Here is a 130,996-nt window from a genome sequence, read left to right as displayed (position 1 = left end):
CAGTGGAGGAGTACGCCACCCGCACAAAGTGGCCGAAACGCAGAAGCCCGGGGTCCCCTGGCTGGCTACCACAGTGCTCCCCCCCCCCGCCCGGGCCATGCAAGCTGAGTGGCCACCCCAGACCCCGGGAGGGGGAGGGGGAGGGCCCACCCAATGGCAAGTTGCGCGAGCACCCCAACTCAGGGCGGCATGCCAGGCAGGGCAGGTGCGTCAGGGCGATATGGAAGACATGCCAGAGCGGCCCCTGGCCAGTCCTTGTGCATCCTTCTCTTTCCCCCCCTCCCTTTTGGAAGGAATGCGCTGTCAGCGCGGGCCTGGTCATGGGCCCCTGGCTTCCTGTCCTTCCAAATGGGCTCTGCCCAGCCCTGCCTCCCCATGGTCCCTTGACACCCACCCTCTCCTACACGCCTCCCCTTCCTCACGTCTGCTGGGGGAGGTGGGATGGTATAATAATAAAGGCTGATTTCTGTGCAACGGGTGTCTGTGGTCTTTGGCTTGGGACGGGGATGGGGTGGGCCCGCTGTTTCTGCCTCTTGGTGGCGGCCTCAGGCCCACCCTCCCCTTGGGCATGACTTGGTGGCTGTTCCCTACTGCCGGGACTGGCTGCTGCCCTGGATTCCTCATGGCAGGGCACCTGCCAGTCCCATGCCAACCTCTCTGGACACGGCCGCCACGGACTTGGAGCTGCGTTGGGCAAACGGTGGAAAGGCTCCTCGGACCACGCCCACCCCTCTCCTTCCCGACTGCGAGCCCCGCCCAACGCACGAGCCGGGGTGGTCTGCCGGCATGGGCGCGATTTGCCTGCTACTCTGGGGCCTGGCCGGGATCACGTGCTGCCTATTGGCTGCGCCTATCCTGGCCCCTCCCCCTGCTGTTTGTGGGGAACAGCGCCCTTTGGCTGCGCCCGGCGGTGGCCGCGCATCAAGCCCGCCCACAACGCTTTCTGGTTCTCCCAATTTGCATCTCTGCGCTGCTGCCGGGGCTGGCGCCGCTGCACTTCGCTGGCACAGGATACGGCCTGGCGGCGCCACTGCTCCGTCTGTGCAGGCACGCCGGCGTTGGGGCCGGCCATAGGATTGCGCTGTTAGTTTAAACAGTTGCTTCAAATCTGTAGAGATATTAATGCCCAAATATTTTATGTATTTAGAAACCCGTACGCCCGTACGGGGTTAACAATTAACCAAATGAAATCTCCCCTTCGGCGCCACTTGGGGGCTGTCCCCTGCTGCCAGAGACTGGCTGCTGCCCTGGATTCCTCATGGCAGGGCGCCTGCCAGTCCCATGCCAACCTCTCTGGACGTGGCCGCCACGGACTTGGTGCTACATTGGGCAAACGGGGGAAAGGCTTCTCAGACTACGCCCACCCCTCTCCTTCCCGACTGCGAGCCCCGCCCGACACACGAGCCGAGGCAGTCTGCCAGCATGGGCGCGGTTTGCCTGCTGCTCTGGGGCCTGGCCGGGATCGCGTGCTGCCCATAGGCTGCGCCTTTCCTGGCCCCTCCCCCTGACGCTTGTCAGGAACAGCGCCCTTTGGCTGCGCCTGGCGGCGGCCGTGGATCAGACCCGCCCACAACACTTTCTGGTTCTCCAAAATTGCATCTCTGCGCCGCTGCGGGCGCCGCTGCGGCCACACTTTGCTGGCACAGGATCCGGCCCGGCGGCGCCGCCACACCACCAGTGCAGCCGCGTCGGCGTTGGGGCCGGCCATAGGATTGCGCTGTTAGATACCTTCTGTTTGGGTCTAGATCTATCTAGTTTATAATTTATTATATAATTTAAATCTCCCCCTAAAATCTGAATGCCTTCACTAAATTGCGTAAATTTGTCTAAAGAATTGTTTATAAATGTTAGTTGGTCCTGGTTAGGTGCATATATAGAACCAAAGGTGTATAGCTTGTTTTCAATTGTACCCTTAATGAATAGAAACCTGCCCTTAGAGTCTCTAATTAAGTCATTAAGTTGAAATGGTAAAGGTTTTGAAATAAGGATGGACACCCCTCTTGCTTTGGAAGTCCTAACTGCATGGTATTGTAAATGATAACGATTAGACTTCAAGTTTTTTGTATGTTTAGAATCAAAATGAGTTTCTTGTAGTAAAATAATGTCTGAACCTATGTATTGTCGAAGGCTTTCACGGCCGGAGAACGATGGTTGTTGTGGGTTTTCCGGACTGTATTGCTGTGGTCTTGGCATTGTACTTCCTGACGTTTTGCCAGCAGCTGTGGCTGGCATCTTCAGAGGTGTAGCACGAAAAGACAGAGATCTCTCAGTGTCACAGTGTCACTGAGAGATCTCTGTCTTTTGGTGCTACACCTCTGAAGATGCCAGCCACAGCTGCTGGCGAAACGTCAGGAACTACAATGCCAAGACCACGGCAATACAGCCCGGAAAACCCACAACAACCAATGTCTGAACCTGTTTTAGATAATTCAGAAATAATTCGTTTTCTCTTAATCGGATTTCCAAGGCCACGTACATTAAAGGAAATAACTTTGAGATGGTCTGCCATATCTATTTTTGTTTGTTATAAGACAACATAGTTCTCAAATAACTTATCAGATACTTATTAACGACTAAAAATTAAACACTTCTTTAACTTAGAAATAGCTAATCTCTTTTTTCCTCCTCTTTTCTTCCCCCTCTTTTTTGTTTCTTTGCCAAAATTAAAATTAAAGCAGTACTAAAAATACTAAGCTAGTAAGCTTAGATACAAAGATTGCAGTAAGCAATATTTTAATTTGTGACAGTAGAATTAAGTATTTTTGCTCTAATACATTTTATCTCAAAAAACAAACAAACAACTAAGCTCTATCAAGCGTTGTAGAAAGGAATCTATAAAAACACTATTTAAACTAATTAACTTTTATAAAAAACAAAAATCACTTTTATATAATCCGTTAATACTATTTCCCTTTTCCCTCCCCCAGTTCTTATTAGTAACAGAGCATCAAAAAATACAAAAATATGAAGCTATAATAACTTTAGTAAGAAAAAATAAAAAGACAATTATAAATCACGTTGACTAGTGTGTTACTTCACGCACTAGCTATTTAAGAGAGAGAAAAAAACCCAACCCTTAAAAACTAACTCAACAGAAGCCAAAGAACACTAAGCTAGCAGCTTAGATATACAATAAGCAATATTTTAATTTGCAGCTATAAAATAAAATATTTTTACACTGGTGCACTTTAGAGGCTGAATTCTAGCAAATGTAAAAAAAAAATTAAAAATCACTACTTAAACTAATTAACTTTTATAGTAACAAGACCCTCCACAATACAATTCCCCTTAACCCTATAACACTATACCCCTCTTCCCTCCCCCAAATCTTATTAGTAACAGCTCAAAGCTATAAAACTGTAGAAATTTTTATAAGGAAAAACAAACAGTTAAAAGTTCACTTGGACTAGTGTGTTACTGCACACACTAGCTATTTGGTAAAAAACCAACCCTTTGCAACTATCAACCCAACAGGAGCCACACTGAAGAAGCCACCCTAGGCTCCCCCCACCTGGAAAAATAAGATGAACATTAACGTGCAGAGAATTTCCACCTCAACTGTTGACTAAACTCAAAAACACATTCCCACATTAAGCTTAATTCTTTTTTTGTTGTTCTTAATTAGTTGTCCAGAATAGGGATTTTACTCCCTTTTTGAGGAGAAGGTGTTGGAAATTTTCTTTTTTTACTATACTTGCTGACATCCATCGGAGTCTCCACATGCAAGTTCTGCAGCAATTGTTCAGCCTCATCTAAATTTGAAGCAATCAGTTGTTTTCCATTATGCATGACAGAGAGTTTAATAAAGTTGCTCCATCTGTAACTAATGTTAGCTCTTTGCAAGGCTAAAGTGACTGATTTTAAGTCCTTCCTTTTGGACAACACTTCACCAGGTAAATCAGGAAAGATGTAAGCTAGCTTTTCATTGAAAAGAAGTGGGCTTTTGACTCTGGTCACATCCATTAGTTGCTTGCGTATTTTGTGGTCTGCAATTTCCACAATGATATCTCTTGGAAGATTTCTCTTTTTGCCAGCCTGTTCAGATCCCAATCGAAAAGCCTTAGTGATGGTTAGCTCTGCATCGTTAGGTAAATTGAGCAGTTTGGAGAACCATTTAGTTAGCATTGTGATTAAGTTATCATTAATAGATTGCAACTCTTCTACGCCTCTTATCTTCAAATTGTTTCTTCGTGCAGCCACTTCAAGGTTAATTAGCCTCATTTGATGAGAGTCAGAGGTGTCTTGGAGCTCACGAATATCCCTCTGTGACATAAGTGCCAAATCCAGGGCATTTTCAACCTTTGCATTTGTTTTAGTGAGCTCTAGCTTAATGTCTGCCAACTGCATTGAAAAGGGCTGTATTAAAGCCGACATTTGTTTTAAGAGTGACTGTTCAAGCTGTGCTATTTGTTTAGGTAAGAGCAAAAGCTGTTTATTTACCTCTGCACTAGCTTGTTTGTTTTGCTTTCCAGGCCTTGGCTTTCTGCACTTCAAAGTCAGCTCCTTCAAAGAGGTTTTGCAAGCACTTAACTGCTTTTGTTGGCGATTTTTTCTTCATCAGCCCCTGCTTTTTCATAGCCTCCTCAAACTTTAAGCTTTAAAAAGCTTTATTTACATGTTTCCAGGCGGGGGAGAGCTGGAGCTCCTTCAATATGCATCCATCTTGCACAGATGCAACGCCCCCCTCCGCCTTTTTCCTTCACGTGTACTTTTGTACCCATTGTATTTGTTTGCAACAGTGAAGGGGCCTTTCATGTTATAGAAAAGGTTATGTGGCACCACAAATGAGGTACATATTTACAAAGTGCTTGTTGTGAAGTTAGAAAGAGAGGGCCAGAAGCAGAATGGAGCAACTTCAAGTCCCAGAGATCCTGCCTCTCTCTCATAATGCTGTAGACAACTGGAGATGATTTCAACAGCAGTTCATGGAAGCCAGCAGAGCTATGGAGGAGCCAGAGAAGAGGAAGGGGACCCAAATTTGGAACTTCGGAATGCCCTATCCCACCGATTTATCTCATGTCTTCCCACTAACTGTGCAGGAGGAGAACGCTAAAAATGATCAGTTGGAAGAGCTTCATAGGCCAATTCAAAAGGAGATTTCAGAAGATATCTTTAGGTAAAGAATTGAAGACTATGTTGATAGTGTGCCTTCAGTTGAGAAAGTGTTATCATTCATGGATCTGTGTTTCTATATTCTGCCTGGGTTTTTATGCTAGACTGTTAATACTTTATATTTTCATTTCAATGTGCTTTTTAGACCACCTCAGTCAAGTTTTCTGGAGGGGCAGCATAAAAATTGTCGAAAGAAACAAGTATCTTTGTCACACAGAAAAGCAAAGCCAGGCAGAGATGTTTATGAGTCCTGTGTGACCGTGACGTCACAGGTCTTGCTGACACATTCGGAAGGGATCAGATTTCCCCCAAATGTCCACGAATTAAGAGGAGGGGTGGATTTTTAGAATCACAAGGTCTTACATTAGCAGAAACAACTGAAGTGCACCAAGAGGCCGAAGCAGACTGAAGGTCTGATGAAAGGAAAAGGTATGCTGAGTCTGTGTTCAGAATTATACCTTCAGAAAGCCATAGCAGAGGGAAGAAGGGAACCCTCCAAAAATCCAAGTCTGAACTACAGCAATGCCTTGCTTATGAAAAGAATTATGGGACTGCTTCTTTCCCTGTGTTCCACCATGGCATCTTTGCTCTTCTGAACAGGGCTTTCTGTTGTGCCCAATGGCCAAAATCAACAGCTGCCCATACACGTGAATTCTCTGGGGTGTTCTCCACCTTATGGAATGGCCAGCCTGAGGAGGTAAGGAAAGCCCCCAGTCTCCGGGCTTCCCTCAAACGATGCAAAACTGAACTGCTTTCTCCTCAGGCAATTAGCCACAGTTGTAAGAAATGGCTCAGAGAGATGCTCTGAAAGAGAGATTTGGACTGTAGACTATTCTACTGGGTTCTGTCTATTTGTGTGGATGTGCAACTTCCGTGTCGATGAACATCTTTATGTTCAAGTACTGAGGTTTTGTTTCTGCAGTATTTGATCTTTATTTTGGATTTATGCTTTCTCTCAAAAGTCTGCAATCCATACCCTCCTATTTTATTGTTTAGGGAACGTCTCAGCCATTGATCATATTGGCTCACACTGTATAATCCACATGAGTATCTTAGTGAGAAAGGGGGATTATAAACAACATAAATAAAATAAAAATGAAAGAAACAGATGCCATTTTGCTAAAGGGGGCAGACAGCAAGAGAAGGCAGAGAAAATAGTCGAAGGTGCATGCCTTCTTCCAGATAGAATTCAGCTCCACCTCCAGTGAAGAGGAGCTTCCAGAAAGCTAGCAAAAAAGCCCTTTGGATAAAAGAAGCCCTCTGGTTAATAATCCCCAAAGCAGGGAAGTGTTTTGCAAAAGAAATATTATTGTATTACTTACCTAGTTTGCAAAAAGTGCTCAGCTGCTGCCTTCCCCTTCACCCAATAACACCAGCTACAGAACACACATGGATCACTGGAGCAGGAAGTGACTGCCAGGTCAGGTGGTCTCCCCTCTTCTGGCCTCTCTAGGAATGGAGGCTCCTTCCCTTTAACCCTTCGGTGGACTCTCCAGATAGCAAAAGGGAACCTCTTCTGGCTTCGCCCTGCCAGAGCGTGCATTGGTACATTGAATTAAAATAAAAACCAGCATCACATTGCAGATCATTGCTTAGAATATAGGCAGCACCATATCAAGGAATCACACACCCTCCGCTTCATGGTGCCAGCATGGCGCAACAACGTGAGTCAAAGCAGGGATCCTCACTGATCCTCAGGATTTTTACAAGGGGTAACCCAAAATCAGGTGGTCATGGACACAGTTGAGGGTTCTGATGATGAGTTTGGGGGAGGGTACCTTGAACATTATCTTGAACTGTCTCTGGAAGCCTTCCCTATTCTTTTCCCTGCCCAAAATCTGGCCCTGATGCCTGGCTGCCTTTAGGGTTGCCAGCCTCCAGGTAGTGGCTGCAGATCTCCTTGAATTACAACTGGTCTCCAGATCACAGAGATAAGTTCACCTGGAGAAAATGGCTACTTTGAGGCGTGGACTGTATGGAATTATGTCATACCAAAGTCCTTTCCCTCTCCAAACCACACTTTCTCCAGGTTTCTCCAAGTTTCACCACCCAAATCTCCAAGAATTTCCCAACTTGGAGCTGGCAACCCTAGCTGCCTTCCAGACGGGACTGCTGAGCGGATCCCTTCCCCAACCTTTCCCCCCCACCCCCCGGAGGAAGGCTTCCCAGCTCTAAGCAGACCCCCCCCTCCCCCGCCCGTGGCTCCATGTTGTCCTGGCCGATGTTCCCCTTGCAATTCAAGCATAAGGACTCCAGGCTGCAGCCAACAACTCCCTCCAACCCCAGAATGGGATAGGATGCGGCCTTCAGGGGCAGCGAGCTGTTGGTTAAACTGCGCCCGGCAGTAGATTGGTCCCAGACGGGCCACATTGGGCACTTTGGGCCTGGGAAACCGGAGAACCGCTCACGGTGCCATGAGCCTCATTTGAGCCAGTCACCTTCTCTGCCTAACCTACCCTGCAGGGTTGGTGTGGGGATAAAGCAGGGCGAGAGGGGGATGCATTGTGAAACCTGCCAGAGCTCCTTGTAGGGAGGGATGGGGCAAAAGTCCCAACGGAGAGGCTGCCAGACCTTGGCCAAGGATTCAGCTGCAAAAGCCCTCCAAAGCATCCCTCAACATGCCCAGTTCTTTAACAATGAAGCAGCCCTTTATTGAGAGAGGCCCTTTATTTTACACCTGCTTCAGTCCCACCCACTCTGCCACCCAATTCTGCACCTGGATAGAAATCCAGGAATTCTTGGGGGGAGGGAGAATTCCACTCCCCCCCCCAGAAGAGGCAAAGTCATCAGCTATTAGCTGTGGGATAGGTGAGCACTGTTGAGGGGTGTCTGTCCTTATCATTCTCTCTCTTGGTCCCTGTGTTTCTTCCTCCTTCGATGGGCATCTTCAAAGAATGGAATGGAAGCATGAACTTTTGGCGAAGAAAACGAACTTCCACATGTGGGACCTGGAGACCCTGGGACTGCTGAGACTCTCAGTCATAACATGAGCCTTTGTGGCAGCCCGGGCGTTGGAGGATGGAGGAGAGACCCTTTCGTTCCCTTCACAGGAAGGGAAGTGGTGGAATAGCCCTCTATTTTCTGTTTTCTGCAAGCAAAAGAGAGACCAGGCAGGTCGTCCAATCTTCCTTTCCAACTAAAACTGTTAACTCTGAGTTGAAGGGCACAGAAGGCAACAAACAGTTGCTACCAAGCCACTAAGGAAGGAAACCAACCAGTAAAGGTTTGGATGTGTGCAGGTGTGCACCTCACTGCTATTCTGGGATTTAACCCAGGGTTGACAGTTTTAATTAGAAAAGCCCCATAGGAACAAGTCATTCAGTGCAGAATAGTTTTACCTGCTGTTCTGTGACTCCCTACCTTCAGAGGAGTTTTTTAGTCACAGTGGTGACATGTGAAAGCAGCGATGAAAGGCCACTGAATGGGCAACCTGGTCTACACATACCTGAGGCATCCTAGGAGCTGCTCTCTTCTTTAATAATGGTTTATTCTTTGTAATTCTCATCCTAGTCTGCTTAACATGAGCCTTTGTGGCAGCCCCGGACTCAGAGGATGGAGCAGAGACCCTCCCTCCTCAAACGCGCATGTGCACGCCTGCATGGACGTTGCATGTTGCTTCTTGGCCTTTCCTTGGACTTGGTGTTAAAGGACCAAGAAAGGGATTGGTGAGGAGATAATAGTGAGGCGACGTTGATGGTGGTGTGCTGTCTGCCGCTCTCATCCTCAGTACAAAGCAAGCCTTTTGAGAATTGATCCTACCCTCCTACAAGGACAAGCCAGGCACTCACTCAGTGCCATTGCCTGGGAGGCACCGAAGACAAAGTGCAGTTGCTTGAGTGTAACATGCACATTCCGCTTCCCACCACTGAAGACACCTGTCAGGGTCTTGGCATCCCCTGTCATGCTTTGGACTGGCCTACCCTGCTGGAAGCCTGTGTGAAGGGCTTGAACTCTAATAGACCTTTGTGTGCCACTCTTTGAACCCTGATGTTCAATGCAAAAAGAGAGGCTCCTCCCAATTTGAAAATAACTGGGGGGAAAGGGGGCGGAATATCGCAATTGGAAGCTAAGTTAATATCAAGGCAATGTAAAACTGTATAATCCAAAAATAAAGTGCAATGTGTTCTGTGTGGAGTATACAATTATAAACCAAATAGATAAACACACACAATACAGATTGCCAATAATTGTTAGGAGAAATATAGAATACTAGAAACAGAGCCTGTTGTGCAAATAAATACAACGGGCTCTAGAAAGCTGGGGCTGGGGAAGGCTGGTGGGGGGCAAGATTGGATCTGAGGAGGAATGGCAGGTAGGGAGGCAATGGGGGTTTGGGGAGGGTGGAGAGGGAGGAGGGTCTGGGGAGGAATGGCAGGAAGGGAAGCAATGGAGGTTTGGGGAGGGTGTAGAGGCAGGAGGGGTCTGGGAAGGGATGGCAGATTCGGTATGGAGCCAGGGAGGGAGGGCAGAGTGGGTTCGCTCTTCCCGCTGCATGCCCAGCTCATGCCCCATAGTCCTGCCCCTGCCGAGAGTGCCACAGTGCGGCTCGGCAGGGCTCCAAAGGGAAGGGTACTTCGCCTCCCCCCAGTCCCCGCCAAGTGGGACGCGGCACAGCACGGCACAGCGGGGCTCTGAGGGCAAGGGTGCCCCGCCTCCACCAGGTCCCAGCTGAGAGCGACATGGTGTGGCGCAGTGCAGCGCAGTGCGGCGGGGCTCCAAGGTCGAGGGTGCCTCAAATCCATCTGGTCCCCTCCGAGAGCGGCGCGGCACGGCTTGGCTCCAAGGACCAGGGTGCCTCACCTTCCCCCAGACCCCGCAGAGAGTGGTGCGGCGTGGTGGGGCTCCGAGGATGACGGGCGCTTCACCTCCGCCCCGTTGCCTGGGCTCGACAGGGGCTTGAGCGCATCGCTCTTCCTGCGCCGCCCTCTTCCTCCAGCTTGGCTACTTAGCCCTGGGCCAGCGGCACCCTCCATTGGAAGCTTTCTACAGCGCCCTTTTATCCTGGTGCGCCTGCTCTTCTAAGTGGCCCAGCTTTCATGACCTGTGTGTGCCACTGTTTGAACTCTGACGTTAGCAACTGTGGCTGCCTGCTCCTCTCCCTGTCCTGGGAAAGCTTATCGGTCTGTCAGCCAGAGAAGAACCGTTGTCATGGATACTTAACTTTGAAGCTCCTGAACTTTCTCAAATGTCTTTATTCCTGGTTGCTTTACACATAGGGGATGGGAAGTGGGAACTCAGAACGCTGGCAGTTGAGGGGGTGCGGACTGGGCTGTAGTCTAGGGCTTGGGGCTTGGTGTAGGTTTCCACTCCTAGCAATGAAGCTGTACTGGATAGCCGAATCCGTAAATTATCAATAAAACTTTAACTCATGCAGTTCTGGACTCATGCAGTGCAGTCATTGAGATTTACCTAGCAGAACCTGACAACACCATGCCACACTACACCAGGGCTCAGTCACTCCCCTGACTGGTTGCATGCAGGCAGTTGGCTATTAAGGAAAATAAGATGTTGTCTATGAGCTTGCACTGCCTGGCTGGACAGCCTCATGCACTGCTGCTGTGTTGTTAAGAACCAAAACAAAACACAAGAACTTTTAGGCGGGTGGGTGGGGACTCATTACTGTCTTGTTTCCCGATTTTGTTCTGCCGTTCCAGAAACCCCTTTAACTGACAAACCAGCGATTTCTGTGTGTTTTTTCAGCTCATTTGTTCTGTTATGCACTTGCTAAGAGCCGCTTTGTTGCTTCATTGCATATTTGTAACATTTGGCTTGATGGGTCACATCCAGTGCAATTTGAAGAGTAGTTAACCCAGTCCAAGCCCACTGACCTCAATGGGTTTAGATTGGAATAACTTTTCTTGCAATTGCAGTTTTAAAGAGAAACTGGATCACAGTGATATTTGCATCTCAGAGAACCAGGTTCAAATCCCATATGTAGCTATTTGGGTAACAAGGTTGCTGGCTGCCTTTGGGCCCATTTATGTGATTTATAGTCCGCCTTTCTCACTGAGACTCAAGGCAGATTACATAGTGTGAGACTAGTACAATCAGTATCAAGGACATATCTATACAGTATCAAGGAAATTTCCATATACTGCCAAGAACATTTCCATAAACAATGACATAGGGTAAATAATTAGAAAGAAAAAAACATTAGCAAGGATCCAATACAGAGCTGAAGAAAGGCTGAAACAAAACCTAATCAGTTCTAGGACTGACATTAGACCCCATGAAGCACAGGTAGTGCATGGAGTACATATTTAAGCAACAAATAATATGTAAGGCACAATAGTGGTGAATTCTAAGGTCCCTTACTCATTAGCAAAGCATTTGAGGCTCCCTTTCTACAATACAGCCTTCCTATCTGAGTAGAAACCCTTTTTGAATCATTCAGTTTTACATCGTTTGCAGAAAGCCAGGAGTGTAGGGGTTCTCTTGACCTCCTCGGCAGGCAGTTCCACAGGGTAGGGAGCATCACAGAGAATGCCCATGTATGGGCTGCTGTTGATTTCACCCATGTGCAGGGTGGCACCTGCAGATGACCCTGTTCAGATAAGTGAAGCTGCCATGGAGGAGCATAGGGAGGGAGGTGGTCCCGTAGGTAAGACAGACCAAGGGTGTGAAGAGATCTGTATGTCATAACCAATACTTGGAACTGAGCATGGTAACTGATAGGCAGTCAATGGAGTGATTGTAGAATGAGAATGATGTTCATGCGACTGTTCATTCCTGATAACAGTCAAGCTGCAGCATTTTGGACCAATTGGTGCCTCTTAGTTAACTTAGATGGGAGACCAATTTATAGTGCATTACAGTAGTCAAGTTTTGATGTTACCATGGCATGGGTCCAGTTGGCCAGGTCGGCCTTCTCGAGGTAAAAAGCCATCTTCCGGGCTAGAGTGAAGTTGGAAAAAGCATTTTTTTGCAGCTGCCTTAACTTGTTTTTCTAGTAGTAGCGCTGTATTGAAGTCGACATATTCAAATGGTTTCTCTCCTGAATGTATACGTTGATGGGCTGTAAGCTGTGTCCTCTGAGCAAAGCCCTCTCCACAATCCTCACATTTATATGGTTTTCCCCCTGTATGGATACGTTGATGGGCTCTAAGCTGTGTCCTCTGAGCAAAGCCCTTTCCACAATCCACACATTCATATGGTTTTTCCCCCGTATGGATACGTTGATGGACAGTCAGATGCATACGCTGAGCAAAAGTCTTTCCACAGTCCACACATTTAAAAGGCTTCTCCGCTGAATGGATATGTCGATGGACAGTAAGATTTGTTCTCCGAGCATAACATTTTCCACAGTCCACACATTTAAAAGGTTTCTCCCCTGTATGGATATGTTGATGGGCAGTAAGCTGCATACGCTGAGCAAAAGTCTTTCCACAGACCAGACATTTAAAAGGCTTCTCCCCCGAATGGATACGTCGATGAACCGTAAGATTTGTACTCCGAGCAAAGCTCTTTCCACATTCCACACATTTAAACGGTTTCTCCCCTGAATGGATACGTCGATGGACAATAAGGTTTGAACAACGAGCAAAGCTCTTTCCACAGTCCTCACACTTATATGGTTTCTCCCCGGTATGGATACGTCGATGCTCAGTAAGCTGTGCACTCCGAGCAAAGGTTTTTCCACAGTCTATACAATTAAAAGGTTTCTCCCCTGAATGGAAACGTTGATGAATAGTAAGATGCATACTCTCAGCAAAGCTCTTTCCACAGTCCACACACTTATATGGTTTAGCTCCTGTGTGGATACGTTGATGGACAGTAAGATTCGTACTCCAAGCAAAGCTTTTTCCGCAGTCCACACATTTAAAAGGTTTCTCCCCTGAATGGATACGTCGATGGACAGTAAGCTGCATATGCTGAGCAAAAGTCTTTTCACAGACCACACATTTTAAAGATTTCTCTGCTGAATGGATACGTCGATGGACAGTAAGATTCGTACTCCGAGCAAAGCTCTTTCCACAGTCCACACATTTAAAAGGTTTCTCTCCTGAATGAATACGTCGATGGACAATAAGGTTTGAACAACGGGCAAAGCTCTTTCCACAGTCCTCACACTTATATGGTTTCTCCCCGGTATGGATACGTCGATGCTCAGTAACCTGGAAACTCCGAGCAAAGGTCTTTCCACAGTCCACGCATTTAAAAGGTTTCTCTCCTGAATGGATACGTCGATGCTTAGTAAGATTCGTCCTCTGAGCAAAGCTCTTTCCACAGTCCATACAATTAAAAGGTTTCTCCCCTGTGTGCATACGTTGATGGACAGTAAGCTGCGTACTCTGAGTAAAGGTCTTTCCACAGTCTACACATTTAAATGGTTTCTCACCTGTATGGCTATGTCGATGGACAGTAAGCTCTGTACTGTAAACAAAGCTCTTTCCACAGTCCACACATTGATGTGGTTTATCTCCTGTGTGTTTTCTCCAATGTATATCAAACACTGATTGGCAAAGGAATCCTTTTCTACATATGGGGCAAGTGATTCTTCCATGGAATGGCAGGATGTCCTGGGATTCAGCACCCTGAGAAGCAGATGATTCATTCCTCCTCTTCCATCGTCTTTGCTGTTCCCTTTTCAATGGGAGCTGATGAGGTTCTTTCTTAGGCTTTTTATGGGGACCAACAGCCTCTGGGGAAAGAGAAAAGATGGGTGAAAAAGCAGAATCAAGGGAAAAGTCGTTGTATAACAACAGAACAGAAATCACTTAAAGGAGGAACAAATCCTTCTATGTATTTACCAGTATTTAAGTCCTATGTATTTACCAGTATTTAAGTTACAGTAAGCATGAAAACGTAAAGCCGAAATGAGTCCCTACAATCATCTAGCCCAAGCCTCAAACACAAGGCTAGAAATCACGTCTACCCTCCCCCAGTGAACTCTGAGCAATGCCTAAAGAAAGGCCCCTCTCCTCCTGTTCACCCAACAAGCAACCAACAAAGATAAATGTGCTTGTTTCACAGATGTTATCTTCCTCAAGGGCCACCTTGTGTCCACCCGTACAATAAATTTAAGTTGTCTACAAGTAAAAATATATACATGAGTGGTATTATTTCTCCTTCCCTCGGGTCCCACTTTGTCTGTACTCCTCCACCTAAAAGCTATAGAAATCAACAGAAATCACACCATTATGGGATTCAACCATGTTTCACACCTGTGACATTCCATCAGAGACTTGAGCGGGGTCTCCCATTAATTGTTTACTTCATTGGATCTTCACCTACACGTACCACAGTGTTTTGTCTATATGAGCAGACTTTTCAGGACTGAAATTAAATAAGACTTTATATACACTGTTGGATACTTGTAGAGTTCATACGGTCTATGTATTGCACTTATAAGAATCTGCATACCCGTACTGATGGTTTGGCTTTTGTATTGAGTCACTATTGGCTTTGTATTTCAAATTTATGACTCATTTACTTGTTCATTGAGTGATACTACATCATAGGAATTTGTATGAATTGTTATTTAGTATTTATGAGTGTGCACTGTATTTCCCATTGATTGTTTCGGAAACCCTTGTGAGGACTGAAAAGCCAACAAGCAGGCCCCAGTGACATCCCTTCCATGAGGTGTTCCTTTTAGATTACAAATCAACATTTTAATTTACAAATGAAGAGTAGGTGAGTCCTCTAGATATGCAGAAGCACAACCTCTGCCTGCACATGGAGCTGCCCAACTTGTCTACTGCCTATCTATTTGAAGAGCCCTATGGTTGTCCTTGCTAGGAGCCCTTTCTGCCTTCGGACTCTGAGAATTAAGGGAAACGGCAGCCTTACCAAGAGAGGCCACAGCTTGATAATTGTCCCCCATGACTTCTTTGTGAAGACTTCTTTGCCCTGGATCCAGCAAAGCCCACTCCTCCTCAGTGAAATGCACAGATACCTCCTCAAAGGTCACCAGAGACTGACAAGAGAAAAAAATAGAAAATTTTTAAAATAGATAAAGTTAGGGTTAGGGCTGGATAACTGTGCCCAAAGAGGAGCTGTCAAGGGCATGGTGCCTGATTGGAGGGAGGGGTCCAGTGGAGTGCCACAGGGCTCGGTTTTGGGCCCAGAGCTTGGCAATATTTTTATGAATGATCTGGATGAGGGTGTGAAGGGATTCCTCAATAAATTTGCAGATGACACCAAACAGGGAAGAGTTCAATACAAAGGTAAGATACCAAGAGTGGGATAACACAAACAATTAACAGATACTAAAGTGAAAGCAAAATATATTCACCATACAAATTAAAATTAATCATCCAAATAAGTAATTAAGTCAAATTAATACAGTCAACGTGGTGTTCTATAAAGTTTTTCAAACAGAGAAAGTATTGGAAGAGGAAGACGACCAACTGGTAAGTATACTGTAGAGCTGGTTACAATGAAGTTCCAGTACAGGAAAACATCCAACAGGTATGTCTCCGTAATGTCATGTAAACATGTAAGAACTGTATAAATTCAATTCTAATGATTCTATTTCCTTTGTTGTAGGTGGAGATGAAATTAGCAGGAAGAAGCCAGGACTCCCGCAGCGCCCAACATGCAGCGCCAGGTTGAAATCCAATGTTTCATATAGCAACGTCTTAAGGAGCGTCACCTAATTCCACCAGTCTACAAAACTGTTTCAACAGTTTTTAGAATATAACTACTTTAAAACTGCAAAATACTTTACAGTTCAAACAGTAAAAATAAAATAATCTTATCAGTTAATAACAATTAATGAGTCATAGCATCTACAATTCAAACAGTCAACAGCAACTTCCGCACGCAAAGACGGTGTGTAACAGACAGAAATTTAAAGTCCATTAAACATGAAATTTTAAAGGTAACTCACATTCAAATGTTAAAAATCTCAAATGTAAAAACCGAATAAAGTGTCATGGGCATTTCATAAAAAACAAGACAGATATGTTTATTCAGACCATTGGGTTTCAGATAATTAAGTTTACGTATTCAATGTGTCTCTTTCTTAAGAAACAGCTTGTGCAAAACATGAGGACAATTCTGACCAGAAAACAAAACTATATTTGAATTCATCCTCCCGAAGCTTGTATAGATGGAAATGTTCAACTAAAGGTGCTTCAGTAATACTAGACAGAATACGAAACATATGTTCTTGTAAACAGATCTTAAGCTGCCTCGTGGTGCTACCCACATATAATTTATTACATTTACACACAATGAGGTAAATTACACCCACAGACTGACAAGTGGTAAAGTGGGTCAAATGAATAGTCAAGTTAATTGATGGAATGTTGTTCTGGTCCCCACTGAGTGCTAAGGGACATAGATGGCAGCACCCATATCCATGATGCCCCGTTGGGAGTGACCGATCTAACTCTGTGGAGTGAAAATGAGAACAAACTCGAAACCGTAAGTCCTTAAGGATTCAAGTTTGTCTGAAGCCTATAGCTGGAGGTTGCTCACACCCCTTTATGTCATGTGACAAGGACCAATATTTATGAACCAATCTCCAAATTTGGTCAGTTTTTGGTGTAAATTCAATGGCCCATCTAATCTGGTTAGAAATTTTTTTTGTTTGGGTCACAAGAAGATCCTTTCTCAAGGGTATATTGGCACGTTCATGAGCTCTAACTAGTACCTCACTGGCATACCCATGATTATTACTAGCTGAAAGGTCAAGTTCCAGGGGGTATATCACCATAAAAACTAACCAAGGCCCCCTGTGCACAAATTCAATCAATGAACCAATTATTTCAATGCCACAATAAATTCATACAAATACATATAATCAACAATCTCTTTACAAACAATTATAATTCTTTGCAGATTCAGTGGGTTTACAATTTCGTATCAGGTTCACAATTTCATTTATACATCAGTTGTTTTTGTACTCCAACTGGCTGATGGTAAACATACGTCTGGTAAAGTGCAAGAAGTGTTGTGCAAGGTCTGCTAATAGCAAAAAGGGGGGGAAGCCTCCTGCTTCCTCCAGAACAAGATTGCTCAATCGCCTGCATTTTGGTTTGAAAGAAATTTTGGCTTGAAAGAAATTTTGAAAGACACTTGGAAATGATTTGAAAGGATTGAACATCAAATTGAATGTTTTGCTCCTGAAGAAGCACAGTGTGACTGCATCACATGTGAAACTGAGACGGCCGTGAGGTCCATAGAGCTATTGAGACTGGCAAGGATAAAAGGAGTTCCTGGACTGCTATATTTGCATAGCACTACCTGCACTTTCTCACAGGTGGGCAATTGAGCAATCTTGTTCAAGCAATCTTGTGAACAGCACAGACAGGAGAGAAGGACGGAAAGAGGTTCAGGGAGGCACCCAGGGTCATGCTTTCCAGTTCCACACTTACCCCATCTGACTGTAGAGGAGCTGCTTTCTCTCTGCCGCAAAGAGATGGGAAAGGATACTTCATTGGTTTCAAGGAATCACCTGGAGGGATCAAAGCGAATTAGAAATTCTGAGCTTTCCAAGTACTGAGCATCTCAGTTTCTTGCACGAGGGAAGAAGATTCTCCCTCTCTTTGATCATGGTCAGAACTAAACTTGAATCCTTATTTAGGAAAAAATTTTGATCCCATTCATGTGAAAAACCTACTTTTGCTACGGTAAAATAGAAAAATGTTTCTCCAGAGGTACAGAATTCACAGTCTTAAGAAGGAAGACCTCTGATATTCAAGGAACAGGCAGTCCTAAAACCACCAACAGAATTGCAGCTGCCATACTCCAGATTCTCTGGCCATGTGGCAAGATCGGAACAAATGGAAAAAGGCAGGCCCGCTATAGGTGAAGTACCCTTGCCCACTTGACACAGAGGCATTCCCTCTAGCCATCTCCCAGTGGTCCTCCACCAGGGCGACTAAGGCTGTTTCACTCCCATAAGCAAATCTAAAAGAAGACTGGAAAGGATCTAAACATTTATCTGGTCCCAGAAAGCCTGAAGCTGGAAGAGCGAGATCTCCTGGGTCCAAACTTTTAACAACCCTGTCCTCATCCCTGTTCAATGATTAAAATGAGAAGAATGACAAACAATCAAACAAGTTGGCAACCTGCCACCATCTGACCTTGTCACTGCTAATCGAGAGTTCAAAACTGGAAACTGGAACAAGTATCCTTTCCCCACTGGACTGGATGTGTGTGTGTAAAAGGAGCCCTCATACACTCAAGGAAGACATGCAAAGGGTACAATAGCCCTTTTGATCTTACCCAAAAAAGCTCCTCTGTGGTAATGCTCTTGCACAATGTTTTTCTGCACCTGAAACAGAAGTGGGGATTCCAGAAAGGGGAGAGGGGTGAGAAAAGGAACAAGGAAAGGGAGATCCTTAAAAAGGAGCTAATCCATATGGATTTTGAGGGTATCACTGATTGTGTCTTGTGCCCCAGATACTACCCAGATCAGTCCCTCTCACCTGCTGCTCCTGAATCTTGGCATCTGCCTGGCTCAGGAGGAAGCCTTCTGCCAGGGCCACTGCCTGGGAACTGGTCTTCGGCCTGCATTCCCTGACCCAGATCTCCATCGCCGGGGGCAGGATGGCCAGGAATTGCTCCAAGACCACCAGGTCCAGGATCTCCTTCTTGCTGTGCCTTTCTGGCTTCAGCCACTGCTGGCAAAGATGGTGCAGTCGGCTGCAAGCCTCTCGGGGTCCTTCCACTTCCGGGTAGTGGAAGTGCCTGAATTGCTGGCACTGCACATCTGAAGGGGGAAAATCCTCTCCCAGCAGGCTCTTCTGCATGGTTCCTTCCACCATGTCCCTTCCGCTCCCAGCCTCGGTGGCATCAGGGCCTTCTCTTGCTTCTCGGCCAACGGATTCTGGCTCTCCCTTCATCCTTCCTTCCTCTCCAAACAGCCTCTATCTGGACCAATGGATCACCTTCCTCCTGTGCCAGATTCTCCTGTAAAGACAAGTGCCAGATCTATGAGTGCCAGCAAAGAGCGGCAGGACCTATATAACCGGACACCTACAACTAAAGAGGTGACACATGAGTTACAAAACTGATGGCACATCCCAGAATCAAGGGTTTTCATAAAGAAGTCTGATGGAGCAAGTGAAGAAGAGCTTCTACACAGCAAGCAGAAAAGTTCTGCTCTGCTTAATAAAAACATTGCCTGACTATAGGCTAAGGATTCCTGCAGCGTTCAGAAGCCAGAGAAGATTATGTGGCACCAGAAATGAGGTACATATTTACAAAGTGGTTGTTGTGAAGTTAGAAAGAGTGGGCCAGATGCAGAATGGAGCAACTTCAAGTCCCAGAGATCCTGCCTCTCTCTCATAATGCTGTAGACAACTGGAGATGATTTCAACAGCAGTTCATGGAAGCCAGCAGAGCTATGGAGGAGCCAGAGAAGAGGAAGGGGACCCGAATTTGGAACTTCAGAAGGCCCCACCCCACCGATTTATCTCATGTCTTTCCACTAACTGTGCAGGAGGAGAAAGCTAAATATGATCAGTTGGAAGAGCTTATTATGCCAATTCAAAAGGACATTTCAGAAGGTATCTTTAGGTAAAGAATTGAAGACTATGTTGAGAGAGCGCCTTTAGTTGAGAAAGTGTTATCATTCATGGATCTGTTTCTATATTCTGCCTGGGTTTTTATGCTAAAGTGTTAATATTTTATTTTTTAATTTTAATGTGGTTTTTAGGCCACTTAAGTCAGGTTTTCTGGAGGGCAGCATAAACATTGTCTAAAGAAACAAATATCTTTGTCACACAGAAAAGCAAAGCCAGGCAGAGATATTTATGAGTCCTGTGTGACCGTGACTTCACAGGCCTCGCTGACTCATTCTGAAGGGGCCAGGCTTCCCCCAAATGTCCACGAATTCAAGAGGAGGGGTGGATTTTTAGAATCACAAGATCTTACATTAGCAGAAACAACTGAAGTGCACCAAGAGGCCGAAGTAGACTGAAGGTCTGATGAAAGGAAGAGGTATGCTGAGTCTGTGTTCAGAATTGTACCTTCAGAAAGCCATAGCAGAGGGAAGAAGGGAACCCTCCAAAAATCCAAGTCTGAACTACAGCAATGCCTCGCTTATGAAAAGAATTACGGGACTGCTTCTTTGCCTATGTTCCACCATGGCATCTTTGCTCGTCTGAACAGGGCTTTCTGTCGTGCCCAATGGGCAAAATCAACAGCTGCCCATACACGTGAATTCTCTGGGGTGTTCTCCACCTTCTGGAATGGCCAGCCTGAGGAGGTAAGGAATGCCCCCAGTCTCCGGGCTTCCCTCAAACGATGCAAAACTGAACTGCTTTCTCCTCAGGCAATTAGCCACTGTTGTAAGAAATGGCTCAGAGAGATGCTCTGAAAGAGAGATTTGGACTGTAGCCTTTTCTACTGGGTTCTGTCTATTTGTGTGGATGTGCAACTTCCGTGTGGATGAACATCTTTACGTTCAAGTACTGAGGTTTTGTTTCAGTTGTATTTGATCTTTATTTTGGATTTATGCTTTCTCTTAAAAGTCTGCAATCCACACCCTCCTATTTTATTGTTTAGGGAACGTTTCAGCCATTGATCATATTGGCTCACACTGTATAATCCACATGAGTATCTCAGTGAGAAAGGGGGATTATAAACAACATAAATAAAATAAAAATGAAAGAAACAGATGCCATTTTGCTAAAGGGGGCAGACAGCAAGAGAAGGCAGAGAAAATACAGTCGAAGGTGCCTGCCGTATTCCAGGAAGAATTCAACTCCACCTCCAGTGAAGAGGAGCTTCCAGAAAGCTAGCAGAAAAGCCCTCTGGATAAAAGAAGCCCCCTGGTTAATCATCCCAAAAGCAGGGAGGTGTTTTGCAAAAGAAATATTATTGCATTACCTACCTAGTTTGCAAAAAATCCTCACACGCTGCCTTCCACTTCGCCCAATAACACCAGTTACAGACAGGAAGTTACTCTTCCAGGTCAGGTGGCCTCCCCCTTTCTGGCTTCTCTAGGAATGCAGGTTCCTTCCCTTTAACCCTTCGGTGGACTCTCCAGAAAGCAAAAAGGAACCTCTTCCGGCTTCGCCCTGCCAGAGCGTGCATTGGTACATTGAATTAAAATAAAAACCAACATCACATTGCAGATCATTGCTTAGAATATAGGCAGCACCATATCAAGGAATCACACACCCTCCGCTTCATGGTGCCAGCATGGCACAACAACGTGAGTCAAAGCAGGGATCCTCACTGATCCTCAGGATTTTTACAAGGGGTAACCTCAAATCAGGTAGTCATGGACACATTGAGGGATTTGATGATGAGTTTGGGGCGTACCTTGAACATGACCTTGAACCACCTCTGCAAGCCTTCTCAATTCTTTCCCCTGCCCAAAATCTGGCCCTGATGCCCGTCACAAGCTGCCTTCCAGATGGGACTGCTGAACTGCCCCTTCCCCAGCCCTCCCCCCACCCTGAGGAAGGCTTCCCAGCTCTAAGCAGACCCCCCCACCCCCCCACCCCCGTGGCTCCATGTTGTCCTGGCTGATGTTCCCCTTGCAATTCAAGCATTAGGACTCCAGGCTGCAGCCAACAACGCCCCCCAACTCCGGAATAGGGCAGAATGCGGGCCTTTTGGGATAGCTAGCTGTTTGTTAAACTGCACCCAGCAGTAGATTGGTCCCAAACGGGCCACATTGGGCACTTTGGGCCTGGGAATCCTGAGAACCCCTCACGGTGCCGTGAGCCTCATTTGAGCCAGTCACCTTCTCTGCCTAACCTACCCTGCAGGGTTGGTGTGGGGATAAAGCAGAGCGAGAGGGGGATGCATTGTGAAACCTTCCAGAGCTCCTTGTAGGGAGGGATGGGGCAAAAGTCCCAACGGAGAGGCTGCCAGACCTTGGCCAAGGATTCAGCTGCAAAAGCCCTCCAAAGCATCCCTCAACATGCCCAGTTCTTTAACAATGAAGCAGCCCTTTATTGGGAGAGGCCCTTTATTTTAAACCTGCTTCAGTCCCACCCACTCTGCCACCCAATTCTGCACCTGGATAGAAATCCAGGAATTCTTGGGGGGAGAATTCCACTCCCCCCCCCAGTAGAGGCAAAGTCATCAGCTATTACTCATGGGACACGTGAGCACTGCTGAGGGGTGTCTGTCCTTATCATTCTCTCTCTTGGTCCCTGCGTTTTTTCCTCCTTCGATGGGCATCTTCAAAGAATGGAATGGAAGCATGAACTTCTGGCGAAGAAAACGAACTTCCACATGTGGGACCTGGAGACCCTGGGACTGCTGAGACTCTCAGGCATAACATGAGCCTTTGTGGCAGCCCGGGCGTTGGAGGATGGAGGAGAGACCCTTTTGTTTCCCTCACAGGAAGGGAAGTGGTGGAATAGCCCTCTCTTTTCTCTGTTTTCTGCAGGCAAAAGAGAGACCAGGCAAGTCGTCCAATCTCCCTTTCCAACTAAAACTGTTAACTCCGAGTTGAAGGGCACAGAAGGCAACAAACAGTTGCTACCAAGCCACTAAGGAAGGAAACCAACCAGTAAAGGTTTGCATGTGTGCAGGTGTGCACCTCACTGCTATTCTGGGATTTAACCCAGGGTTGACAGTTTTAATTAGAAAAGCCCCATAGGAACAAGTCATTCAGTGCAGAATAGTTTTACCTGCTGTTCTGTGACTCGCTACCTTCAGAGGAGTTTTTTAGTCACAGTGGTGACATGTGAAAGACAGCAGCGATGAAAGGCCACTGAATGGGCAACCTGGCCCACACATACCTGAGGCATCCTAGGAGCTGCTCTCTTCTTTAATAATAGTCTATTCTTTGCCATTTTAATCCTAATCTGTTTAACATGAGCCTATGTGGCAGCCCCGGACTCAGAGGATGGAGCAGAGACCCTCCCTCCTCAAACGCGCATGTGCACGCCTGCATGGACGTTGCATGTTGCTTCTTGGCCTTTCCTTGGACTCAGTGTTAAAGGACCGAGAAAGGGATTGGTGAGGAGATAATAGTGAGGCGACGTTGATGGTGATGTGCCGTCTGCCGCTCTCATCCTCAGTACAAAGCAAGCCTTTTGAGAATTGATCCCACCCTCCTACAAGGGCAAGCCAGGCACTCACTCAGTGCCATTGCCCGGGAGGCACTGAAGACAAAGTGCACTTGCTTGAGTGTAACACGCACATTCCGCTTCCAACCAATGAAGACACCTGTCAGGGTCTTGGCATCCCCTGTTAGGCTTTGGACTGGCCTACCATGCTGGAAGCCTGTGTGAAGGGCTTGAACTCTAAGAGATCTTTGTGTGCCACTGTTCCAACTCTGATGTTCAATGCAAAAAGAGAGGCTCCTCCCAATTGTAAATAACTGGGAAGAAAGGGGCGGAATATCGCAAATGGAAGGCAAAGTTAATATCAAGGCAATGTAAAACTGTCTAATCCAAAAATAAAGTGCAATGTGTCCTGTGTGGATTATACAATGATAAACCAAATAGCTAAACACACACAATACAGGCTGCCAATAATTGTTAGGAGAAATACAGAATATTTAGCAGGTGCAATCAATGAAGCAACAGAGGATCCAGCCACAAATCTCCAGTGGAACAATAAATGTCAGTCCATTCAACAGGTATCTCAAGGATCCAAAAGTAAGTCTCAATCAGATAAACGAATAAAGTCCAATTTCCTAGAGTAACTCAGTTTATAATTATGGTTTGCTTTCTTCACAGATGGTGTCAGGCGGACGAGCAGTGTCTTCTGAGCGGCCCAACTTTCATGGCCTGTGTGTGCCACTGTTTGAACACTGACGTTAGCAACTGTGGCTGCCTGCTCCTCTCCCTGTCCTGGGAAAGCTTATCGGTCTGTCTGCCGGAGAAGAACCGTTGTCATGGATACTTAACTTCGGAGCTCCTGAACTTTCTCAAATGTCTTCAACCCCAGTTGCTTTGCTTGTTGCTTTATACCTGGGGGATGGGAAGTGGGAACTCAGAACGGTGGCAGTTGAGGAGGTGCGGACTGCTACAAGTGACATCTTACACACAAATGGTACTTGATCATTTTCACAAGTCTTTCTTCGATCTGAAGTTGCTCTCCCCCACCCCTTTCCCTTCTGTTCCTTCCCCTCTCTGTTAGAATGGCTGCCTGAAGAGACGGAGAAAGCCTACGACAGCAGCTTTTGCAAATCGTCTTGCTGGGGAGTGGGGGATGCTCTGGAGAAAACAAGCAAGATGATTTGCAAAAGTTGTTGCCACAGGCTTTCTCCGTCTCTTCAGGCAGCCATTCTAACAGAGAGGGGAAGGAACAGAAGGGAAAGGGGTGGGGGAGAGGAACTTCAGATCCCAGAAAGACTTGCGAAAATGATCAAGTGCCGTTCACGAGTAAGATATCACTTGTAGCTTGCTGTTAAGGAAAATAAGATGCTGTATCTGAACTTGCACTGCCTGGCTGGCCAGCCTCATGCACTGCTGCTGTGTTGTTAAGAACCAAAACAGAACACAAGAATTTTTAGGTGGGTGGGTAGGGACTCATTACTGTCTAGTTTCCTGATTTTGTTCTGCTGTTCCAGAAGCCCCTTTAACAGACAACGCAGAGATTTCTGTGTGTTTTTTCAGCTCACTTGTTCTGTTATGCACTTGCTAAGAGCTGCTTTGTTGCTTCATTGCATATTTGTAACTTTTGGCTTGATGGGTCACTTCCAGTGCAATCCGAAGAGGAGTTAACCCAGTCCAAGTCCACTGACTTCAATGGTTTAGATTGGAATAACGTTTCTTACAATTGCAGTTTTAAAGAGAAACTGAATCACAGTGATATTTGGATCTGAGAGAACCAGGTTCAAATCCACATATGTCGCCATTTAGGCTGGTTGACTTAGGGACCAACTCATGCTTTCACCAGAACCATTTATTTATTTACTAGAAACAGAGCCTGTTGTGAAAATAAATACAACGGGCCCTAGAAAGCTGGGGAGGGCTGGGGGGGAGGTGATTAGGAAGGGCTGGCAGGAGGGGTCTGAGGAGTGATGGCAGGTAGGCAATGGGGTTTGGGGAGGGTGGAGAAGCAGAAGAGGTCTGAGGAGGAATGGCAAGTAGGGAGGCAATGGTGGGTGGGGAGGACTGAGAGGCAGGAGGGTTGTGGGGAGGAATGGCAGGTAGGGAGGGAATGGGGATCTTGGGAGGGTGGAGAAGCAGGAGGAGGTGGGAAGGATTGGCAGATAGAGGGGCAAGGAAGGGGTCTTGGGCGGGTGAAGGAGCAGGAGGGGGGTGCAAGGATTGTCAGGTAGAGGAGGAAGGTGGGGGTCTTGGGTGGGTGAAGGAGCAGGAGGGGTTCGGGGAGGAATGGCAGGGAGGGAGGAAATGGCAGGGTGGGGAGGGTGGCAGGCGGGATGTGGAGCCGGGAAGGGCAGGCAGGCGGAGGGCGAAGCGCCGCAGCTTGTGCGGGCGTCCTCGGGCAGCGGCTCTTTGCGCTCGCTTCGCCGCCGGGGTCCGAAGCCAGGACCCGCCGCGGCTCGTACGGGCTTCGTAGGGCGGCGGCGCTTTGCTGGCCCCGGTCCAAGGGAAGCGGAGCACTGTGGCCCCCTCGCCCCGGGTCCGCGGAGGGCGGCGCGCCCGGCTCCGACAGGGCTGAGGCGGCAGCGAGCGCTTCGCCCGCGCCCTATCCCTGCCGCAAGCGGCTCCGCTCGGCTCCCGCGGACCTCGGCCGGCAGAGGCGCTTTGCTCGCGCCTCGTCGCCCCGGGTCCGTGGAGAGCGGCGCGCCCGGGCCCGGCGGGGCTGACTTGGCAGCGAGCGCTTCGCCCTCGCCCCGCCGCCAGCGGCTCCGCTCGGCTCCGGGGGGGGGGGGGGGACCGAGGCCGGCGGGCTGCGGGCACTTCTGCCCCGCCACGGCTCCCCCAAGGCTTGCCGGCCCGCCGCCCATTGGACTCGGCAACCGGCGGCAGCAGGCCAGACTTTCCCACCGAGCCCTCGAAAGCGGCCTTCCACGGCGCCTTTTTATGCTGGTGTGCCCGGGCATGCGCACCGCCATCCATGTGAGTCGTCGGGTAAGACGTTAAGAGAATTATATAGTAGGTTGGGATTTATAGTCCACCTTTCTCACGAAGATTCAAGGCAAATTACATAGTGTGAGACTAGTACAGTCTCATGGAAATTTCCATATAGTGCCAAGGACATTTCCATAAACAATGACATAGGGTAAATAAATACAAGTTTACAAAGAGAAAGCATTAGCAAGGATCCAATACAGAGTTGAAGAAATGCTGAACCAAACATAATCAATTCTAGGACTGACATTAGACCCCATGAAGTACAGATACTACATGGAGTACATATTTAAGCAACAGATAGTATGAAAGGCAACGCAGTGGTGAAGTCTAAGGTCCCTAACTCATTAGCAAAGCATCAGAGACTCCCTCCCCACAATACAGCCTTCCTATCTGAGTAAAAAACCTTTTTGAATCATTTAGTTCTGCATCGTTTGTGGAAAGCCAGGAGAGTGGGGTTTCTCCTGACCTCCCCAGGCAAGCAGTTCCACAGGGTAGGGATCACCACAGAGAAAGCCCGTGGACTGGCAGCTGTTGATTTTGCCCATGTGTTCAGATAAGTGAAGCTGCCATGGAGGATCACAGGGAGGAAAGTGGTCTCCTACGTAGGCTGTGAAGAGCTTTGTATGTCATAACCAATACTTGAACTGAGCACGGTAACTGATTGGTAGCCAACGGAGTGACTGTAGAATGAGAGTGATGTTTATGCTGCTGCTCGTTCCTGGTAACAGTTGAGCCACAGCATTTTGTACTAATTGGAGCCTCTTAGTTAACTTAGATGGCAGACTAATGTATAGTGCATTACAATAGTCAAGTTTTAATGTTACCATTGCATGTGTCCAGTTGGCCAGGACAGCCTTATCAAGGTAAGAAGTCATCTTCCAGGCTAGAGTAAGGTTGTAAAAAGCATTTTTTGCGGCTGCTTTAACTTGTTTTTCTAATAGTAGTGCAGCACCCAAGTCTCCAAGGGTCAGACAAACTCCCATCAAAAGTGGGGAGTATGTTGAGAAGAAAGAGAGATTACACGGTGTCAGTCGCTACAGTCAATTTCAAAGACATTTCAATAAACAATGTTATACGGGTATACATACAAATTTGAAAAGATTTTAAACAGCAGGAATACAATACAGAGTTGAAGAAATGCTGAAACAGACCATATGCAATTCTAAGAAAGACATATTAAAGAACACGGGAACAACCTGGAAGGATCATACTTACACCAACAGTAGTAAAAACTATAGTCACCCTCCATACCTTTACAGACGCATCTCTTCGACAATGCTTCCTTATATGACAGCCTTTATATTTGAGTTATAATAACAACAACAACAACAACAACATTCGATTTATATACCGCCCTTCAGGATAACTTAATGCCCACTCAGAGTGGTTTACAAAGTATTATTATTACTCCACAACAATCACCCTGTGAGGTGGGTGGGGCTGAGAGAGCTCCAGATAATTGTGACTCGCCCAAGGTCACCCAGCTGGCTTCAAGAGGAGGAGTGGGGAATCAAACCCAGCTCTCCAGATTAGAGTCCCGTGCTCTTAACCACTACACCAAACTGGGTAAAAAGCCCTCTTGAAAAAGCCCTCTTGAATAATTCAGCTTTGGATTGTTTGTGAAAAGCCAGGAGAGTGGGGGCTTTCCTGACCTCTTCAGGAAGGTCGTTCCATAAAGTGGAGGTCATGACAGAGAATGCACGTGTATTGGCAACTGTTGATTTTTCCGATGGGTAGGGGCACTTGCAGAAGGCCCTGTTTAGATGGGCAAAGATGCCATGGTGGAACACGGGGAAAGAAGTGATCCCATAGAAATGATGGACCAAGTTCAAGAAGGGCTTTGTACGTGATAGTCAAAACCTTTGTGACTGCACAATGAGAGAAATATGCATGCTCTTGCTCGTCTTGCACCAACTGGAGTCTCCAAGTTAACTTAGAAGGGAGATCTACGTACAGTAGTCAAATCTCAAGGTTACCATGAAACGGTAACACTAGACACTAACATTTATACAGTTTGCCTTTCTTCTGACACCTCTGATAGGATGCAAGCTGGCTTCCCTGCATGGACTTCAGGACACCTGGTAATAGAGGGGCTGTGGCTGAAGCTGTTCCCACAGTGGAAGCATTTATTTATTATTTAATTATTTATTAAAGCACTTATAACCCACCTTTTCCACATAGATCAACATGGTTTAAAAATGATTTTAAAAATTTCCATCATAAAAGAAATATAACATGTGTCCCTCGCGCACACACACCCAACTTAAAAGAAGGTTGCACTGCACACAACTTGAAAAGATTGTTTTCTCTCTTATGTGAATATTTTTATACGAAACAGCATAACTCTTTAGATATCAGTTTCTTCCACAGTCTTGATATTTATATGGATTTTCTCCAGTGTGGGTTCATCGATGGACAATAAGACCCAAAGTCTGAGCAAAGCTGTTTGTACACTCTGCACAGTAGTATCGTTTCTCCCCTTTATGGATTTGCTGATGGGCAGTAAGCTGCATACTCTGAGCAAATATTTCCACAACCCTCACACTTATATGGTATCTCCCCTATATGGATACACTGATGGACAGCAAGGTATGCACTCTGAACAAGCTTTTTCCACAGTCCACAGATTTATATGGTTCCTGCTCTGAATGGATATGTTGATGGACGTTAAAATCTGTACTCTGAACAAAGCGCTTTCCACAGTCCTCACAATTATATGGCTTTTTCCCTGAATGGATATATTGATGGATGTAAAATGCTGTACTCTAAGCAAAGCTCTTTCCACAGCCCTCACACTTACATAGTTTCTAACCTGTATGGATATGTCGATGGACAGTAAGCTGTGCATGCCAAGTAAAGCACTTTCCACAGTCCACACATTTAAATGGTTTCTCCCCTGAATGGATACGTCGATGGACAGTAAGACGCGTATTCCAAGCAAAGCTCTTTCCACAGTCCACACATTTAAAAGGTTTCTCCCCCGAATGGATACGTCGATGGACAGTAAGATGCTTATTCCGAGCAAAGTTCTTTCCACAGTCCACACATTTAAAAGGTCTCTCTTCTGAATGGATACGTCGATGGGCAGTAAGTGCTGTACTCTGAACAAAGCTCTTTCCACAGTCCTCACACTTATATGGTTTATCCCCTGTATGGATACGTCGATGGACAGTAAGGCTTGAATTCCAAGCATAACTCTTCCCACAATCCATACATTTAAAAGGTTTCTCCCCAGAATGCGTACGTCGATGGACAGTAAGCTTCGTACTCTGAGCAAAGGTCTTTCCACAGTCCACACATTTAAAAGGTTTCTCCCCTGAATGGATACGTCGATGGACAGTAAGTGCTGTACTCTGAACAAAGCTCTTTCCACAGTCCTCACACTTATATGGTTTATCCCCTGTATGGATACGTTGATGGACAGTAAGGCTTGAATTCCAAGCATAACTCTTTCCACAATCCATACATTTAAAAGGTTTCTCCCCAGAATGGATACGTCGATGGACCATAAGCTGCGTACTCTGAGCAAAGCTCTTTCCACAGTCCACACATTTAAAAGGTTTCTCCCCTGAATGGATACGTCGATGGACAGTAAGTGCTGTACTCTGAACAAAGCTCTTTCCACAGTCCTCACACTTATATGGTTTCTCCCCTGTATGGATACGTCGATGGACAGTAAGCTGCGTACTCCAAGTATAGCTCTTTCCACAGTCCACACATATAAAAGGTTTCTCCCCTCTGTGGATACGTCGATGGACGGTAAGCTGCGTACTCCGCGTATAGCTCTTTCCACAATCCATACATTTAAAAGGTTTCTCCCCTGTATGAATACGTCGATGAGCAGTAAGCTGCATATGCTGAGCAAAAGTATTTCCACAGACCACACATTTAAAAGGTTTCTCCCCTGTATGGATACGTCGATGGACAGCAAGATTCGTACTCTGAGCAAATCTCTTTCCACAGTCCACCCATTTAAAAAGTTTTTCCCTTGAACGTATACATCGATGGACAATAAGTTTTGAACAACGAGCAAAGCTCTTTCCGCAGTCCTCACACTTATATGGTTTCTCCCTGGTATGGATACGTCGATGCTCAGTAAGCTGCGAACTCTGAGCAAAGGTCTTTCCATAGTCCACACATTGATGTGGTTTATCCCCTGTGTGTTTTCTCCAATGTATATCAAACAGTGATTGGTAAAGGAATTCTTTTCTACACATGGGGCAAGTGATTCTTCCATGGTATGGCAGGATGTCCTGGGATTCAGCACCCTGAGAAGCAGATGATTCGTTCCTTCTCTGCCATCTTGTTCTACTCCTTCTTCTTTGCTGTTCCCTTTTCAATGGGAGCTGATGAGGTTCTTTCTTAGGCTTTTTATGGGGACCAACAGCCTCTGTGGAAAGAGAAAAGATTGGTGAAAAAGCAGAATCAAGGGAAAAGTCGTTGGATAACGATGGAACAGAAAACACTTTAAGGGGGAACAAATCCTATGTTTTCACCGATTGCTGAGTATTCAGTTATACTAAGCATGAAAACATAAAGGTGAAATGCATCCCAACAATCATCTAGTCCTAGCCTGAAACACAGGGCAGGAAAATTACACCTTCCCCTCCCCCCATGACCCCTGCTCCATGCTCAAAGAAAGGCAAAAAATCTACAAGATCACTGGCCAATCTGGCCTGGAGGAAATTCCGTCCTCACCCCAAGTGATGATTGGAATTACCCTGAATAGGATACGGAACTGAGTTCCAGCTCACACATCCCTGCCCTTCCTCCCACTATCTGCCCACATACATACTGAGTCATAGAATCATCATTGAGGACAGCTGGCCATCTGGCCTCTGCTTAAAAACCTATGTGGGCTCCTCTTTCACCAGCGCATCCACACAGCCACATGCCATCCTGCCAGTTTCCAGGGAAGGGGATTGCACCACCTTGTTTGTTTTTAAAATTTTTTTTATTGATAATACTTATTCTCCATATTATCAAAGTTTCTTTCAGAAAGTAAAAACAGTTTTACCTAGTAAAGAATTAACTAATGAATCTACAAATAATTAATTAACGCAGAGATAACGAAAGAAGAAATTATTAGAGCCATTGAAACAACAAAGCCAGGGAAAGCACCAAGTCCAGATGGGATAACGGCCAAGTTTTATAAAGTGCTTAAGTTTGACCTAGTGAAGACTTTACAAAAATTGATGAATGGAATATTAAAGGGAGAAGAAATGCCGGACACGTGGAGAGAAGCCTGTATTTCATTGATACCTAAAAAACATCAAGATTTGACGGATGTAAAAAGTTACAGACCAATCTCTCTTTTGAACAACGACTACAAGATTTTTGCTAAGATTTTGGCAGAGAGACTTAAAATATGGTTGATGGAATTTATAGATGAGGAACAAGCAGGCTTTTTACCAGAGAGACAAATTAAAGACAATTTAAAAGTAGTTTTGAACGCAATAGAATATTATGACAAACATCCAGAAAAGGAAGTGGCCTTCTTTGCGGACGCGGAGAATGCCTTTGACAACTTGAATTGGCAATTTATGCTTGCGGTGATGGAGAAAATGGACATGGGACAAGATATTATACAAGCTGTAGAGGCAATATATAAAGACCAAAGTGCAATAATATGTATCAATGATGGAACAACGGAAAGATTTAAAATAAGGAAAGGCACAAGACAAGGATGTCCACTTTCACCATTATTGTTTGTCATGGTCCTGGAAGTGTTATTAAGGCAAGTAAGGCATGATCAGTATTCTGGAAGCAGCTGGGAAAGATGCTGGCTTCCAGATAGCTCTAACGCGCTGCCTTCCTCAACCCAGATCATAAAGGAATCCTTACTTACAGTTGGAGCCAGTGAACTACACATGGTTCATTGAGAAGCAAGATACATCTTTATTGGTCCAGATTTGTTGTAGACAAGCGGTAAATTCGTTATAACTGTTGCATCCTTGCTTGAGGAGAGGCGTCCCAACAAAGGGAGGAAGAGGACCATCAAGTTTTAACACCTTCACAGGAAGCCTACAATAAACTTCTATATTGGAGGGGGGACTACAATTCCCATGAGTACCAATTGTTAAAGGGGCAGCACATAGTTCTGACTACACAGATACTGAGGCTTTCTAAGCTGTGGTTACAGTACAATCAGGATATCAGAGGACTAAAAGTGAAAGGATTTTCATATAAATTAAGAGCATTTGCGGATGACGTGATGTTTATAGCAGAAGACCCGGTCCAAATAATGCCAAAGTTATTGTATAAAATTAAACAATTTGGAGACTTAGCAGGTTTTTATCTAAACAAAAAGAAATCTAAATTAATATGTAAAAATATGATAAAGAAGAAACAACAGCAGTTATCTGAAATAATAGAATGTGAAGTAGTTCGAAAAACGAGGTATTTAGGAATAGAAATAACAGCAAAGAACGTTGATTTGTTTAAGAATAACTATGAACAACTGTGGGTAGAAATAGAGAAAGACATGATAAAATGGAATAAGCTGAATTTGTCATGGCTAGGGAGGATTGCAGTAATTAAAATGAACGTGTTGGCAAGAATGATATTTTTACTACAAACAATCCCAATAGATTGATATCAGAGTTTGTATGGGCAGGCAAGAAGCCCAGGGTCAAGATGAAAGTGCTGTTTGATGCGAAAGAAAGAGGGGGCATGCAGTTGCCAAATCTACAATTATATCATGATGCAGTGTGCTTTACGTGGCTAAGGGATTGGATGATACTGAAAAACCATACATTGTTAATATTAGAGGGAAATAATAATTTGTTTGGATGGCATGCCTATCTATGGTATGACAAAGTTAAAGCTGATGCAATGTTTCAACATCATTTTGTGAGACAAAGCCTCTTTAAGACATAGACAAAGTATAAGAAATATTTGAGTAAAGAAACACCATTGTGGATTATACCAGCAGAAGTTGTAAATCCAGAGCTGGTATATAAAGGTAAGGAGTGGGTTGCCTACAAAGACATTTTAAAAACAAACCAGGCTGGAAGACATTGGATCAAATTGAACGAAGAATTGCCCTTTCGATATGGTTGGTTTCAATATATTCAAATTAAAGGTTTATATGAGATGGACCGTAGAAAGACAGGCTTTAGAAACAAGAACTCTGAAATTGAAGAAATATTGTTAGAAGGAGGGAAGAAAATGATTGCAAGAATTTATAAACTCTTCTTAAAATGGTTTACGGAAGAGGAAACAGTGAAGGTTCAGATGGTCAAGTGGGCAATAAACTGTAACCGAGATATTGGGATTGAGACATGGGAGTATCTGTGGAAACATACTATGAAAATATCAACTTGTATTACAATAAGAGAAAATGTGTTCAAAATGATGTATAGGTGATATTTAACTCCCAAGAAATTAGCGATTAACAATAGTCGAATGTCAGACAAATGTTGGAAATGTAAGCTGCATGAAGGTTCCTTTTACCATATGTGGACATGTGACAAAGCTAAGGCTTTTTGGTCAAAAATAGTAGAGTTAATGTCAGAAATTTTACAGAAGAATATTAACTTAAATCCAGAGGTGTTATTATTATGTTTGAATTTAGAAAAATATGACTGTAATGATAGGGTGTTGATTTTTTATATGACGACAGCAGCAAGAATATTATATGCGCAGTATTGGAAAAAGGAAGAAATACCAGAAGTAGAAGAGTGGATTCAGAAGATTATGAATGTGGCAGAAATGGACAAAATGACACGCAGATTGAAAGAAGACCTTGAAGAATTCGTGAAGACTTGGGGGAAAGTTAAAAACTACTTAGAGAAAAAATGGGACCTAAGGGGAAAGCTATGGTCGTTGGAGAATTATTAAAATGGGAAGCTAAAAGTATCTTTAAGGGGTGGATAAAGGGGACTAAAAAGATAAAAGTGGTAGGGGATATAAGTAAACAAAGAGTAGCTGGGGGGGATACAAAGCTGTTGGAAGTCAATTATGGAAAGGGAGATTAGGGGTGGGTGGGTATAGGAAATAGACAGAACTGGGGATAATGAGTAAATAAGTATGTATTGGACAATTAATGATATTGTAAAATAATGTGAAACTGTATAAGATGTGATACCCACCAATAAAATTTTATTAAAAAAAAAAGAATTAACTAATGAATCTATAAATAATTAATATTGCACTTGTGATAATCGTTCAAGTTTAATTGTGTTTTCCTCTGGGAATATAAAAAAAATACAAAAAAAGAAAAGAAAAAAGAGAAAGGGTAAGAGAGAAAAAACAAATCTTTAATTGTTAGACTAGAAACAAAGCCCGTTGTAGCAAAAAATACAACGGGCTCTAGAAAGGGCAGGGGGGCCTGGCTGGCTATTGTCCCCTCCCCAGCACTCGGATCTGGGGCAGGGGAAGGAGGGCAGGGTGGCATGCCCACCTTCGGGTCCCTTGCCCTTGCCCCCATTGTAGCTTGGGGGGAAGTGAGCGAGGTACGCCCACTGCCATGCCCCCCTTTGCCCCTGCGTGGCCCCCTCATCTCCCCATTGGGACTTGTAGGATTGCCAGCTCCAGACTGGGACATTCCTGGAGATGGGAGGGGAAGTGGACCCTAGAGAGGGTGGGCTTTGAGAGGGGAGGGACCTCAGGGGGAAATAACGCCCGTTGAACCTTACCTTCCAAGGCAGCCATTTTCCCCAGGGGAACTGAGCTCTGTCACCTACACATGAGTTGTAATCCTGAGAGATCTCCACCCACCACCTGGAGACTGGCAATTCTAGGCATTGGGGTGGGGACAAGGCGGGCAAGCCTCCCCCCCCAAACCCAGCCTCTCCAGAATCTCCCCCCCATCACAGCTTTGGGGAGGGAGCAGGTAAGCCAGGCTTGTCCACCTCTGTGCCCCTCCCCCCCAGAATCATGGCTTGGGGAGGGAGAGGAAGCCGGGGATTGGGGCACTGTTGGCAGGGAGCATGAGGGGGGCTCCAGCCTCATCCGCCCAGCAGCCACCCTGATCAGGGCACTGCGGGCGGGAGGTGCATGGGGGCTGGCGGCTCCAGGCTCCTCCGTGCCCGGCAGCTATCTTGATCAGAGCGCTGCAGGCGGGAGGCGCACAGGGGCTGGTGGCTCCAGCCTCCTCCGCACCCGGCAACCACCCCGATCGAGGCATTGCAGGTGAGAGGTGCATGGGGGCTGGCGGCTCCAGCATCCTCCCTACCCCAATCGAGGCATTGCGGGTGAGAGGCGCATGGGGACTGGTGGCTCCAGCCTCCTCCTCCCAGCAGTCACGGTGCTGCAAGCGGGAGGCGGAGGGGGGCTGGCGGCTCTAGGCTCCTCCGTGCCCAGCAGCTGCCTTGATCAGAGCGCTGCGGGCGGGAGGCATACGGGGGCTGGCGGCTCCAGCATCCTCCGCCCAGCAGCTACCTCGATCAGAGCGCTGCAGGTGGGAGGCGCAAGGGGGCTGGCGGCTCCAGTATCCTCCACCCAGCAGCTACCTCGATCAGAGCGCTGCGGGCGGGAGGCGCAAGGGGGCTGGCGGCTCCAGGCTCCTCCATGCCCGGCAGCTACCTCGATCGAAGCGCTGCGGGCGGGATGCACAGGGGGGCCGGCTCCAGGCTCCTCTGCCAGCAGCCACCCCAATTGGGGCGCAACAGGGCAGAGCTCCAGGCTCCTCCGCCTGGCAGCCACCCCGATCGGGCTAGTGCGGCACAGAGCGACTTCCCTCCCTATCCCCACTGGGGGGCGCACTTCCGCGCCTGCTCAGTGGAATCAATGTGAGTCATCAGAAACCCGCTAACACAATTATGTTATAGGATACTGCATTTGATTGTTCATTCAAGTAAAATTTAGTTGGTGGTATCGCTTTGAACTAATAATCCAAATTAAACTTTAATTATACTTGTATAAGGTTGCACGGCCAATTAAATATATTTGTGACACTCTTAAGTTATTTTAATACGAATTAAAAAATAAAACATAAAAAAAATAAAAAAGAAAGGCAACTAGTTACTATACACATAGAAGGAAGAAGAACCAATGTAATCAAAATTTTACTAGACTTAAAATTTAAAGTTCTTGTTCATTTCATATAGAGCTAAAATCTATTGAGTTCATTGATCATTAGTGATCAGTTCTTTCTTATTTGTTTTTAGGACAGGACAATAAGGTACTATATTTAATTCAGCTATGAACTCGAATATTAAAATCACCTCATACAACATAAGGGGACTAGGAAACCCAATCAAACGCAAATGTGTATTATCTTATTTAGCTAAAACCAAATCTCATATCATCTTGTTGCAAGAAACTCATTTTCGCCCAAACCACGATAATGATCTAAAAGCTAATTGGATACAAACCCAGTTTCATGCCACAGGTACTTCTAAGTCAAGAGGGGTTTCAATTTTAATCTCCAGAAATCTTTCCTTCCAAACTATAAAGGTAATTAAAGATCCTAAAGGCAGGTATATCTTTCTTACAGGTGTGATAGAAGGCCGCAGTTATACAATTGCCTCACTTTATAAACCACCTTGTTCCTTCTCCTCCCCAGGAAGTGACAGCACACCCCGCTGCATCTCCCTGGACTCCCTCCTTCCAGGAACGTGCTTTTAAAAGATTTCTCATTTCCCATCTCCCTCGGTTCCTCCCAATCCTTAGCCAGCATCCCTTTGTGGCCCTTCTCCCACCATATCCAGCGGAAGAGCTCTTACATCTCCTGTGTCTTCCCAGTTTGCATCTATCCAGGGTGGGACCTTTGCTCTGCCCTCTGCTCACTCCTGCTGCTGCTGAAACTCGTCCAGAGGCTCTTTTACCCCGTGCAGGCTGTCAACAGCCTCCTGTGGCCCTATACTTCTGTTGATAAACCCTAAAATCACATTTTCCTTTTTAGCTACAGCGTTACACTGCATCTGATGAAGAGGGCTGTGGCTCTCAAAAGCTTATGCTACAAAAAAGTTGGTTAGTCTTACTGGTGCTATTGGACTCTTTAATATTTTGCTACTACAGACCAACATGGCAAACTCCTCTGGATCTATGAGCATTACACTGCTGATCTAATAAGACCCCTAGATCCTTTTCACATGTATTACCATCAGGGCAAGTCTCACAAAAAAGCTGCTTCCCCCAATCTACCCTGGGCTCATCACACCCCAGGTCTAACCGCCTCCCTCTGAAGCAACCATGCCAATCAGAAGAAACATTTCTTGTCTAGGTGGGCTCTGCCTCCTGTCATGTTGCGCCCCCCATTAAGGTTTCTCTCCAAAGCCCTGCTCTCTGTGCCCCTCTGTAAAGAGGTCAGTGGTCACCAGAGATGTGGCCTTTTCAGTTGCAGCCTCTCCCTCCTAGAAGCTTGCCTGGCGCCTACCTTGCTATCTTTTCAGTTCCACACCAAATAACATTTATTTTCCACCAACCAGGCTTTTAATGAAAGGGTTTCACTTTTTCAGGTGTTCTGTGGTATGGTTCTCTCCTGTTCTCTGGATTGTCATGGGGCTCAATGATGGTGAGGACTCCTCGGGAGGAGAGGAGCCTCGTGTAGCCAGCCTAGCCAGCCCTGAATCAGCTGAAGCGGGTAATCAGGAGGAACAGCTGCTGGTTAATCTGAGCCAACAACTGAGCCAAAGGCACCAACACCCTCGAGTTCCAACACCACTGGTGAAGCTCAGCCAAGGACGTCCAAACCTCTAGCTTCACCCAGAGAGCACAGCAGACAAAGGCAACATGTGGAGCTGCAGGAGAGGAGGCAAAGGGCACACCTTCTGGCCAGATGCCGGCTGCTGGCTGAGAACGATGAGGAATGACCACAGGATAGTTCCCAAGCTGCTGGCTGCAATCCCAGCCTGTCTATAAAACCAAGCCACAGAAGACCAGGAGGCAACATGTGAGAACCTTGCTCTGACTGTGACTGCTTTGCTGAATCTTGCCTTGCTCTTGACTTCCTGTGTGCCCCCTGAACTGTGCCTTGACCTTGTTTCTGGATAGTCTTTGCTCTGACTGGTAACTGACTTACGGGCCTCCTGACTTAGCTTGTGGATTCTGGATGTCGGACTTTGTACTCACTCCTGGCTTTGGACTAGTGCTCTGACCTCCGACCGGACTTGGACTACTCTGCTTGGGCTGGCCCAGCCCCTGACATGGATATTTCTAAGGCTACTCAGTGGCTGTTTTATGCTGTTCTTATGCTTGTTTTCCTTTTAATATTGATCATTCATGTTGTGATATCTGGAGAGGAATCTCAATAAATAAATATATGCTGGATATATCTGAGCAGTGAATATAAATATAATGAATATAAATTTCCTCCATGATTAGGCACCAAGAGAAGATTGGGGAAAGGTTCGTACCAGCTGATCTTTCTCTTTCTTCTGAGTCCTGCAAAACCAGGCTTCTTTTTCCTTGCAGCATGGAAAGACAGTCAGGTCTGGCAACCAGAAGTCCTCCTTTGGGGGAAAGAAACAGGACAGCTACTGCATGGGAGTGGAGGGGGCTAGAGCTTGGATCTAGAAGAACCTGTCTGCTGATCCTGGTGGTGGCCCAGAGTAGCAGAGGGAGCAAGGGACTTCAGCACAGGGAAGGGAAGTCCCAGCCCAGACACAGATGCCAGGATACACTATTTCGGTCCCCTCCGAAGGCAAGAAGGCTCCAACATCCCAATCAGACACGCTCGACTGTGATCCAGACAAAGGGCCACTAACACTGACAAAGGGCCTCTACATTTTATGAGACTGCAGGGAGATGATGTTTGTGCTCCTTTGATTTCAAGAGGAGGCAAGCACACAAGATTTCAGCAGGCCAGATTCTCAGTGCTAGAGACGAAACCTGCTAAACCGGCATAAATCTAGTTTTTCATAGTTTGTTCTTCAAGGCTCTACCATACCCTGTTCCTGTGGAGGCTGACCATGCCTAAGCATACACTGGTGCAAGTTGAACAAACACAGTGCAATGACCCCAATCCACACTTTTGTCCCCTCCGCCCATTGGTATCCTTTTCATGCCCAACAGGAGACGGTATGGTCCTTCGAGAAAGGGAACGTTTTTTTCAAACTTTGTAAAATGCACAGCAGGAATCCCATATAAATAGTGGTATTTTTATGTTTATTTAAAACTAGCTACAAAGCTCATTGTGGGATTAAATGCAATGGCCTCTAGGAAGGGCAGGGCGGGTGGGGTCCTTCACACCAACCTGATCTGGTTAGGAGGAGGGCAGGGTGGCCAGGCATTGCCTGCTCCCCTGCACCTGATCTGGGTGGGGGCAGGGCGGGGCAGTCAGGCTGGGCATTGTCCACTCCCCTGTGCCCATTCTGACTGGGGGGAGTGGAGGGTGGCCAGGCATGGCGTTGCCTGATCTGGGTGGGGGGAGTGCTGGTTGGTCAAGCCGGGCCACCAACCCCACGCCCGATACAGGGGGAAGGCAGTGCAGCTGGGCTAGGCTTTTCCCTATTTCCCATTCCCGCTTCCCGTTGCCACAGCACCCTTCAGAAGGATGGGATAGCTCACATGGGCTTCCCGAGGCAGTGGTGCCTTCTGGAGGCCGTATTGGCCACAACGCAGGTTTTATCCAGGTGCTTCTATACAGGTGCACCAGGATAAAAAGTGCAGCATCACCCATATGGCTTGCTTTTTATATAGAAAGCTGCTTGCTTCTTTGTCTGCTCTGAAAGGCCTACAAGCAGGCGTCAAGGACATCACATGAGCTGCTCCTTTTAGCTTACAAACCCACATTTTAATTTACAAACTAAGAGTAAGTGAGTCCCCTAGATATGCAGAAGCACAACCTCTGCCTGCACAGGGACCTGCCCAACTCACCTACTGAGTATATATCTGAAGAGCCCTATGGGAGTCCTTACTAGAAGGAGCCATTTCTGCCATCGGACTCCGTGAATTAAGGGAAAGGGCAGCCTTACCCAGAGAGGCCACAGCTTGATAATTATCCCCCATGACTTCCTCGTGAAGGCTTCTTTGCCCTGGATCCAGCAAAGCCCACTCCTCCTCAGTGAAATGCACAGATACCTCCTCAAAGGTCACCAGAGCCTGACAAGAGAAAAAAATAGAAAACTTTTAAAATAGATAAAGTTAGGGTTAGGGCTGGATAACTGTGCCCAAAGAAGAGCTGTCAAGGGTATTGCATCTGATTGAAGGGAGGGGTCCAGTGGAGTGCCACAGGGCTCAGTTCTGGGCCCAGAGCTTGGCAATATTTTTATGAATGATCTGGATGAGGGTGTGAAGGGAGTCCTCAATAAATTTGCAGATGACGCCAAACAGGGAAGAGTACAATACAAAGGTAAGATACCAAGAGTGGGATAACACAAACAATTAACCGATACTAAAGTGAAAGCAAAATATATTCACCATACGAATTAAAATTAATCATCCAAATAAGTAATTAAGTCAAATTAATACAGTCAACGTGCAGTTATATAAAGTTTTTCAAACAGAGAAAGTATGGGAACAGGAAGACGACGAATAGGTAAGTATACTGTCAAGGTGGTACAATGAAGTTCCAGTACAGGAAGACATCCAACAGGTAAGTCTCCATAATGTCATGTAAACATGTAAGAACTGTATAAATTCAATTCTAACATTTCTATTTCCTTTGTTTTAGGTGGAGATGAAATTAGTGGGGGAAGCCAGAACTCCCGCAGTGCCTGACATGCAGCGCTGGCTTGAGATCCAGTGTTTCGTATAGCAACTTCTTCAGGGGTATCAACTTATTCCACCACTCTACAAAAATGTTTCAACAGTTTATACACTATAATAAACTAGAAACAAAGCCCGTTGTGGGGAAAAAATACAATTGGCTCTAGAAAGAGGGAACTGGCATGCAGGCATTCCCTCCTCCTCTATCATTGATCCCGGGCGGTGACAGAAGGCAGTGGGTATTGCCACCTGCTTCACACATGATCTCAGCAATGTGAAGGGGTGGTGGGCTTTGCTACCTGCAGCATGCCTGCTACAGGTCGGGTAAAGGGGGGCAGGCATTGCCACCTGCTCCGCTCCTGATCCCAGCCAGTTGAAGAGAAAACGGGCATTGCTCTGCACCTGATTATGGCTGCGTGAAGGGGGGCAGGCATTGCTGCCTGTTCCAAGCCTGACCCCAGCTGGGTGAAGGGGGGTGGGCATTGCCACATGTTCCCTCCTCCTCGCCTGATCCCAACAGGCTGAAGGGGGTGGGCATTGCCACCTGCTCCAGTTCTTATCCCAGCTGGGTGACGGGAAAAAGGGAATTGCCTCCTGCTCTATGCCTGATCCCACACAGGTGAATGTGCTGGGTCGGTAATGGCACCTGCTCCACTCTTGATCCAAGCTGGATGATGGGGGTGGGCACTGCCATCTGCTCTGCTCCTGATTCCACCCGTGCTCTGCTCCTAATACCAGCTGGGGTAAGGTGGAGAGTAGGCATAGCCACCTGCTCCACTACTGATCTCAGCCGGGTGAAGGGGGGGTGGGGCACTGGCACCTGCTCCACTCCTAATACCAACTGGGTTAAGACATGGTGGGGCATTGCACCTGCTCCACTCCTGATCCCAGCTGGCTTAAGGGGGTGGGCATTGCCACCTGCTCTGCTCCTAATACCAGCTGGCTGAAGGTAGGACGGGCATTGCCACTTGCTCCGCTCCTAATACCAGCTGGGTTAAGGTGGGTGTTGGGCATTGCTACCTGCTCCGCACCTAATACCAGCCGGGTTATGGAATGTGGAGAGCACTGCCTCCTGCTCCACTCCTGTTCCCGGCCTGGGCTTCCTACCACAACACGTTTTCTGGAGCTATATGGTGACTTACCTGGGCTTTCCTCTGTGGTAGCGCCCTCTGTTTGTACTCCAGGGTATAAAGAGAGTCGTCTGAAACACGCTTACTCAATTATATAGTAAGATTACATTTACACACGATGAGGTGAACTACACCCACAGATTGACAGGTGGTAAAATGGGTCAAATGAATAGTCAAGTTAATTGATGGAATGATCTGGTGCCCAGTTAATTGATGGAATGATCTGGTGCCCAGTGAATACTAAGGAACATGATGCCCCCTTGGGAGTGACTGATCTAACTCTGATCTAACTCCATGGAGCGAAAACCTGAACAAACCCGAAATCTTAAGTCCTTACAGTTTCAAATTTGTCTGAAGCCTATAGCTGGAGGTTGCTCACACCCCTTTATGTCATGTGACAAGGGCCAATATTGATGAACCAATCTCCGAATTTGGTGGGCTTTCAGCGTAAAGTCAATGGCCCGTCTAATCTTGTGAGAATTTTTTTTGTTTAGGTCACAAGAAGATCCTTTCTCAAGGGTATATTGGCACATTCGTGAGCTCTAACTAGTACCTCACTGGCATACCCACGATTATAAAAAGCCTGCATCATGTTTAAAGACTCCCTCTCATTGTCCCGGATAATGGTAGCATTGCGTTTCAAGCGCAGAAATTGGCTGAAGGGTATATTGTTTTTCAACTGATGGGAATGGTAAGAGACATATTTCAAATACAAATTACATCCAGGCCCTTTCTTAGAAGGTTTCACTCCAATGTGCTGTCATTTCTTTCATAGACAATAATGTTCAGGAAGTTTGTTTTAACTATCAGCATGCCATGTAAAGTGGATATTTTCATCCAGAGAGTTAAACCAAGTTCCAACTTCTGGAAATTTATCAGCAGCAGAAATTACCAAAAACATATCATCAATAAACCTGCAGTAGAGCTGCACAGGGTCAAAAAAAGGGTTGTTGGATCTATTGAGCACATGTGTAGAGGGTCATTTACGGGCATTGCTTGCAGTGGAACCTTTTGGTGGTCACGGTTATGGCCGACGAGCTGGCAAGCAGAACACGACCTCACGTAGTCCTCAACAAATTTAGCAATCCCGGGCCAGTAAAAATACTGCACTGACCTTTGCCAGGGTACACTTTTGTCCTTGATGCCCTCCCAAAGGAATATCATGGGCTGCTCTCAGGATCTCTGGCCAAAAACATTTAGGAACTAGCAGTTGCTTTGTTACATCCACTCCATCTTTCTTTGGTACAAACTCTCTGTACAACAGTCCATTTCCCCAAAATATACGGCTGTCTCCAGGACTTTCTAATGGCTGGTTAGGATCCTCTGCCATATCTCTGCATTCCTTCAATGCTGGGCAACGTAATTGCTGTTGTTTAAACTCAGTAGGTGTAAAATCCAAGTGCATTTCACTTGCAAACTCGGCACAAGAAAAAATGTCCCTTTTACCTTCCTCCGCGGCTTGAATTCCTCCCCCCCTTCTCCCTCTCTCTTCCTCCAGAAAAGCTGAGCTGGAGGACATTCCAAGGGTGGGGGCTGTTTCGCTCTCACTCAATCGGCCGGCATCCTGCTGCAAACTTTCTCCGTGCCGGTTTGAAGCTTTACCTTACAGAGCCTTTGCCTTGCTCCTAGTGGTAACTGGAACTTGCTGAGTCTTTTGAGCCTTAGCCCCAAAGACTTTGTTTTGTAAATTCACATCCAAACGCACCTCTGTTTCACTGGGAATTAACTCTTGCTGTTCCAGTTGTGGAGAAACAGCTTGCTCAGACAGTTCAACATCAGCTTCTGCTGGAAGCTCTTTACCAGCTAACTGCAAAAACTTAGTCCTAGGCCTGGGTGTTGGACGCCACAGGTGGCCATCCTGATCTCTACTTCTTGCTCCTGTTCCAGGTCCCATTCCTCCTCTGTCGCCTGCTCTTGTAACGACCTTGGGCTTTGGGACCAGCTGGGCACCACTTCACCTTCAGGGTCTTCCAGCTCCGTCCAGCACCCTCGCACACTGCCGCTGTCCCTCTGCCTCCCAGGTGCCGGGGTCAGCTCCTGCTGCAAGTATTCCTCCTCTAGTTGCCTCGGACACCATGCAGAGTACTCGGCTTCCTCCTGCCTCTCACTGCCTAAAGCTTTCACCCAAAAACAACCAAACCGGGACTCAATAATCTTTGGAGCCGAAATATACTTAAATTTTTGTGTTATAAAGTGCGAAAAGTGCAATAAATACAAACATAAATACAAATTACGTTATACAAAATTTTGAAGTGCCATGATACAAAGTCCAAGCATATATACATATATCACAATGTTTCTGTTGTCCGGAATCGTCAGAAAAAATTTTTTGGAAAAATTTTTATAAAGTGCTAGTTGCCAGTTGCCAGTACATCAAAAGGAGCCGGTAGGTAGGGAGTTGTGCACCGTACTTATATATTCACAGTCCATAAGTATGAATACAATTAGACGAACGCCGACGGGGGTTTGCTTGCAAATATCATTAACCCGTTTCGTGAGTACTAAGACTCACTTCCTCTTGGGCTTAAGGTGATTCGGACTGGTCATACTGTAAGGAAAAAATTAATTATAAATGTCTAGCAACAATTACAATGAAATGAAAAATAAAAATAAAAAAGGCAATATCACTTACAGTATGTTACAAGCACAAGGCATACTCTCCTACCACTCCATACATTCCACGGACGTGTGATAGATGAAATGGACCACGAGTTAAAATAATCAAAAAGAGGAGGGGCCAATCGTAACAAGAGGAAGGTTTTTACAGAATTCTCAAAGACTTACAGTAACTTGCCTATCCGTGAATGGGGAAAACTATAGAAAGCAGGAAAAGTTAATTTCCGAGTTCAGACCATGAGGTGACAGGGTGTTTAGTCGGAAAATCCATTTAGATTCTAATTGGAGCAGCAATTTAACCATGTCTGTAGCAAAGGGGCGATCAAGTTGCTCTATTACAGAAACCTTAAGATCATTATATGAGTGTTTCTCTGCATGAAAGTGGTTAACAAGGGGAGCCTCCCAGACCTGATTTCTGATCCTAGATTGATGTTCTTGGATCCTAATCCTTAAAGGGCGAGTTGTGCTCCCTATATATAATAGGGGGCACGGGCACTGAATACCATATATCACATTTATGGACTTGCAGTTAGAAAATCCATGTGAAAAATGATTAGGTAGTATTTGCTGTATTTTAACCATAAGGTTGCATACACTACACGAGCCGCATGTAAAATGGCCATTTGGCAGAGTGCCACCTGGTGGATTGTTAGAAAACTCTGATCTCATGACTATGTCCCCAATGGACCGTGTGCGTCTGTAGCCTACCGCTAGCCCTGCTTCACAGCCACGGACACCACTAATAATGTGCCAGTGTTGCTTAATAATTGATATTATATTTGGGGCTAAAGTAGTGTATTCAAGACCCCATTTTATTTTATCATCCATCCTTGGTGGCTTAGATACTAATAAATCTGCCCTATTAGTGGTATCAGCACGTTGTATAGCTCGTTCAATCGTGTGCTGGGGATATCCCCTCGCTCTAAAATTTTCTTTCAGTTTACGGCCACTAGATTCATAAAAGCAAGGGTTGGTGGAATTCCGCTTCAGCCGTAAAAATTGACCCAGGGGGATGTTGTCCCTTAAACCCCTTGGATGGAAAGACTGATAATGCAAATAAGAGCACCGGTCCGTCTGCTTCCTGAAGGGGCGCACTGCCAGTTTGTTATCTCTTTCCCGATAAATGGTAACATCTAAAAAGTGTAGGCTACTGGTGCTACCAGTCCATGTGAATTCAATATCAGGGTGGAGGGAGTTAAACCACCTCCCTAAATCTTCTGCAACGTCCCTTTTCAGTAGGATTATGATGTCATCTATGTATCGCCTGTACAATATAATTAGATCTTTAAAGGGGTTCTTCTCATCATCAAACACCCATTTACTCTCTAAGGCAGACATAAAGATATTCGCGATGCTAGGCGCAGCCGCGCATCCCATAGCCACCCCCTTTAGCTGGAAATAATACTGCTCATTGAATCTAAAGTAATTCTTCTCCAGAATAATATCTAAGATGTTCAGGAGAAAGGGGGTGGAGGGCTGCTGTGCCTCGCGTAGTAGAAGAGCATCCTGTACTACCACTCTCGCCTCATCGTGAGGAATGGAGGTATACAGTGATCTCACATCTAAAGACATGAGAGATGCCGCCTCCAACTTAATGCGGCTTCTTTAACTGACTATTCACTTCATAAGTTCATACCGCGTGGTCTGCGTATCCACAAACCACCCGGGATGTTTAAGGAGGATGAAGAGTTTAAAACTAAATGGGCAGCCATACTAAACAAATGTGCTTTTGACCTGATGCTTCTCTTGATTAAAACCTCGAATGCTCAGGCTGAGGTTTTGACTATGGATATCGATAAGGCTGAAACGGAACTAAAATCCAAAGTTTCTCAGGCGGAATTTGACCTGCGTAGTCAGGACATTGAACGCCGTATTAATGAAAGCAAAGAGAAACTAAAAGAACTTAAGGTCAGGAAATTTGAACGTGACAGGAGAGACTATACCTCTGGTAGAATTTACCAGTGGAAGGAGGATGGGTACCAGAAGCCACGCAAAAGAGTTTCTTGGGCTACAAATATTGCTTCGAACCCTGAGTTGGAAACCACAGAGCCCTCAGAAACAGATACGTCGGGAGATGAGGGCTCCAGCACACGCAGTCTTAGATCGCGTAACATCCCTCCCAAGACTTTTTTAGGCAGGGGCTCTTTTCGGCAGAGACGCCCGTACAAGAAAACATAGTATTTAATCTCTCATCACGGACCTTAACTGGCGTTGAATTATCTGCTTTGAATAAAGGTATGGGCTTTGTTCCAACCCCTAGCTATAATGCTTTTCAAACCAGGATTGATCTTTTCAAATTGGTTCGCTTGATTAAACTCAGGAACCTTTTCGGACCGGGAAATCCTCCTCCCGCTTCTGGTATTATTTATAAGTCATCCTTCTGTCCTGTAGTGTCTGATCCCATGATTGAGAGTTTTGAAAAAGTTGTATTACGTGATGTGACCAATTTGGAGGCTGCATGCCACCACAAAAGGTATAACCTTTCGAAACAGGAATGGAAGGCTTTGCAGGATCTCAAAAACGATAGAGAGATTGTTATCAAAAGGGCCGATAAAGGTGGGGGCATAGTTGTCCAGGATACTTTAGACTATTTACAGGAATGCAATAGACAGCTGGAGAATGAGATGGAATACAAACGAATATCTTATAATCCAACAGTGCATATCCAACGCATTATTAAAGTTGTTTTGGACGAGGGATTGGGGGATAATGAGATAGATAAGAAGACTAGGGACGCGTTAATTAACCCCTGTCCAAGAATACCTGTCTTCTACACACTCCCGAAAATTCATAAATCGGGACATCCTCCCCCCTGCCGGCCAATTATCTCCGGCTCTAATTCTATTTTGGAACCCCTTTCGCGTTTCCTGGACTTTTTTCTGCAGCCCCTAGTAGCCAACACGCCAGCTTATTTAAAGGACACTACTACCTTAATCTCACTTGTAGAGTCCATAGATATCCCGCCCTCTATATATCTCATGTCTTTAGATGTGAGATCACTGTATACCTCCATTCCTCACGATGAGGTGAGAGTGGTAGTACAGGATGCTCTTCTACTACGCGAGGCACAGCAGCCCTCCACCCCCTTTCTCCTGAACATCTTAGATATTATTCTGGAGAAGAATTACTTTAGATTCAATGAGCAGTATTATTTCCAGCTAAAGGGGGTGGCTATGGGATGCGCGGCTGCGCCTAGCATCGCGAATATCTTTATGTCTGCCTTAGAGAGTAAATGGGTGTTTGATGATGAGAAGAACCCCTTTAAAGATCTAATTATATTGTACAGGCGATACATAGATGACATCATAATCCTACTGAAAAGGGACGTTGCAGAAGATTTAGGGAGGTGGTTTAACTCCCTCCACCCTGATATTGAATTCACATGGACTGGTAGCACCAGTAGCCTACACTTTTTAGATGTTACCATTTATCGGGAAAGAGATAACAAACTGGCAGTGCGCCCCTTCAGGAAGCAGACGGACCGGTGCTCTTATTTGCATTATCAGTCTTTCCATCCAAGGGGTTTAAGGGACAACATCCCCCTGGGTCAATTTTTACGGCTGAAGCGGAATTCCACCAACCCTTGCTTTTATGAATCTAGTGGCCGTAAACTGAAAGAAAATTTTAGAGCGAGGGGATATCCCCAGCACACGATTGAACGAGCTATACAACGTGCTGATACCACTAATAGGGCAGATTTATTAGTATCTAAGCCACCAAGGATGGATGATAAAATAAAATGGGGTCTTGAATACACTACTTTAGCCCCAAATATAATATCAATTATTAAGCAACACTGGCACATTATTAGTGGTGTCCGTGGCTGTGAAGCAGGGCTAGCGGTAGGCTACAGACGCACACGGTCCATTGGGGACATAGTCATGAGATCAGAGTTTTCTAACAATCCACCAGGTGGCACTCTGCCAAATGGCCATTTTACATGCGGCTCGTGTAGTGTATGCAACCTTATGGTTAAAATACAGCAAATACTACCTAATCATTTTTCACATGGATTTTCTAACTGCAAGTCCATAAATGTGATATATGGTATTCAGTGCCCGTGCCCCCTATTATATATAGGGAGCACAACTCGCCCTTTAAGGATTAGGATCCAAGAACATCAATCTAGGATCAGAAATCAGGTCTGGGAGGCTCCCCTTGTTAACCACTTTCATGCAGAGAAACACTCATATAATGATCTTAAGGTTTCTGTAATAGAGCAACTTGATCGCCCCTTTGCTACAGACATGGTTAAATTGCTGCTCCAATTAGAATCTAAATGGATTTTCCGACTAAACACCCTGTCACCTCATGGTCTGAACTCGGAAATTAACTTTTCCTGCTTTCTATAGTTTTCCCCATTCACGGATAGGCAAGTTACTGTAAGTCTTTGAGAATTCTGTAAAAACCTTCCTCTTGTTACGATTGGCCCCTCCTCTTTTTGATTATTTTAACTCGTGGTCCATTTCATCTATCACACGTCCGTGGAATGTATGGAGTGGTAGGAGAGTATGCCTTGTGCTTGTAACATACTGTAAGTGATATTGCCTTTTTTATTTTTATTTTTCATTTCATTGTAATTGTTGCTAGACATTTATAATTAATTTTTTCCTTACAGTATGACCAGTCCGAATCACCTTAAGCCCAAGAGGAAGTGAGTCTTAGTACTCACGAAACGGGTTAATGATATTTGCAAGCAAACCCCCGTCGGCGTTCGTCTAATTGTATTCATACTTATGGACTGTGAATATATAAGTACGGTGCACAACTCCCTACCTACCGGCTCCTTTTGATGTACTGGCAACTGGCAACTAGCACTTTATAAAAATTTTTCCAAAAAATTTTTTCTGACGATTCCGGACAACAGAAACATTGTGATATATGTATATATGCTTGGACTTTGTATCATGGCACTTCAAAATTTTGTATAACGTAATTTGTATTTATGTTTGTATTTATTGCACTTTTCGCACTTTATAACACAAAAATTTAAGTATATTTCGGCTCCAAAGATTATTGAGTCCCGGTTTGGTTGTTTTTGTTTCATATTGGTACCGGGGCCGCCCGTTGTTGTTTATCTAAAGCTTTCACCCAGGCAGAGACGGCAAAATAGTCCTGCAGCAAAGCCGTTCGCTGAACTTTTTGTTGCAGAATGTACTTCAAAAGGACATACATTTGTTGCTGTTGAACTGAAGCTTGCCCAATTCCTAGAGCTTCTGGCTGGTCTTCACATCCCCTCAGGGCTTCACCTGCCTCTGCTCTCTCCCGGGCTGTTGCATGTAGGCTGGAGAACAACACAGTCCTTCCAAATGTCCAGCTGCCATTATGAGCTGTGGAGCGATAACACGGAGAGCAATCCATCACCTCTCCTGTTTCTGCGTAATCCTGCCACAAAGGATCACTTCCCAAATGTAGGGCCTCCCTTCTACAAACACGAGTAGAAGCCACGTCATTGTAATCCACAAGGGACCGTGTCTCGAGGAAACAACTGTGAGCTGAACAGCCTCTCCGGCACTAGAGGCTGACCTCCGACAGCTCCTAAATCATCCATGTCGTCCTCAAGCGTAAAATCAACAGGCCGGTCGAGTCCTTTTCCCTGACTCATCTTGCCTAGCCAAAATAACAAACCTGCCAATTGCCGTGCAACAGACTAAAGCCTTAGTACAGAGTACTGCCAATGTGCCAGAATTCTCACCCAGATTGAATCACGCAGCTGCCACCATGGGTAGATGGTCAGAGCCTATCTCCCTCCTGCAGTTCAAGTGCTGTGTACAGCTACTCAACCCCTAGCAGGCTTCCTGGAAGATAGCTCACCCTTCTACGTCGAGACTCACCGGTCTCCGGGTTCTTTTCCAATCTGGGGGACTCTGCACACACTTGGTCAGACACTCACAGACACAAAGGCTTATATAAAGGTGTTTATTTATTCAGAAGAGTGTATGCAGGTAGCAGGAAACACTCTACTAAGGCACAAGCAATGGCAAACAAAACAATAAAAGGCTGGCTATTCTAACTAGAGCTAACTGACTAAAACATAAAGCTGGCTAACTTAGCATTTCTCTGAAGAAAGCTTGAGGCTCATACTCACAAACACAGTCCATTAACTATGCCAGGCAGGCCTAGTCATCAGGCTGGGGATAGAGCAATAGTCTCTCACATGCTGCTGGAATGGTTAGCATGGAGTCGTCCTTCCCTCCTTCATGTTGTTGGTTGTTTCTCTCCAAGTTGAGAATCAGAGAGCATTCTGAGCATTGAGCATTACTGAGGGCTGAGAGGAGCCATCTTTTCAATGATTGATAGCCAATCAGAGGCACACTTGCAATCAGCGTTACTAGCCTGAGAACTGAGAGGAGTACGTGCAGAGCTGAGACTCCCTAGTTTCTCAAGGCCCTTTCCCTCGGCAACAGCTCACAGGTGCAATTAATTAGCCGAGCTGCACATTCCGCTTCCAGGGCATTAAGCCAGAACTGGGCCTATGGAAACTTAGAAGCCTGAACCAATGTAGGCAATGAACTTAAAGGGGCTCCGCTAGACAGCACAGTAGCCTCCTTTAGATGTGTCATATAGAGATTTGCCACACTGGGTGCGGTGGCACACCCCATGGCCATTTCTTTGGTTTACAAGCAGAATTTGTTAGAGAAACATTTTTTTTTCTCCACAACCAAATCAAATAATTGTGGTAAGAATTCTGGGGTGGGGAGGGGGAGCCTAATCAGAAGGAGATCTCTAAGTGGGTCCAACTATGCATGTAGCCCCTGCATGGGGTAATCAAGTACAGAGAGACGAAACATCCATGGATACCAATAATGAATCGTCCCTGATGTGTAGCTCCTGAATTTGTTTTATGAACTCACTGGTATCTTTAACATAGGATCGGGTCTGAGTAACCACTGGTTGCAAAAACTGATCCAAGTATCTGGCTAAAGGTTCCAATATAGAGTTGCTCCCAGAGATAATGGGCCGTCCTGGCGGTGGAAAAATATTTTGGAAAAGAGGAGGTTGCGGGGAGACTGGATCACTCACTTTAAGTATTTAAAAGGCTGTCAGGGGAGGGGAGGGAGCTGTTCCTTTTGGCAAAAGAGGATAGGACTCTTGGGTTTAAACTACAAGAGTTTCAACTTTGGATGCTAAGATCGCAAATTTTTAAAAGACTTTGTTAAAATTTGACGCTTAAGGTGAGGAAAGTAAATCAGCCACGCCATGGAGTTAAGGAAAAGAGCGGACTCGTGGGAGCGAGGCAAAGCAAGCCCCACGATGTCGAAGAAAGAATAGCAAACGGCGCTGGACAGTCTTGATAAAAAAGTTGCAGAGGGGAATAGGGAGATCAAAGATATGATGCAAGAGATTGTGAAGGACATTAAGGAGCTCAAAGAGACTTTTAAATCAGAGATGGTGGAGCTGGTCAAAAATATTGATGAGGTCAAGAAAGAATTACAATCGACACAGCAGAAAGTTAAAACAGTGGAAGATGAAACTGACAAATTGGCTGTATCACACAAGATAGAAACCAAGGGTTTGAAAGGAAGAATGGCCGTGGTGAAATGTAAACATATGGAAAAACAACTTAGATTTCGCGGAGTCCCGGACGTGGAAGGGAAATCAACCCAAGAGCAGATTTCAGAAATACTAGTAGAACTTTTGAACAAAGAAGTGGACGAGGTGGCAGCCTTTCTAGATGTGACATACAGAATCAACTCAAAATATGCAGCACAAAAAAATTTACCAAGAGATGTAATAGTCCAATTTACAACAAAGAGAATAAGAGAAGAGATTGTGAGTAAGCAATTTCAAAACCCTCTGGAAATTGATGGAAAAAGAGTGAGAATAATGAAGGAACTGCCTAGGGGGGTTTTGTTGGAGAGGAAGAAATACAGAGAACTAGTACAAATGTTGAAAGAATTGAACATTAGATATAGATGGGAAATACCAGAAGGATTGAGCTTTGAATTTCGTGAGATTAAAAGAACACTCAGATCTGGACATGAGATGGAAATGTTCATAAGGGATTATGAAAAAGACTTACCCAAAAGATCTAAAATTTGACTATGGAGTGTAAAATCGTATCTTGGAATGTAAATGGACTAAACTCACCTTCTAAACGTAAAACCACTTTCCACTGGCTATCTAAACAACATTGTAATATAATTTGTCTGCAGGAGACACATATTAGGAAACAAGATGTGAAATACTTAAAATTTGCTAAACTGGGGAAAGAATTTGCAGCTGCGTCAAATCAGAAAAAAAGAGGAGTTGTTTTATATATTAAAGATGAGCTGCAACCGAAAATGATTTTAAATGATGCGGAAGCTAGCAGAGGATGAGACAGTCAAAGTACAGATGGTGAAGTGGGCAATTAACTGTCACAAAGAAATAACAATGGAGTCATGGGAATATTTATGGAAAACTACGTTGAAGATTTCAACTTGTACCAGTATTAAAGAGAATGTCTATAAGATGGTTTATAGATGGTATTTAACGCCTAAGAAAATTGCGCTTGGAAATGCAAATATGTCAGATAAATGCTGGAAATGTAAAAAGCATGAAGGATCATTGTATCATATGTGGTGGACATGTGATGTAGCTAGACAGTACTGGGGAGATATTTTAGAAGTAATAAATGAGATTTTGCAGACCCAAATAAAGAAGAACCCAGAGCTATTGCTACTGAATTTAAGTATGGAAGATGTTCCTATGCAATACAGAACATTACTATTCTACATGACGACGGCAGCAAGACTTTTATATGCGCAGAAATGGAAGGTGCAAGAAATACCAACTATTGAAGACTGGATATATACATTGCTATACATGGCAGAAATGGATAAAATGACAAGAAGCTGAGAGATCAGAATCTGGCAGAATTCTTTACTGATTGGGGAAGACTGAAAACATATTTAGAAAAGAAGTGGGACGTGAAAGGGGAACTATGGCAATTCTAAAATTATTAGAATGGGTTTCTTTTTATTGGAAGAGATGGAATCTTTACCATATGGAGTGAAGTATTAGCTAATTGTTAGCTTAAATTTAAGTGGATTTGGAGTTAATAGATATTGGTAAAATTAATAAAGTAGATATTTTATTTAATTGTTAGCTTAAATTTAAATATATCTGAAGTTAACAGATAGTAATAGATAACAGATTTTAAGTTAATAATAATACATCTGAAGCTAACAGATAGAGCTTAGCTTAACAAAGTAGAATGTAAACACAATATAACGAGTTATAGAAAAAGGGGATAGATTAGGAATAGATTAAGATATAGGGTTGGAAAGCTGTTGGAAGTCCTGAAAAAGGGGGGAGGGAAAGGGTGGGGGAAAATGATATTGAGATGTTATTTGAAAGTTGTATGTATTAATATTCTCACCTAATAAAGTTTTTCCACAAAAAAAAAATCATGTAACAATTCTTGCCCTTCTAACCACAATCCAAAATCATTATAATTAAAGAACCCTGTAATGCTGTTGCTAGGATTAAATATGCAAAAAGTTAATGTGAAGGATAGGATATTGTTATTCTATATGACGGTGGCAGCAAGATTGCTACATGCACAGTATTGGAAGCAAGAAGAGATACCAGAAGTGGAAGATCAGATTCAAAAACTGTTGTACATGGCAGAGATGGACAAAATGACAAGAAAGCTGAAAGAGCAAAATCCAAGTGAATTTCTAAATGACTGGGGGAAATTAAAGGACTATCTTGAGAACAAGTGGGATGTGAAAGGACAGTTGTGGTCTCTGGATAATTATTAAGAAAATAAGTAAAATCTTTACCTTTAATAATACGGACAAATGTATTGAATAGAGATAACAATAAGAAATAAAGGGGTGATAGTGCTGTTGGGAGTCACAAAGGGAAAGGGGAGAGGGGGACGGGAGGGGGCATATATATTGAATTAAAGGGTAAATTTAGTTATATTATGTATTTTGGAATGTATGTTGACCCATTCAATACAATTGTTTTTTTTTTTTAAATCATTATAATTAGACACTGCCATGCAGGATTCAGACTACCATCACACCTTTTCACTTTCCATCCAGTGAACAGCACAGACAGGAGAGAAGAGAAGGTTCAGGGAGGCACACAGGGTCATGCTTTATCGTTCCACACTTACCCCACCTGACCATAGAGGAGCTGCTTTCTCTCCATCGCAAAGAGGTGGGAAAGAATACTTCATTGGTTTCAAGGAATCGCCTGGAGGGACCAAAGAGAATCAGAAAACATTCTGAGCTTTCCAAGTACTGAGCATCTCAGTTTCTTGCACGAGGGAAGAAGATTCTCCCTCTCTTGGATCACGGTCAGAACAACACTTGAATCCTTATTTAGGAAAAAAAATTTGATCCCATTCATGTGAAAAATCTACTTTAGCTACGGTAAAATAGAAAAATGTTTCTCCAGTAGTACAAAATTCACAGTCTTAAGAAGGAAGACCTCTGATATGCAATGAACAGGCAGTCCCAAAACCACCAACAGAATTGCAGCTGCCATATCCCAGATTCCCTGGGCACGTGGCAAGATCGGAACAAATGGAAAAAGGCAGGCCCGCTATAGGTGACGTACCCCTGCCCACTTGAAACAGAGGCATTCCCTCTAGCAATCTCCCAGTGGTCCTCCACCAGGGCGACTAAGGCTGTTTCACTCCCATAAGCAAATCTAAAAGAAGGCTGGAAAGGATCTAAACATTTGTCTGGTCCCAGAAAGCCTGAAGCTGGAAGAGCGAGATCTCCTGGGTCCAAACTTTTAACAACCCTGTCCACATCCCTGTCCAATGATTAAATTGGGAAGAATGACAAACAACCAAACAAGTTGGCAACCTGCCACCATCTGATCTCGTCACAGCTAATCAAGGGTCCAAGACAGAACACATGGAAGATATTTTATGTGAGAAGTGATGATCAAAATAGTTACAGCCCTGCACTGAGTGAGAATGACTCCTGCTTGGCATGGAGACCATGAAATTCTGAAGGGCTCGGGGCCACGCAGCCTCACCTTGAACTATGTTACTGTGCCATACAATCTCCTCAAGGATTATCATTTTGTTTCTCTTATTTTTGGCCCAATGCATTATCTGCCCAATTTTTAACAAGAATTTCAATCCCTATCATTTTTCTTTGCCCTCAACGACAAACCTACAAGCATTTTTAGAAAGTAGTTACCCAACTGGTTAGCTATATTACCTTTGCATGCATGTAATGTAATTAGAGATGGCCTAAATTATTATATTTCCAATTATTTTGGGAAGATTACCAATCAATCTTTTTTCTTCTTCTTTAAAGGGATATTCCTAAACTGGGAAACTGGAACTGAGCATCCTTCCCACACTGGACTGAGGCGAGTGTATAAAAGCAGCACTTGTACACTCAAGGAAGACATGCAGAGGGTAAAACTGCCCTGTTTATCTTACCCAGAAAAGTTCCTCCGTGGTAATGCTCCTGCACAATGTTTTTCTGTACCTGAAACATAAGCAGGGATCCCAGAAAGGGGAGAGAGGTGAGAAAAGGAACAAGGAAAGGGGGGGTTCTTAAAATGCAATAATCCATATGGATTTTGAGGGTATCCCTGTTTGTATCTTGTGCCCCATGTACCACCCAGGTGTATCCCTCTCACCTGCTGCTCCTGATTCTTGGCATCTGCCTGGCTCAGGAGGAAGCCTTCTGCCAGGGCCACCGCCTGGGAACTGGTCTCTGGCCCACATTCCCTGACCCAGCTCTCCATCTCCGGGGGCAGGACAGCCAGGAATTGCTCCAAGACCACCAGGTCCAGGATCTCCTTCTTGCTGTGGCTTTCTGGCTTCAGCCACTGCTGGCAAAGATGGTGGAGTTGGCTGCAAACCTCTCGGGGCCTTTCGGCCTCCTGGTAGCGGAAGTGCCTGAATTGCTGGCACTCCACATCTGAAGGGGGAAAATCCTCTCCCAGGCTCTTCTGCATGGTTCCTTCCACCATGTCCCTTCCGCTCCAAGCCTCGGTGGCATCAGGGCCTTCTCTTGCTTCTCGACCAACGGATTCCGGCTCTCCCCTCATCCTTCCTTCCTCTCCAAACAGCCTCCACCTGGACCAGTGGATCGCCTTCCTCCTGTGCCGGATTCCCCTGTAAAGACAAGTGCCAGATCTATGATTACCAGCAAATAGCGGCAGGATCTATAGAACCGGACACCTACAACTAAAGAGGTGACACATGAGTTACAAAACTGATGGCACATCCCAGAATCAAGGGTGTTCATAAAGAAGTTGGGTGGAGCAAGCGAAGCAGAGCTTCCACACAGCAAGCAGAAAAGTTCTGCTCTGCTTAATAAAAGCAATCCCTGACTATAGGCTGAGGATTCCTGCAGCGTTCAGAAACCAGAGAAGATTATGTGGCGCCAGGAATGAGGTACATATTTACAGAGTGGTTGTTGTGAAGTTAGAAAGAGTGGGCCATGGCTCCCTTTCTTTGACTACTTATAAACCAATGATATTCACCCTCCAAAACATTTATCGTTTGTCTCATGGTGTTTCTGAGCAATATGTTAGGTTTCATACAAACTGTAAAGAACCTCCCTCTCTGCTTAGGTATATTGCAATTCTCTAAGCAAATTTTCTTTTGCCTTTGTTAATATTATTTTTGAAAACTGGTAGTATATTATAAGCTATCTGTTTTTTCTTGTATTATAGTTGACTTTAACATTGTCTAATTTGTTTTCTTGTTTATGCATTGTATGTTGTTTTTAATGTTAACAAAAAGTTTATTTTTGAAAGAAAGAAAGAAAGAAAGAAAGAAAGAAAGAAAGAAAGAAAGAAAGAAAGAAAGAAAGAAAGAAAGAAAGAAAGAAAGAAAGAAAGAAAGAAAGAAAGAAAGAAAAAGTGGGCCAGAAGCAAAACAGAGCAACTTCAAGTCCGAGAGATGCTGGACCTCTCTCATCATGCTGTAGACAACTGGAAAAGATCTCAACAGCAGTTCATGGAAGCCAGCAGAGCTATGGAGGATCCAGAGAAGAGGACGGGGACCCGCATTCGGAACCTCGGAAGGCCCCACCCCACCGATTTATCTCATGTCTTTCCACCTGCCTGTGCTTTTTCCTCAGGCAATTAGTCTCTGTTGTAAGAAATGGCTCAGAGAGATGCTCTTAAAAAGGGACTTGGACTGTAGACTATTCTACTGGGTTCTGTCTATCAGTGTTGGATGTGCAACTTCAATATCAATGAACATATTCATGTTAAATTACTGAGGTTTTGTTTCAGTAGTATTTGATCTTTTTTTGGATGTATGCTTTCTCTCAAAAGTCTGCAATCCATACCCTCCTATTTTATTGTTTAGGGAATCTCTCAGCCATTGATCATATTGGCTCACACTGTATAATCCACATGGAGTCTCAGTGAGAAAAGGGGATGATAAACAACATAAATAAAGTGAAGATGAAAGAAACAGATGCCATTTTGCTACAGCTGGCAGACAGCAAGAGAAGGCAGAGAAAATACAGTAGAAGGTTCATGCCTTATTCCAGGAAGAATTCAGCTCCACCTCCAGCGAAGAGGAGATCCAGAGAGCAAACAGAAAAGCCCTTTGGAGAAAAGAAGCCCTCTGGTTAATCGCCCCCAAAGCAGGGAGGTGTTTTGCAAAAGAAATATTATTGCATTACTTACCTAGTTTGCAAAAAGTCCTCAGCCGCTGCCTCCTCTCCCCTTCAACCAATAACACCAGCTACAGACAGGAAGTGACTCTGCCAGGTCAGGTGGCCTCCCATTTTGTGGCCTCTCTAGGAATGCAAGTTCCTTCCCTTTAACCCTTTGGTGGACTCTCCAGAAAGCAAAAAAGAACCTCTTCTGGCTTCGCCCTGCCAGTAAGTACATTGGTACATTGAAACAAAATAAAAACCAGCGTCACATTGCAGATCATTGCTTAGAATATAGGCAGCACCATATCAAGGAATCACACACCCTCCGCTTCATGGTGCCAGCATGGCACAACAACGTGATTCAAAGCACGGATCCTCATTGATCCTCAGGATTTTTACAAAGGGTAACCCCAAATCAGGTGGTCATGGACACATTGAGGGATCTGATTATGAGTTTGGGGTGTATCTTGAACATTACTATGAACCATCTCTGCAAGCCTTCTCAATTCTTTCCCCTGCCCAAAATCTGGCCCTGATGCCCGTCACAAGCTGCCTTCCAGATGGGACTGCTGAACTGCCCCTTCCCCAGCCCTTTCCCCACCCTGAGGACGGCTTCCCAGCTCTAAGCAGACCCACCCCCCAGGGGTCCCCTGTTCTCCTGGCTGATGTTCCCCTTGCAATTCAAGCATAAGGACTCCAGGCTGCAGCCAACAACAACTCCCTCCAACCCTAGAATGGGACAGGATGTGGGCCTTTAGGGGTAGCTACTTTGTTAAATTGCACCTGGCAGAAGCTTAGTCCCATTCGGGCCACACTGGGCACTTTGGGCTTGGAGAACCCGAGGAGAACCCCTCACGGTGCCGTGAGCCTCATTTGAGCCAGTCACCTTCTCTGCCTAACCTACCCTGCAGGGTTGGCGTGGGGATAAAGTGGACGAAAGGAGGGTGCATCATGAAATCTGCCAGAGCTCACTGTAGAGAAGGGTGGGGAAAAAGACTCATTGGAGACACTTTGGCCAAAGGATTCAGCTGCAAAAGCCCTCCAAAGCATCCCTCAGAATGCCCAGTTCTTTAACAATGAAGCAGGGAGAGGCCCTTTATTTTAAACCTGCTTCAGTCTCACCCACTCCGCCACCCCATTCTGCACCTGGATAGAAATCCAGGAATACTTGGGGGGAGGGAGAATGCCACTCCCACCCCCCCCAGAAGAGCCAAAGTCATCGGCTATTACTCGTGGGACACGGGAGCACTGCTGAGGGATGTCCGTCCTTAACATTCTCTTGGTCCCTGTGATTTCTCCTCCATCGATGGGCATCTTCAAGCAATGGAAGGGAAGAATGGACTTTTGGGGAAGAAAATGAACTTCCAGAGATGAGACCTGGAGACCCTGGGACTGCTGAGCCTCTCAGGCAAAAGGGAAAGAAAAAAGATCTTTAGACTACACTGAGAAAAAACACATAAATAGGGCACAATTGTTGAGAATGTTTCTTCTGTCTGCTAGAGTTGGCATCTTCAGGAGTCATTAAGATACGAATCCAGGATAGGCTTGCCGGGTCCTGCTATCCCCCCACCCCAGCAGGAGGTGGGAGGCCCATCACTTTTATTTACCGCAGGCCACCCATGGAGCGAATGGGGCCTGGTCTGGGTTGCTGCAGAGTGTGGAAGCATGGATACTACCCAGTAGGAGCATATCTACATTAACCGTACCCAGTAGTCTTTGTCCCATCACCCAGTCATGTCTTTGAGCCATTTCTTACAGCACAGCTGTGGGATTAGCAAATTTATATTAGTAAGGACTTTGGATTAATCATGCAGCCATGATATTAAGCTAGCAAGAGGCATAAGATGGATTCTTTATGTTTTAAAATAACTAGTCCCTGCTCTTTGACCACCCTCCCCTTTTCTCCCTGGCTGTACATGGAAAGAGAGAATTTCTGGCCTTGGAGATAGATAACTGGACATTCCTGAGAAACATCTGCAGAGGCAGAGACAAAGGGAGAATTATGAGTCCCCCCCCCCTTTGGAGAAGAGTGTGCGTAGGAAAGTAAGAAGTTGTGGAATGGGGAGAGATGCTACTATGGAGACGAGGAGAATAATTGCAAATGATGCTGTCGCGAGACTGAAAAGTGGACAATACTCTATGCTATCTTTTTATGCTCATGTACTGTGACCATTATATTCAGGCCTAAAAACGAAAGTACTAATGTTGAGACTGTTCTCTCTGAAGCCTGCTTACTGACCTTGTACTAAATGGTAACTCTTCGCAAGAGACAGAGGGGGTCGAATTCCTTGTAATCTTCGAGCTTTCTCTGGCCAGACAAAGCGTTTGTGTTTCTCATGTGAATTGGGACTTTCATGCCTTATTGCTATCTGCCCCAGAGGAGGGAGAATCCTGCTCTTTATATCAAAGTGCATGTGCTTGTATTCTCATTCCTGCCAATCCTATTCATCTTTGGAGGTACCTGTGAACTTATATGGATCTCTGTAATAAAACCTTTTCATCCAAGACCCTTCGGTACTTGCTGTGAGGGATTCGGGGATCTGTCATGGACTGCCATCCCTAGAACTGACACACTCCCTGTCTGTGCTGCTTCCTTCTTCTTTCTTCTGGCTCATAAACCTTTACTTCCTTTGCAAATTGCAAAGGGATATTTCTTCATTTCTTAGGAAATTATCTGTTGGTTTGCTTAGAGAATGCATATGCCATTTCTGTATTCCTGGGGAAAGCAGAAGGGAGTCCAACCCACAAGCAGAGGGGCTGTGGCTCAGTGGCAGATCACCCACTTTGCAGAGCACAATGGGACTGCCATAACTCCCTAATCCCCCATGTTTACATTTGAGCAATCCAGGTCTGCTGCAGTTGCTGTACTTTAGGATACTGATCTCAATCCCAAACAGTTGCTGCCAAACCACTAAGTAAAGAAATCAACCAGTAAAGGCTTGCATGTGTGCAACTATGCACCTCACCACTATTCTGTGGGATTTAACCCAGGGTTGACAGTTTTAATCAAAAGAGCCCAGAAAGGACAAAAGTCTTTCAGAGCAGAATGAAGTTTCACCTGCTGTTCTGTGACTCGCTATCTTTATAGGAGTTGTATAGTCACAGTTATGACACCCAAAGGCCAGACGTGGTGAAAGGCCACTGAATGGGCAACATGTCCACACATGCATGAGTACTCCTCGGTGCTGCTCTCTTCTTTAATAATAGTCTATCCTTCGCCGTTTTAATCCTAGTCTTTTTAACATGAGCCTTTGTGGCAGCCCTGGACTCAGAGGATGGAGCAGAGACCCTCCCTCCTCAAACGTGCATGTGCACGCCTGCATGGATGTTGCATGTTGCTTCTTGGCCTTTCCTTGGACTCGGTGTTAAAGGACCAACAAAGGGATCGGTAAGGAGATAACACTGAGGCGACGTTGATGGTGGCGTGCCGTCTGCAGCTCTCATCCTCAGTACAAAGCAAGCCTTTTGAGAACTGATCCCACCCCCCCTACAAGGACAAGCCAGCCACTCACTCAATGCCAACGCCATTGCCCGGGAGGCACCGAAGACAAAGTGCACTTGCTTGAGTGTAACACGCACATTCCGCTTCCCACCAATGAAAACACCTGTCAGGGTCTTGGCATCGCCTGCCATGCTTCAGACTGGCCTACCCTGCTAGAAGCCTGTGTGAAAGGTTTGAACTCTAATAGAACTTTGTGTGCCACAAAGGCGGAATATCGTAAATGGAAGGCAAAGTTAATATCAAGGCAATGTAAAACTATCTAATCCAAAAATAAAGTGCAATGTGTTCTGTGTGGATTATACAATTATAAACCAAATAGCTAAACACACACAATACAGTCTGCGAATAATTTTTAGGAGAAATATAGAATATTTAACAGGTGCAATCAATGAAGCAACATAGGATCCAACCACAAATCTCCAGTGAAACAATAAATGTCAGGCCATTCAACAGGTATCTCAAGGATCCAAAAGTAAGTCTCAATCAGATAAATGAATAAAGTCCAATTTCCTAGAGTAACTCAGTTTATAATTATGGTGTGCTTTCTTCACAGATGGGGTCAGGCGGATGAGCAGTGTCTTCTGAGCGGCCCAACTTTCATGGCCTGTATGTGCCACTGTTTGAACACTGATGTTAGCAACTGTGGCTGCCTGCTCCTCTCCCTGTCCTGGGAAAGCTTATCGGTCTGTCGGCCAGAGAAGAACCGTTGTCATGGATACTTAACTTTGGAGCTTCTAAACTTTCTCAAAAGTCTTCAACCCTAGTTGCTTTGGTTGTTGTGGATTATCCGGGCAGTATAGCCGTGGTCTTGGCACTGTAGTTCCTGACGTTTCGCCAGCAGCTGTGGCTGGCATCTTCAGAGGTGTAGCACCAAAAGACAGAGATCTCTCAGTGTCACAGTGTGGAAAAGATGTTGGCAGGGCATTTATATCTACTCAGGAGGGGTGGGGTTGAGCTGAGTCATCCTGTAAGAGTTTCCCAGGGTGTGGAATGCTAATGGAGGGAAGCTTCACTGTATCCTGAGGAAGTTCTTTTGCATATGGATTGGTGCTTCATGTGCTAATCTTCTCTGCAGGGCTATTGTCGGGTATTGAGTGTATTGTTAGCGGTGTGTTTCAGGACTGGAAACCATGCTCTATTCATTCTTAAAGTCTCTTCTTTCCTGTTGAAATTGTGCTTATGCTTGTGAATTTCAATGGCTTCCCTGCGCAGTCTGACAAAGTAGTTGGAAGTGTTGTCCAGTATTTTGGTGTCCTGGATAAGATACTGTGTCCTGTTTGAGTTAGGCTATGTTCAGCCACTGCTGATTTTTCAGGTTGTCCAAGTCTGCAGTGTCTTTCATGTTCTTTTATTCTTGTCTGGATGCTACGCTTTGTGGTCCCGACGTAAACTTGTCCACAGCTGCAGGGTATACGGTATATGGTATCTCCCTATATGGATACATTGATGGACAGCGAGGTATGCACTCTGAACAAGCTCTTTCCACAGTCCACAGATTTATATGGTTCCTCCTCTGAATGGATACGTTGATGGACGTTAAAATCTGTACTCCGAACAAAGCGCTTTCCACAGTCCTCACAATTATATGGCTTTTTCCCTGAATTGATATATTGATGGATGTAACATGCTGTACTCTAAGCAAAGCTCTTTCCACAGCCCTCATACTTACATCATTTCTACTCTGTATGGATATGTCGATGGACAGTAAGCTGCGCACGCCAAGTAAAGCACTTTCCACAGTCCACACATTTAAATGGTTTCTCACCTGAATGGATACGTCGATGGGCATTAAGATCTGCACTCTTACCAAAGCTCTTTCCACAGTCCTCACACTTATATGGTTTCTCCCCTGTATGGATACGTCGATGGACAATAAGGCTTGAACTCCAAGTAAAGCTCTTTCCACACTTGACACATTCAAACGGTTTCTCCCCTGAATGTATACGTTGATGGGCAGTAAGCTGTGCTTTATGAGTAAAGCTCTTTGCACAATCCACACATTTATATGGTTTCTCCCCCGTATGAATACGTCGATGGACAGTAAGTGATGTACGCTCAACAAAGCACTTTCCACAGTCCTCACACTTATATGGTTTCTCCCCAGTATGGATACGTCGATGGACAGTAAGCTGAGTACTCAAAGCATAGCTCTTTCCACAGTCCATACATTTAAAAGGCTTCTCCCCTGTGTGGATACGTCGATGGACAGTAAGCTGCGTATTCCAAGCACAGCTCTTTCCACAGTCCACACATTTATATGGTTTCTCCCCTGAATGGATACGTTGATGGGCAATAAGGTTTGAACTCCGAACAAAGGTCTTTCCACAGTCCACACATTTAAAAGGTTTCTCCCCCGTATGGATACGTCGATGGTCAGTAAGGGATGGACTCTGAGTAAAGCTCTTTCCACAGTCTTCACACTTATATGGTTTCTCCCCAGTATGGATACGTCGATGGACAGTAAGCTTCGTACTCTGAGCAAAGCTCTTTCCACAATCCTCACACTTATATGGTTTCTCCCCAGTATGGATATATCGATGGACAGTAAGCTGCGTACTCCAAGCATAGCTCTTTCCACAGTCCACACATTTAAAAGGTTTCTCCCCTGTGTGGATACGTCGATGGACAGTAAGCTGTCCACTCTGAGCGAAGCTCTTTCCACAATCCACACACTTATATGGTTCCTCCCCAGTATGGATACGTCGGTGGACAGTAAGCTGCGTACGCCAAGCATAGCTCTTTCCACAGTCCACACATTTAAAAGGTTTCTCCCCTGTGTGGATACGTCGATGTACAGTAAGCTGTCCACTCTGAGCGAAGCTCTTTCCACAATCCACACATTTAAATGGTTTCTCACCTGTATGGCTACGTTGATGGATGGTAAGCTCTGGATTCCAAGCAAAGTTCTTCCCACAGTCCACACATTTAAATGATTTCTTACCTGTATGGCTAAGTTGATGGATTGTAAGCTCTGTACTGTGAACACATTGATGTGGTTTATCTCCTGTGTGTTTTCTCCAATGTATATCAAACACTGATTGGCAAAGGAATTCTTTTCTACATATGGGGCAAGTGATTCTTCCATGGAATGGCAGGATGTCCTGGGATTCAGCACCCTGAGAAGCAGATGATTCATTCCTCCTCTTCCATCGTCTTTGCTGTTCCCTTTCCAATGGGAGCTGTTGTTGTTCTTTCTTAGGCTTTTTATGTGGACCATCAACCTCTGGGGAAAGAGAAAAGATTGGCAAAAAAGGAGAATCAAGGGGAAAGTTGTCGGATAACGACGGAACAGAAATCACTTTAAGGGGAACAAATCCTTCTATGTATTAACCAGTTGCTGAGTTTTCAGTTACAGTAAGCATGAAAAGATAAAGCTGTATTGTGTCCCCACAGTCATATAGCCCAAGCTTCAAACAGAATAAAGCTCTGACAAAGGAAGATGCTTAAAAAAAAAGGAGAGGAGGCAAAGGGCACGTCTCCTGGCCAGATACCAGCTGCTGGCTGAGAGCGATGAGGAGTAACCACAGGATAGTTCCCAAGCTGCTGGCTGCAATCCCAGCCCGTCTATAAAACCAAGCCACAGAAGCCCAGGAAGTGTGGAAGCAACATGTCAGAACCTTGCTCTGACTGTGACTGCTCTGCTGAGTCTTGCCTTGCTCTTGACTTGCTGTGTGACCCCTGGACTGCGCCTTGACCTCGTTTCTGGATAGCCCTTGCTCTGACTGGTAACTGACTTACATACCTCCCGACTTGGCTTGTGGATTCTGGACTTGGTACTCACTCCTGGTTTTGGACTTGTGCTCTGACCTCAAACTGGACTTGGACTACTCTGCTTGGGCTGGCCCAGCCCCTGACATCCATATTTCTGAGGCTAACAGTGGCTGTTTTATATTGTCATTAGCTTGTTTCCATTTTAACATTGATAATTCATGTTGTGATATCTGGAGACGGATCTCAATACATAAATAAATACTGTATATAACTGAGCACTGAAAATAAATTGCCTCCATGATTAGACACCAAGAGAAGGTTGGGGAAACATTTGAACCAGCTGATCTTTCTCTTTCTTCTGGGTCCTACAAAACTGGATTTCCTTTTCTTTGCAGCATGGAAAGACAGTCAGGTCTGGCAACCAGAAGAAAGGCCCACAAGCAAGCTCCAGTGACATCCCATAAGCTGTTCTTTTTAGTTTAATTTACAAAGTAAGACAAGGTAAGACTGCTAGATGTGCGGAAGCACAACCTCTGCCTGCACATGGACCGGCCTAACTCGCCTACTGAGAGTCTATATTTGAAGAGCTCCATGGTAGTCCTTAATAGGAGCCATTTCTGCCTTCGACCACTGTGAATAAAGGGAAAGGGGAGCCTTACCCAGAGAGGCCACAATCTGACGATTGTCCTCCATGACTTCCTTGTGAAGGTTTCTTTGGCCCGGATCCAGCAGAGCCCACTCCTCCTCAGAGAAATGCACAGACACCTCCTCAAAAGTCACCAGAGCCTGACAAGAGAAAAAAAGAAACCTTTAAAAATGGATAGGGAACTGGCTGAATAAGTGTGCCCACAGTGTAGTTGTCAAGGGCATCGTGTCTGATTGGAGGGAGGTGTCCAGTGCCAGAGGGTTCCGTATTGGACCCATTGCTTTGCAATGTTTTTATGATTGGTCTCGACAAGGGTGGGAAGGGATTTCTCAATAAATTTGCAGATGATACCAAACTGGGAAGATAGGGGGAGAATTCAACAAGATCTGAACAAACTGGAAAAGTGGGCAGATTTGAATAAGATGCATTTCAACATGAATAATTGCCAGATTCTCCACATGGGTGGATGGGAAGCTAGATATGTGCAGTCAGTCTATTACAGCAACAAAAAAGGCAAATGCAACCTTGGGGTGTATCAACAAAGGCATAACATCGAAACCACAGGAACTCATTCTCCCACTATCTACCACATTGCTCAGGTCCCAACTGGAGTACTGAGCACAATTCTGGAGGCCTAATTTCAAAAGGGATGTGGACAACTTAGAATGGGTGCAGAGGAGAGCGACTAGGATGATCAGGGGCCTGGAGACCAAGCCCTACGAGGAAAGAGGGAGGGACCTGGAATGTTCCCTTTGGAAAAGGGGAGGCTGAGGGGAGACATGATCGCTCTCTTTAAGTATTTAAAAAGCTGTCAGAGGAGGGAAGGAAGCTGTTCCTTTTGGCAACAGAGGATAAGACTTGACACAAGGGGTTTAAACTACACGAGGGAAGGTACCAGCTGGACGTTAGGAAAACTTCTTCACATTAAGAGGAATTCTGCAGTGGAATCGGCTAGCTAGGAATGTGGTGTGTTCCCCCTCTTTCTTCAAGAAGCAGCTGGATGAATACTTGTTGGGAATGCTTTCGGCTATTCCTGCATTGGGCAGTAGGGTGGACTAGAAGGGTCTGTTAGGCCCCTTCCAACTCTGATTCGATGATATGATTCTATGATTCTCTCTTTCCTCTCACATATCACACAATCAGACACTTGAATACAGGATTCAGACTTCCATCAGATGTGTTATTTTCCCTCGGGTGAAAAGCATAGACAGGACAGAAGAGAAGGGTGGAAAGGGGTTCAGGGAGGCACACAGGGTCATGATTTCCAGTTCCACACTTACCCCACCTGACCATAGAGGAGCTGCTTTCTCTCCGTCGCAAAGAGATGGGAAAGGATACTTCATTGGTTTCAAGGCCTCGCCTGGAGGGATCAAAGCGAATCAGAAAACATTCTGAGCTTTCCAAGTATTGAGCACCTCAGTTTCTCTTATAGAGGAAGAAGATTCTCCCTCTCTTGGATCATGGTCACAACTACACTTGAATCCTTATTTAGGAAAAAAATTTGATTCCCTACATTTGAAAAACCTACTCTAGCAATGGTAAAATAGTAAAATTTGCTTTGTTTCTCAGTGGTACAAAATTCACAGTCTTAAGAAAGAAGACCTCTGAAATGCAAGGAACAGGCAGTCCTAAACCCTCCAACAGAATCATAGCTACCACACCCCAGATTCTCTGGATACGTGGCAAGATCAGCACATATGAAAATTGACAGGCTTGCTATACGTGAAGTACCATTGTCCACTGAGCATAGAGGCATTCCCTCTATCCATCTCCCAGCATAGGTCCTCCACCAGGGTGACCAAGGCTGTTTCGCTCCCATAAGCAGGTCTAAAAGAAGATCGGAAGGATCGAAAAATTTGTCTGGTCCCAGAAACCCTGAAGGTGAAAGGGGTCAAACTTTCAACAACTCTGTCCATATCCTACAAATGATTAAAATGAAAAGAATGACAAACCACCAAACAAATTGTCATCCTGTCACCATCTGGCCCCATCACTGCTAATCGAGGGTCCAAGTTAGAACACATGGAAGATATTTTATGTGAGAAGTGATGAGCAAAATAGTTGCAGGGCTGGGGCCTATTACTACCTGAGACAGGCCCTTCGTTGCCATGGAGACCATGAAATCCTGAAGTGCTCCAGACCAGGCAGCCTCGCCTTGAACTATGTTACTATGATCTCCTCAAGGATTATCATTTTGTTTCTCGTCTTTTTGGTCTAATGCATTATCTATCCAATTTTTTTAAACAGTAATTTACATCAATCGTCATTTTTTGTGTTAGGGGGCACCTTTGTTCTCAATGCCCGTACAGATGAAACCAGAGCTGTGTTGGGCCAGAAATATTTTGGTTGGATTTTCTCCCATACATTTAGTAGATTCTCACTTGCACCATGATCATGGTTAAACTACAAATCCCTACACTATTCTTTACCCTCCATCACAAACCTGCTGTCATTTTTAGAAAGTAGTTACCCAGCAGGCTAACCATGTTACTTTTGCATGCATATAATATAAATGGAGTTGGCCTAAACCATTATTTTTCCAATTATTTGGGGATTATAAATCAACTTTATTTTCTTCTTTAAAGGGATATTTCGAACGTAGGAAGCTGGAACGTACCATCCTTTCCCCACTAGACAGTGCGTGTGTGTATGTAAAAGTAGCTCTGGCTGGAAGACATACAGAGGGCATAAACTGCCCTGTTTATCTTACCCAGAAAAGCTCCTTCGTGGTAACGCTCCTGCACAATCTTTTTCTGCACCTGAAACAGAAAGGGGGATCCCAGAAAGGGGAGACAGTTGAGAAAGGGAACAGGGAAAAGGTGGTTATGGGGTTTTCTAAAAATGTTGGGGCAATCCATATGGATTTTGTTGATCATATGCTGATCAACATACTACCCAGATGAGTTGCTCTTACCTGCTGCTCCTGAATCTTGGCATCTGCCTGGCTCAGGAGGAAGCCTTCTGCCATGGCCACCGCCTGGGAACTGGTCTCTGGCCCACATTCCCTGACCCAGATCTCCATCTCCAGGGGCAGGATGGCCAGGAGTTGCTCCAAGACCACCAGGTCCAGGATCTCCTTCTTGCTGTGCCTTTCCGGTTTCAGCCACAGGTGGCAAAGATGGTGCAGTTGGCTGCAAGCCTCTCGGGGCCCTTCCATTTCTGGGTAGTGGAAGTGCCTGAATTGCTGGCGCTGCATATCTGAAGGGGGGAAATCCTCTCCCAGGCTCTTCTGCATGGTTCCTTCCACCATATCCCTTCCGCTCCCAGCCTCGGTGGCATCAGGGCCTTTCCCTGCTTCTTGACCAACTGATTCTGGCTCTTCTCTCATCCTCCTTTCCTCTCCAAACAGGGGACCAGTGGAACACCTTCCTCCTCTGCCGGATTCGTCTATAAAAACAAGTGCCAGATCTATGACTGCCGGCAAAGAGAAGACTGAGCGGTGGGACCTATATATCTGGACACCTGCATCCAAAGAGGTGACCCGTGAATTAAGAAAGCTGATGGCACACCCCAGAATCAATAGTGTTTGTAAAGAAGAAGTTGTATGGAGCAAGTGAAAAGGAGCTTCCACACAGCAAGCAGAAAAGTTCTGCTCTGCTTACAAGAAACTCATATTAGGGATCAAGATGTTAAATATTTGATTAACAAAAAGTTAGGAAAACAATTTGTTTTGGCAACACAGCAAAAAAAGCGGGGATTTGTTATATATATAAAGGAAGAGTTACAACCTAAATTAATTGTGTCTGACAAAAATGGAAGATACCTGGCTGTGGAATGTTTATGTAATGCAAAGAAAACTATGGTACTTGGATTATATGTGCCAAATGGCTCCAAAGATATATTTTTCAAAGACTTACGAGAACAAATGGAGCAGTGGACTTATGACCAGGTAATTATAGCTGGAGACTTTAACGGAGTGGTAGATTTGCAATTGGATAAAAGTCTATCAACAAGTAAAGTAAGGACGGGGAAATTACCGAAATCTTTTTTTGAAATTCAAGAACAAGAAAATTTAGAGGATGTTTGGAGAAAATATAATCCTAAATTGAAGCAGTATACTTTTTTTTCATCTAGTCACCAATCTTTTTCGAGAATAGATATGATCTGGGCATCTAAAGAACTGGTAGTGTTTACAAAAGAGACTGATATATTACCAAAAGTTAGCTCGGATCATAATCCAGTGATGTGGAGATTTGGAATGAAACACAAGAAAAGGAGATGGAGAATTAATGAGGATCTTTTGAGTCACCCAGAATATGTTGAGGTGTTGAGAAGAGAAACGAAGTTTTTTATTCAGTCTAATGTGGATAAAGAGGTGCCAACGCACATGGTCTGGGACACATATAAAGCCGTAATCAGAGGTGTTTTGATGGATTTAAATGGCAGAGAGAGGAGGAAAAAAGATGTGAAATTAAAAGAGATACAGGAAAAAATTATTCAAGTTGAACAACAATTGAAAAAGAGACCAGGTAAAAAGAAATTGTTGTATGAAATAAAGTTACTGCAAGAACAGATTAGAGCCATGGAAAATAAAGAAGTGGAGTGGGAGCTGAAGAAAATGAAGCAAAGAACATTTGAAGGAGCTAATAAACCAGGTAGATATTTGGCGTGGCAATTAAAGAAAAAGAGAGAGAAAAGAGTAATAAGTAAGATTACAGAAGAGGGAAAGGAATTACATGATCAAGGACTGATTGAGAGAGCATTCTACAAATATTATGCCAAGTTATATAAAAAAAAAATAGTGGATCGTGAAAAGATAAGAGACTACTTTGACAGGATTGACTTACCAAAGGTACCGGAGAAGTTGAAAGAGAAGCTTAGTGCTGAGATATCAATGATGGAAGTGCTACAAGCAATACAAGCTACCGCAGTTGGTAAAGCTCCGGGACCAGATGGAATTACTGCAAAATTTTATAAAGTGATGGCAGAGGACTTGAAACAACTGATGCAAAAAATGATGAATGGAATATTGGAAGGGGTTGAGATGCCAGATACATGGAATGAGGCTAATATTACATTGATACCGAAGGAGACATTAGACTTAAGTAATGTTAAGAATTATAGACCAATATCTCTAACTAATAATGACTATAAAATATTTGCAAAGATACTAGCGGAAAGACTTAAGACTTGGCTAGTGGAATTTATTGGTGAAGATCAAGCCGGCTTTTTACCGGAAAGGCAAATAAAAGATAACTTAACGAGTGTTGTTGAATGCTATTGAGTATTATGATAAAAATCCAGGGAAGCAGGTTGGTTTTTTCTTTGTGGATGCGGAGAAAGTGTTTGACAATTTGAACTGGGATTTTATGTTTGCAACAATGGAGAAGATGCAGTTGGGAGAGAAATTTATACAAGCAATAAAGGCAATATATAAAAACCAATCTGCAAATATAATTGTTAACTCGGATGTAACCAAAAAGTTGGAATAAGAAAAGGAACAAGACAAGGGTGTCCGCTTTCCCCACTTCTATTTGTAATGGTACTGGAGATTTTACTTAGGCAAATAAGAGAAGACAATTCAATAAGAGGATTGAGGACTAAAGGATTTGAATATAAAGTAAGAGCTTTTGCTGATGACATAATGGTGATAGTGGAAGATCCAATAGAGTGCATGCCAAAACTGATGAAGAAAATGAAGGATTTTGGAGCCGTAGCGGGTTTTGTAATTAACAAGGTGAAGTCCAAAATACTGTGCAAAAATATGACTAAACAACAAAAGGAGCTGATGGACAAGGTGGAATGTGAAGTAGTGAACAAGGTTAAGTATTTGGGAGTGGAAGTGACAGTGAAGAATATTGACTTATATAAGAATAACTATGACAAGTTATGGCAACAAATAGAGAAAGATATGATTAGATGGAATAAAATGAACTTGTCATGGTTAGGTCGTATTGCAGTAATTAAGATGAATGTTCTTCCAAGAATGATGTTTCTACTACAGACAATACCTATTGTTAAAGACAGTAAACAATTTGAGAAGTGGCAGAGAACGATGTTAAACTTTGTTTGGGCTGGAAAGAAACCCAGAGTTAAAATGAAAGTACTCTATGATGCAAAAGATAGAGGAGGACTACAATTACCAAATTTTAAATTGTACCATGAAGCGATATGTCTGGACTGGCTAAAGGAATGGATGACATTGAAGAATTTGAAGTTGTTAGCATTGGAAGGATATAATAAACTATTTGGATGGCATGCATATCTATGCTATGACAAAGTAAAAGCAGACTCTATGTTTTTACATCATTATGTCAGAAGAAGCTTGTTTGCTGTATGGACTAAATATAAGAAATATATAGAAGAGACTATACCAATGTGGATTATCCCTGCGGAAGTAGTAAACCCAAGAACAGAATATGCAGGGGAAGACTGGTTGACATACAAAGAAATTCTTGAGATACAGCAGAATAACTATATGCTTAAAGGTAATGAAGAATTGCCATTCCAATATGGATGGTTTCAATACATGCAGATAAAAGACCTATATGAGAAAGACAAAAGAAAAAATGGTTGTAGACTACAAAACTCTGAGGAGTGTTTGCTTCAGGGGGGGGGAGAAAATAATTTCTAAAATATAAGATATTATTGAAATGGTTTACAGAGGAGGAAGTTGTTAAAGTGCAGATGGTCAAATGGGCAATAAACTGTAATAAGTAAATTTCAATGGAAGCTTGGGAAAAGGTTTGGAAAAATGTAGTTAAGATTTCAGCATGTACCACTGTGAGGGAAAATGTATACAAAATGTATAGATAGTATTTAATACTGAAGAAGTTGGCCAATGGTAATAGCCAGATGTCTGATAAGTGCTGGAAATGTAAACAGCATGAATGTTCATTCTATCATATGTGGTGGACTTGTGATAAGGCTAAGCAGTTCTGGGGGGATATAGTTAAAGTTATGTCAGATATTTTACAAAGGAATATAAATAAAACCCTGGAATTGCTGTTATTATGTATGAACCTAGAAGATTTTGATAAAATGGACAGAGTTATGGTGTTTTATATGATTACGGCGGCCAGAATATGTTATGCACAGATGTGGAAGACTCAGGAGATACCATCTATAGAAGATTGGATTTTGAAAGTTTTGAATATGGCAGAAATGGACAAATTAACAAGGAAATTGAAAGAACAAGAAGAATTGGACTATACATCAAGCTGGGGAAAATTTAAGAAATATGTGGAAAAAAAGTGGGACATGAAGGGGAAATTGTGGTCTTTGGAGAAGTAGGAGAGATAGAAACTTACTTAAGCTTAAAAAGGGGTATGTTTTACTATATGTTAGGGGATTAGTATAGTATGTCTACAGGGGAGTAGGTATGTAATTTTGTTTAAGTTAGTTAGTATATGTACTTATTGTTACTTATGTAATTTTTATATTTTTAACTAAAATAAGCAATATAGTTAGTGTAGATTGTTAAGATAATTAAAGAGATATGATAGGTATAATATAGATATATATTACATTATTACATTATTATTATAGACTTTAGGAACTTACATGATATACTTTTTAGATTAAGTTGGGTATGGAAAACTGCTGGGAGTCACCAGAAAAGGGGGGGGGGGGGAAGGATGCGGAAAATGCAATGGGGTGAATAATGATAGTGATTTTATGTCTTATGTTTATAAACCCATCCAATAAAAATTCTTTGAAAGAAAAAAAAAGAAAAGTTCTGCTCTGCTTAATAAAAGCATTGCCTAACTAAAGATTCTTGCAGACTTTTGAAACCAGAAAAGATTACAGGGCACCAGGAATGAGGTACATATTTAGAAAGTGGTTGTGGTGAAGTTAGAAAGAGTGGGCCGGTCTACCGATTTCTTTGGTCCTCTGTAATCCCCAGATCTCTTGAGTCTAAGTAGGAGTTAGTGCTGGTTTTCTCAGGGCCGGCGCGCCCATGGAGGCCAGGTAGGCGGTGGCCTCGGGCGCGCGGGCACTGGAGGGGCGCTGGAAGGGGTGTTGGGGGGTGGAGACGCGCGCAGCGAAGCTGGCATGACTTGGCTGCAGCTACTGCTGCAGCCAGTCAGCCAGCCCCTTGCTGCCACGACCGCTGCCACACACCCCAGCCGGGCGCAGCCTCTGTGCGCCGCTTGAGCCCCGCTGCCGCCGCCACACTTCCCAGCCGGGCGCAGCCTCCACGCACCGCCCCAGCAGCGGCTCGCAGCTTCTGCTCCCGGCTGGGGCGTGTGGGGGCGGCGGCGGTGGAAGCACGGGGCTGGCTGGCTCCGTTGCGTGCTCCTCCGCCCCAGCCGGGCGCAGAAGCCGTGAGCTGCTGCTGGGGTGGCGCACGGAGCAGCCTCCGTGCGCCGCCCCAGCCCCGGCTCGCAGCTTCTGCGCTCGGCTGGGGCATGTGGCGGCGGCAGCACGGGGCTGGCTGGCTCCGTTGCGTGCTCCTCCGCCCCAGCCGGGCGCAGAAGCCGTGAGCTGCTGCTGGGGTGGCGCACGGAGCAGCCTCCGTGCGCCGCCCCAGCCCCGGCTCACAGCTTCTGCGCTCGGCTGGGGCATGTGGCGGCGGCAGCACGGGGCTGGCTGGCTGGCTGCAGCTACTGCTGCAGCCAGCCACCCCAGCTCTGCTGTGCACTCCTCCGCCCCAGCTGGGCGTAGAAGCCGTGAGCTGCTGCTGGGGCGGCGCACGGAGCAGCCTCCGCGCGCCGCTCCAGCAGCAGCTCGCAGCTTCTGCGCTCGGCGGTCCTCCACACGCCGCCCAGCCCCCCTGCGGCGCGTGATGACGTCTGCAATGACGTCATCACGCACTCCGTGGCGCGCCCGCGCGCACACGCCGCCGCGGGCGCCAAAACCTCTGGCACCGGCCCTGGGTTTTCTCCACTTTAGTCCGAGGACTAACAATGCTTCACAAGCATTTCTTCCTCTCACAGAGGGTTCTCTGGCTAACCCTCTCTGGTCAAAAGCCAGACCCCAACTCCTTTTCGCTCTCTTGTTTTCTCTCCAACTCCAACTGACAGCTTCCCCAACATTCCATCCCCAACTGCCATTTCAGGCAAGCCAAATTTTTTTTGGGAGGGGGAAGGGGGAGGAAACATGTCAATCATAGCTCACTGATGGGAAATCTGAGCATTTGAAGCTGAGTCTGTCATATGTCCCACCCTTAGAGACCATTGCAATTAGGAGTCGTTCTATAAACCTCTCTGATGCAATGTGGTCAGCCATGTGTGAAACCAAAGTTACTAACAATTAAACAGCATTAACACTTATATATATATATCAAAACATGATGAGTGTGGAAAGCGTCTTACTAAGAAAGAGCACCTTACTTCCAGCCTGAAGCTGGAAGAGCGAGATCTCCTGGTTCCTAACTTTTACCAACCCTGTCCACATCCCTGTCCAATGATTAAAATGAGAAGAATGACAAACAACCAAACAAGATGGCAACCTGCCACCATCTGACCTCATCACAGCTAATTGAGGGTCTGAGTTAGAACACGTGGAAGATATTTTATGTTACTATCTGAGAATGATTCTTGCTTGGCATGGAGACCCTGATATCCTGAAGGCCGCTGGATAATGTGGCCTCGCCTTGAATTATGTTACTGAGCCATAAGATCTCCCCAGGGATTATCATATTGTTTCTCTTCTTTTGGGCCCAATGCATTATCTGCCCAATTTTTAACAAGAATTTCAATTCCTATCTTTTTCTTTACCCTCAACCACAAACTTTACAGGCATTTTTAGAAAGTAGTTACCCAACTGGTTAGCCATATTACCTTTGCATGCATGAAATATAATTGGAGATGGCCTAAACCGTTATATTTGCAATTATTTTGGGAAGATTACCAATCAATCTTTTTTCTTCTTCTTTAAAGGGATATTCCTAAACTGGGAAACTGGAACTGAGCATCCTTCCCACACTGGATTGAGGCAAGTGTATAAAAGCAGCGCTTGTACACTCAAGGAAGACATGCAGAGGGGACAACTGCCCTGTTTATCTTACCCAAAAAAGCTCCTCCGTGGTAATGCTCCTGCACAATGTTTTTCTGTACCTGAAACAGAAGTGGGGATTCCAGAAAGGGTAAAGGGGTGAGAAAAGGAACAAGGAAAGGGAGATCCTTAAAAAGGAGCTAGTCCATATGGATTCTGAGGGTATCGTTGATTGTATCTTGTGCCCCATGTACCACCCAGGTGTGTCCCTCTCACCTGCTGCTCCTGATTCTTGGCATCTGCCTGGCTCAGGAGGAAGCCTTCTGCCAGGGCCACCACCTGGGAACTGGTCTCTGGCCCACATTCCCTGACCCAGATCTCCATCTCGAGGGGCAGGACGGCCAGGAGTTGCTCCAAGACCACCAGGTCCAGGATCTCCTTCTTGCTGTGCCTTTCTGGCTTCAGCCACTGCTGGCAAAGATGGTGCAGTTGGCTGCAAGCCTCTCGGGGCCTTTCCATTTCCGGGTAGTGGAAGTGCCTGAATTGCTGGCACTGCACATCTGAAGGGCGAAAATCCTCTTCCAGGCTCTTCTGCATGGTACCTTGCCACACTTCCCTTTTGCTCCCAGCATCAGGGCCTCTTCTTGCTTCCGGACCAACGGATTCCGGCTCTCCCCTCATCCTCCCTTCCTCTCCAAACAGCCTCTACCTGGACCAGTGGATCGCCTTCCTCCTGTGCCAGATTCTTCTGTAAAGACAAGAGCCAGATCTATGAGTGCCAGCAAAGAGAAGACTGAGCGGTCGGACCTCTAGATCTGGACACCTACAATTAAAGAGGTGACTAAAGAGGTGAGTTACAAAAGCTGACAGCACACCCCAGAATCAAGGTGTTTGTAAAGAAGTTCAATGGAGCAAGCAAAGCAGAGCTTCCACACAGCAAGCAGAAAAGTTCTGCTCTGCTTAATAAAAGCATCGCCGTACTATAGGCTGAGGATTCCTGCAGCGTTCAGAAACCAGAGAAGATTATGTGGTGCCAGGAATGAGGTACATATTTACAAAGTGGTTGTTAAGTTAGAAAGAGTGGGCCATGGCTCCCTTTCTTTGACTACTTATTAACCAATGATATACACCCTCCAAAACATTTATCGTTTGTCTCATGGCGTTTCTGAGCAATATGTTAGGTTTCATACAAACTGTAAAGAACCTCCCTCCCTGCTTAGGTATATTGCAATTCTCTAAGCAAATTTTCTTTTGCCTTTGTTAATATTATTTTTGAAAACTGGTAGTATATTATAAGCTATCTGTTTTTTCTTGTATTATAGTTGACTTTAACATTGTCTAATTTGTTTTCTTTTTTATGCATTGTATGTTGTTTTTAATGTTAACAAAAAGTTTATTTTTGAAAGAAAAAGAAAGAAAGAAAGAAAGAAAGAAAGAAAGAAAGAAAGAAAGAAAGAAAGAAAGAAAGAAAGAAAGAAAGAAAGAAAGAAAGAAAGAAAGAAAGAAAGAAAGAAAGAAAGAAAGAAAGAAAGAAAGAAAGAAAAAGTGGGCCAGAAGCAAAACAGAGCAACTTCAAGTCCCAGAGATGCTGGACCTCTCTCATCATGCTGTAGACAACTGGTAAAGGTCTCAACAGCAGTTCATGGAAGCCAGCAGAGCTATGGAGGAGCCAGAGAAGAGGACGGGGACCCGAATTTGGAACCTCGGAAGGCCCCACCCCACCGATTTATCTCATGTCTTTCCACCTGCCTGTGCTTTTTCCTCAGGCAATTAGTCTCTGTTGTAAGAAATGGCTCAGAGAGATGCTCTTAAAAAGGGACTTGGACTGTAGACTATTCTACTGGGTTCTGTCTATCAGTGTTGATGTGCAACTTCAGTATCAATGAACATATTCATATTTTTTCTGAATTTGTGTTTTCTCTTAAAAGTCTGCAATCCATACCCTTCTATTTTATTGTTTAGGGAACGTCTCGGCCATTGATCATATTGGCTCACAGCGTATAATCCACATGGAGTCTCAGTGAGAAAAGGGAATGATAAACAACATAAATAAAGTGAAAATGAAAGAAAGAGATGCCATTTTGCTAGAGCTGGCACACAGCATGAGAAGGCAGAGAAAATACAGTCGAAGGTGCATGCCTTATTCCAGGAAGAATTCAGCTCCACCTCCAGCGAAGAGGAGATCCAGAGAGCAAACAGAAAAGCCCTTTGGAGAAAAGAAGCCCTCTGGTTAATCGCCCCCAAAGCAGGGAGGTGTTTTGCAAAAGAAATATTATTGCATTACTTACCTAGTTTGCAAAAAGTCCTCAGCCACTGCCTCCTCTCCCCTTCAACCAATAACACCAGCTACAGACAGGAAGTGACTCTGCCAGGTCAGGTGCCCTCCCCCTTTCTAGCCTCTCTAGGAATGCAGGTTCCTTCCCTTTAACCCTTCGGTGGACTCTCTAGAAAGTAAAAAAGGGCTTCGCCCTGCCAGTAAGTACATTGGTACATTGAAACAAAATAAAAACCAGCGTCACATTGCAGATCATTGCTTAGAATATAGGCAGCACCATAAGAAACAACCACACACCTACTCCTTCATGGTGCCAGCATGGCACAACAACGTGATTCAAAGCACGGATCCTCATTGATCCTCAGGATTTTTACAAGGGGTAACCCCAAATCAGGTGGTCATGGACACATTGAGGGATCTGATTATGAGTTTGGGGTGTATCTTGAACATTACTATGAACCATCTCTGCAAGCCTTCTCAATTCTTTCCCCTGCCCAAAATCTGGCCCTGATGCCCATCACAAGCTGCCTTCCAGATGGGACTGCTGAACTGCCCCTTCCCCAGCCCTTTCCCCACCCTGAGGACGGCTTCCCAGCTCTAAGCAGACCCACCCCCCAGGGGTCCCCTGTTCTCCTGGCTGATGTTCCCCTTGCAATTCAAGCATAAGGACTCCAGGCTGCAGCCAACAACAACTCCCTCCAACCCTAGAATGGGACAGGATGTGGGCCTTTAGGGGTAGCTACTTTGTTAAATTGCACCTGGCAGAAGCTTAGTCCCATTCGGGCCACACTGGGCACTTTGGGCTTGGAGAACCCGAGGAGAACCCCTCACGGTGCCGTGAGCCTCATTTGAGCCAGTCACCTTCTCTGCCTAACCTACCCTGCAGGGTTGGCGTGGGGATAAAGTGGACGAAAGGAGGGTGCATCATGAAATCTGCCAGAGCTCACTGTAGAGAAGGGTGGGGAAAAAGACTCATTGGAGACACTTTGGCCAAAGGATTCAGCTGCAAAAGCCCTCCAAAGCATCCCTCAACATGCCCAGTTCTTTAACAATGAAGCAGCCCTTTATTGGGAGAGGTCCCTTATTTTAAACCTGCTTCAGTCTCACCCACTCCACCACCCCATTCTGCACCTGGATAGAAATCCAGGAATACTTGGGGGGAGGGAGAATTCCACTCCCCCCCCCAGAAGAGGCAAAGTCATCGGCTATTACTCGTGGGACACGGGAGCACTGTTGAGGGATGTCCATCCTTATCATTCTCTCTCTTGGTCCCTGTGATTTCTCCTCCTTTGATGGGCATCTTCAAGCAATGGAAAGGAAGAATGGACTTTTGGCAAAGAAAATGACCTTCCAGATATGGGACCTGGAGACCCTGGGACTGCTGAGCCTCTCAGGCAAAAGGGAAAGAAAAAAGATCTTTAAAATACACTGAGAAAAAACACATAAATAGGGCACAATTGTTGAGAATGTTTCTTCTGTCTGCTACAGAGTTGGCATCTTCAGGAGTCATTAAGATACGAATCCAGGATAGGCTTGCCGGGTCCTGCTATCCCCCCACCCCAGCAGGAGGTGGGAGGCCCATCACTTTTATTTACTGCAGGCCACCCATGGAGCGAATGGGGCCTGGTCCAGGCTGCTTTGGAGTGTGGAAGCATAGACACTACCCAGTAGGAGCATATCTACATCAACCGTACCGAGTAGTCTTCGTCCCATCACCCAGTCATGTCTTTGAGCCATTTCTTACAGCACAGCCATATTAGCTGAGTCAAAAAGCCCTCCTGAATATTTCAGTTTTGCACAGTTTGTGAAAGCTGGAAGAGAGGGAGCTTTCCTGACCTCCTCAGACAGGCCATTCGCTAAGAGGAGGGCCACAGCAGAGAATGCATGTGTTGATTCTGTGATTGCGGACTTGGTCATTGGTAGATCTTTGTATGTATTGAGGACAGCATGGCTATTGAGTTTCTATGGGGGGGCTTGTTACAGACATGTATCAATAAAGGCGTTATTTTTAATAAAGGAAGTTGTTTCTAATGGTGGTGGTTCTATTGAAATGCTGTGAAGTGTTGATATTCCCCCTGGCCCAACTCCATGTTGGGCGGCGTTTTTGATTGCAAAGAGTCCAAACTGAAGGAATTAAATGGCATAGCATTGTATGTGGGCTGTACTAGCTGTTGGTTACAACCTTCCATGGCCGAGGGGGGAGTTGAACCTTGATCTCCTACATTCTAGTCTGACATTTCAACACCTACACCACACAGGCTCAGGTAGATCAGAGGAAGTGGTGCGACCCCTTTTGCATTGTAACCAAGAGGTGGTTTGCCACCTTCTGTCATGTCTGCATACTATTAAGTCATGCCATTCCTATGTTCTCTGTTCCCTGTATTGATTTGATCATACTGTGTAACTCTATGCTCTCTTTTTATGCTCATGTACTGTGACCATTATATTCTGGCCTAAAAACAAAAGTACTAATGTTGAGACTGTTATCTCTGAAGCCTGCTTACAGACCTTGTACTAAATGGTAACTCTTCACAAGAGACAGAAGGAGTCGAATTCCTTGTAATCTTCGAGCTTTCTCTGGCCAGACAAAGCGTTTGTGTTTCTCATGTGAATTGGGACTTTCGCGCCTTATTGCTAACTGCCCCAGGGGAGGGCGAATCCTGCTCTTTATATCAAAGTGCATGTGCTTGTATTCTCATTCCTGCCAATCCTATTCATCTTTGGAGGTACCTGTGAACATATATGGATCTCTGTAATAAAACCTTTTCATCCAAGACCCTTGGGTACTTGCTGTGAGGGATTTGGGGATCTATCTGTCATGGACTGCCACACTAGAACCGACACACTCCTTGTCTGTGCTGCTTCCTTCTTCTTTCTTCTGGCTCATAAACCTTTACTTCCTTTGCAAATTGCAAAGGGATATTTCTTCATTTCTTAGGAAATTATCCGTTGGTTTGTTTAGAGAATGCATATGCCATTTCTGTATTCCTGGGGAAAGCAGAAGGGAGTCCAACCCACAAGCAGAGGGGCTGTGGCTCAGTGGCAGATCACCCGCTTTGCAGAGCACAATGGGACTGCCATAACTCCCTAATCCCCCATGTTTACATTTGGGCAATCCAGGTCTGCTGCAGTTGCTGTACTTCAGGATACTGATCTCAATCCCAAACAGTTGCTGCCAAACCACTAAGTAAAGAAATCAACCAGTAAAGGCTTGCATGTGTGCAACTATGCACCTCACCACTATTCTGTGGGATTTAACCCAGGGTTGGCAGTTTTAATCAAAAGAGCCCAGAAAGGACAAAAGTCTTTCAGAGCAGAATGAAGTTTCACCTGCTGTTCTGTGACTCGCTATCTTTATAGGAGTTGTATAGTCACAGTTATGACACCCAAAGGCCAGACGTTGTGAAAGGCCACTGAATGGTCAACATGTCAACACATGCATGAGTACTCCTCGGTGCTGCTCTCTTCTTTAATAATAGTCTATCCTTCGCCGTTTTAATCCTAGTCTTTTTAACATGAGCCTTTGTGGCAGCCCTGGACTCAGAGGATGGAGCAGAGACCCTCCCTCCTCAAACATGCATGTGCACGCCTGTATGGATGTTGCATGTTGCTTCTTGGCCTTTCCTTGGACTCGGTGTTAAAGGGATCGGTAAGGAGATAACAGTGAGGCGACGTTGATGGTGGCGTGCCGTCTGCAGCTCTCATCCTCAGGACAAAGCAAGCCTTTTGAGAATTGATCCCACACCCCCTACAAGGACAAGCCAGGCACTCACTCAGTGCCATTGCCCAGGAAGCACCGAAGACAAAGTGCACTTGCTTGAGTGTAACACGCACATTCCGCTTCCAACCAATGAAGACACCTGTCAGGGTCTTGGCATCCCCTGTCATGCTTCGGACTGGCCTAACCTCCTAGAAGCCTGTGTGAAAGGTTTGAACTCTAATAGAACTTTGTGTGCCACAATGGTGGAATATCGTAAATGGAAGGCAAAGTTAATATCAAGGCAATGTAAAACTGTCTAATCCAAAAATAAAGTGCAATGTGTTCTGTGTGGATTATACAATTATAAACCAAATAGCTACACACACACAATACAGGCTGCCAATAATTGTTAGGAGAAATATAGAATATTTAACGGGTGCAATCAATGAAGCAACATAGGATCCAAACACAAATCTCCAGTGAAACAATAAATGTCAGGCCATTCAACAGGTATCTCAAGGATCCAAAAGTAAGTCTCAATCAGATAAATGAATAAAGTCCAATTTCCTAGAGTAACTCAGTGTATAATTATGGTGTGCTTTTCTTCACAGATGGTGTCGGGTGGATGGACAGCATCTTCTGAGCAGCCCGACTCTCATGGCCTGTGTGAGCCACTGTTTGAACAGTGACGATAGCAACTGTGGCTGCCTGCTCCTCTCCCTGTCCTGGGAAAGCTTATCGGTCTATTGGCCACAGAAGAACCATTGTCATGTTCAGAAGCACCTTTGGAGCTTCTGAACTTTCTCAAATGTCTTCAACCCTAGTTGCTTTGGTTGTTGTGGATTATCCGGGCAGTATAGCTGTGGTCTTGGCACTGTAGTTCCTAACATTTCGCCAGCAGCTGTGGCTGGCATCTTCAGCGGTGTAGCACCAAAAGACAGAGATCTCTCAGTGTCACAGTGTGGAAAAGATGTTGGCAGGTCATTTATATCTACTCAGGAGGGTGGGGTTGAGCTGAGTCATCCTGTAAGAGTTTCCCAGGGTGTGGAATGCTAATGGAGGGAAGCTTCACTGTATCCTGAGGAGGTTCTTTTGCATATGGATTGGTGCTTGATGTGCTAATCTTCTCTGCAGGGCTATTGTCGGGTGTAGAGTGTTTTGTTAGCCTGGTGTTTTTCAGGACTGGAAACCATGCTCTATTCATTCTTAAAGTTTCTTCTTTCCTGTTGAAATTGTGCTTATGCTTGTGAATTTCAATGGCTTCCCTGTGCAGTCTGACAAAGTAGTTGGAAGTGTTGTCCAGTATTTTGGTGTCCTGGAATAAGATACTGTGTCCTGTTTGAGTTAGGCTATGTTCAGGTTGTCCAAGTCTGCAGTGTCTTTCATGTTCCTTTTATTCTTGTCTGGATGCTACGCTTCGAGGTCCCGACATAAACTTGTCCACAGCTGCAGGGTATACAGTATATGGTATCTCCCTATATGGATACATTGATGGATAGCGAGGTATGCACTCTGAACAAGCTCTTTCCACAGTCCACAGATTTATATGGTTCCTCCTCTGAATGGATACGTTGATGGACGTTAAAATCTGTACTCCGAACAAAGCGCTTTCCACAGTCCTCACAATTATATGGCTTTTTCCCTGAATGGATATATTGATGGATGTAACATGCTGTACTCTAAGCAAAGCTCTTTCCACAGCCCTCATACTTACATCGTTTCTACTCTGTATGGATATGTTGATGGACAGTTAGCTGCGCACGCCAAGTAAAGCACTTTCCACAGTCCACACATTTAAATGGTTTCTCCCCTGAATGGATACGTCGATGGGCGTGAAGATGTGCATTCCTAGCAAAGCTCTTTCCACAGTCCTCACACTTATATGGTTTCTCCCCTGTATGGATACGTCGATGGACAATAAGGCTTGAACTCCAAGTAAAGCTCTTTCCACACTTGACACATTCAAACGGTTTCTCCCCTGAATGTATACGTTGATGGGCAGTAAGCTGTGCTTTATGAGTAAAGCTCTTTCCACAGTCCACACATTTATATGGTTTCTCCCCAGTATGGATACGTCGATGGCAAGTAAGGGATGGACTCTGAGCAAAGCTCTTTCCACAGTCCTCACACTTATATGGTTTCTCCCCAGTATGGATACGTCGATGGACAGTAAGCTGAGTACTCCAAGCATAGCTCTTTCCACAGTCCATACATTTATATGGTTTCTCCCCTGAATGGATATATTGATGGGCAATAAGTTTTGAACTCCGAACAAAGGTCTTTCCACAGTCCACACATTTAAAAGGTTTCTCCCCAGTATGGATACCTCGATGGACAGCAAGCTGCGTATTCCAAGTAAAGCTCTTTCCACAGTCTACACATTTATATGCTTTCTCCCCTGAATGGATACGTTGATGGGCAATAAGGTTCGAACTCCAAACAAACGTCTTTCCACAGTCCACACATTTAAAAGGTTTCACCCCCGTATGGATACGTCGATGGTCAGTAAGGGATGGACTCTGAGTAAAGCTCTTTCCACAGTCTTCACACTTATATGGTTTCTCCCCGGTATGGATACGTCGATGGACAGTAAGCTGTCCACTCTGAGCGAAGCGCTTTCCACAGTCCACACATTTAAAAGGTTTCTCCCCTGTATGGATACGTCGATGGACAGTAAGGTATGTACTCTGAGCAAAGCTCTTTCCACAGTCCACACATTTAAATGGTTTCTCCCCTGTATGGATACGTCGATGGACAGTAAGGTATGCACTCTGAGCAAAGCTCTTTCCACAGTCCACACATTTATATGGTTTCTCACCTGTATGGATACGTCGATGGACAGTAAGCTCTGGATTCCGAGCAAAGTTCTTTCCACAATCCACACATTTAAATGATTTCTTACCTGTATGGCTAAGTCGATGGATTGTAAGCTCTGTACTGTGAACAAAGCTCATTCCACCGTCCACACATTGATGTGGTTTATCTCCTGTGTGTTTTCTCCAATGTATATCAAACACTGATTGGCAAAGGAATTCTTTTCTACATATGGGGCAAGTGATTCTTCCATGGAATGGCAGGATGTCCTGGGATTCAGCACCCTGAGAAGCAGATGATTCATTCCTCCTCTTCCATCGTCTTTGCTGTTCCCTTTCCAATGGGAGCTGTTGTGGTTCTTTCTTAGGCTTTTTATGTGGACCATCAGCCTCTGGGGAAAGAGAAAAGATTGGCAATAAAGGAGAATCAAGGGGAAAGTTGTCGGATAACGACGGAACAGAAATCACTTTAAGGGGAACAAATCCTTCTATGTATTAACCAGCTGCTTTCAGTTACAGTAAGCATGAAAAGATAAAGCTGTATTGTCTCCCCACAGTCATATAGCCCAAGCTTCAAACACAATAAAGCTCTGACAAAGGAAGATGCTTAAAAAAAAAAGGAGAGGAGGCAAAGGGCACTTCTCCTGGCCAGATACCAGCTGCTGGCTGAGAGCGATGAGGAGTAACCACAAGATAGTTCCCAAGCTGCTGGCTGCAATCCCAGCCTGTCTATAAAACCAAGCCACAGAAGCCCAGGAAGTGTGGAAGCAACATGTCAGAACCTTGCTCTGACTGTGACTGCTCTGCTGAGTCTTGCCTTGCTCTTGACTTGCCGTGTGACCCCTGGACTGCACCTTGACCTCGTTTCTGGATAGCCCTTGCTCTGACTGGTAACTGACTTACATACCTCCTGACTTGGCTTGCGGATTCTGGACTTGGTACTCAATCCTGGTTTTGGACTTGTGCTCTGACCTCAAACGGGACTTGGACTACTCTGCTTGGGCTGGCCCAGCCCCTGACATCCATATTTCTGAGGCTAACAGTGGCTGTTTTATATTGTCATTAGCTTGCTTCCATTTTAACATTGATAATTCATGTTGTGATATCTGTAGACGGACCTCAGTACATAAATAAATAAATACTGTATGTAACTGAGCAGTGAAAATAAATTGCTTCCATGATTAGGCACCAAGAGAAGGTTGGGGAAACATTCGAACCAGCTGATCTTTCTCTTTCTTCTGGGTCCTACAAAACTGGATTTCCTTTTCTTTGCAGCATGGAAAGACAGTCAGGTCTGGCAATGAGAAGTCCTCCTTTTGGGGAAAGAAACAGAAGAGCTACTGCATGGGAGTGGAGGGGGCTAGAGCTTGGATTCAGAAGAACCTGTCTGCTGATCCCAGTGGTGGCCCAGAGTAGAGGAGGGAGCAGGGGACTTCAGCACAGGGAAGGGAAGTCCTAGCCCAGACGAAACCACTAGGTTTGGAAGGACTCACTTTCCTCCACAGGCAGGAAGAACCCAACATCCCAGTCTGACACGATCGAATGTGACCTGGCTGGGTGAAGGAGGGGGACTTGCCACTTGAAATGTACCTGATTACCCAGCCAGGTGAAGTTGGGCTGGCATTGCCGCATGTTCCATGCCTACGGATAAAAGAGGGCAGGCATTGTCACCTGCTATGCTCCTGATCCCACAGGAGTGAGGGGGGGTGCTGGCATTGCCACCTGCTCTATGCTTAATCCCAAGGGGTGAAGGGGTGGGTGGACATTGCCACCTGCTCTGCTCCTGATCCCGGCTGGGTGAAGGGGGAATAGACATTGCCTCATTCTCTATGCCTGACCATGGCTGGGTGAAGGATGGGTGAGTATTTTGCCTGCTTCACTCCTGGTGCCAGCAGGTGAAGGGGGACGGGCATTGCCTCCTGCTCAGCACTTGATCCTGGCCTGTTGAAGGGGGACAGGCATTGCCTCTTGATCCATAAGTGATCCTGACCAGGTGAAAGAAGAGGTAGGCATTACCACCTGCTCTGTGCCTTATCCAAGCTGTGTGAAGGGGGACAGGAATTTCCACCTGCTCCATGCCTGATCACGGCTGGGCTAAGGGGGGTGGGCATTTCCTTACACTCCACGCTGGCTCTTGGCCAAGTGAAGTGGGGCGGGAATTGCTGCCTGCTCTGTGCCTGCTTCTGACCATGTGAAGGGGGGGAATTTCTACCTGCTCCATGCCCACTTGCTGCCAGATGAAGTTGGGGGAACGAAGGGCATTGCTGCCTCCTTCCCGTCTGGCTCACCACCCGGTGAAGGTAGAGTGCGGGAGGGAGGAATGGGCCACCTCGCCTGTGCTTCCCACCATGGCGCGCTCCCTGGAGGGATGGGCTGCCTCGCCTGGGCTTCCCGCCACTTCAGCACCCTGTGGAGGCACACCAGCATAAGAGATGCCTGCTTCCCTGCATGCTCTGAAAGGCCCACAAGCAAGCTCCAGTGACATCCCATAAGCTGTTCTTTTCAGTTTAATTTACAAAGTAAGACAAGGTGAGACTGCTAGATATATGGAAGCCCAACCTCTGCCTGCACATGGACCGGCCTAACTCGCCTACTGAGAGTCTATATTTGAAGAGCTCCATGGTAGTCCTTAATAGGAGCCATTTCTGCCTTCGACCACTGTGAATAAAGGGAAAGGGGAGCCTTACCCAGAGAGGCCACAGTCTGACGATTGTTCTCCATGACTTCTTTGTGAAGGCTTCTTTGGCCCGGATCCAGCATAGCCCACTCCTCCTCAGAGAAATGCACAGACACCTCCTCAAAAGTCACCAGAGCCTGACAAGAGAAAAAAAGAAACCTTTAAAAATGGATAGGGAACTGGCTGAATAAGTGTGCCCACAGAGTTGTCACAGGCATCACATCAGATTGGAGGGAGGTATCCAGTGCCAGAGGGGTCCGTATTGGACCCATTGCTTTGCAATGTTTTTATGATTGGTCTAGACAAGGGTGGGAAAGGATTTCTCAATAAATTTGCAGATGATACCAAACTGGGAAGAGTAGCAAACACACTTGAAGATAGGGGGAGAATTCAACAAGATCTGAACAAACTGGAACAGTTGTTGGACTAGAAGGGTCTGTTAGGCCCCTTCCAACTCTCATTCGATGATATGATTCTATGATTCGCTCTTTCCTCTCACATAATGGAACGATTCTTCTCCTTCTAAGCACAATCAGACACTTGAATACAGGATTCAGACTTCCATCAGATGTGTTCATTTTCCCTCCGGTGAAGAGCAGACAGGACAGAAGAGAAGGGCGGAAAGGGGTTCAGGGAGGCACACATGATTTCCAGTTCCACACTTACCCCACCTAACCACAGAGGAGCTGCTTTCTCTCCATCGCAGAGAGATGGGAAAGGATACTTCATTGGTTTCAAGGCCTCGCCTGGAGGGACCAAAGAGAATCAGAAAACATTCTGAGCTTTCCAAGTATTGAGCACCTCAGTTTTCCCTTATGGAGGAAGAAGATTCTCCCTCTCTTGGATCATGGTCACAACTACACTTGCATCCTTATTTAGGAAAAATTTTGATTCCATACATTTGAAAAATCTACTCTAGCGATGGTAAAATAGTAAAATTTGCTTTGTTTCTCAGTGGTACAAAATTCACAGTCTTAAGAAAGAAGACCTCTGAAATGCAAAGAACAGGCAGCCCTAAACCCTCCAACAAAATCATAGCTACCACACCCCAGATTTTCTGGATACGTGGCAAGATCAGTACATACGAAAATTGGCAGGCCTGCTATACGTGAAGTACCATTGTCCATTGAGCATAGAGGCATTCCCTCTACCCATCTCCCAGCATAGGTCCTCCACCAGGGTGACCAAGGCTGTTTCGCTCCCATAAGCAGGTATAAAAGAAGATCAGAAGGATCGAAAAATTTGTCTGGTCCCAGAAACCCTGAAGGTGAAAGGGTAAGATCTCCTGGGTCAAACTTTCAACAACTCTAAAAATGATTAAAATGAAAAGAATGACAAACAAACAAATTGGCATCCTGTCACCATCTGGCCCCATCACTGCTAATCAAGGGTCCAAGTTAGAACATATGGAAGATATTTTATGTGAGAAGTGATGAGCAAAATAGCTGCAGCCCTGCACTGAGCGAGTGGCCTGTTACTACCTGAGACAGGCCCTTCGTTGCCATGGAGACCATGAAATCCTGAAGTGCTCCAGACCAGGCAGCCTCGCCTTGAACTATGTTACTATGACCTCCTCAAGGATTATCATTTTGTTTCTCTTCTTCTTGGTCTAATGCATTATCTATCCAATTTTTTTAAACAGTAATTTACATCAATCGTCATTTTTTGTGTTAGGGGGCACCTTTGTTCTCAATGCCCGTACAGATGAAACCAGAGCTGTGTTGGGCCAGAAATATTTTTGTTGGATTTTCTCCCATACATTTAGTAGATTCCCACTTGCACCATGATCATGGTTAAACTACAAATCCCTACACTATTCTTCACCCTCCATCACAAACCTACTGTCATTTTTAGAAAGTAGTTACCCAACTGGCTAACCATGTTACTTTTGCATGCATATAATATAACTGGAGTTGGCCTAAACCATTATTTTTCCAATTATTTGGGGATTATAAATCAACTTTATTTTCTTCTTTAAAGGGATATTTCGAACGTAGGAAGCTGGAACGTAGCATCCTTTCCCCACTAGACAGTGCGTGTGTGTATGTAAAAGTAGCTCTGGCTGGAAGACATACAGAGAGCATAAACTGCCCTGTTTATCTTACCCAGAAAAGCTCCTTCGTGGTAACACTCCTGCACAATCTTTTTCTGCACCTGAAACAGAAAGGGGGATCCCAGAAACAGGAGACGGTTGAGAAAGGGAACAGGGAAAAGGTGGTTATGGGGTTTTCTAAAAATGTTGGGGCAATCCATATGGATTTCGTTGATCATATCTTGGGCCCAACATACTACCCAGATGAGTTGCTCTTACCTGCTGCTCCTGATTCTTGGTATCTGCTTGGCTCAGGAGGAACCCTTCTGCCAGAGAAACTGCCTGGGAACTGGTCTCTGGCCCACATTCCCTGACCCAGATCTCCATCTCTGGGGGCAGGACGGCCAGGAATTGCTCCAAGACCACCAGGTCCAAGATCTCCTTCTTGCTGTGCCTTTCTGGCTTCAGCCACAGGTGGCAAAGATGATGCAGTCGGCTGCAAGCCTCTCGGGGCCCTTTCATTTCTGGGTAGTGGAAGTGCCTGAATTGCTGGCGCTGCATATCTGAAGGGGGGAAATCCTCTCCCAGGCTCTTCTGCATGGTTCCTTCCACCATATCCCTTCCGCTCTCAGCCTCAGTGGCATCAGGGCCTTTCCTTGCTTCTTGACCAACTGATTCTGGCTCTTCTCTCATCCTCCTTTCCTCTCCAAACAGGGGACCAGCGGAACACCTTCCTCCTCTGCCGGATTCGTCTATAAAAACAAGTGCCAGATCTATGACTGCCGGCAAAGAGAAGACTGAGTGGTTGGACCTATATATCTAGACACCTGCATCCAAAGAGGTGACCCGTGAATTACGAAAGCTGATGGCACACCCCAGAATCAATAGTGTTTGTAAAGAAAAAGTTGTATGGAGCAAGTGAAAAGCAGCTTCCACACAGCAAGCAGAAAAGTTCTGCTCTGCTTAATAATAGCATTGCATAAATATTCTTGCAGCGCTCAGAAACCAGAAAAGATTACAGGGCACCAGGAATGAGGTACATATTTAGAAAGTGGTTGTGGTGAATTTAGAAAGAGTAGGCCGGTCTATCTACTTCTTTGGTCCTCTATAATCCCCAGATCTCTTGAGTCTAAGGAGGAGTTAGTGCTGGTTTTCTCCACTTTAGTCCGAGGACTAACAATGCTTCACAAGCATTTCTTCCTCTCACAGAGGGTTCTCTGGCTAACCCTCTCTGGTCAAAAGCCAGACTCCAACTCCTTTTCGCTCTCTTGTTTTCTTTCCAACTCCAACTGACAGCTTCCCCAACATTCCATCCCCAACTGCCATTTCAGGCAAGCCAAATTTGGGGGGGGGGGGGGAAGAAAACTTGTCAATCACAGCTCGCTGACGGGAAATCTGAGCATTTGAAGCTGAGTCTGTCATATGTCCCACCCTTAGAGACCATTGCAATTAGGAGTCGTTCCATAAACCTCTCTGATGCAATGTGGTGAGCCATGTGTGAAACCAAAGTTATTAACAATTAAACAGCATTAATACTTATATATATATCAAAACATGATGAGTGTGGAAAGAGTTTCACTAAAAAAGAGCACCTTACTTCCAGCCTGAAGCTGGAAGAGCGAGATCTCCTGGTTCCTAACTTTTACCAACCCTGTCCACATCCCTGTCCAATGATTAAAATGAGAAGAATGACAAACAACCAAACAAGATGGCAACCTGCCACCATCTGACCTCATCACAGCTAATTGAGGGTCTGAGTTAGAACACGTGGAAGATATTTTATGTTACTATCTGAGAATGATTCTTGCTTGGCATGGAGACCCTGATATCCTGAAGGCCGCTGGATAATGTGGCCTCGCCTTGAATTATGTTACTGAGCCATAAGATCTCCCCAGGGATTATCATATTGTTTCTCTTCTTTTGGGCCCAATGCATTATCTGCCCAATTTTTAACAAGAATTTCAATTCCTATCTTTTTCTTTACCCTCAACCACAAACTTTACAGGCATTTTTAGAAAGTAGTTACCCAACTGGTTAGCCATATTACCTTTGCATGCATGAAATATAATTGGAGATGGCCTAAACCGTTATATTTGCAATTATTTTGGGAAGATTACCAATCAATCTTTTTTCTTCTTCTTTAAAGGGATATTCCTAAACTGGGAAACTGGAACTGAGCATCCCTCCCACACTGAACTGAGGCAAGTGTATAAAAGCAGCGCTTGTACACTCAAGGAAGACATGCAGAGGGGACAACTGCCCTGTTTATCTTACCCAAAAAAGCTCCTCCGTGGTAATGCTCCTGCACAATGTTTTTCTGCACCTGAAACAGAAGTGGGTATCCCAGAAAGGGGAGAGAGGTGAGAAAAGGAACAAGGAAAGGGAGATCCTTAAAAAGGAGCTAATCCATATGGATTCTGAGGGTATCGTTGATTGTATCTTGCGCCCCATGTACGACCCAGGTGTGTCCCTCTCACCTGCTGCTCCTGATTCTTGGCATCTGCCTGGCTCAGGAGGAAGCCTTCTGCCAGGGCCACTGCCTGGGAACTGGTCTCTGGCCCACATTCCCAGACCCAGCTCTCCATCTCGAGGGGCAGGACGGCCAGGAATTGCTCCAAGACCACCAGGTCCAGGATCTTAGCATCCAAAATGTCGGGCGTCTTCCGGACCAACGGATTCCAGCTCTCCCCTCATCCTCCCTTCCTCTCCAAACAGCCTCTACCTGGACCAGTGGATCGCCTTCCTCCTGTGCCAGATTCTTCTGTAAAGACAAGAGCCAGATCTATGAGTGCCAGCAAAGAGAAGACTGAGCGGTCGGACCTCTAGATCTGGACACCTACAATTAAAGAGGTGACTAAAGAGGTGAGTTACAAAAGCTGACGGCACACCCCAGAATCAAGGTGTTTGTAAAGAAGTTCAATGGAGCAAGCGAAGCAGAGCTTCCACACAGCAAGCAGAAAAGTTCTGCTCTGCTTAAAAAAAGCAATCCCTGACTATAGGCTAAGGATTCCTGCAGCGTTCAGAAGCCAGAGAAGATTATGTGGCACCAGAAATGAGGTACATATTTACAAAGTGGTTGTTGTGAGGTTAGAAAGAGTGGGCCAGAAGCCGAATGGAGCAACTTCAAGTCCAAGAGATGCTGGACCTCTCTCATCATGCTGTAGACAACTGGAAAAGATCTCAACAGCAGTTCATGGAAGCCAGCAGAGCTATGGAGGAGCCAGAAAAGAGGACGGGGACCCGAATTTGGAACCTCGGAAGGCCCCACCCCACCGATTTTCCTCATGTCTTTCCACCTGCCTGTGCTTTTTCCTCAGGCAATTAGCCTCTATTGTAAGAAATGGCTCAGAGAGATGCTCTTAAAAAGGGACTCGGACTATAGACTATTCTACTGGGTTCTGTCTATCAGTGTTGGATGTGCAACTTCAGTATCAATGAACATATTCATATTAACTTACTGAGGTTTTGTTTCAGTAGTATTTGATCTTTTTTTTGGATTTGTTCTTTCTCTTAAAAGTCTGCAATCCATACCCTTCTATTTTATTGTTTAGGGAACGTCTCAGCCGTTGATCGTATTGGCTCACACCGTATAATCCACATGGAGTCTCAGTGAGAAAGGGGGATTATAAACAACATAAACAAAATAAAAATGAAAGAGATGCCATTTTGCTACAGCTGGCAGACAGCAAGAGAAAGCAGAGAAAATACAGTAGAAGGTGCATGCCTTATTCCAGGAAGAATTCAGCTCCACCTCCAGCGAAGAGGAGCTTCCAGAAAGCTAGCACAAAAGCCCTTTGGAGAAAAGAAGCCCTCTGGTTAATCGCCCTCAAAGCAGGGAGGTGTTTTGCAAAAGACGTATTATTGCATTACTTACCTAGTTTGCAAAAAGTCCTCAGCCGCTGCCACCTCTCCCCTTCAACCAATAACACCAGCTACAGACAGGAAGTGACTCTGCCAGGTCAGGTGCCCTCCCCCTTTCTGGCCTCTCTAGGAATGCAGGTTCCTTCCCTTTAACCCTTCGGTGGACTCTCCAGAAAGTAAAAAAGAGTCTTTTCTGGCTTCGCCCTGCCACAGTGTGCATTGGTACATTGAAACAAAATAAAAACCACTGTCACATTGCAGATCATTGTTTAGAATATAGGCAGCACCATAAGAAACAACCACACACCCACTCCTTCATGGTGCCAGCATGGCACAACAACGTGATTCAAAGCACAGATACTCACTGATCCTCAGGATTTTTACAAGGGGTAACCCCAAATCAGGTGGTCATGGACACATTGAGGGATCTGATTATGAGTTTGGGGTGTATCTTGAACATTACTATGAACCATCTCTGCAAGCCTTCTCAATTCTTTCCCCTGCCCAAAATCTGGCCCTGATGCCCGTCACAAGCTGCCTTCCAGATGGGAATGCTGAACTGCCCCTTCCCCAGCCCTCCCCCCACCCTGAGGAAGGCTTCCCAGCTCGAAGCAGGACCCCCCCCCCCCCGTGGCTCCAAGTTGTCCTGGTTGATGTTCCCCTTGCAATTCAAGCATAAGGACTCCAGACTGCAGCCAACAACTCCCTCCAACCCTTAAATTGTGCCTGGCAGAAGATTAGTCCCATTCGGGCCACACTGGGCACATTGGGCTTGGAGAACCCGAGGAGAACCCCTCACAGTGCCGTGAGCCTCATTTGAGCCAGTCACCTTCTCTGCCTAACCTACCCTGCAGGGTTGGTGTGGGGTAAAGAGGACGAAAGGAGGGTGCATTATGAAATCTGCCAGAGCTCACTGTAGAGAAGGGTGGGGGAAAAGACTCATTGGAGACACTTTGGCCAAAGGATTCAACTGCAAAATCCCTCCAAAGCATCCCTCAACATGCCCAGTTCTTTAACAATGAAGCAGCCCTTTATTGGGAGAGGTCCCTTATTTTAAACCTGCTTCAGTCTCACCCACTCCGCCACCCCATTCTGCACCTGGATAGAAATCCAGGAATACTTGGGGGGAGGGAGAATTCCACTCCCCCCCCCCCAGAAGAGGCAAAGTCATCGGCTATTACTCGTGGGACACGGGAGCACTGCTGAGGGATGTCCGTCCTTAACATTCTCTTGGTCCCTGTGATTTCTCCTCCTTTGATGGGCATCTTCAAGCAATGGAAAGGAAGAATGGACTTTTGGGGAAGAAAATGAACTCCCAGAGATGGGACCTGGAGACCCTGGGACTGCTGAGCCTCTCAGGCAAAAGGGAAAGAAAAAAGATCTTTAGACTACACTGAGAAAAAACACATAAATAGGGCACAATTGTTGAGAATGTTTCTTCTGTCTGCTAGAGTTGGCATCTTCAGGAGTCATTAAGATATGAATCCAGGATAGGCTTGCCGGGTCCTGCTATCCCCCCACCCCAGCAGAAGGTGGGAGGCCCATCACTTTTATTTACCGCAGGTCACCCATGGAGCGAATGGGGCCTGGTCCAGGCTGCTGTGGAGTGTGGAAGCATAGACACTACCCAGTAGGAGCATATCTACATCGACTGTATCGAGTAGTCTTCGTCCCATCACCCAGTCATGTCTTTGAGCCATTTCTTACAGCACAGCCATATTAGCTGAGTCAAAAAGCCCTCCTGAATAATTTGGTTTTGCACAGTTTGTGAAAGCTGGAAGAGAGGGAGCTTTCCTGACCTCCTCAGACAGGCCATTTGCTAAGAGGAAGGCCACAGCAGAGAATGCATGTGTTGATTCTGTGATTGCGGACTTGGTCATTGGTAGATCTTTGTATGTATTGAGGACAGCAAGGGAAGTTAAACTATTGAGACATGGCTATTGAGTTTGGATGGGGGGGAAGAGTCAAGACTTCTGGCTTGGAGTTAATGGAGGGCTGAAGCAGCTCAGGGAGCTGGGCTGTCCATGCTGCAGTTTGTGAGGGCTAGTGGGGTGCCAACTGCCCGTAGCCCCCTGTTCTCAGGCGGAGAACAGGCAAGTACGCTCAAGACCCCAAGAGTGTGAGGGTCTCAGCTGTGGGGGGGGGATTTACGCAACGATAGCCCACCCAGCCTTGAGACCCCACTCGTAGACGGGTAGCAAAGATCTCTGCAGTAGCTCCGGAGTCGGGTTTTGGCTTAAGACCTCCGTACCCAAGCTTCAGCACTAAACTGGGAATACTGGACGTTCGAAAATACTGAAACAGCGATTACAACCCATAAAGAAGATTTAATAATGTAAAGATTGCTATCTCTTTATGTGAGAAGAAAAATGGTAAAAGAAACTGAATCAAATTAGAAGACAAAAATTGCAAAAGACTTCATAACTTACTGTGAATATTCCGGCAACGTAACTGAGAAAAAAGAATTTTTTAGAGAGGAGCTAACGCGGAAAATAGATTATTGTTTACATACCTGCGGCTTGTAAGAGATAGCAAAGTGTGAGAAAGTTGAAACATTGCGAGAAACGCTGTGTTGAGAAGAGAAACCGGAAGTGCGTCAGTGCAATAGAAAGACTGGCTGGAAGCGGCCTCTGAGGAACCGGAAGAGGAAGTGCGCCATTTTGAAGAAGGGAAAGAGCTTGACCTCAAATTGGGTGGAAGTAGGACATTTTGGATAAGGGAAAGGGCATAAACTTCAAGTAAAAACCATAGAGAAAAGACGCCCGACATTTTGGATGCTAAGATCGCAAATTTTTAAAAGACTTTGTTAAAATTTGATGCTTAAGGTGAGGAAAGTAAATCAGCCACGCCACACAGTTAAGGAAAAGAGCTGACTCGTGGGAGCGAGGTAAAGCAAGCCCCACGATGTCGAAGAAAGAATGGCAAACGGCGCTGGACAGTCTTGATAAAAAAGTCGCAGAGGGGAATAAGGAGATCAAAGATATGATGCAAGAGATTGTGAAAGACATTAAGGAGCTCAAAGAGACTTTTAAATCAGAGATGGTGGAGCTGGTTAAAAATTTTTTTTTTTTTGAAAAAATTTTTATTGGGTTAGAATCCGTTATTTTTACATTACATTCAATTTTCCCCAAATTTTTCATTTCTAACCCCCTCCCTTTCCCCCCCTTTTGTTGACTTCCAACAGCTTTCCCACCCTTTGTCCCTTTTCCCTTACTTCTATTAAATTCCTCTATCTAAAACAAATATATATTCTCCATTATACTAAGCAGTACATCCTTAACTACTTTTCTTGTTATATACCCAAACTGTAAGTCTTTGTTTCCATCTTGGATAAGCAATTTATCCCATTTTCCAATTTTAAATGTTTCTATATATCATAAACCTATATATCATAAACCATAAAGATCTTACACATTTAAATCAAACAATTTGACTTATTCTCTATATATTACTCATTCTATCTTTTTATGGTAATTCTATATAACTCATCACATAGTCAATCAATTTGACTCGTCTATACATTCAGTTTGGTGCATTATACAAATCTTATCAAAGAAAGAAAATATTGTTGGTTACTCAATCCTTATATTTAAACCTTATCATTAATTATTTTCTATCAATATTCTATTTATTAACCTATATATATCTATATATATATCAATCTGTTAATCTAACTGCTTATAAATTCACATTTATCTCTTCCCCCCCCGGTAAAGTCACCCCCCTCTACATTTTATTATACTTCAGTAGTTCTCAAACTGCCACAGTTTTCCTCCCACCTCCCATTTCTTCTCCAGATATTGTTTCAGCTTCTCCCAGTCTGTGTTAAACTGCCCTGAGTCCAGATTTCTCAGTTTTCTTGTCATCTTGTCCATTTCTGCCATATACAGCAATTTGTAGATCCAATCTTCAATAGTTGGCACTTCTTGTACTTTCCATTTTTGCGCATACAAAAGTCTGGCTGCTGCTGTCATATAAAATATCAACGTCCTATGATGGGCTGGAATTCCCTCCATTCCCAAGTTTAGTAGCAGGAGTTCTGGGTTCTTATTTATTTGAAATTGTAAAATTTCACTCATTTCTCTTATTATTTCCCCCCAGTACTGCCTAGCTACCTCACACGACCACCACATATGATAGAGGGAGCCCTCATGCTTCCTACATTTCCAGCATTTATTAGAAGTGTTCAAATTCCCTAGCGCAATCTTCTTTGGTGTCATGTACCAACGATAGATCATTTTATAAATATTCTCTTTAATATTTGTACATGTCGTTGTCTTCATTGTAGTCTTCCACAAGTATTCCCATGCCTCCATTGTTATCTCTTTATTAAAATTTATAGCCCATTTCACCATTTGTGTTTTAACTGTCTCATCCTCAGTATACCATTTCAACAGTACTTGGTATACCTTGGATATTCTTTTCTTGTCCTCTTTAAAAAGGGTCTGCTCTAGTTCCGAATTCTCTATTCGTATACCTCCTTTTACAGAGTCCGAGTTATACAAATCTCTGATCTGTCTATACTGGAACCAATCGTAGTTCGGTGATAGTTCCTCTTGCGTCTTTATTCTAAGTTTAGATGCTTCTATTTTAGTTATTTCTTTGTAAGTTAAACATTGTCGTTCATTATCAACAGCTCTCGGGTCTATCACCTCATATGGAACCACCCACCAAGGAGTTCCTTCTTGTAGATAAATTCTATACTTCTTCCAGATTGTATATAGACTTCTCCGTACAAAATGGTGCAGGAACATCGAGTTGACCTTTACTTTGTCATGCCATAGGTATGCATGCCATCCAAATATTTTTTTATATCCCTCTAGGGCTAATAGTTTCTTGTTCTTTAATGTCATCCACTCTTTCAGCCAAACTAGGCAGATTGCATCGTGATAAAGTCTCAGGTTGGGCAGTTGCATTCCGCCTCTTTCCTTTGCATCTTGTAAAACTTTCATTTTCACTCGAGGCTTCTTGCCTGCCCATACAAAATCTGATATTTTCCTCTGCCATTTTTCAAATTGTTTAGAGTCTCTGATGATTGGTATTGTCTGTAGCAAAAACATCACTCTTGGTAACACATTCATTTTAACCGCTGCAATCCTACCCAACCATGACAGATTGAGCCTATTCCATTTAATCAAGTCTCTCTCAATCTGAATCCACAATTTTTCATAATTATTCTTGAACAAATCTATATTCTTTGCAGTCAGTTCAATTCCCAAATATTTCACCTTGCTTGTTACTTCACAATCCGTTGTTTCCATTAACAATTGTTGTTTCTGCTTAGTCATGTTTTTGCATAGTATCTTTGACTTCTTTTTGTTAATGAAGAAACCTGCCAAGTCTCCAAACTCCTTGATCTTATCTATCACTTTTGGCATGTTCTCCAGTGGGTCCTCTACAATTAACATTATGTCATCCGCAAATGCTCTGACCTTGTATGAATAGTCCTTTATTTTTATTCCTCGAATTCCCTCGTCTTGTCGTATTTGTATCATCAGAATCTCCAATACTAAAATGAACAACAGTGGAGACAACGGGCAACCTTGTCTTGTTCCTTTGCTTATAGTCAATTTCTTGGTCAGTTCATCATTTACCACAATTGCTGCAGTCTGGTCTCTATAAATTTCCTTAATTGCTCTGATGAATCTTTCTCCTAATTGTAGCTTTTCCATAGTGGCAAACATAAAGTCCCAGTTTAAGTTGTCAAATGCCTTTTCAGCGTCAACAAAGAAGAAACCAACCTCTTTATCACAACGCTTATCATAATATTCAATAGCATCAATCACTGTCCTTAAATTGTCTCTTATTTGTCTGTCTGGCAGAAAGCCTGCTTGCTCCTCCTCTATAACTTCCGAAAGCCACCCCTTCAGTCTCTCCGCCAGTATCTTCGCAAAGATTTTATAGTCATTGTTGAGTAACGATATAGGTCTGTAATTTTTCACACTAGTCAAGTCTTGGCCCTCTTTTGGGATCAATGATATGTTCGCTTCAGACCAAGTGTCTGGAATCCTTTGATCCCTTAAAACTCCATTGATCACCTCCTTTAGGAATGGTGCCAGCTCATTGGCCATAGTCTTATAAAATTTAGCTGTAAGTCCATCTGGCCCTGGCACCTTTCCTAGATTTGCAGATTGTATTGCCTTACTTATTTCCTCATCCGTTACTTCACTGTTCAGTTTATTTCTCCAAGCGTCCGAGATTTCTGGAAGTGTCATTTTCTCCAAATATGACGCTATTGAATCTTTATTTACTTCTTTCTTATTATACAGTTTAGCGTAGAATTTATAAAAGGCTCTACTAATGGTATTCTGTTCCAAATACGTTTTGTCATCTTCACAAATTTTATTTATTGTTTTCTTCTCCCTTCTTTTCTTCAGTTGCCATGCCAGGTACTTCCCAGGTTTATTTGCACCCTCAAACACTTTCTGATTCAGCCTTTTGAGATTCCACTCCAATTCTTTATTACTCATTGCTGTTAGCTGTTCTTGCAATATTTTAATTTCCTGGTATATTTTCTTTTTCCCTGGTCTCTTTTTTAACTGTATTTCCTTAATTTTTATTTTCTCCTCAATCTCTTGTCTCTTCTCCTCTTTCTTCTTTCTTGCTCTACCATTTAAGTCCATTAGTATGCCCCTTATAACCGCCTTATAAGCATCCCAAACTTTATCAGTTGGTACTTCTTTATTCACGTTGTATTGAATGAAAAACTTTGTCTCTCTTCTCAATATTTCCATATTCTCTTTTTCCTGTAACAAATCCTCATTTATTCTCCATGCTTTCCTTTTTCTCCTTTTCCCTAGTTTCCACATGATTGGGTTGTGATCTGAGCCTACCATCGGCATTATTTCTACATCTTTAGTCCATAACGCCAATTCTTTTGAGGCCCAGATCATATCAATTCTTGATAATGTGGAGTGCCTTGCAGAATAAAAAGTAAACTGCCTACTTTTAGGATATTCTCTCCTCCATACATCTTCAAGAGTCTCTTGTTGAATCAACTCAAAAAAGAGCTTTGGTAATAGTCCTCTTTTCTTCTGTGCCATTGTAGTCTTTTTATCCAGTTCCAAGTCTGTCACTCCATTGAAGTCTCCAGCAAGAATTATCTGGTCATATGAAAGATCATCTAAATGCTTCCTCAAATCCTCAAAGAAGCTCTCTTTTGCACCGTTGGGTGCATAGATTCCGACTACCAACACTCTCTTTAAATTCCAAGTACATTCCACTGCTACAAATCTGGCTTCCACATCTTTCATTATAAATTTTGGTTGTAGCTCTTCTTTTACATACAACACCACTCCTCTTTTTTTTTTGCTTGAGGCCGCTACAAAATCTTTGCCCAATTTTCCCAGTTTTAGATATTTTACATCCTGTTTTCGAATGTGAGTCTCTTGCAAACAAACAATATCACATTTTTGTTTTAGTAGCCAGTGAAAAATATTTTTTCTCTTATTCGGTGAATTTAGTCCATTTACATTCCAAGATAATACTTTACACTCCATATTCATAATCTTGTTGGTAAGTCTTTTTCATTGTCCCTTATAAATCGCTCCATCTCCCGCTCAGATCTGATACGCTTTTTGGCGCCTCCAAATTCGAAGGACAAACCCTCTGGGAGCTCCCATCTGTACCTGATTTTCATGTCCTTCAGCATCTGGATTAGCACTTTATATTTTTTCCGATCTAGTAACACTGATCTGGGTAGTTCCTTCATTATGATAATTGTCTTGCCATCGATCTCCAATGGATCTTGAAACTGTTTAGTCACAATCTTCTCTTTCATATTTCTTGTTGTAAATTGTACAATCACGTCTCTTGGTAGTTTCCTCTGGGTTGCAATTCTCGAATTCACTCGATATGCCACATCTAGGATAGCCACAACATCCTCCTCCTCCTTCCCCAGGTATTCAGCTAACACCTCCGTCATCTGTTCTTGCGCTGTCTTTCCTTCCACTTCCGGCAGGCCGCGAAATCTCAGCTGCTTCTCCATATGTCTGCTTTCCGCAACCGCCATCCTTCCCCTCATCAGCCTCATCTCTGTTTGTTGCGTATCTGCTAGGTTCTCCATCGCTCCTTCTACTGTTTTAACTCTCTGCTGCGTCCCTTGTAGTTCACTTTGTATTGTTTCCATACCTTTCTTCACTTCTGACAGCTCCGATTTTACTTCTGATAGCTCCGATTTTACTGTCTGTTTAACCTCTTTAATCAGCTCCACTTTCATGTCTTTAAATTCTTTAATCACCTCCAAAAGCTTTTTATCCAGGTTTTCTATTGCCGATTGCCACTCTTTCTTCGACATCGTGGGGCTTGCTTTAGCTCGCTCCCATGAGTCCGCTCTCTTCCTTAACTCCGTGGCGTTAAATTTAGTACCTTTTTTATTTCAAATGTCCCGGTCTTCTTGCATAAATAAATTTTAAAGGGTCCAAAATGTCGGGCGTCTTTTCTCTATGGTCTCTCTATGATTTTATAATCCAATATGGCCTACTTCCTTTTCCGCTGAGGCCGCGGCCCTTCCCCTCTCAAAGATGGCGATTCCCTTCTTCCTGCCCTCCAGCCAGGGCCGCTTCTCTCCAGCCACTCTATTGTTGTTACGCACTTCCTGTCTCCCGTCTTCCCACAGCAGATCTCACGATGGTGTCTTTTTCACACAGCTCCAAAGCCACAGGTATTCAAAACAATAGTCCGATTTCTTTAATAACTTCTTTAAACTTAGTCTCTTTTCTAATACAACTCCTGCCGAAGCTTCCCCTCCTTTTCACTAGTCTGTTGCAGTTTAAAAGTCTACTTTTTTTCCTCTCTGTTTTTATCAATCTGTCCCGTATCGGAAGATAGTGATCTTTACCTTCCCTTCACTTTTCTCGGGTTGTAATCGCTGTTTCGATTTCAAGTTCTCCTTTCCACTTCTTCCCCCAATCGAAGCTTGGGTATGTAGGTCTTATGCCAGCCGAATTGGCCCCAAAACTGCCGCAGAGATTGTAGCCGACCCGTCTCAGGGTGGGACCTCAAGGATCGGGAGGGGACCCGTTGTGTAGAGCCCCCCCTCGTCCGAGATCAACGTGCCCTAGGGTCTCGAGCGTTCTTTGCCTGCTCTCCGCCTGAGAGCAGTCGGCCGCGGGCTATTTTCACCCCACCGGCCGCTTAAAACGGCAGTCCGGTCAGCTCCGCAAATGGAGCTGCGTTAGACCTCCATAAATCCCAAACCGGAAGTCGGAGCTGGTTAAAAATATTGATGAGGTCAAGAAATAATTACAATCGACACAGCAGAAAGTTAAAACAGTGGAAGATGAAACTGACAAGTTGGCTGTATTACACAGAATAGAAACCAAGGGTTTGAAAGAGAGAATGGCCATGGCGGAACGTAAGCATATGGAAAAACAACTTAGATTTCGCGGAGTCCCGGAAGTGGAAGGGAAATCAACCCAAGAGCAGATTTCAGAAGTACTAGCAGAATTTTTGAATAAGGAACCGGAGGAAGTGGCAGCCTTTCTAGATGTGACATACAGAATCAACTCAAAATATGCAGCACAAAAAAACCTACCAAGGGATATAATAGTCCAATTTACAACGAAAAGAACAAGAGAAGAGATTGTGAGTAAGCAATTTCAAAACCCTCTGGAAATTGGTGGAAAAAGAGTGAGAATAATGAAGGAACTTCCTAGGGGGGTTTTGTTGGAGAGGAAGAAATACAGAGAACTAGTACAAATGTTGAAAGAATTGAACATCAGATATAGATGGGAAATACCAGAAGGATTGAGTTTTGAGTTTCGTGAGACCAGAAGAACACTCAGATCTGGACAGGAGATGGAAATGTTCATAAAGAACTATGAAAAAGACTTACCCAAAAGATCTAAAATTTGATAATGGAGTGCAAAATTATATCTTGGAATGTAAACGGACCAAATTCACCTTTGAAACGTAAAGCTACTTTCCACTGGCTATCTAAACAACATTGTAATATAATTTGTTTGCAGGAGACACATATTAGGAAACAGGATGTGAAATATTTAAAATTTGCTAAATTGGGGAAAGAATTTGCAGCGGCGTCAAAGCAGAAAAAAAGAGTTGTTTTATATATTAAAGATGAGCTGCAACCGAAAGTGATTTTAAATGATCTGGAAGCTAGATATATAGCAGTGGAAATAATTTGGAACGGAAAGGAAATACTTTTGATTGGGATTTATGCACTGAATGGCGCTAAAGAGAACTTTTTTAAAAGACTTACAGAACCAATTGGATGGACTGACATATACTCAAATAATTCTGGCAGGTGATTTTAATGGAGTAACAAATTTGGATGATGATAAAAAAACGAAAGGCGCTCATAAAGAAAGAGGACTTTTGCCAAAATCCTTTTTTGGAATTAAAGATCAGGAAAATTTGGAGGATGTTTGGAGAAGAAGTAACCCTAAAATAAAACAATATACGTTTTACTCAGCAAGGCACTCAACACTATCAAGAATTGATATGATCTGGGCCTCTAAAGATCTGGCGGTATGGACTAAGGACGCGGAAGTAATGCCTAAGGTAGGCTCAGATCACAATCCAGTAATGTGGAAATTTGGGAAAGGCACCAAAAGACGAGGATGGAGGATAAATGAAGACCTGCTGCAATCAGAAGACAATATAATGCTACTACAAAGAGAGACCAAATTCTTTATACAATATAATCTAAATAAAGGCATTTCGACTGACAAAGTATGGGATACCTATAAAGCAGTAATCAGAGGAACTTTAATGGATTTAAACACAAGAGACAAAAGGAGAAAAGAAGAAAAAAGGCAAGAAATTATGGAAAAGATAAAGGCCAAGGAGTTACAATTAAAGAAAAGACCTGGGAAGAAGAAGTTGTATCAAGAAATAAAAATTCTGCAAGAACAGTTGAGAGTAATGAACAATAAAGAATTAGAGTGGGAATTGAAAAAATTGAACCAAAAATCATTTGAAGGTGTGAATAAACCTGGGAAATATTTAGCATGGCAATTGAAAAGGAAAAGGGAGAAAAAAGTAATAACTAAGATTCAAGAAGATGGTAAGACGTTAATAGACCAACCGGCCATAAGTAGAGCCTTCTTTAAATATTATGCAAAGTTGTATCAAAGGAAAGAAGTGGATTTGGATACTATTGACCAATATCTGAATAAGATCAACTTACCAATACTATCAGAAAAATGGAAGGAAAAATTAAATATAGAAATAACGGAAATGGAAATAAAAGAGGCTATCCGGTCGACTAAGTTAGGGAAGGCACCAGGTCCGGATGGAATTACGGCTAGATTCTACAAATTATTGGAAAACGAACTGGTACCTTTTCTGAAAGAGGTAATGAATGGAATTTTAAAAGGACAAAAGATACCAGAGTCTTGGAATGAGGCCAACATATCACAGATTCCAAAAGAAAATCAAGATTTGAGTAACGTCACGAATTATCGACCTATTTCGCTGTTAAATAATGATTACAAAATTTTTGCAAAAATTTTGGCGGAGATATTAAAGGACTGGTTAGTTGAGATTATTGCAGAAGAGCGAGCAGGGTTCCTTCCAAACAGGCAAATCAGAGACAATTTGAGAACTGTAGTAAATGCTATAGAATACTATGACAAACAATGTGAAAGGGAAGTTGGTTTCTTCTTTGTGGATGCAGAAAAAGCATTTGACAATTTGAACTGGAATTTTATGTTTGCCACAATGGAAAGGTTGCAAATGGGAAAAGATTTTATTCAAGCAGTAAAAGCAATATATAGAGACCAATGTGCAGCAATTGTAGTAAATGATGAGCTAACAAAAAAATTGGAAATAAGAAAAGGTACAAGACAGGGTGCCCATTATCTCCATTGTTGTTCATTTTGATTTTGGAATTGTTATTGATTCAAATAAGAGAAGATGAGGCTATAAGAGGCATAAGGATTAAAGAATTTACCTACAAGGTTAGAGCTTTTGCAGATGATGTGATGGTCATAGTGGAAGATCCAGTACAAAATATGCCAAAGTTGCTTGATAAGATAAAAGAGTTTGGAGATCTGGCTGGATTTTATGTTAATAAGAAGAAATCAAAGATACTATGTAAGAATATGACTAAACAAAAGCAGCAAGAATTAATGGAAATTACCGATTGTGAAGTAACACATAAAGTTAAATATCTTGGAATTGAGTTAACTGCGAAGAATATTGATTTATTTAAGAATAATTATGAAAAGCTATGGCAACAGATTGATAGAGATATGATTAAATGGAATAAACTAAATCTATCATGGCTAGGAAGAATAGCGGCAGTTAAAATGAATGTGTTACCATGGATCATGTTTCTATTACAAACAATTCCAATTATTAGAGACACTAAACAATTTGAAAAATGGCAGAGGAAGATCTCTGACTTTGTGTGGGCAGGCAAGAAACCACGAGTAAAAATGAAAGTTTTGTGTGACGCTAAAGAAAGAGGTGGATTGCAGTTGCCAAATATTAGACTATACCACAAAGCAATATGTTTAGTTTGGTTAAAAGAGTGGATGTCACTGAAAGATTGTAAGCTCTTAACATTGGAAGGTTATAAGAAGCTGTTCGGATGGCATGCCTACTTGTGGCAGGATAAAATAAAAGCTGATTCTATGTTTTTGCATCATTATATCAGAAGGAGCCTCTTCACTATCTGGAAAAAATATAAAAAATATCTGGGTGAAGGCATCCCCTCTTGGGTGGTACCATTTGAAGTGACTGATCCGAGAGCTATCTACAATGAAGAATAATGTTTATCATATAAAGAGATATTGATTATGGAACAGAAAATGATAAGAATTAAATTGAAGGAAGAGTTATCTTCTTGTTACGGATGGTTCCAATATAGACAGATCAGAGACCTTTATAATTCGGATTGTTCAAAAGAAGGAATTAAATGGGAAAACTCAGAGTTGGAAGAGACTATACTACAAGAAAGCAAAAAGAAGATATCTAAGATTTATAAAATACTTTTGAAGTAGTATTGAGAGGATGAGATGGTCAAAGTACAGATGGTGAAGTGGGCAATTAATTGTCATAAAGAAATAACAATGGAATCATGGGAATATTTATGGAAAACTACACTGAAGATTTCAACTTGTACCAGTATTAAAGAGAATGTTTATAAAATGATCTATAGATGGTATTTAACGCCAAAGAAGATTGCGCTTGGAAATGCTAACATGTCAGATAAATGCTGGAAATGTAAAAAGCATGAAGGATCATTGTATCATATGTGGTGGACATGTGAAATAGCCAGACAGTTCTGGGGAGATATTATAGAAGTAATAAATGAGATATTGCAGATTCAAATAAAGAAGAACCCAGAACTATTGCTATTGAACTTAAGCATGGAAGATGTTCCTACTCAATACCGAACATTACTATTTTATATGACGACGGCAGCAAGACTTTTATATGCGCAAAAATGGAAGGTGCAAGAAATACCAACTATTGAAGATTGGATGCATAAATTGCTGTACATGGCGGAAATGGATAAAATGACAAGGAAGCTGAGAGATCAGAATCCAGCAGAAATTTTTATGGACTGGGGAAGATTGAAAACATATTTAGAAAAGAAGTGGGACATAAAGGGGGAATTATGGCAATTTGAAAATTAGTAGAATGGATTTGTTATTAGAAGAGATAGAGTCTTTACCATATGAAGTGAAGTATTAGCTAATTGTTAGCCCAAATGTAAGTGGACTTAGAGTTAATAGATATTGTTAGAATTACTAAAGTAGATATTTTATCCGACTGTTAGTTAGTTTAAATTTAAATATATGTGGAGCTAATATAACATAATAGATAATAGATTTTAAGTTTATAACAATATTTTTGAAGTTAATAGATAGGGCTTAGTTGAATAAAAGAGTAAGTAAACATGAGATAAGGAGTTACAGAAAAAGGGGACAGATTGGGAATAGATTAGGCTATAGGGTTGGAAAGCTGTTGGAAGTCTTGGGAAAGGGGGGGAGGGAAAGGGTGGGGGAAAAGATAATGAGATGCTATTTGAAAGGTGTATATTAATATTCTCACCTAATAAAAATTTTCTTTTAAAAAAAAAGAGTTTGGATGGGGCGTATTACAGAGATTTCTGTTTGTTTTTTCAGCTCATTTCTTCTGTTATGCACTTGCTAAAAGCTGCTTTGTTGCTTCATTGCATATTTGTAACATTTGGCTTGACAGGTCACTTCCAGTGCAATCTGAAGAGGAGTTAACCCAGTCCAAGTCCACTGACTTCAATGGGTTTAGATTTTCTTACGATTGCAGTTTTAAAGAGAAACTGAATCACAGTGATATTTGGATCTGAGAGAACCAGGTTCAAATCCCCATATGTCACCATTTGGGTAATAAGGTTGCTGGCTGACTTAGGGACCGACTCATGCTTTCACCAGAACCATTTATTTATTTATGGGATTTATAGTCCACCTTTCTCACGGAGATTCAAGGCAAATTACATAGTGTGAGTCTAGTACAGTATCAAGGAAATTTCCATATAGTGCCAAGGACATTTTCATAAACAATGACATAGGGTAAATAAATACAAGTTTACAAAGAGAAAGCATTAGCGAGGATCCAATACAGAGTTGAAGAAATGCTGAAACAAAACATAATCAGTTCTAGGACTGACATTAGACCCCATGAAGTACAGATACTACATGGAGTACGTATTTAAGCAACAGATAGTATGAAAGGCAACATAGTGGTGAAGTCTAAGGTCCCTAACTCATTAGCAAAGCATCAGAGACTCCCTCCCTACAATACAGCCTTCCTATCTGAGTAAAAAACCTTTTTGAATCATTCAGTTTTGCATCGTTTGTGGAAAGCCAGGAGAGTGGGGGTTCTCCTGACCTCCCCAGGCAGGCAGTTACACAGGGTAGGGACCACCACAGAGAAAGCCCGTGGACTGGCAGCTGTTGATTTTGCCCATGTGCAGGGGGTCACCTGTAGGTGACCCTGTTCAGATAAGTGAAGCTGCCATGGAGGATCAAAGGGAGGAAAGTGGTCTCGTACGTAGGCTGTGAAGAGCTTTGTATGTCATAACCAATACTTGAACTGAGCACGGTAACTGATTGGTAGCCAACGGAGTGACTGTAGAATGAGAGTGATGTTTATGCTGCTGCTCGTTCCTGGTAACAGTTGAGCCACAGCATTTTGTACCAATTGGAGCCTCTTAGTTAACTTAGATGGCAGACTAATGTATAGTGCATTACAATAGTCAAGTTTTGATGTTACCATAGCATGTGTCCAGTTGGCCAGGACAGCCTTATCAAGGTAAGAAGTCATCTTCCAGGCTAGAGTAAGGTTGTAAAAAGCATTTTTTGCAGCTGCTTTAACTTGTTTTTCTAACAGTAGTGCAGCACCCAAGTCTGCAAGGGTCAGACAAACTCCCATCAAAAGTGGGGAGTATGTTGAGAAGAAAGAGAGATTACACGGTGTCAGTCGCTACAGTCAATTTCAAAGACATTTCAATAAACAATGTTATACGGGTATACATACAAATTTGAAAAGATTTTAAACAGCAGGAATACAATACAGAGTTGAAGAAATGCTGAAATAGACCATATGCAATTCTAAGAAAGACATATTAAAGAACACGGGAACAACCTGGAAGGATCATACTTACACCAACAGTAGTAAAAACTATAGTCACCCTCCATACCTTTACAGACGCATCTCTTCGACAATGCTTCCTTATATTACAACCTTTATATTTGAGTAAAAAGCCCTCTTGGACAATTCAGCTTTGCATTGTTTGTGAAAAGCCAGGAGAGTGGGGGCTTTCCAAACCTCTTCAGGAAGGCCGTTCCATAAAGTGGAGGTCATGACAGAGAATGCACGTGTATTGGCAACTGCTGATTTTTCCCATGGGTAGGGGCACTTGCAGAAGGCCCTGTTTAGATGGGCGAAGCTGCCATGGTGGAACACAGGAAAAGAGGCGATCCCGTAGAAATGATGGACCAAGTTCAAGAAGGACTTTGTATGTGACAGTCAAAACCTTTGAGCCTGGGAACTGATACGTAGCCAATGGAGTGACTGCACAATGGGAGAAATATTCGTGCAATTGCTCGTCTTGCACCAACTGGAGTCTCCAAGTTAACTTAGAAGGGAGATCTACGTACAGTAGTCAGATCTCAAGGTTACCATGAAATGGTAACACTAGACACTAACATTTCTACAGTTTGCCTTTCTTCTGACACCTCTGACAGGATGCAAGCTTGCTCTCCTGCATGGACTTCAGGACACCTGGTAATAGAGGGGCTGTGGCTGAAGCTGTTAGCACAGTGGAAGCATTTATTTATTATTTAATAATTTATTTATTAAAGCATTTATAACCCACCTTTTCCATATAGGTCAATGTGGTTTACAAAATAATTTTAAAAATTTACAACTTAAAAGAAATATAACATGTGCCCCTCGCACACACACCCAACTTAAAAGAAGGTTGCACTGCACACAACATCAAAAGATTTTTTCTCTCTTGTGTGAATGTTTTTATAAGAAACAGCATAACTCTTTAGATATCAGTTTCTTCCACAGTCTTGATATTTATATAGATTTTCTCCAGTGTGGGTTCATCGATGGACAATAAGAACCAAAGTCTGAGTAAAGCTCTTTGCACACTCTGCACATTAATATCGTTTCTCCCCTTTATGGATTTGCTGATGGGCAGTAAGCTGCATACTCTGAGTAAAGCTTTCCACAACCCTCACACTTATATGATATCTCCCCTATATGGATAGATTGATGGACAGCAAGGTATGCAACTCTGAGCAAAGCTCTTTCCACAGTCCAAACTTGTATATGGTTTCTCCCCTGAATGAATACATTGATGGACATTAAAATCTGTACTCCAAACAAAGCGCTATGAGCAAAGCTCTTTCCACACCATACACTTAAATGGTTTCTCCCCTGAATGTATATGTCGATGGATAGTAGGATGTGCACTATAAGCAAAGCTCTTTCAACAGTCCACAGATTTATATGGTTTCTCCCCTGAATGGATACATCAATGGACAGTAAGCTGTGTACACCAAGCAAAGCTTTTTCCACAGTCCACACATTTATATGGTTTCTCCCCTGAATGAATACATTGATGGACATTAAAATCTGTACTCCAAACAAAGCGCTTTCCACAGTCCTCACAATTATATGGCTTTTTCCCTGAATGGATATATTGATGGATGTAAAATGCTTTACTCTAAGCAAAGCTCTCTCCACAGCCCGCACACTTACATAGTTTCTACCCTGTATGGATATGTCGATGGACAGTAAGCTGCGCACACCAAGTAAAGCACTTTCCACAGTCCACACATTTAAATGGTTTCTCCCCTGAATGGATACGTCGATGGACAGTAAGCTGTGTATTCCAAGCAAAGCTCTTTCCACAGTCCACACATTTAAAAGGTTTCTCCCCCGAATGGATACGTCGATGGACAGTAAGATGCGTATTCCGAGCAAAGCTCTTTCCACAGTCCACACATTTAAAAGGTTTCTCTCCTGAATGGATACGTCGATGGACAGTAAGTGATGTACTCTCAACAAAGCTCTTTCCACAGTCCTCACACTTATATGGTTTCTCCCCAGTATGGATACGTCGATGGACAGTAAGTTGCGTACTACAAGCATAGCTCTTTCCACAATCCATACATTTAAAAGGTTTCTCCCCAGAATGGATACGTCGATGGACAGTAAGGTGCGTACTCTGAGCAAAGGTCTTTCCACAGTCCACACATTTAAAAGGTTTCTCCCCTGAATGGATACGTCGATGGACAGTAAGTGCTGTACTCTGAACAAAGCTCTTTCCACAGTCCTCACACTTAAATGGTTTATCCCCTGTATGGATACGTTGATGGACAATAAGGCTTGAATTCCAAGCATAACTCTTTCCACAATCCATACATTTAAAAGGTTTCTCCCCAGAATGGATATGTCGATGGACAGTAAGTGCTGTACTCTCAACAAAGCTCTTTCCACAGTCCTCACACTTATATGGTTTCTCCCCGGTATGGATACGTCGATGCTCAATAAGCTGCGCACTCTCAGCAAAGGTCTTTCCACAGTCTACACAATTAAAAGGTTTCTCCCCTGAATTGAAATGTCGATGGTTAGTAAGATACGTACTCTCAGCAAAGCTCTTTGCACAGTCCACACACTTATATGGTTTAGGTCCTGTGTGGATATGTTGATAGACAGCAAGATTCGTACTCCAAGCAAAGCTCTTTCCACAGTCCACACATTTAAAAGGTTTCTTCTTTGAATGGATACGTCGATGGACAGTAAGCTGCATACTCTGAGCAAAGGTCTTTTCACAGTCCACACATTGATGTGGTTTATCCCCTGTGTGTTTTCTCCAATGTATATCAAACTCTGATTGGTAAAGGAATTCTTTTCTACAAATGGGGCAAGTGGTTCTTCCATGGTATGGCAGGATGTCCTGGGATTCAGCACCCTGAGAAGCAGATGATTCATTCCTCCTCTTCCATTTTATTCTACTCCTTCTTCTTTGCTGTTCCCTTTCCAATCGGAGCTGATGTGGTTCTTTCTTAGGCTTTTTATGTGGACCATCATCCTCTGGAAAAAGAGAAAAGATTGGCAAAAAAGCAGAATCAAGGGAAAAGTTGTTGGATAATGACAGAACAGAAATCACTTTAAGGGGGAACAAATCCTTCTATGTATTCACCGGTTGCTGGGTATTCAGTTATACTAAGCATGAAAACATAAAGCTGAAATGAATCCCAACAATCATCTAGCCCAAGCCTCAAACACAAGGCAGGAAAATCACACTTCCCCCTCCCCCCAGTGACCCCTGCTCCATGCCCAAAGAAAGGCAAAAAATCTCCAAGATCACTCTGGCCTGGAGGAAATTCCATCCTCACCCCAAGTGACGATTGGAATCGTCCTGAAAGGGATACGGAACTGAGTTCCAGCTCACATATTCCTGCCCTTCCTCCCACTATCTGTCCACATACATACTGAGTCATAGAATCATGATTGAGGACAGATGGCCATCTGGCCTCTCCTTAAAAATCTATGTGGGCTCCTCTTTCACCAGCGCACCCACACAGCCACATGCCATCCTGCCAGTTTCCAGGGAAGGGGGTTGCATCACCTTGTTCCTTCTCCTCCCCAGGAAGTGACAGCACACCCTGCTGCATCTCCCTGGATTTTCTCCTCCCAGGAACTTGCTTTTAAAAGATTTCTCATTTACCATCTCCCTCGGTTCCTCCCAATCCTTAGCCAGCATCCCTTTGTGGCATTACCAGAACTGCTCTTTATAATGGGGAAATTAGCTCAGCAGTCTGGAACTAAAATTAGCACGAATCTAACCAATGTTTACGGAGGTCCCGATTCCAGACACTCTAGTGACAAAGAGGCAGACTACAAATAGGTTCAATAAACACGTATATTTACTAATAGTGTGGTGTAAGCCTGGACTTGCACATACATACAAGAAAGCATACAAGAACTAGGAAATGCAAAGTAAGAAATACAGAGACGATCGCATGAGCAGGTACCCACGATGATAAGGGCGATACTTACAATCCTGAAGCGGAGCAGAAACACAACAGCGAGGTGGTCCAATGCCAGCACTGGATCCACAGACAGACAGCAAGGGGGTCTGGATAGGAATGGCGTACGAACCATGTGGTCGGAGGGACCAGCTTAAGTACCCCAAAACGTACCCTGGGGCTGGGGCTGTACTTGGTGGTTCTCACAGATTAAAACAAAGGCTTTAATGGGTCACTGAATGGCTTAGATGGGCCACTTTAGGACTCTGATTGTGTTAAGTGACACCTCAGGAAGAGGGGACAAAGGAGGGAGGGGGAGATCCGAGCGTGTTGAAAGGATGTTCCAGCGGACAGGGCTTGCCCTGATGTCATCAGCTCTGGAATGCGGAGGTTTCTTTGAGATGCATTCTCTAAGTGCTTGGGATGGTCGGCACTTAGCTTCTTCTCCGGGGCGGCTCCTAAGATATGCAGAGCGGGGCGAGGTTCTCTTGCTGCGGACGTGGGGTGTCTGCTTCGCCAAAATGGCTTCTCAATGCAGGCTTCTTCTCTCGGTCTTCTGGCTGCCCAAGAACATGGTCACCGACCGGGCATGGCGGGGCTGGCTAGCAGGCTGCCCGGTAGTGAGGGCAAGCTTGGGGACCTACCTGCGGGAGGCTCCAGGCGGGAACTGACCAGGGAGCGCCTGGCCAGGATCGCTGGAGGTTTCCCCGGCAGGCGCCTGGCTGCTAACAGCGGCTTGGGCCCAGATGAGGCAGGCTTCCATGAAGGCAGGGGGAACAGTACGTAAAACACAGTCCATAGCAGGGAACAGGCGCGGTCCGTGGCGGATGGCAATGCAGGCACGGGGCACACTTGTAATAAAGTCCAAACACATGCTGGGAGGTCCAGATATAGGTCTGGGCAGAGTTGCCCAGGAAGAAAGTCCTTTGTGGAGTCATCCAGACATGGAGTCAGGGAACTAACACAGTCTATTGCAGAAGCAAGGAATTAACAAGCAGGCAGGAAACTGACACGTGTATCAGAGCACACACGTGCGGGGCAATCTTGGTGTAGCAGTAAAACAGCAATGCAGGAAACTGGCACAGTCCATGGCAGGCCTTAAAGCAGGAGAGGGGGCCTACTTGGCAACAGTGGCCCTTCTCCCACCATATCCAGTGGAAGAGCTCTTACATCTCCTGTGTCTTCCCAGTTTGCATCTATCCAGAGTGGGACCTTTGCTCTGCCCTCTGCTCACTCCTGCTGCTGCTGAAACTTGTCCAGTGGCTCTTTTACCCTGTCCAGGCTGCCAACAACCTCCTCTGGCCCTATACTTCTGTTGATACAGCCTAAAATCACATTTTCCTTTTTAGCTACAGCATTACACTGCATCTGACGAAGACAGCTGTGGCTCTCAAAACCTTATGCTACAAAAAAGTTGGTTAGTCTTACCGGTGCTATTGGACTCTTTACTATTTTGCTACTACAGACCAACATGGCAAACTCCTCTGGATCTATGAGCATTACACTGCTGATCTAACAAGACCCCTAGATCCTTTTCACATGAACTACCATCAGGGCAAGTCTCGCAAAAAAGCTGCTTCCCCCAATCTACCTTGAGCTCATCACATCCCAGGTCTAACCCCGTCTCTCTGAAGCAACCATGCCAATCAGAAGAAACAGCCCAGAAAATCCACAACAACCAGAAGAAACATTTCTTGTCTAGGTGGGCCAACTGGAGTAGCTGCAGAGGTCCTGGTTCTACCTTAAAGGCCCTAAATGGAGATGGAGGCTCTGCCTCCTGTCATGTTGCGCCCCCCATTAAGGTTTCTCTCCAAAGCCCTGCTCTCTGTGCCCCTCTGTAAAGAGGTCAGTGGTCACCAGAGATGTGGCCTTTTCAGTTGCAGCCTCTCCCTCCTAGAAGCTTGCCTGGTGCCTACCTTGCTATCTTTTCAGTTCCACACCAAATAACATTTATTTTCCACCAACCAGGCTTTTAATGAAAGGGTTTCACTTTTTCAGGTGTTCTGTAGTATGGTTCTCTCCTGTTCTCTGGATTATCATGGGGCTCAATGATGGTGAGGACGCCTTAGGAGGAGAGGAGCCTCGTGTAGCCAGCCTAGCCAGCCCTGGATCAGCCGAAGCGGGTAATCAGGAGGAACAGCTGCTGGTTAATCTGAGCCAACAACTGAGCCAAAGGCACCAACACCCTCGAGTTCCAACACCACTGGTGAAGCTCAGCCAAGGACGTCCAAACCTCTAGCTTCACCCAGAGAGCACAGCAGACAAAGGCAACATGTGGAGCTGCAAGAGAGGAGGCAAAGGGCACACCTCCTGGCCAGATGCCGGCTGCTGGCTGAGAACGATGAGGAATGACCACAGGATAGTTCCCAAGCTGCTGGCTGCAATCCCAGCCTGTCTATAAAACCAAGCCACAGAAGACCAGGAGGCAACATGTGAGAACCTTGCTCTGACTGTGACTGCTTTGCTGAATCTTGCCTTGCTCTCGACTTCCTGTGTGCCCCCTGAACTGTGCCTTGACCTTGTTTCTGGATAGTCTTTGCTCTGACTGGTAACTGACTTACGGGCCTCCTGACTTAGCTTGTGGATTCTGGATGTCGGACTTTGTACTCACTCCTGGCTTTGGACTTGTGCTCTGACCTCCGACCGGACTTGGACTACTCTGCTTAGGCTGGCCCAGCCCCTGACATCAATATTTCTGAGGCTATCAGCGGCTGTTTAATATTGTTATTAGCTTGTTTCCATTTTAACATTGATAATTCATGTTGTGATATCTGAAGACGGATCTCAATACATAAATAAATAAATACTGTATATAACTGAGCAATGAATATAAATTTCCTCCATGATTAAGCACCAAGAGAAGGCTGGGGAAAGGTTCGTACCAGCTGATCCTTCTCTTTCTTCTGGGTCCTGCAAAACCAGGTTTCCTTTTCCTTGCAGCATGGAAAGACAGTCAGGTCTGGCAACCAGAAGTCCTCCTTTTGGGGAAAGAAACAGAACAGCTACTGCATGGGAGTGGAGGGGGTTAGAGCTTGGATTTAGAATAACCTGTCTGCTATTCCTGGTGGTGGCCCAGACTAGAGGAGGGAGCAAGGGACTTCAGCACAGGGAAGGGAATTCCTAGCCCAGACACAGATGCCAGGATACACTGTTTCGGTCCCCTCCGAAGGCAAGAAGGCTCCAACATCCCCATCAGACACAATTGACTGTGACCTGGACAAAGGGCCACTAACACTGACAAGGGGCCTCTACATTTTATGAGACTGCAGGGAGATGATGTTTGTGCTCCTTTGGTTTTAAGAGGAGGCTGGCACACAAGATTTCAGCAGGCAAGATTCTCGGTGCTAGAGACAAAACTTGCTAAACCGGCATAAATCCAGTTTTTCATAGTTTGTTCTTCAAGGCTCTAACATACCCAGTTCCTGTGGAGGCTGACCATGCCTAAGCATACACTGGTGTAAGTTGAACAAACATAGTGCAATGACCCTAATCCATACTTTTGTCCCCTCCACCCATTGGTATTCTCTTCATGCCCAACAGGAGACCATATGGTCCTTCGAGAAAGGGAACGTTTTTTTCAAACTTTGTAAAATGCACAGCAGGAACCCCATATAAATAGTGGTATTTTTATGTTTATTTAAAACTAGCAACAAAGCTCATTGTGGGAATAACTGCAACAGCCTCTAGGAAGGGCAGGGTGGGTGGGGTCCTCCACAGCACCCTTATCTGGTTAGGAGGAGGGCAGGGTGGCCAGGCATTGCCCGCTCCCCTGCACTTGACCTGGGTGGGGACAGGGCTGGGCAGTTAGGCTGGGCATTGTCCACTCCCCTGTGCCCAATCTGGGTGGGGGAAGGGGAGGGTGGCCAGGCATGGCATTGCCTGATCTGGGTGGGGGGAGTGGCTGGGCTAGGCTTTTCCCTATTTCCCGTCCCCACTTCCTGTTGTTACAGCACCCTTCAGAAGGATGGGATAGTTCACATGGGCTTGCTGAGCCAGTGGGGCCTTCTGGAGGCCGTATTGGCCACAACGCAGGTTTTATCCAGGTGCTCCTATGCAGGTGCACCAGGATAAAAAGTGCAGCATCACCCATACGGCTTGCTTTTTATATAGAAAGATGCTTGCTTCGTTGTCTGCTCTGAAAGGCCTACAAGCAGGCCTCAGTGATATCCCATGAGCTGCTCCTTTTAGCTTACAAACCTACATTTTAATTTACAAACTAAGAGTGAGTCCTCTAGATATGCAGAAGCACAACCTCTGCCTGCACATGGAGCTGCCCAACTCACCTACTTCCTATCTATTTGAAGAGCCCTACGGGAGTCCTTACTAGAAGGAGCCATTTCTTCCTGCAGACTCTGTGAATTAAGGGAAAGGGCAGCCTTACCCAGAGAGGCCACAGCTTGATAATTGTCCTCCATGACTTCCTTGTGAAGGCTTCTTTGCCCTGGATCCAGCATAGCCCACTCCTCCTCAGTGAAATTGACAGATACCTCCTCAAAGGTCACCAGAGTCTGACAAGAGAAAAAAAAGAAACTTTTAAAAATGGATAGGAAACTTGCTGGATAACTGTGCCCAAAGAGGAGCTGTCAAGGGCATGGCGCCTGATTGGAGGGAGGGGTCCAATGGAGTGCCACAGGGCTCGGTACTGGGCCCAGAGATTTGCAATATTTTTATGCATGATTTGGATGAGGGTGTGAAGAGATTCCTCAATAAATTTGCAGATGATGCCAAACTGGGAAGATTACAATATAAAGGTAAGATACCAAAACTGGCGTAACACAACCAATTAACAGATACTAAAGTCAAATCAAAATATATTCACCATATACCCTTCTATAAAGTTTTTCAAACAGAGAAAGTATTGGAACAGGAAGACGACCAATAGGTAAGTATACTGTAGAGCTGGTATAATGAAGTTCCAGTACAGGAAGACATCCAACAGGTAAGACTTTATAATGTCAGGTAAACATGTAAGAACTGTATAAATTCAATTCTAATATTTCTATTTCCTTTGTTTTAGGTGGAGATGAAATTAGTGGGGGAAGCCAGAACTCCCGCAGCGCCTGACATGCAGCGCCGGCTTGAGATCCAATGTTTCATATAGCAACTTCTTCAGGGGCGTCAACTTATTCCACCACTCTACAAAAATGTTTCAACAGTTTATACACTATAATAAACTAGAAACAAAGCCCGTTGTGGGGAAAAAATACAATGGGCTCTAGAAAGGGGGAACAGGCAGGCAGACATTCCCTCCTCCTCCGTCATTGATCCCGGATGGTGAAGGACGGCGGTGGGTATTGCCACCTGCTCCACACATGATCTCAGCAACGTGAAGGGGTGGTGGGCTTTGCTACCTGCTGCATGCCTGATACAGGCCAGGTAAAGGGGGGCAGGCATTGCCACCTGCTCCGCTCCTGATCCCAGCTGGGTGAAGGGAAAACGGGCATTGCTCTGCACCTGATTATGGCTGCATGAGGGGGGGCAGGCATTGCTGCCTGTTCCCTGCTCCTCATCTGATCCCAAACAGAAAGCAAAAATAGGGACCACTCCGGTTCAAGCACAAGCAAAATTACAGACAAAACCAGGGCTGTGAAGTGAAAACTCAATGAATACACATTAAGAACGCTCAAATTATCCCTAATGGAGCAAAAGAAAGCTTCTTTGAGGATTTAAGGAAGCAATTAGATGAACTTTCTTACGACCAGATAATTCTTGCAGGAGACTTCAATGGAGTTACAAACTTGGAACAGGACAAAAAATCATCAACTGTACAAAAGTAAAGAGGATTACTACCAAAGACTTTTTTTGTATTAATGCAACAGGAAATTTTGGAAGATATATGGAGAAGACAGAATCCTAAAGGCAGACAATATACGTTTTATTCTGCGAGACACTCTACGTTATCACGAATTGATATGATCTGGGCCTCAAAGGACTTAGCGCTTTGGACTAAGGACGTAGAAATAATGCCCATGGTAGGCTCAGATCATAATCCAATTATGTGGAAGTTTGGAAAAAGAACTAAACGGAAAGGATGGAGAATAAATGAGGACTTGTTACAAGAGGGAGAAAATATGGAGATGTTGAGAAGGGAAACTAAGTTCTTCATACAACATAACATTAATAGAGAAGTACCAACTAATAAGGTATGGGACACCTATAAGGCAGTAATTAGAGGTATACTAATGGACTTAAATGGAAGAGCTAGGAAAAAAAAGAGGAGGAGAGACAGGAGATTATGGAGAAAATAAAAGCCAAAGAAATACAATTAAAGAAAAGGCCAGGGAAAAAGAAAATATACCAGGATATTAAAATCCTACAAGAGCAGTTGACGGCAATGAATAATAAAGAACTGGAATGGAATCTTAAGAGAATGAACCAAAAGTCGTTTGAAGGTGCAAATAAACCTGGGAAATATTTGGCGTGGCAACTGAAGAAGAGAAAGGAGAAGAAGACAATAAATAAAATATGTGAGGACAATAAAGTATATCTGGAACAGACGGCTATTAGCAGAGCCTTTTACAAATTTTATGCTAAACTGTACAACAAAAAAGAAGTGAATAAAGACTCAATAGCGACGTACTTGGGGAAAATGAAGCTCCCAGTAATTTCGGAAAGATGGAGAGATAAATTGAACAGTGAAGTAACGGAGGAAGAGATAAGGAAGGCAATACAGTCAACAAATCTGGGAAAGGCGCCAGGACCTGATGGACTTACAGCCAAATTTTACAAGGTAATGGTCAATGAACTGGCGCCATTCCTAAAAGAAGTCTCAATGGTGTCTTGAGGGATCAAAGGATTCCTGACACTTGGAGTGAAGCTAATATATCATTGATCCCCAAAGAAGGACAAGATTTGACTAATGTTAAAAATTACAGACCTATTTCACTACTTAATAATGACTATAAAATCTTTGCGAAGATATTGGCGGAAAGAGTAAAGGGATGGCTTTCCGAAGTTATTGAGGAGGAACAAGCTGGTTTTTTACCAAACAGACAAATTAAAGACAACTTAAGGACAGTTATAAATGCTATTGAATACTATGACAAGCGTTGTGATAAGGAGGTTGGTTTCTTCTTTGTGGATGCTGAAAAAGCATTTGACAATTTGAACTGGGATTTTATGTTTGCCACTATGGAACAGCTACAAATGGGGGAAAGATTCATAAGAGCAGTGAAAGAAATCTACAGAGACCAGAGTGCAGCAATTGTGGTGAATGATGAGGTGACTAAGAAACTGACTATAGGTAAAGGTACAAGACAAGGTTGCCCGTTGTCTCCACTGTTGTTTATTTTGGTTTTGGAAATATTGATGATACAGATTCGAGAAGATAATGCAATCCGTGGAATAAAAATAAAAGACTTTTCCTACAAGGTCAGAGCATTTGCGGACGACATAATGTTAATTGTGGAAGATCCAATTGAGAATATGCCAACAACAGTTATTAACGGAAATAACAGATTGTGAAGTAACAAGTAAGGTGAAATATTTGGGAATTGAACTGACTGCAAAGAATATAGATCTATTCAAGAATAATTATGAGAAACTGTGGACTCAGATAGAGCAAGATTTGATTAAATGGAATAGATTGAATTTGTCATGGTTGGGAAGAATTGCAGTAGTTAAGATGAATGTGCTGCCAAGAGTGATGCTTTTGTTACAAACAATACCAATTATTCGGGACTCTAAGCAGTTTGAAAAATGGCAGAGGAAAATATCGGACTTTGTTTGGGCAGGCAAGAAGCCTCGAGTGAAAATGAAAGTATTACAAGACGCAAAAGAGAGAGGGGGAATGCAACTGCCCAATCTAAGACTCTACTACGATGCAATCTGTTTGGTGTGGTTGAAAGACTGGATGACGCTCAAAAACCGCAAACTACTGGCCTTAGAAGGATATAAAAAAATATTTGGATAGCATGCATATCTGTGGTATGACAAAGTAAAAGCAGACTCTATGTTTTTACACCATTACATTCGGAGAAGCCTCTTCACAATTTGGAAGAAGTATAGAGATTACCTACAGGAAGGAATTCCCTCCTGGGTGGTTCCTTATGAAGTAATAGATCCGAGAACTGTCAATAATGAACAACAGTGTTTAACATATAAGGAGATAACACGAATAGAATTTTCTAAACTAAGAATAAAGACGCAAGACGAATTGTCTCCAAGCTATGATTGGTTTCAATATAGACAGATCAGAGATCTCTATAACTCGGACTGTGTGAAAGGAGGGGTAAGAATGGAGAATTCGGAATTAGAGGAGGTAATTTTACAAGAGGATAAAAAGGAAATCTCTAAAACTTATAAAGTGTTGCTAAAATGGTACACAGAAGATGAGACAGTTAAAGTGCAAATGGTGAAGTGGGCTATAAATTTTAATAAAGAAATAACAATGGAGGCGTGGGAATACTTGTGGAAGAATATATTGAAGATCACGACATGCACTAACATTAAAGAGAACGTTTATAAAATGATTTATCGTTGGTATTTGACACCAAAGAAAATTGCGTTAGGGAATTTGAACATGTCTAATAAATGCTGGAAATGTAAAAAGCATGAAGGATCGTTGTACCACATGTGGTGGACTTGTGAGGTAGCTAGGCAGTACTGGGGGGAAATTATAAGAGTGATAAGTGAGATTTTACAATTTCAAGTTAATAAGAACCCAGAACTCCTGCTACTGAACTTGGGAATGGAGGATATTCCGGCACAATACAGGACATTGTTATTTTACATGACAGCAGCGGCTAGATTGTTGTATGCGCAAAAGTGGAAAGTACAAGAAGTGCCAACTATCGAGGACTGGATTTACAAATTGCTGTACATGGCGGAAATGGACAAAATGACAAGGAAACTGAGAGACCTTGATCCAGGACAGTTCAACATGGATTGGGAAAAGTTGAAGCAATATTTGGTGAAAAAATGGGAGGTGGGAGGAGAACTGTGGCAGTTTGAAAATTACTGAAATACAACAAAAGAAGAGGGAAGTGACTTTACCGAGGGGAGGAGAGTTAAATGAGAAATTCTAAGCAAATATTTTATTTGACTACTATACATAGTACTAAGTAATAGAGGTGTTACAATAAGAATTATAAGGATAGAAATTAACTAATTTTATTTCTGGCAGATAACTGTATAATGGAGAAATTATATAACTAAGATAGAATGAATATAAGATAGAAGGAAGTAAAGAGCAACATATAGAGTATGAGTTAAATTGATTGACTTACAGTGAATGTATACAATGCTTATAGAAGTAATTAAAGTTATGCAGAATAAGGGACAAATTGTTTGCCCTATATTGACGAGACAAGAAATAAGATAGAATATGGAGTACAAAAGTAGACAAATGACTGTTATTATTAAAGAATATATGCCAGGAATGTAACACTTAGTCGATAAGTTAAGTGGGAAAGGGAATAGAGATAGCACTGTGTTATAATAGAAGCTTAGAAGAGAGTGAAAGTATATGTTTAATAGAATAAAATAAGTTTGAAATGAGTAGGGGGGGAAAACGGATAAGGGGTTGGAAAACTGTTGGAAGTCAACAAAAGGGGGGGAAAGGGAGGGGGTTAGAACTGAAATATTTAAAGGAAACTGATTGTAATAGATATTATAGAGATTTCTAATCCAATAAAAAAAAATTTTAAAAAAAAGAACGCTCAAATTATCAAAAATATAGTTATAATGTGTATATACAAAATAATCCAAATACTGAAGTAATCAAGATGTGAGTATTACAACAACCATCCCAGTAAATACATCACAAAAGTGCTCACTGGCACAAAACAGTAAAGGGGGGGGTGCATGCAGGCACCTCCTAAGCATTATACAACCTACAGGCAGCAACACTCAATTACAAATATACAAATAGTGAAAGAGGGGGTGCATGCAGGCACCTCCTAAGCATTATACAACCTACAGGCAGCAACACTCAATTACAAATATACAAGGGTGCACACTGGCACTACCATTCAATTAGGCAGCCGTGGAACGGTTTACAAGGGATACTGTCCACAGCAAAAACATTTAAAGGGCGAAAATGTCCAATAACATCAAGCTGCAATTGAAGAAAAGAGGCTGTGAAGAGCTGAAGGGGTCCAACGCCAAGTCAGCAAATTCAGCCACCTCATCAGCCACAGGACGGGATTTGCCAGCATACATAGTATTAGCCCGTTTCGTGAATGGATCACTTCTTCAGCAGGCACATGTAGTTAGATCCCTGTGGAACAGTTTCGCATACTCTCTCAGTGAAGCCGCCAATTAGTCACAGCGTCTTGGCTGAAGGGTATATTGTTTTTCAACTGATGGGAATGGTAAGAGTCATATTTCAAATACAAGTTACATCCAGTCCCTTTCTTAGAAGGTTTCACTCCCAATGTGTTGTCATTTCTTTCATAGACAATAATGTCCAGGAAGTTTGTTTTAACTATCAGTATGCCATGTAAAGTGGATTATTTTCATCCAGAGAGTTAAACCAAGTTCCAAGTTCTGGAAATTTATCAGCAGCAGAAATGACCAAAAATACATCATCAATAAATCTGCAGTACAGGTGCATAGGGTCAAAAAAAGGGTTGTTGGATCTATTGAGCACAGTAGCCTCCTTTAGATGTGCCATATAGAGATTTGCCACACGGGGTGCGATGGCACACCCTATGGCCATTCCTTTGGTTTACAAGCAGAATTTGTTAGAGAAACAAAAAAAAATTTCTCCACAACCAAATCAAATAATTGTGGTAAGAATTCTGGGGTGGGGAGGGGGAGCCTAATCAGAAGGAGATCTCTAAGTGGGTCCAACTATGCATGGAGCCCCTGCATGGGGTAATCAAGTACAGAGCGACGAAACATCCATGGATACCAATAATGAATTGTCCCCTATGTGTAGTTCCTGAATTTGTTTTATGAACTCACTGGTATCTTTAACATAGGATCGGGTCTGAGTAACCACTGGTTGCAAAAACTATCTGGCTAAAGGTTCCAATATAGAGTTGCTCCCAGAGATAATGGGCCGTCCTGGCGGTGGAAAAATATTTTGGAAAAGAGGAGGTTGCGGGGAGACTGGATCACTCCCTTTAAGTATTTAAAAGGCTGTCAGGGGAGGGGAGGGAGCTGTTCCTTTTGGCAAAAGAGGATAGGACTCTTGGGTTTAAACTACAGGAGGGAAGGTTACAGCTGGATGTTAGGAAAAACTTCTTCACGTTGAGAGTAATTCTGCAGTGGAATCGGCCAGCTAGGGATGTGGTGAGTTCCCCCTCTTTGGCAGTGTTCAAGAAGGCTATTCCTGCACTGGGCAGTGGGTTGTCCTAGATGGTCTCTGAGGCCCCTTTTAGCTCTGATTCTATGATTCTCTCTCTGCTCTCAAATCATGTAACAATTCTTGCCCTTCTAACCACAATCCAAAATCATTATAATTAAAGAACCCTGAAATGCTGTTGCTAGGATTAAATATGCAAAAAGTTAATGTGAAGGATAGGATATTGTTATTCTATGTGACAGTGGCAGCAAGATTGCTACATGCACAGTACTGGAAGCAAGAAGAGATACCAGAAGTGGAAGATCAGATTCAAAAACTGTTGTACATGGTGGAGATGGACAAAATGACAAGAAAGCTGAAAGAGCAAAATCCAAGTGAATTTCTAAATGACTGGGGGGAATTAAAGGACTATCTTGAGAGCAAGTGGGACGTGAAAGGACAGTTGTGGTCTCTGGATAATTATTAAGAGAATAAGTAAAAGCTTTACCTTTAATAATATGGACATATGTATTGAATAGAGATAACAATAAGAAATAAAGGGGTTATAGTGCTGTTGGGAGTCACAAAGGGAAAAGGGGGATGGGGAGGGGATGGGGGCATATATATTGAATTAAAGGGTAAATTTAGTTATATTATGTATTTTGGAATGTATGTTGACCCATTAAATACAACTGTCTTTTTAAAAAAATCATTATAATTAGACACTTCCATGCAGGATTCAAACTACCATCACACCTTTTCACTTTCCATCCAGTGAACAGCACAGACAGGAGAGAAGAGAAGGTTCAGGGAGGCACACAGGGTCATGCTTTATCGTTCCACACTTACCCCACCTGACCATAGAGGAGCTGCTTTCTCTCCGTCGCAAAGAGGTGGGAAAGGATACTTCATTGGTTTCAAGGAATCGCCTGGAGGGACCAAAGAGAATCAGAAAACATTCTGAGCTTTCCAAGTATTGAGCACCTCAGTTTCTCTTATGGAGGAAGAAGATTCTCCCTCTCTTGGATCATGGTCAGAACAACACTTGAATCCTTATTTAAGGAAAAAAATTTGATCCCATTCATGTGAAAAATCTACTTTAGCTACGGTAAAATAGAACAATGTTTCTCCAGTAGTACAAAATTCACAGTCTTAAGAAGGAAGACTTCTGATATGCAAGGAACAGGCAGTCCTAAAACCACCAACAGAACTGCAGCTGCCATACTCCAGATTCTCTAGGCACCTAGCTGTCAGAGCCTGTTTAACCTGGGCAATGCCATGTTTAAATCTGTAGTGTTTAGTCTTTCTTTTCCTCCAGGCCCCAACACCTGCAAGGAGCCGAGTCCATGGGAAAGGAAACTCTCTTATCTGTCTGCTCAACCTTGGCCAGCTCAACATGCCTCTGAGAACCTTTGCTGTGCGAACTCAGGGGGGAGGCTGGGCTTGGGAGTGTGAAATGTAACCACTTTCTCTTCATGAGTCATTCTTGACAATACTTTGGTTGGCCAGGATCTCTATCCTGGAATATGTATACCTGGAGATGAATGCAGTCTTTCACAATAAACCTTTTGAAATCAAAAAGACCTTGTCTTCTTGCAGAGGGGAGTGAAACAGACTATCAACTCTGGAGTAGCATAGTCTGACACTAGCAAGATCAGAACAAATGGAAAATGGCCCGTTATAGGTGAAGTACCCCTGCCCACTTGACACAGAGGCATTCCCTCTAGCAATCTCCCAGTGGTCCTCCACCAGGGCGACTAAGGCTGTTTCACTCCCATAAGCAAATCTAAAAGAAGGCTGGAAAGGATCTAAACATTTGTCTGGTCCCAGAAAGCCTGAAGCTGGAAGAGCGAGGTCTCCTGGGTCCAAACTTTTTAACAACCCTGTCCACATCCCTGTCCAATGATTAAATTGACAAGAATGATAAACAACCAAACAAGTTGGCAACCTGCCACCATCTGATCTCCTCACAGCTAATCAAGGGTCCAAGATAGAACACATGGAAGATATTTTATGTGAGAAGTGATGAGCAAAATTGTTACAGCCCTGCATTGAGTGAGGGGCCTGTTACTACCTGAGAATGACTCCTGCTTGGCATGGAGACCATGAAATACTGAAGGGCTCAGAGCCACGCAGCCTCACCTTGAATTATGTTACTGAGCCATAAGATCTCCCTAGGGATTATCATTTTGTTTCTCTTATTTTTGGCCCAATGCATTATCTGCCCAATTTTTAACAAGAATTTCAATCCCTATCATTTTTCTTTACCCTCAACCACAAACTTTACAGGCATTTTTAGAAAGTAGTTAACCATCTGGTTAGCCATATTACCTTTGCATGCATGTAATATAATTAGAGATGGCCTAAACCATTATATTTCCAATTATTTTGGGAAGATTACCAATCAACTTTTTTTCTTCTTCTTTAAAGGGATATTCCTAAACTGGGAAACTGGAACTGAGCATCCCTCCCACACTGGACTGAGGCGAGTGTATAAAAGCAGCGCTTGTACACTCAAGGAAGACATGCAGAGGGGACAACTGCCCTGTTTATCTTACCCAGAAAAGCTCCTCCGTGGTAATGCTCCTGCACAATGTTTTTCTGCACCTGAAACATAAGCGGGGAACCCAGAAAGGGGAGAGAGGTGAGAAAAGGAACAAGGAAAGGGAGATCCTTAAAAAGGAGCTAGTCCATATGGATTTCGAGGGTATCGTTGATCGTATCCATTGCCCCATATACTACCCAGATGAATTCCTCTCACCTGCTGCTCCTGAATCTTGGCATCTGCCTGGCTCAGGAGGAAGCCTTCTGCCAGGGCCACCGCCTGGGAACTGGTCTCTGGCCCACATTCCCTGACCCAGCTCTCTATCTCCGGGGGCAGGATGGCCAGGAATTGCTCCAAGACCACCAGGTCCAGGATCTCCTTCTTGCTGCGCCTTTCTGGCTTCAGCCACTGCTGGCAAAGATGGTGCAGTCGGCTGCAAGCCTCTCGGGGCCCTTCCATTTCTGTGTAGTGGAAGTGCCTGAATTTCTGGCACTGCACATCTGAAGGGCGAAAATCCTCTCCCAGGCTCTTCTGCATGGTACTTTGCCACACTTCCCTTTTGCTCCCAGCATCAGGGCCTCTTCTTGCTTCCGGACCAACGGATTCCGGCTCTCCCCTCATCCTCCCTTCCTCTCCAAACAGCCTCTATCTGGACCAGTGGATCGCCTTCCTCCTGTGCCGTATTCTTCTTTATAAAGACAAGTGCCAGATCTATGAGTGCCAGCAAAGAGAAGACTGAGCGGTCAGACCTCTAGATCTGGACACCTACAATTAAAGAGGTGACTAAAGAGGTGAGTTACAAAAGCTGACGGCACATCCCAGAATCAAGGGTGTTCTTAAAGAAGTTGGGTGGCGCAAGCGAAGAAGAGCTTCCACATAGCAAGCAGAAAAGTTCTGCTCTGCTTAATAAAAGCGTTGCCTGACTCTAGGCTAAGGATTCCTGCAGTGTTCAGAAGCCAGAGAAGATTATGTGGTGCCAGGAATGAGGTACATATTTACAAAGTGGTTGTTGTGAAGTTAGAAAGAGTGGGCCAGACGCAGAATGGAGCAACTTCAAGTCCCAGAGATGCTGGATCTCTCTCATCATGCTGTAGACAACTGGAAAAGATCTCAACAGCAGCTCATGGAAGCCAGCAGAGCTATGGAGGAGCCAGAAAAGAGGACGGGGCCCCGAATTCGGAACCTTGGAAGGCCCCACCCCACCGATTTATCTCATGTCTTTCCACTAACTGTGCAGGAGGAGAACGCTAAATATGATCAGTTGGAAGCGCTTCATAGGCCAATTCAAAAGGAGATTTCAGAAGATATCTTTAGGTAAAGAACTGAAGACTATGTTGATACCGCGCCTTCAGTTGAGAAACTGTTATTTGTTATCATTCATGGATCTGTGTTTTTATATTCTGCCTGGGTTTTTATGCTAAACTGTTAATATTTTATATTTTCATTTCAATGTGCTTTTTAGGCCACTTAAGTCAGGTTTTCTGGAGGGCAGCATAAACATTGTCTAAAGAAACGAATATCTTTATCATACAGAAAACCAAGCCAGGCAGAGATATTTATGAGTCCTGTGTGACCGTGACTTCACAGGTCTTGCTGACACATTCAGAAGGGATCAAATTTCCCCAAATGTCCACGAATTCAAGAGGAGGGGTGGATTTTTAGAATCACAAGATCTTAAATTAGTGGAGGCAACTGTAGCGCACCAAGAGGCAGAAGTAGACTGAAGATCTGATGGCAAGGAAAAGGGATGCTAATTTGGCATGCAGAATTGTTCCTTCAGTAAGCCACAGCAGAGGGAAGAAGGGAATCCTCCAAAAATCCAAGTTTGCTATTCCAGACCTGCAAGAAAAAAACAGGAAGGGCCTTTGGAAGCAGGACTGAACTACAGCAATGTCAGGCTTATGAAAAGAAGTATGGGACTGCTTCTTTCCCTGTGTTCCACCATGGCATCTTTGCTCATTTGAACAGAGCTTTCTGTCGTACCCAATGGCCAAAATCAACAGCTGCCTATACACGTGAATTCTCTCGGGTGGCCTCCACCTTATGGAATGGCCAGCCTGAGGAGGTAAGGAAAGCCCCAGTCTCCGGGCTTCCCTCAAACGATGCAAAACTGAACTGCTTTCTCCTCAGGCAATTAGTCTCTGTTGTAAGAAATGGCTCAGAGAGATGCTCTCAAAAAGGGACTCGGACTGTCGACTATTCTACTGGGTTCTGTCTATCGGTGTTGATGTGCAACTTCGGTATCAATGAACATATTCATATTAAATTACTGAGGTTTTGTTTCAATAGCATTTGATCTTTTTTGGGATTTGTGCTTTCTCTTAAAAGTCTGCAATCCATACCCTCCAATTTTATTCTTTAGGGAACGTATCAGCCGTTGATCGTATTGGCTCACACTGTATAATCGACATGGAGTCTCAGTGAGAAAGGGGGATTATAAAGAACATAAACAAAATAAACATGAAATAAACAGATGCCATTTTGCTACAGCTGGCAGACAGCAAGAGAAGGCAGAGAAAATACAGTAGAAGGTTCATGCCTTATTCCAGGAAGAATTCAGCTCCACCTCCAGCGAAGAGGAGCTTCCAGAAAGCTAGCACAAAAGCCCTTTGGAGAAAAGAAGCCCTCTGGTTAATCATCCCCAAAGCAGGGAGGCGTTTTGCAAAAGAAATATTATTGCATTACTTACCTAGTTTGCAAAAAGTGCTCAGCCGCTGCCTCCTCTCCCCTTCACCCAACAACACCAGCTATTGATCACTGTAGCAGGAAATGACTCTACCAGGTCAGGTGGCCTCCCCTTTTCTGGCCTCTCTAGGAAGGCAAGTTCCTTCCCTTTAACCCTTTGGTGGACTCTCCAGAAAGTAAAAAAGAACCTGTTCCGGCTTTGCCCTGCCAGTAAGTGCATTGGTACATTGAAACAAAATAAAAACCAACATCACAGTGCAGATCATTGCTTAGAATATAGGCAGCACCATATCAAGGAATCACACACCCTCCACTTCATGGTGCCAGCATGGCGCAACAACGTGATTCAAAGCACGGATCCTCACTGATCCTCAGGATTTTTACAAGGGGTAACCCCAAATCAGGTGGTCATGGACTCATTGAGGGATTTGATGATGAGTTTGGGGCGTACCTTGAACATGACCTTGAACCACCTCTGCAAGCCTTCCCTATTCTTTCCCCTGCCCAAAATCTGGCCCTGATGCCCATCACAAGCTGCCTTCCAGATGGGACTCCTGAACTGCCCCTTCCCCAGCCCTCCCCCCACCCTGAGGAAGGCTTCCCAGCTCGAAGAAGACCCCCCCCCAGTGGTCCCCTGTTGTCCTGGCTGATGTTCCCCTTGCAATTCAAGCATAAGGACTCCAGGCTGCAGCCAACAACTCCCTCCAACCCCGGAATAGGGCAGGATGCGGACCTTCGGGGGCAGCTAGCTTTTGGTTAAACTGCACCCGGCAGTAGATTGGTCCCAGATGGGCCACATTGGGCACTTTGGGGCTGGGAAACCTGAGAACCTCTTAAGGTGCCATGAGCCTCATTTGAGCCAGTCAAGAGAATAACGTATTAGAGGCACCCATGGTCCAACATTATTTGGAGAGAAAACATAGTGACATGGAGATGCTATTCACAGTGCTGTTCAAGACTCGAAAGAGGGAATATATGACTGCTACTAGGGAACTACACCCAAAAGAAACCTTTTGGATATATAAACTCAATACTCTCATACCTAATGGCTTGAATATAGCCAATGACTATACGTGTTTCTTATAACTACTTATGGGACTAATATCTCTTTAAGAGAGAATAACTACATGATGGGGGCGTGGATTACATTCAGAGGATAAAACGGTTACTAGCTAACAAGATGCAGATGGAAGTAATTGGAATACTAGAAGGGGATATGGAAGGTTAATTGCAAGAATCTCTGAGTGAGTATATTGTACCATGAATGTGTTAGTGTAAACATTAGATACTCAGGGATTCTTTATGACTATGTATGTTTTTCCAGCTACTGTGCTCTTTGAAAAAGAACTTTGGAAACGGACCTTACAAGGATCTGGACCGTCCGTTAGAGAACTCAGTCACAGAGTTTACAACGTATATTGGAAGGACATAGGTCTACCCATGAACTGTGACACCCACAGTGTCTGGAGTCAATCTTGGACTGCACCTATATTGTGACTGTATATTATAATTGTGAACAAGGCAATTTAAACCCTGTATAGGAAAAGTAGTGTCATAGGATGTCTGACCAGTAAATGCACTTTAATTGTAATAATTATAGCACTTGGAGCACGTGACACTTTAATAGAATAATTACAGGACGTCTGAAATGCCTATATGATTGAGGTTAAGGGGGAGTGCAATATGTGGTGCAGTTCTTGAATGTGCTAAGAGAGATAATTTGAAATACAAGTTGTTTAATATACCCCTTATATATTGGTGAATAAATAATTCTGGAAATAATATTACGTGCTTTATTGTTGACTGTGGAGGCATTATAGTACACGGGAATTGTTTCTTGTCTGATAGCAGTATTACCGTGTTGCTCTATATTTTGGGACGCTGTAATTAGAGCCATGTCTAACTTTGAAGGATTGTTAATGTATACTGAAGAGGATAAGACACGTATTATCTCTGAAATGTCATCCACTCCCTTTTC

At 44.2% G+C, this 130,996-nt stretch overlaps 5 protein-coding genes across 7 annotated transcripts; all 5 read right to left on the bottom strand.

Annotated features, from left to right (window-relative positions):
- Window positions 1-10,317: 10,317 nt before the first annotated feature.
- LOC129328448 (zinc finger protein 345-like) lies at window positions 10,318-20,935 on the bottom strand. The gene is made up of 6 exons (XM_054977513.1): window positions 20,906-20,935; window positions 18,495-18,978; window positions 18,292-18,340; window positions 17,439-17,518; window positions 14,905-15,031; window positions 10,318-13,753 (listed from the first exon to the last, which is right to left on the bottom strand). Exons 2-6 carry the CDS (start codon window positions 18,909-18,911, stop codon window positions 11,931-11,933), a joined length of 2,496 nt encoding a protein of 831 aa, XP_054833488.1. The 5' UTR covers window positions 18,912-18,978; window positions 20,906-20,935; the 3' UTR covers window positions 10,318-11,930.
- Window positions 20,936-27,211: 6,276 nt separating this feature from the next.
- On the bottom strand, window positions 27,212-58,028 carry LOC129328454 (zinc finger protein ZFP2-like). The gene is made up of 7 exons (XM_054977532.1): window positions 57,989-58,028; window positions 55,976-56,456; window positions 55,773-55,821; window positions 54,483-54,562; window positions 39,893-40,019; window positions 38,333-38,428; window positions 27,212-30,420 (listed from the first exon to the last, which is right to left on the bottom strand). The coding sequence occupies exons 2-7, from the start codon at window positions 56,387-56,389 to the stop codon at window positions 28,838-28,840; spliced, it is 2,349 nt and encodes a 782-aa protein (XP_054833507.1). The 5' UTR covers window positions 56,390-56,456; window positions 57,989-58,028; the 3' UTR covers window positions 27,212-28,837.
- Window positions 58,029-61,827: 3,799 nt separating this feature from the next.
- On the bottom strand, window positions 61,828-78,055 carry LOC129328445 (zinc finger protein 571-like). Its single transcript, XM_054977511.1, has 8 exons — window positions 77,987-78,055; window positions 75,975-76,446; window positions 75,772-75,820; window positions 68,734-69,206; window positions 68,530-68,578; window positions 67,100-67,179; window positions 65,833-65,959; window positions 61,828-64,685 (listed from the first exon to the last, which is right to left on the bottom strand). Exons 2-8 carry the CDS (start codon window positions 76,377-76,379, stop codon window positions 63,139-63,141), a joined length of 2,730 nt encoding a protein of 909 aa, XP_054833486.1. The 5' UTR covers window positions 76,380-76,446; window positions 77,987-78,055; the 3' UTR covers window positions 61,828-63,138.
- Window positions 78,056-82,094: 4,039 nt separating this feature from the next.
- On the bottom strand, window positions 82,095-91,515 carry LOC129328026 (zinc finger protein ZFP2-like). Its single transcript, XM_054976764.1, has 6 exons — window positions 91,470-91,515; window positions 89,475-89,947; window positions 89,269-89,317; window positions 87,830-87,909; window positions 87,174-87,300; window positions 82,095-84,878 (listed from the first exon to the last, which is right to left on the bottom strand). The coding sequence occupies exons 2-6, from the start codon at window positions 89,886-89,888 to the stop codon at window positions 83,395-83,397; spliced, it is 2,154 nt and encodes a 717-aa protein (XP_054832739.1). The 5' UTR covers window positions 89,889-89,947; window positions 91,470-91,515; the 3' UTR covers window positions 82,095-83,394.
- Window positions 91,516-109,470: 17,955 nt separating this feature from the next.
- Window positions 109,471-129,059, bottom strand: LOC129328460 (zinc finger protein 737-like). 3 transcript variants are annotated; one of them, XM_054977545.1, is made up of 7 exons: window positions 129,023-129,059; window positions 126,550-127,044; window positions 126,347-126,395; window positions 124,638-124,717; window positions 116,940-117,066; window positions 115,441-115,536; window positions 109,471-111,620 (listed from the first exon to the last, which is right to left on the bottom strand). In XM_054977545.1, the coding sequence occupies exons 2-7, from the start codon at window positions 126,952-126,954 to the stop codon at window positions 110,290-110,292; spliced, it is 2,088 nt and encodes a 695-aa protein (XP_054833520.1). In that variant the 5' UTR covers window positions 126,955-127,044; window positions 129,023-129,059; the 3' UTR covers window positions 109,471-110,289. The 3 variants fall into 3 exon arrangements, with proteins under 3 accessions (XP_054833520.1, XP_054833519.1, XP_054833521.1); XM_054977544.1 differs by lacking the exon at window positions 129,023-129,059 and having other exon boundaries at window positions 126,550-127,932; XM_054977546.1 differs by lacking the exons at window positions 115,441-115,536; window positions 129,023-129,059 and having other exon boundaries at window positions 126,550-127,932.
- Window positions 129,060-130,996: the final 1,937 nt, after the last annotated feature.

The sequence above is a fragment of the Eublepharis macularius genome, chromosome 4 (assembly GCF_028583425.1).
Source record: "Eublepharis macularius isolate TG4126 chromosome 4, MPM_Emac_v1.0, whole genome shotgun sequence".
In the NCBI taxonomy this organism is placed as follows: Eukaryota; Metazoa; Chordata; class Lepidosauria; order Squamata; family Eublepharidae; genus Eublepharis; species Eublepharis macularius.
This window is presented reverse-complemented; position numbering and strand designations above follow the sequence as displayed.

Coding starts and splice junctions, on each gene's coding strand:
- LOC129328026 (XM_054976764.1), bottom strand. CDS start 89,888: ATGAGAGAAGAGCCAGAATCAGTTGGTCAAGAAGCAAGGAAAGGCCCT. Junction 89,318..89,474: donor CCAAGAATCAGGAGCAGCAG/GTAAGAGCAACT, acceptor TTTCTGTTTCAG/GTGCAGAAAAAGATTGTGCA. Junction 87,301..87,829: donor CTCCTCTGTGGTTAGGTGGG/GTAAGTGTGGAA, acceptor TTCTCTTGTCAG/GCTCTGGTGACTTTTGAGGA.
- LOC129328448 (XM_054977513.1), bottom strand. CDS start 18,911: ATGAAGGGAGAGCCAGAATCCGTTGGCCGAGAAGCAAGAGAAGGCCCT. Junction 18,341..18,494: donor CCAAGATTCAGGAGCAGCAG/GTGAGAGGGACT, acceptor CTTCTGTTTCAG/GTGCAGAAAAACATTGTGCA. Junction 13,754..14,904: donor TCAAGCTGTGGCCTCTCTTG/GTAAGGCTGCCG, acceptor CTCTTTCCCCAG/AGGCTGTTGGTCCCCATAAA.
- LOC129328445 (XM_054977511.1), bottom strand. CDS start 76,379: ATGAGGGGAGAGCCGGAATCCGTTGGTCCGGAAGCAAGAAGAGGCCCT. Junction 69,207..75,771: donor CCACGGAGGAGCTTTTTTGG/GTAAGATAAACA, acceptor TTGTTTTTATAG/ACGAATCCGGCAGAGGAGGA. Junction 67,180..68,529: donor CCACGAAGGAGCTTTTCTGG/GTAAGATAAACA, acceptor TGATCCCTCCAG/GCGAGGCCTTGAAACCAATG.
- LOC129328454 (XM_054977532.1), bottom strand. CDS start 56,389: ATGAGGGGAGAGCCGGAATCCGTTGGTCGAGAAGCAAGAGAAGGCCCT. Junction 54,563..55,772: donor CCACGGAGGAACTTTTCTGG/GTAAGATAAACA, acceptor TGGTCCCTCCAG/GCGATTCCTTGAAACCAATG. Junction 30,421..38,332: donor AGAAAGAGAAAGATCAGCTG/GTACGAACCTTT, acceptor CTCTTTCCACAG/AGGCTGTTGGTCCCCATAAA.
- LOC129328460 (XM_054977545.1), bottom strand. CDS start 126,954: ATGAGGGGAGAGCCGGAATCCGTTGGTCCGGAAGCAAGAAGAGGCCCT. Junction 126,396..126,549: donor CCAAGATTCAGGAGCAGCAG/GTGAGAGGAATT, acceptor CTTATGTTTCAG/GTGCAGAAAAACATTGTGCA. Junction 115,537..116,939: donor TCAAGCTGTGGCCTCTCTGG/GTAAGGCTGCCC, acceptor TTTCCCCAAAAG/GAGGACTTCTGGTTGCCAGA.